Source organism: Cajanus cajan, chromosome 9, assembly GCF_000230855.2.
Source record: "Cajanus cajan strain Asha chromosome 9, NIPB_CcT2T_4, whole genome shotgun sequence".
NCBI lineage: Eukaryota > Viridiplantae > Streptophyta > Magnoliopsida > Fabales > Fabaceae > Cajanus > Cajanus cajan.
Genome location: NC_138525.1, coordinates 54,441,736 through 54,585,914, shown reverse-complemented (window position 1 = coordinate 54,585,914; position 144,179 = coordinate 54,441,736). Strand labels below are relative to the sequence as shown.

The window sequence follows — 144,179 nt, the reverse complement described above, 5'->3', positions numbered from 1 at the left end:
AAAATATTAATATAAATATGTTTATTTTAAATTTATATATTTAATATACATATTTTAGTGTTACATTAATTAAAAAATAATAAATAAAAATTTATCATAAAATACTAGTTTATTTAGATATTAATAACATAAATTAAATAATATATTTATTTTACACTAGTTAAATAATAGCGTAATACTTATATATTACCTTTAATATGTATGAAATACTATATAATGAAAACACAATTTTATTTAAATATTTATAAAATGTGACATTAACTAATAACATCTTGAAATTTGTATTTGATTTTATTTTACTTATATAAATATGTTATTTTTATTTTGATATATAAATTTTAAAATATTTTGTAAAGATAATAATGAAAAATATTTTTTAAGACATATAGTTAATCTTGGTAAAATTTATAATGATATTTAAAATAATAATTAAATATGTAAATTGAAAAATAAATTGTTAAAATGTAACATATTGAATTTTTTTTAGAGGAAAGTGATAAAATATTTACATTTTTAAAGGAATGTTAGTGTAAATAGTATTTTGATAATAGTTTTTTTATAATAAAAGCTAACAAAACTTCAACATTTTTTTAAATGGGTAAATTATCATATATTGAAATTTATTGAGGAAAAATTGTATTTTTTTTACATAAAAAAAGATAATAATATTTATATCTCAAAAAAATATAACTTACTCTTAATTATATCATAAAGGATTATATATATATATGTATATGTATATATATGTAGTGAGATAAATTTACTTTATTGATCAACCTAATACACTTTAAGGGAAATTATTATTTAACGATCAGTTGAAGTATACTATTAGTGCAAAACATATGCAATTCAAATAAATAAATTTGCTATTATTAGCATAAGAAAAATATTATGTGTATTTTAAAAAAAATTAAGTGAAGGTCTGATCAATTTTTCATAATTGTAATTATAATAATAACTTTTGAAAATTAATTAAGAGAGAAAAATAATAGTTTGAGAGGTAGTTATAAAAATAAAATTATTCAAAAAAATGTATACACAAAATATGATAATTTCTTTTATTAATAGTATAAATCATTGTTGAGTTATACACACGCATATACAAACCAGTATCTGTTCACACCAATATTTTATTTTATAAAATGTAAATTCAATTGATTTAGTTGTTATATTTGACAACATTACTAATTATATCAAATATAAAATTACATACAATTATAAAATTAATTTGCAATTTAACATGATACTTTATTTTAATATATAAAATGGTATTTAAAATATAAATACTTATTATTAAATATTTAAAAAAATCTAAATCATTTGAAATATGTCATACATGTTCATGAACATAATATCATCGAATACAATGATTAGATCGATTGAATTTGCATTCCATAAAAAAGTTATTGGCTTATAAACATTCATAACATTTAGTGTTGTGTATCTTTCAAGATTTTTCTTTAGTGGATAAGGTCAAATCAAGTCACTTAAACTTTATTATCACTTATAACTTTTGAGGCTATGTACTCTATAAAATTATCCTCAATTAAACAAATGATCTCACTCCAACTTATACCTAAATACCATAATGTGCCTCTTAATTAGTCATTTGGCTAAATGAGTCATCATCTCTCAATGACACCACCCTTGCTCATAATGTACTCAATTGGATCACCTCCCACACCCATTAGACAGATGCATTACAAATTTTGTCCCTTGTCAATCACATCCAAAAATCCTACCATGCCATAGTTGTTACAATGCAAGGATTTTGTTAGGACAACACCCTTATTGGTCATCATCTTAACCTCCAACAACTACTAATCAACATCCCAACTTGAAATGTCTCAAATTAGCCTATATGTTGTAGAAGGAAAAACAAAAGATACATCTTGTTCTTTTAAAGTGATCACAAAATAAATAAAGAATATTAAATTTATTCATATATAATTACAAAATACCGTCTCAAATTAACTTTTACTCTGTTCAATAAGTGGGTATTGTAATCAAACTCCCTTATAAACTAATTTCTATTTGGTTTAAGGAAACCTTTGCAAGCCTCCGTTACCTTTGGGGAGGCATACACTCCATACAAATTATTACACCAACATTTGAATTCCAAATTCAAGTAATGCATATTGTATCTTCTTCAAATTTCACTAATTTATCTATCATTAATTCATCAAGACCATAAATACATGTAATACCATTGCCTACTTAAAGTATGGTACCAATGTTTACAATTTTTACTTTGATATTATATTGTTTAATATGTTCACAAATAATTTAACTTAAAATTTTTACTCTATTTTGATAATTTGTAAAGTAAAAAAATTAGAAATCTATTGAGAAAAGGAGACTTATTTGATTTTATAAATTGTGAAAATATTCAAATTTTAGCTTTCTAATAAATTCTATATATTTTTTTTGGTGTCAATTTTTTTAATAATTTTTTTTAAAGAGAAATTAAATATCTCATTGAAAACTTATTACCTTGTTAAACAAAATCAATGAAAAAAAAAGTACAGGTATTAGTGCCACATACACAACTATATATATATATATATATATATATATATATATAACTCATAATATTTATTAAATAAGTATTTAATTACATTATTTTTTTTTTATAAATATGCTAAGTGAATAATTTTAAATTTTACCACAATATGATCTACTAATCCTTATATAACTATACTTCCCTTTGTACGGTAAGAATTAAATGGAGGATCATACAACATTTATCGTTCTATTAATACATTTGTAATTTATGTTGGAAGACATGAGAATGTTCATAAAAGTTATTTAAAACAAAGTTAATGCTTTTATTCATGTCGCAAAATTAAGTGTACGTACATATATTTTCTTATTTCCGTACCAACTTTTCCCCGAAATATACACAACTTCATATATTTAAATACTATTGTTTAATTAATTATAACGTAGGTTGGTACATACTACATACAATATGCCCGTCTGGCTTTTCTGTTTGCTTTCTTCCTTCTTATTTTAATTGCAAACATATTATTGGCTTCTGTTTATAAAAGATTTTCGAAAATTATTAAAAGTTAAATATTTTTGATAACTTTTTCACTTGCAATATTATATGATCTACTTCTTTCTAATTATTGAGTTTATCATTTGTTTAATATGCGAGACTTTTAGTAACTAATATTCCACTTATATATATCTGAATAATCTTAAATTTGATCTTTATTTTAATCTATTAATTCTTGATTAATTTTACTCCATGAAAAGAAGTAATGGCGATGTAGCTTTCTGTGACTCCATAATTTATCCAAGTGTGTTTGCAAGTAAAATATCTTTTTGAATTGGAAATATAATAATTAAAAAATAAAACGAAGTGGTGACTAGTCCAGCACATATATAAACTTGACTAACGCAGCGCAAATTGATGATAAACCTTGAAAGTGGTGGTCCAGTCAATTCCAAAAGTAGTTTGCGCTCTATAATTATATAATGCGAGTTGCTAAGACTGAGTTTGTTCAAAATCTGAGTTGGTGTAAAGCATTTTGAGCATATGCAATGATTTCTTTATTTATCTTTCAGAATTACGACCACGATACCCATTTTATATTCAAACCAAGCTACTACCTATTCGTATAAATCATGACCACCCTTATACTCATACCAAAGATAACGTCGGATATACTGTGACACCTGTATGTTTGCCAATAATTATCCAAATAAGTTATAAATTGATAAATATTTAATATCTTTTTATCGTTTCTTTTTTATTTCGATCCACTAGAATGAATTTAGTGAAAATAAATTAAAATAATACGTACTTAAAATAATATATACAAAATATAAAATTTAAATGAATATTTATTTGACAAAATTTGAATTTAGAATTATTGAAAGAGTTATGAAGTTAATTCCATAAACATAAAGCATTAAACCTGAGGGGAATGGGAAAAAGTGTAACAAGTGGGAAAATTACCAAAGGCAGAAAGAATGAAAAGATGGAGAAAAAAAAAAGTAGAAAAGAAAAGGGAAGTGAAGATAAAAGTGTGTGTGAGAGAGAGAGGGGCATTTGATTTGGATATTTGTGATGAAAGAGAGAGGGCATGGAGAATCGGAATGGTAAAGGTGAGAGACACAGACAGCTGAGGTTACTGTTGTCACTCCCTGGCCCTGTGTTGTGAGTTGTGAGTTGTGAGTTGTGAGCAATTAAACTAGAAAATCCCAATTCTCTCTCTCTTTCTTTCTCATATGCTCAAAACTCATTCACTCACTCACTCCCAGAGCAAAAGCAATCAAAGATATTAAGATTCGAAAGCCACAGTAGATCAATAAGAAATGAGAGAGAAGCAGGGTGAGGGTGAGGGTGAGGAGCAGCACCGGTCCTTCGAAATCACGGAATCCTCGACTTCCAAGAGCCGAACCTGCGCTCAGTCGGAGCCCCACGCCCCCTTCCCGGACCAGGTCCTGGAGAACGTCCTGGAAAACGTGCTCCACTTCCTGACCTGGCGGCGAGACCGGAACGCCGCCTCATTGGTGTGCCGCTCCTGGTACCGTGCGGAGGCTCTGACCCGATCCGACCTCTTCATCGGCAACTGCTACGCCCTCTCCCCCAACCGTGCGACCTCGCGTTTCACTCGCGTCAAGTCCCTCACCCTCAAGGGCAAACCCCGCTTCGCTGACTTCGACCTCCTGCCCCTCGATTGGGGGGCCCACTTCGCCCCTTGGGCCTCCGCCTTGGCCCAAGCCTACCCCTTCCTCGAGAAGCTCCACCTCAAACGCATGTCCCTCACCGACCACGACCTCGCCCTTCTCGCCGACTCCTTCCCCTCTTTCCGCGAACTCGTCCTCGTTTGCTGCGAAGGCTTCGGCACCCCCGGCCTTGCCGCCCTCGCCGCCAAGTCCAGGTATTCTATAGATCTCACTCTCACTCTCCCACTCTCTCTCACCTTTCTCTTCTAATTTCCACTCCCCTCTTTAGGTCGCTTAGGGTGCTTGAGCTTGTGGAATCTGTGGTGGGGCTTGAGGACGATGAGGAGGTCGATTGGATTTCGTGTTTTCCCGACACCCACACCAATATGGAGTCTCTTATGTTCGATTGCGTGGAGTGTCCCATTAATTTCGAGGCTTTGGAGGCTTTGGTGGCTAGGTCACCTTCCTTGAAGAAGCTTCGTCTGAACGGATCTGTCTCCATGGCTCAGCTTTACCGGTTAATGCTTCGGGCTCCTCAGCTTACTCACCTTGGAACTGGCTCCTTCAGTGCTACGGAGGGCGCGCCGCTTCCCGATCAGGAGCCCGATTATGCCGCCGCCTTTCAGGCTTGCAGATCCTTGGTTTGCCTCTCCGGATTCAGGGAGATTTGGTTGGATTACCTTCCGGCCATTTTTCCGGTTTGCGCGAATCTTACTTCGTTGAATTTGAGCTACGCGGATGTCAATGCGCTTCAGCTCAAGTCGGTGATTCGACACTGTCATAAGCTGCAGATATTGTGGGTATGTATTGTGCTGTGCCATTGTGTGTTTTCACTGCATTCTTGTGGATTCGAATTTAGATTTGGGGCTGATTGGTGTTTGGATGTTGTTCTTGTGCAGGTGCTTGATTCGATATGCGATGAAGGGCTTCAGGCGGTGGCGGCGACTTGCAAGGACTTGCGCGAGCTTCGGGTTTTCCCTGTGGATGCCAGGGAGGGGACGGAAGGGCCTGTTTCTGAGGTGGGTTTTGAGGCCATTTCTCAGGGTTGTAGGAAGTTGGAATCGATTTTGTTTTTCTGCCAGAGGATGACGAATGCGGCTGTGGTTTCCATGTCAAAGAACTGTCCGGATCTTGTGGTGTTTCGCTTGTGTATAATTGGGCGGTATAGGCCGGATGCGGTCACTCAGGAACCCATGGATGAGGGTTTTGGTGCTATTGTGATGAATTGCAAGAAGCTCACTCGGCTTGCTGTGTCTGGTTTGCTCACGGATCGTGCTTTTGAGTACATTGGCAAGTATGGGAAATTGGTTAGGACGCTATCAGTTGCCTTTAATGGGGACACTGACATGGCCCTTAAATATGTGCTTGAAGGATGCCCCAATTTGCAAAAGCTTGAAGTCAGGGATAGTCCTTTTGGAGATGTGGCTCTGCGATCCGGTTTGCATCATTATTACAACATGAGATTCCTCTGGATGTCGTCATGTAAATTGACGCGCCAAGCTTGCCAAGAAGTTGCGCGGGCATTGCCCCGCCTGGTTTTGGAAGTCATCAACAGTGAGTCGAAAGCAGGGGACGATATTGAGATATTGTACATGTATCGGTCTCTTGATGGGCCACGGGATGACGCTCCAAGAATTGTTACCATCCTGCATTAGATTTTTCTTTCTAATTCAACAAGATTTTAGCTCTTTCCAATGGTGGCTGTCGGATGGAATAGGATGGAGCAGGGGATTTTAAATAAACCTGCCAGAAGATTTCTCTGCTGTCCCTGGCAAACAAAGTTAAGCTTACAACTCCTGTTCTTGGCGTGGGCTGCAGTGATGGCAGGCCACAAAGCTGCTATTGGAAGGGGAGTTGGGAAAATTTCTTCATTTGCCCTTTTTTGCGTTAGAGGACTGAAGATTGGGAGAGGGAATAGAATAATAGGAAGGGGTAGAGGGAGGATGATTCAGGAAATGAAGTCCTGCAGCATTGAGTCATTCAATGTTGTTGTATCGTCAAAGTTTATGTATTTTTTTTTCTTTTATATTCATTCTATCATAACGGAAAACTGCCGGGGGGGGGGGGGGGAGGAGAGATTGCTGAAGCTGCTCTGAGGATTGGTTAATAAGTAGCATTATTTCATTTCCTTGTTCAAATAGATGGTACAGTGAGAGCAGATTCAGAAGGATCAAAACAGAAGGTTTGGAGAGGTGATGTTCTCTAACTTATCCATCATACCTTACCAGTAGAGAAGCAAAAACTGTATTCACTTTTGTAAGGAATTTAGTCTGTTTATTTGGATTCAAATGATAGTTAGTTGAAACTTTGGCCAGCCAGAATCCAAACCGCAGACTGATATAAACCTATCTGTCTCCCCAATCTCAAATGTCTTTTTTTTTTTTGTTCACGGATGTGTTGCTGTAGCACCTGACTGTTGGATTTATTGTTATTGTTAGCAATTGTGAGATGGTTAATAAATGCCAGAATATGCATGGACCATATAGTGTCTATATCTTTCGTTTTCTGAATGCGGAATGATCGACAGTGAGACCTATTAATTATGTGTGGAAAGTGTTGTTCAAGTACACGTTGCAGGACCCCCTTTCTTCTCGTGGGGTTCCATTTACACGCCGTGAGGATCCATTCCTTTTAACAGAAAAAATAAAAGAGGGAGGGTTAGTTTGACGGTTCTGATCTTCCATCAGATTTTTGCAAGGGGCTCTTTCCATTGCTCAATTACCTCACACAAAGCCTATTTGTTTATGTTAGAAGGGCAATAATTTACTACCTACAGTCTGAATAATTTCCTTGTGGTTTGAATATGGATATTATATTAGGGTGATGTATAAACATATATGGCTTCCACAGGGTGTGAGGGGACCAATAATTTGATGACTGGTCTCCCCTCCTGCGTTTGCGTTATAAAGCGGCCAAGTCCACTAACGGACTATCGCATTCTCTCTCTCATTATTAGGTGAGAAATCCATCTCCCTGCCTTGTTGGTATTCAATCTGGCATGAGGCAGAATGGTAAAAGTAAACATAACACCAAAGTGGGATCTGACTGTGCAAGTAAGTGATGAGAACCAAAGCTTTGGCTCTCTTATTTGTCACTCCATTTGCCGCTGCTGTAGCAAGTGGAGTGAATCCAATGGTCTCTCCTTGCCACTGGCCCTCTTACAATTGGTTAATTTCCCTTCCTTTTCCATGTCCCTGACTCAGATTGCGTTGGAGAACACTGAACCAAAACAAATAAAGGGTTCTCATAAACTTGGCTTGGCTTATCCATATTGCTCATGGTGGGAATAGCCCCCTGGATGGTCATTACTCATTACCATACAATAGCTGTCTTTGCCTTTTAACCACATCCTTTTTCTGTTTGCCTTTCGCTCTTCTTTACGAGTAGCCATCACTGTCCCCTAGGATAAAAGAAAAACAAAATAAGAGAAAACAAATTGATAATGACCTCCCTCAAGTAGATTGATTCTCTTCCACTGCCAACGAGTATCAATTATAACCGTTGGATGCGTTTGAATGACCACCCTGATGGCCCTATCTTACCTACTGCCCACCCCTCAGATCGATTAAGTCCATCGCTTTTAAAATAATTTTTCATCAAATTGCATGGTCGTGAATAAACAAGTATCAACACACATCCCGAACCCGATCAGGTTGTCACATGCATTATACTGTTTACTAAGCACACATACGCTCTGATAATAACTACAATAATTATATTGAGTTGCAGTTCTTAAAAAAGTTGATTCTTTGGGCTGGTTGGTGAAGACCCATCTAGGGTCTGGCCCACCCACCTGATCTTTTGGTTATGTGGGCCACGTGTACGGTTTTGGGGTTGGAATACATTAATGCCTTTGTGCACATTAAGATATTTGATAATCATGCATTTATCAATAATGATATCAGGGTTGATAAAATAATGGTGGAGAGGCAGAATGCAGAATCTAACGTACAAAATAACAAACAAGGAAGCCAACAACTAGTTGGCAGTGGCAGTGGGTGGTGTTGGTGGGAGAAGGAAAAATTAGGAAAGTCGGTGAAGCCTACTATAAAGGGTTTTGGTTTTCACAACTTTTGTCTGTTAAGCACATTTCGCAGCTGATCTAAGCACGAGGTCAACCACTAAAGAATGCTGTCCTCTGCTATACCACTGGTTTAAGCTCCTTCACTGTGCAATTATCTAACTTATCTCAAATTAAATAAATATTTGGCCACGCATTCTTCCAAGCACTATTTCCAGGATTGATCTTCACCTATTCCCAAGTGAACCCGTTTCTCAATTATTTATTTATTTATTTATTATTATTATTATTTTTTAATATTATGGACCATGTCAGATTGGCAACTTTAGAGAAAAGTTGATGGATTTTCATGTGCAATGCAAACCAGTCATGCTACGCAGAGAGCTTTATAAAATATAAATAATGTATTATGTAATAACATTGCACCACGCTGGGTGCAAGCACAAATTGTTTTATCCAGAAACGCAAAATGCTAACTAACTCAGCGTTATAACAATTTTCGATGAATTTGATACGAAATGAATAATATCTTCAACAAATAGCTGATTCTGTACGCCATGTTGGTGTCTAGGATGGGACGATCTCGGTTCACCGAGAAATCATGTCTTTTTCATGGTTCAATCTCGACTAACCTTAAAATTTACGAGTAATGAGCATTGTATTCAACGACGGTGTCATAGGTTCATATTTCAATACCTGCATATATATTACCACAAAACATGGATACATTAATTAGGAAAATCTATTTATCACCAAATCATTCTTTTAATGAAATTTTATAACATACATTTACTTGCTAATATGATATAAAATATACAATCATATACTTAACTAATAAAATTGAACTTTTATTGGCCGAAGTTCTATTGGTGCGTTTGTTTCTCCGTTTGCAGTTAAACGTCATTTCATGGTTTGGCCTTAGTCACGTTGAGGTGATTAGAAAGCAGGATAACGGAGAATCAAGCACACTCTATGTAAGCTAAATTTGTACGTGGTTATGAGCTTAACCATAAAGGTCCAACTCAAAGCCATAGTAGATGGATATTTGTAGAATAGTTGAATACAGTTTATGTACACATCAGTTAAGGATGCATACCAAAGTAATTTGTTGGGTGAGTAACCATTATGTGGGTGTGGCTCACTGTGGTTTTTGTTTGCAGGATGGGATTGACACTGATGTAAGGCACGTAATGACCCGAGAATCGTGGTATCTTGTTTGCATCTGGTGTCAGAAATGGTCTTGTTCTTGTAGCAAATGGACCCTTTGGATTTCTGTGATATGGGTTTGGGCCCATTTAGGGATCTGATCCTGAGCAACCTAATTTCCAATTTATCAGATGTGCACTCAAATCAAAACCCAGTGATTGATTAGAGTGAGTACTAATCACCAAAATTAAAATGGTTTAAAATTTTCAAAAGACTTGTTTGAAGCTTATTAGACCACACCACCATATAAAATTGGCCAATTGGAGAGTGAACACGTTATTGGGACATAGGAGGATCTCTTAGAGTATCAAATTTGCTTTTAGCTGAAATCCATGGTGTATAACAATGCACGAATGATCCTGCCAGCACATATGTCAACCATTGAAGGGATGAGACATGCACTACAATATTAAATGGCTCTTGTCCATAAATCACCCATAATACACTAGTCAAGTCATATTGTCGGAATCTCTTTAGATAAGTTGCTCATTTTAGCCCCTCAAAAGTTTAATCTTATTACAGATAGCCATTCAAGAAAAAGTTTTCAAAAGAGGGAAAGGAAAGTAGCTAGCATCATCCCTGCCTCAGTATCTTTGTCCATTCCTAACACATGATTTGAAAACTTTGGAAGATGAGTGTTTGTTTATGCAATGTGATGCATTACTTTTTAGTTTTCACAAATATCATGAACTCTCATCAATTTCCTCCCACATCACATATATAGTACATGCACACACAAAAAGTAAACACATCCTTAGCCTTAAGAGTGCTATTAGGGCTCCTCAACTTGATGAACGTGGAGGGGCCACTTGTATAAATTTGACACATGGGTCATCCATATGCTCGATGTTGACATCATATTTGTGTCATAGTGTTCTTGAAATGGAACCGTGAACTTGTTATTGTACCCCCAATGGTTGTAAATTGATGAACTCATTAATCGGATCAAACAGCTTCGCGCACTCGTGGTCTTGGGAATATCTAAAACTGAGGCTTCGTGGACTTATAACTACACATCTCATTAAACTTAAAAACTGTCACACACTTTTTTTGGTTTCATAATTTGAAGAAGAGGAGATAACATTTCAATAGAGGAAACTTCTACTTCGGGCTCCAGATCGTACACACCTTTCATTTTAATATTATTTTATTAGTTTCTTATTTAAACATTAAAATATCAACACCTTTCATAATAACATATATAATCAACTTCAACATGGTCAAGGAGGAGGAGATGAAACCTTTCATAATAACATATATAATCAACTTCAACATGGTCAATGAGGAGGAGATGAAACCTGAAAAGAAAAGAATTTTTGTTGGCTTCTAAATTCATGGTGGAGCCCAGTTTGGTCGTGATGGATCTTGACCTAACTAATACTACAAATAATACCAACAAAGCTCCATATAATAACACCATACAAACTTTTCAAGTCTAGACCCCTCCTTTCCCCTACGTAAGAAAATAAATTAAAAGAAATGGGCCTCATTTTGATTAGGAAATGTTCACCATTAATTCCATATTCCCATCATCATATTTCAAGTGCCTTGGAAATCTATGCATAGGTGATAGATAGGACACATCATTCCCAGACAAATATTATGATGCACATTCACCCTCCATTTTCAGATGCACTCAACAACAACACTCTTAATTGGTATATATAAAGCTCAAAACTTGATAATATGGGTGATCAAATTAAACTATTATTTAACAGTTAGGCAAAAGTGTCCAATTCAAATCAAACACGATATTGCTATGAAAATAGTGAAAAATTAAATCTTAAAATATCTATCACTTTAGAATGCTAAATTTTGGAGGGAAGATTCACGAAAATAACATGAGCCTGTCAATTTGCTCACATATTACGTAGACAAGAAAGACAGTATAGTACTACATATTACTATATGTATGGCACAGAAAATGTTAAGGGTCAGTAACCTAAGCCATGAAACTTTAGGTTATCAAGTGGCTACAAGTTAGTCAACAACCTAAGGGAGATATTGAATATGACAACAATTGCATGCGGAGAGAAGAATAAGCCAAAAGGAGTGCCTATTTTGGGATTGGGAATATTCCTTGCTGATAATTAAGGTCCAAGACAATCGATAAATAACTAGTTTTATTAAACATGTTCATAGGGATTTTTTTATCATACATACTAAGAAAATTTTGTTGGAAAAAACAAAATTTAGTTCAACAATTTTTACGCATTTCAAAAGAAATTAGTTTCAAACAGTAGGTTTATTCAGGGAAAAAAAAAGGATATTGCTTGCTTTTGTTTCATTACAACTAATGATATACATTAGAACTATTTATTGACTAATTGTTTTGACATTGAGTAGCCGCCAGAACTATAGGTACTCGCTAGATATAAACATATTTTCATGATATCTCTTGTTCCGTGATAACGTTTGAGCAATGTGAATTGGGCACGGTTCCATGCTTCACTAATCGCTATCCTAAAACACACAATTAGGAGAAACTGTAACACAAGGTGTTCAATTCGATTCGTTCACTCACATCATTATTATTATCGTTTACAGAACAACCCTTTGAGATAATGAATGAAAAACGTTGTGTACTTGCCACTTCCGAAGTGAATATATTTCAGGTTGACTAATTGAAGCTACCATGATTCGTGAAATCAAATGATTTGATGATTTGTGAGACTTGCACGTTTACGGTATGATGAGCCACTGCATTGCAACTGCACTTCCACTTCGTGATTTGCCGTGGATCTTGGTTTATTACTCGTTTTCAAAAGGGACAAATCCAAAAGATGAAGCCCGAAATCAAGTCTACAAGGAAATGAATCAAATGATGTGAAAAATGTTATTCACAAACAGTATTACAATCACACATTTACCCTATGATTGGTCGAGGGGAAAAAAGTGAGGGAGAAGATAAATTTGAAATTTAAATAGAAGGGATAGAAAAAAAAAATTGTTTACGGAAGACAATTTTTCTCTTCATTGTGTGAAAAATGGTATACATAAATACAACCACACATTTACTCTATATTTGGTTGAGAGGAACAAAAGTTAGGGAAACGATAAAATTTGAAATTTAAATAGAAGGAATGTTAGAAAAATAAATAAATAAATTGAATAATGTGACTCATGTGAAATATAATTATGGACCTAAATGTGATTTAATAAAATAAAATGATCTATTGATTAGTATGAAAAATTATGTTTGAAACCTCTAAAAAATAAAAATAAAAATATATATATAGTAACCAACTAGATGGAAGTTGGCTAAAAAGAAATAAGGTTCTGACTCTACTTACTCACTATTAAGAGAATCAAGAAGGAAGGAAAGGAAAGAATAGATTAGGAATAAAGAGATTGAATAACTTATTTTTATTAAACCCTTTTATGAATTAAGGTCAATCTCTCTTATTATTATAATGTATATGAGGATCATAAATTTTAAGATTCATATGAATAATTTTCTTGAATTAAGAAAACTACATTTAACAAGGAAAAGTAAAAAATAATGATTTTTTTTTTACCATGGTATTGGCAAGAATATCTTACGACTTTGCCAAAAGTCTCCGTCAGTACCTTGAATACATTAACATTATCTTTATAGTATTTTTTTTTTATCAAATTAAAAACTTTACCACAACACCAAACAAACCATTCTGAATTGTTATTGTTAAAAGTTAATTTTTATCTTTATTTTTCTTCACTTTCTATTTGATCAAACAAAAAAAGATATTTTACCAAAAAATATACAAAATAAAATATAATTTTATCTGTGTTTTAGATGAAAATACTTTAAAAAATAGAAATGGATAAACAACACTTATAAAAAAATAGAAATAGAAATAGCTTATTTCCTAAAAAAGATATTGTTATTTTTAGTGTAAATAACATTTTAATCATGTAATATAGAAATATTTTCATTTCAATCCTCTAGAAAAAATTCTCTCTCTCTCCCTATATATATATATATATATGTTCGAGTTACCTAATCTATGTAATAAACTGTGCCAAAAATACATATTTTTGAATGCAATCTATTACATTAGGAACCGGAACACCTATTTTGAAAAATGTAAATCAGGTGTCCAAAATTTAAAGATAATTACTATCTATAATTAAAATTTTTAATAAATTATATAAATGAATACCATATTTGAATATATAAATCATATTAAAACTAATATAATCAAAAATTATTTTTATTTATTGATAAATTATTTTAGAATATTAATATTTAATTTATAAATAAAAATTAAATTAGATAAAAAATTAAATTTTTTTACAAATCCTATTGTTAGAAAAAAAATCTCTAAAAATGCTATCGATAGAGATTTGTGTTAAATATACATAATTGATTATGATAAATACAAATTAAATTAGATAACTTTTTTTTTTAATTTTAAAATTCTTTCATTTAAAAAAAATCATAAAAAATATTTGTGTTTAATATAAGAGATGATTTCGACATTTTCAAAATTTGATGGTTGTATGGGATAAAGACATAAAGTACTGTGTGTCCGAAGAAAATGCCGTATTGACCACTTCCACTCAGAAAAAAATATATAGCCCAGTTCCCACTTTCCACTATTGTATTGACCCACAACAAAATTCTGTGGCCCATTTACTACATCGCTGCCATCACTTGTGTGTTTGTTAGGAAGGAAATAAAAAAATAAAAAATAAAAATAAAAAATAAATATATATATATATATATATATTCAATAAAATGAAAAGAAATAAGTGAAAAATAGAGAATATGAAAATAAAAGATAACAAATAAAAATATTTTAAAAATAATTTTTAATTTATTTAATTAATATATAAAAAAATTAACCGATTACAGAAAATCCATAATAGATTAAATTCAATTTTTAAAATCACGTTCTTTTTACGTAGAGAACAAAGAAACAAAATTCAGTCGATTAAATAAAAATTGAATTCGTTGTCATTTCTTTTGCAGAAACGGTAGAAATAAAAAAGTTTGATCTCTTATTTCAGCACGACCTAGAATTTATATTTTTTTATTGATTAAAATATTTTTTAATTATTTTATTATTTTATCTTTTAATTCTTATAATTTAAAATATATTTTTTTAATCTCATTCTTATCTCAATCATTTCTAGAGTTTATAGTTTATAATTTTAATTTTTATACTTAAAGGTTTTTTAGTCCTTTTTATTATTGTTATTTTTTTTATAATATTATTTATTTTATGTTAAAATGACAAACATATTAATTCAATTTTGCATGTGAAATCTTAAATATGTTTTATTAGAGTTATTCTAAATTAGAAAAAAATTAAAAAAGATAAAAAAGATAAGATAAAAACTAAAAATTTATTTTAAATTATAGAGACTAAATTAAATAAAACTGTAACGACATATAAAAAAAACATTTTTTTTATTTCAGATCCATTTTTCACCTCTCCTATCCATTTCAACTTTTTCTTTTATTATAATATTATAAAATAAAAATAAATTTATCAAGGTATGATAACATAAATTATATTTACTAAAGTTTTATATTTATTATATATATATATATATCAAAAAATTGGTCCCTCATTAACTAATTTTTCACCTAATTTTTTCATTTATTTTTTTATTTTTTATTGAAAAATTGATTATTTAATAACCGATTTATCAACTATATTTTTTTATTATTATTTTTATATAATACATATTTTCTATTTTATTTATTAACTTAATAATTAGTTAATAACTTTTTAATTTTTATTTTAATAATATATTTGTTTCTATTATAAGTGTAGTATTTCATAATGATAATTAATAAATTCTGTAAAATGTTTGTTTGATAATTTAATAGAAGAAAATAAAAATTTCTTTCATAATTTTTTATTTTTGTAAAATTGAATTTAAATAAAAAAAAAATATGAGGAACAAAGTGACATGTGAATAAAACATATGTAACTTTAGGAATTTATCACAATTACACTACATTTCATCTTGTTTGAATATGAATAGTCTAATCAAACTTCCCTATTTTAGGTTATGTGTCTCTTACACACATAGTAGGAAACGTATATAACTCGAACATATGTGATATTGGATGGACATAAACCATTAGTTGTTAATGAATTTGATTTCGAAATATACTATATATATATATATATATATATATATATATATATATATATATATATATATATATTATTTATTTATTTATTTATTTATTTATTTTGTGTGTGTTGTAAACTTGATTTTGAAATATATACATAAAAAATATTTTATTTATATTTTTATAATATAATTGATCTTTAAAATCTTTCTTTCAATACTGTATGTGTATTCTTTAATTTGTTTTGTATAATGAAATTATAATTTCTTCTTACAAAAGTTTTAAATTGTAAAATAAAAATTATGAATTTATTTATATTTTAATTAATTTTCAATTTAATAAATTAAATTAAATATTTATTATATAAAAATGAAATTGTAAAAAAAAACCTGCAAATGAGAAATTAACCACTCATTAACGAATTAATTTCTCAATAAAAAAACATGAAAAACATCGGTGAGAAATTAGTTGATAAGATCAATTTCCCAACATAAATTGTAAACACATCACTTTAATAAATATATTTTAAAGTATGATATTTTAGTAAATTTATTTATTTTTAATATATTATAATAAAAAAAAGTATGATCCACACTTAAGTAATGTAGGGGTTCGAATCTTGTTTTGTGTATGCAGCCGCGTTAAATCTTAGGGCCAGTTACCCCACTTTTTTAGGTGCCTCCAATGTAGTGAGGAGATTAGTCACAGCTATGGCGGTGAATACTCCACGGAGGAACTAAAAAACAAAAAAAAATCACAACCAAACAGACCGTTAGGATTGGTCCACCGCACCGACGCGTGACACTGTCGTGTCACCACGCACCGCCACCGTGCCAACGGTCAGGGAATTCATCACTGTCAGCGTGCGCCACAGGTATGTTCTCATTTGGTTTTTGAGATTTTAATTTAAGAAATTAGTCTATATTTTGATGTGTTTAAGCTTAAGCAATTGCTCTGTAAGCATGGAATGGAAGTATGTTGTTATCCAACTTAACATCGTGCCTTTGAAAATTAAAATAGAGTTCACAGCTTCTAGCATCACGCCAGTGTGATAATTGGTTTTAAACTTGTGATAAAACTTGATAAAGAAAAAAGGTCTGTTATGAGAATCACGTCATGGACTTGCTTTCGGTTTAAAATTTTGTAGTCTTATTCCAGATTGATAATTCCCTATTAAACATTCTGTGCGTCTTTATTTTTCTTTAACATGTTATTAAACTCATTCAGACCGTGACTTATTTGTTTTTAATTATAAGCTAAGATACACCGATACTCTAACGACCCGACTGGCCACTACACTTACAACCACAGCGCACCGGAAACACTAGACAGAATAGAACGAGTATATAAATATAGGATCTAGAATATAAATATATACAATGTCCCAATTCGACTAGAGTTAGGGTGTACAATACAAAAATACATCCAAAACCACTATATCAAGCGGCTGAAACAAACAAAACATCAAAAGGAGTCAGCTCCGCCTACCAGCTACAGACTCACCACTAGTCACCACCTATCCCTGCTCTGCTCCCATACATAGTATGATCATTGCAGTCCAACCACATGGAAACAACAAAAGGGTAAGCTAGCATGAAAAGGAACAACATAAAGGAAGATTTAAGTAATATGAACAAAATACAACTATCAACACATCATCAACATACATTTCGTCGGTTTTACAACATAATCATCAGCTTAACAAAATCAGCTTAAAATACCACAACATTTAGCAATAATAGCACACATCTCACATCATCAGCATACGACTCATCAGCCATACAGCATAACAGCAATAAAACATACAATGCGTCGTCACGCATATCAACTCGGAGATCTCCTACAACAACTCAGCCTTTCAGCCTACAACACCTCAGCCTTTCGGCCTACAACACCTCAGCCCTTCGGCCTACAACACCTCAGCCTTTCGGCCTACATCATCCAATATCAACACACAGTTCAACACAATTGTACAGCTCAACATATCAACTTACAACAATATACAACTGGTACAACTCAGCAAATCAACTTACAACAATATACAACTTACCAACATACAACACATCTCAACATCTTGCAACACAGCTAATTATAGCTCAACATTATCAACAACATTATCTACTAATCATCACATCATATCCATCATTTTCAACTCAGCTCAACAATCTATAGTACAACAATATTTTAATTCAACATGAAAATCATCAAAAACAGCTTAAAACAGCATGATCAACAACTTCACAACGTACAACATGTTCAACACATAATACGACCCAACCATCTTGTTTACAACTCATCTATCTTGTCAAATTACTCACCCAAACAACACCAATCAACCTAAGCACCTAAAACAACTCTCAACTTAACCAAATCACTAAATGTGAAATGGCAACCTTCACAGAAAACAGCGCATCATGAGTTATACTACTCCTACCATACTCATCCTTATCTCATATGAAAGATAAGAAGATTTCCTACAACTCTCATGAAGACACCAAGTCCTAATTCCTTCATCTACCTTGTGAAAAATTCTAAAAACCGCAACAGCTATAAGCAATGCTGGCAGCTTGACCCCTCTTTACTAAAACAGTCATATATGGAGTTCTAGAACTCCTTTTTTGGTGATTCCAGCGCCATTGGAAAGCTAACATCCAAGGCTACAACTTTAATGAAGACCTTAAGACCAAATTAGGTCATCAAGGCCCACCGCTGCAGCGCTCAATCCAGTGCTTTAGCTGCAATTCTCTGCTAGTTCAGTTTCCCCTTCCACAACTATGGCTGTAAATCCACGGCCATAGCTGCAAGTTTCTGCCATTCTAATTAATTTCCACAGCTATGGCTGCAAAACCACAGCCATGGCTGCAAGTCTCTGCCCTCACGTTTTTCCTTCCCACGGCTATGGCTGCGAATCCACGGCTATAGCTGTGGGTTCCTGCAAGTGCATTTTTCTTCCACGGCTATAGCTGTGATTCCACGGCTATAGCTGTGGGTTTTTGAACTTTGAAAACTCCATGGATTTCACCTTCGTTTTCACTCAAATCCTCCATGAACTTGCAATCCCAGGAGACCCAAACCATGCTACAACTCAAATGCACCACTACCAACCACATGCAACCCAAAAACATTAAGAATCACAACATGCATGCACCAAAATTCAAGAGATCACCCATTTTTACCCAACACCTTCAAGAACACCACAAGGTTTCAGCTTGTCAACATGCAACCATCGATCATAGAAAAACCCCAATTTTTCACCCTTTTCCCCGAAACCCCGAAAATGAAATTTTCATCAAAACAACCCATCAATCTCCAAGAATCAGACAATCTGTGAGTTTCTAACTCACTCAACAACAACCAACACAAAATCCTAGCTTCCCTTACCTCGGCACAAGAACTCCGAGCTCCGGGAAGAGAAGAACGGAAGAGAATGGAGAAGAAGCTTGAACGAGCGGAGAAGAACAAGCTTGAGAAATCAACTCACGGAGAAGGAATCAACTCACACACCATTTGCACCTTCAGCCACCAAGAGAACAAAATCAGCAAAAAGAGTGAGAAAGGAGAAGTGAGTGAGAGTTAGGAAAAAAAAAGGAGTTGAGGGGGAGGAAGAGGGGGCAGCCACGGGTCTCACAACCTCCCCAACAACAAGAGTTTTCGTCCCCGAAAACAGACTTACTTGGGAAAAGAAACCGATACCGCTCCCTGCACTACTGCTCCACCTCCTAAGTAGCCTCACCAGTAGCTGCATCCCACAACACTTTCACTAGAGCAATAGACTTTCCCCTCAGCTCCTTCAACTTATGATCAACCACAGCTACTGGCAACTTCTCAAAAGTCAGATTCTCCTTCACCCACACATCGTCCGGCTCCACTACATGACCAGGGTCATGAACGTACTTCCTCAGCTAGGGTACATGAAATACATCGTGTAGGTTTGAAAGGGACGGTGGCAAAGCCAACCGATAAGCAACCGGACCCACACGTTGTATGATCTGATAGGGACCAACCAACCTCGGTGTCAACTTCCTTGCCCTCAATGCTCTACCCACACTAGAAGTCGGAGTCACCTTCAGAAACACATGCTCCCCTTCAGCAAACTCCAAAGGCTTACGCCTTTTATCAGCATATGACTTCTGCCTACTCTGAACAGTCTTCATCCTCTCTTGAATCAGCTTCATCTCCTCAGTAGTCGGTAGGATTAGCTCTGGTCCCACAACCACTGATTCACCATCTTGATACCAGCACAGAGGAGTCCTACATCTTCTGCCATACAAGGCTTCAAACGGCGCCATCCCAATACTAGCATGAAAGCTATTATTATACGAGAACTCAACCAGCGGTAGGACCTCCTCCCAGCTCAAAACCAACAGCCTTCTCGGTTCCCAGCAAACTAAGAAGTTTCACCAGCTCAACATCCTGCAACTGCTTCTGTTCAACCTGCCTCAAAAACTCACTAGTTATGGTAATCATCCCACAACTAATGTGATCTTGAGCTAACTCCACGCAGAGGTTCAGATCTCTGAACTCCTCTACCAGCTCCAGCTCTCTCACCATCATACTAGACATGTGGATGGATTTCCTACTCAGTGCGTCCGCCACAACATTGGCCTTACCAGGATGATACATCAACTGGAAATCATAATCCTTCAGAAACTCCATCCACCGCCTCTGCCTCATGTTCAGCTCCTTCTGATCAAACAAGTACTTCAGACTCTTATGATCACTGAAGACGCTGAACCGAGCACCATAAAGATAATGTTTCCATATCTTTAAGGCAAACACCACAGCTGTTAACTCCAAGTCATGAGTGGGATAATTCCTCTCATGATTCTTCAGTTGCCTTGAAGCATATGCCACTACTTTCCTGTTTTGCATCAGCACGCACCCCAGACCCTGGTGAGAAGCATCACAGTACACATCAAAAGACTCACCAGAATCTGGCAACACCAGCACAGGAGAAGTAGTCAACCTCCTTCTTCAGCTCATCAAAACTCCGCTCACAGGGATCTGTCTAAATGAACGGCTGCTCCTTTCTCGTCAACTAGGTTAAAGGCGCCACTATCTTGGAGAATCCCTCCATGAACCTCCTATAGTACCCCACCAAACCCACAAAGCTCTGAATCTCAGTAACAGTTCTTGGACGCTCCTATTGCAATACCGACTCTACCTTAGTCGGATCAACAACAATCCCCTCAGCTGAGATCACATGTCCCAAGAACTTCATCTACATTTTGAAAGCTTAGCGTACAGCTGCTTCACCTTCAAAATCTACAGCACCAACCTCAAGTGCTCACCGTGCTCCTCCGGGGTCCTTGAATAAATTATGATGTCATCAATAAACACCACCACAACTTATCCAAGAAAGGCCGGAAGATCCTGTTCATGTAATCCATGAACACAGTCGGGGTGTTGGTCACACCAAACGGCTTCACAACATAATCATAGTGACCATACCTAGTCCTGAAAGTAGTCTTCGGTATGTCACCCTCCTTCACCCTAATCTGGTAATGACCTGACTTCAAGTCAATCTTCGAGAAAAATGATGCTCCCTTCAACTAATCCATTAAGTCATCTATCCGGGGAAGTGGATATTTGTTCTTAATGGTCAACTTGTTCAATTGCCGGTAATCCACACAAAGTCGACTAACTCCATCTTTCTTCTTCACCAACAACACGGGAGCACCCCACGGCGATACACTCGGCCGCACCAACTGCTTCTCCAACAAGCCCTCCAACTGACCTTTCAGCTCAACCAACTCAGTTGGGGCCATCCTATAGGGAGCCACCGACACTGGCCCCGCACCTGGAACCAAGTCAATGCTAAACTCCATCTCCCTAATAGGAGGCAACCCAGGCACCTCATCAGGGAACATCTCAGTAAAAATCTCTCACCACATCAATCTCAGCAATGACCCTCTCGGTCTCCACACTCATAGCAGCAAGCAGAAGACAACACTCTGCTTCGTCCCTCAACAACGATTCAGCTTGACCAGCTGAATCAACAGCTCCTCCTCTAGCAGTAAGCATATGGTGAGTACCTCTCCACCAATGCTCAGCCTCCCCAACCAGCATGTAGACAGCATATGCTAGCCTCCTCTCTTGAGAACATTCCAACACAATGAAGATCTTCTCTAGCTCACAGATCCAGTGGTCAACTACCCCTGGGTCTGCATCTCCCTTGAACTGTGGAGGATGACATTTCCAGAACTCAGCTAGGTCCCGGCTCTCCTGTGACCCAACTGGTCTTGCTGCACTAGCTGCAGCTCTATCATCATCCATCCTAGCAAAATAAGCATTTTGCTGCTACATAGTCATAGTCATCATCTCTATGGCACGGGCTATCAGCTTATTGGTTATAGTCATTGTCTACAGAAGTAACAACATCTTCAGTATACAATAACTAAACTAAACAACCATCAACAACACAACAATCAATGAAGAAATCAACACAACAAAATAACACAACAAAGCAACACAACACAGAACTCAGCACAACAAAAGCCTAAAGGAACCACCCCCACAAAGTGTCCACTAGACTCGAACTGCTCTGATACCACTAAAGTGTAACGACCCGACTGGTCACTACACTCACAACCACAACGCACCAGAAATACTAGACAGAATAGAACGAGTATATAAATATAGGATCTAGAATATAAATATATACAATGTCCCAATTCGACTAGAGTTAGGGTGTACAATACAAAAATACATCCAAAACCACTATATCAAGCAGCTGAAACAAACAAAACATCAAAAGGAGTCAGCTCCGCCTACCAGCTACAGACTCACCACTAGTCACCACCTATGCCTGCTCTGCTCCCATACATAGTATGATCATTGCAGTCCAACCACATGGAAACAACAAAAGGGTAAGCTAGCATGAAAAGGAACAACATAAAGGAAGATTTAAGTAATATGAACAAAATACAACTATCAACACATCATCAACATACATTTCGTCGGTTTTACAGCATAATCATCAGCTTAACAAAATCAGCTTAAAATACCACAACATTCAGCAATAATAGCACACATCTCACATCATCAGCATACGACTCATCAGCCATACAGCATAACAGCAATAAAACATACAATGCGTCGTCACGCATATCAACTCGGAGATCTCCTACAACAACTCAGCCTTTCAGCCTACAACACCTCAGCCTTTCGGCCTACAACACCTCAACCCTTCGGCCTACAACACCTCAGCCTTTCGGCCTACATCATCCAATATCAACACACAGTTCAACACAATTGTACAGCTCAACATATCAACTTACAACAATATACAACTGGTACAACTCAGCAAATCAACTTACAACAATATACAACTTACCAACATACAACACATCTCAACATCTTGCAACACAGCTAATTATAGCTCAACATTATCAACAACATTATCTACTAATCATCACATCATATCCATCATTTTCAACTCAGCTCAACAATCTATAGTACAACAATATTTTAATTCAACATGAAAATCATCAACAACAGCTTAAAACAGCATGATCAACGACTTCACAACATACAACATGTTCAACACATAATACGACCCAACCATCTTGTTTACAACTCATCTATCTTGTCAAATTACTCACCCAAACAACACCAATCAACCTAAGCACCTAAAACAACTCTCAACTTAACCAAATCACTAAATGTGAAATGGCAACCTTCACAGAAAACAGCGCATCATGAGTTATACTACTCCTACCATACTCATCCTTATCTCATATGAAAGATAAGAAGATTTCCTACAACTCTCATGAAGACACCAAGTCCTAATTCCTTCATCTACCTTGTGAAAAATTCTAAAAACCGCAACAGCTATAAGCAATGCTGGCAGCTTGACCCCTCTTTACTAAAATAGTCATATCTGGAGTTCTAGAACTCCTTTTTTGGTGATTCTAGCGCCATTGGAAAGCTAACATCCAAGGATACAACTTTCATGAAGACCTTAAGACCAAATTAGGTCATCAAGGCCCACCTCTGCAGCGCTCAATCCAGCGCTTTAGCTGCAACTCTCTGCTAGTTCAGTTTCCCCTTCCACAGCTATGGCTGTAAATCCACGGCCATAGCTGCAAGTTTCTGCCATTCTAATTAATTTCCACAGCTATGGCTGCAAAACCACAGTCATGGCTGCAAGTCTCTGCCCTCACGTTTTTCCTTCCCACGGCTATGGCTGCGAATCCACGGCTATAGCTGTGGGTTCCTGCAAGTGCATTTTTCTTCCACGGCTATAGCTGTGATTCCACGGCTATAGCTGTGGGTTTCTGAACTTTGAAAACTCCATGGATTTCACCTTCGTTTTCACTCAAATCTTCCATGAACTTGCAATCCCAGGAGACCCAAACCATGCTACAACTCAAATGCACCACTACCAACCACATGCAACCCAAAAACATCAAGAATCACAACATGCATGCACCAAAATTCAAGAGATCACCCATTTTTACCCAACACCTTCAAGAACACCACAAGGTTTCAGCTTGTCAACATGCAACCATCGATCATAGAAAAACCCCAAATTTTCACCCTTTTTCCCGAAACCCCGAAAATGAAATTTTCATCAAAACAGCCCATCAATCTCCAAGAATCGGACAATCTGTGAGTTTCTAACTCACTCAACAACAACCAGCACAAAATCCTAGCTTCCCTTACCTCGGCACAAGAACTCCGAGCTCCGGGAAGAGAAGAACGGAAGAGAATGGAGAAGAAGCTTGAACGAGCGGAGAAGAACAAGCTTGAGAAATCAGCTCACGGAGAAGGAATCAACTCACACACCATTTGCACCTTCAGCCACCAAGAGAACAAAATCAGCAAAAAGAGTGAGAAAGGAGAAGTGAGTGAGAGTTAGGAAAAAAAAGGAGTTGAGAGGGAGGAAGAGGGGGCAGCCACGGGTCTCACAGATACGATATGCGTATCGAATACCACACATATCTGATACGGTGATACGATTATTTTAAAATATATAAAATATGATAGATGTAAGATATGTGTTATCATATGTATTAATATTCATATAATATAATAAATGTGTACTTAAAATTTTGATCAAAATTCATAAATATTAAATATATAATTGTTATATTGAAAATCCAAATTAAAAATATACTTATTATACATTACTAAAATCAAATAAATTATAAATCATTTCATCATAAATTATCTTTTATTATTTATAAATAGAAATAATATTATCAATTTCATTTCTTTCTCAAAATTATCAATATATAAGACAATTTTTATTTACAGTTCATCAATGATTAATATTTCTATGTTTTTACATTTATATATCTTATTTAGTTATAATGGACATTTCATAATTTTTTAAAAATTTGGATACTTTATTAATATGTATTACCAATAAATATTGGTGAAATATTAGAGTATCGAAATTGAATAAAGTTTTTATAATATTTTTAAAGGTTAAGATACTTCATCAATACGAATTGGTGAAATATCCAGAAATATCGTATCGGATATGAATACATGAAGCAAATTAAAGTATCGTTGTTTCATAGATTATAAGTTAAACTTAAAACCATCTCAAACTTTTTTTAAGGTGGCTTCTTGCTAAAATTTTCAGATGCTAGAGAAACCAAATTGTTCCTTCCTCCCACTACTTATAAATGATTTGTCTGCTTGTTCCTTCTGTCACGTCAAAACAATGAAAATATGAAAATGGTTAACTGCTTCTTAAAATTATCTCAAGTTTTCACACCCGACTTAGCTCACCGAAGGCTTCAGCTCAAATTGGTAATGAGCTCCCTCCTATGTTTTAAAAAATATATAAATTACTCATAGGTGGATGCGGATAGACTCATCAACTTTTTTACTGAAATAGCATACACCCGAAGAAAAACTCTGGCCATTAATTGAGGGCTTCTTGAAAAGTTAAAGATTAATAATGCTTTTAAAATTTTGTTTTTGAAAAACACCTTGATTTATAAGTGGTACAGTTTCTTGATGCTTCGGGAATTGAATTTTGTTTTGCTATAGTATGGTCAATTGCTGGAAAAGATGAGGACGTGCTATAGTATGAATTGCTAATGATGTCGAAACACGACTATCCAATATAGATTTTAGCAATTGAATGTAAACTGTGTCTTTGACTGTCTTCTAAAAGTTTAGCTCGGATTTATTTTAAATTCCTGTGGGGATTTGTAGCCATAACTTTTGACCAATTTTATATGAATCTGGTTGTCTTATGCTCAGATTTTCCTTAGACAAAGGAGTATAGCTTGACTTGGAAATATTCTTTGATCTGTGGTTGTGATTGACTTTGTGGTTGTGGCTGCTCATTGCTCATTGTATATAGTTTCTATAAGTAAAAATGACACCTAGGTACTTGTTATTTAGACATGTCACTAATATGAATTTAATTGGGTAAGACTTTATAAATGACAATTTTTTCTCCCATTGTTAACGGTTGTAACTTGTAATTTTAAGATATAAGGGACATTTGGTTATTTATACGAGTTCTTCTGTTGGAAATTGTTTCTGGAAATCATTTCCTTTGATCAAATTGAGAGATTTAAAATTTGCGTTCATTTAACTTCGCGTTGTTGTTACCCCTTGTTTGTTGTTCCTTTTTGTTTTTTATATGGTTCATCAATTCCAGAGCTTGTCTTTAAGGCTTCAAAACAAAAATCCCCTCTTCCGAAAACAAAGACATCCGTAATTTCTAAATTTCCTACAAGTCCGAGTTAGGGCATCTCGAGAAACCTATTTAATTAAAAAGGTCAGGTTCACGTCCCTGTTATACACAAGAGGTTAATTAAAAAGGTCAGGTTCACGTCCCTGTTATACACAAGAGGTTACCATGCACATACACATAGTTTCACATTAGGAGTTTTGCTTTTGGATACCACCAAAAGGTTTCTCTACTAATGGAAACAATTGTGACGGTATAAACCTATAATAAGTTTAAATGATGTGCGACTTTGCTTGCATCCTAACAGGCCTAACTTGCAGTCACCAATCAAAAACAAAGTCTCACCATTTTATCATTATTGACTTCTCTCTAGCCTCTATGGACCCTAACCATTGTTTTGATTACTCGTCAATTCATTGTGGTGCTTTTCAAGTTCTTTCTATTGTGTACCTTATTCTATTGTGCTTAGTTATAACAATGACTTCCAAACTACACTTTGAATTGCACATGGCTGTAGCAGAGGTTACTTGTTATTCAGATTCTTAATGAAATGTTCTGTGATTTCTTGTAGTATTTGCATTCTACGTGATTGTATTGATGCTCAAGTTGCTGAAATTTAATCCGAGAAATGTAAGGGGCAGCTGGTTTTCCCCATGGATTTTCTAATTGATTTCATGGTGTCACTGAATATGTGTACTGTAAATTCTGACCTCGATGGATCTGCCATTTGTTTTGTAACTAATGCAATTGTTCATATAATATTGTCTTATTACTCTTGTAGTTCTGTTTTATGTGATTACTTCGTGGCACATGATTTGCATGGTATCCATATTCACATTTCATATATAAAGCACGAAAGTGAACATTAACACAAACACCAAGTTTAAGACTTTGATATTGCACTAAGGTTAGTCTAGTGGTGGGGAGTTGGAGTAGTATTTACAGGATCTCAAGCTTGAATTCTGTTTTTGTCATTGTAATTCCTATGGATAAAATGGGAGGGGGGAGAGACTACAAAAAAAGTCAACAAGACATCTGTTTCCAGGTTTCTCTCCTTGTCTTTCTGCACTTGCCTCTCTAAAAACAACAAAAATAATATCGTGTAGCATTGTAGCTGCTCTATCTTTTGAATTTGCTGCATCTGGCTTTAGAACACGTATCTCATCGCGATATACTCTAACTATTTGCAGTGCACATGGATTTTTTTTTTCATTTGAAGATAGTGAGACAAACTATTTTTTGGGGGAAGGGTCAAGAGCAGTTTTTTCATCCTTTGGACAGCTATTTGGTTTGAATTCTCCTCTATTGTCTGTAAGCTAAACAAATGTCAGGTTCAACGTTTCTCTTCAGTAATGGCGTCCTTTTACACACCTCAAATGTCCCTCCAGTCAAAGGCTTTCTTGAATCTAATCCGGGTACTTTCAAAATGAGTAAGAATTTAGTAAAATGAGTGAATAATCTTTTACAAGGTTTTCTTATCTTGTTTATTTAAACACTTTTTTAGCTATCTTCTTGTCTAGGTGCTTACACAACATCTCGTACTCACAACAATGCTTCGTGGTTGTTATTTTGGGAAAGACACATGAAAAGACTTTCAGAATCTATAAAAATTCTATCAAGTTTGGCTCCACAGCTTCTATTTAAATCTAATAATTCTGCAATTTTGGTACCGTCGGCAGCACCCTTGCCAATATGGCAACCCACAGTTCCGATGCTTGTTAATGATTCAATGTGAAAAATCTTGCCGATTGCATTGAAAGAGAGGAATGATTGTGAGGAGCTAGCCATTACAACTCTTGTTAGCGGTAATAATGAGGAATTAAATGTATTTGAGACTGTCAGCGAGGAAAGAATGAGTAAAATTCTTGATTTGCACGTGCATGTTTAGACATATGTTCCTCCTACATTTGGTATTAGGGGAAATGATGTACATTTGGCTGTGGTGGGCTATGGGAGGATGTTGCAGCTGCAAAATATTCAGATTGAGTAAGGTCAGATATTAAATTATTAATGAATAAAGATGCAGACACTATAAAGTATGAATATTTTTATCTATTATCGTTTGCTTCACTTACTTTAATCAGTTGTCTAGACTTAAGAGGCTTTTGGCTTTGTAGGTTAAGTTCTATTAATTTAGTTGGAAATTTTGTCAACAATGCAGGACTAGGAAGCCTCTGGAAAAACTCAGGCCTCCCTCAGTAACAGAACTGTGCTGTCTAATGACGGGGATCAGATTCTCAAAGGTTGTGTGACAAATTTTTAGTTGTTTGCTGCAAAGTGTGCTTATTTGATCTCTCAATTTAAATTCTAACTCATCTTTATAAGATTTCTTAAATTTGATTTGTTGTAATGCTAAAGCTAATGCAATGAGCTTGTTTTAAGTAGTAGTGACTGTTGTTGATTAACAAGCATACCTGTTTTATTTATTGAATACCTCTAAGTTCGTCTTCTATTTTATTTTAGTATTTTCAGTATGGAAATTTTCAGAATGAATTCCTATTCTTTGTCATATTGATAAATACACAGTACTCGACTACTAATTGAGTTTCAAGCCTTTACATGTTTGTGTTCTATTTTAAAAATTTTATGCTTGCATGATCATTTGATGTTCACTGCACTCTTACGACTGCAAAAGGTATCATGATTTCATGGAATAAGCTTCCTTATCATGGATTTTACATGCGCAACTTTTAGTGTTCATTTTCTGTTTCATTTTAGCACTGGGATTCAAATGATGGGAAGGCCCTGTGTGATTATGGAAATAAATATTATTTTGAAGTACAAACAGCTCCTATGAGTCATGGGTTCTTCCAGGAATGATACGCCAACTAGTGCTCGAGTAAGATTTTATTATAAATCTAATTTTTTGCTGCTATATTTTCTTTGACCATAAAGAAACTGTGCCCGTATAGAAGTTTTAGTGGAATTCCTGTTATTTACTATGGTCTATAGTTCAACAATGTGTTACATTAGAATAAAACAAAGGCTTTATCTTCTATTGTTAACAAAATGACTTAAAGCATTGCCTTTCTGTTTTTGTAGTGTTTGAACAGTCTACTTATGATATATTATTATCTTGTTTGGTTTAAATGTGGATGAACTTATAATTTTTCCCGTTCTCTGCCTAAGCAATCTAAATTATTAATTCTTTTTCCCCTTTTTACATTCATATGACTGTATCACATGATTTAGGCTTACCTGCAACAAACTCTAGAATTACTGATTGTCAAATAAATTTACCGAAATCCCAAATGACATTTCTAATCCTCCAATGTGATTTTACAAAGCTGAAATAATATCTATACCTGCTATCATAGTTCATACTATACCCATCGAGAAGTTCGTTGGTTGCATTCTCAACTCTCAAGGTTAAGGTCCACATATAAGCTAGAAATAAAAAGCATAGTACGATCCTTAAAATAAAAATAAAATAAAAGTAAAGGTCAGGGTTATTGATAAATTTGTCCTTTTTTAAGTATCTAAAGTTGAAAATGTTAAATTCTCTTGTTTTATTTATTGTTTAGAAAATGAAATTCCTAAAGAGTATGTTTTCTGAAAATGTTTTTATATATATATATATATAAATTTTTCATAAAATGATTTCTATAGAGAGATAAGAATTTAACCTTTTCAAGTTAAAAAGAAAAGTTTTATTACAATAAACTTATGTCATTACTTTAATTTATTTAGTTAACGTAGTAAAAAGTTATAATTTTTAAATAATATTTATAAAAACTCTTTAAAGACATTTATGATTAACAACTAAACATATTTGAATCATTCACAATAATTAAGAATTCATGATTCACATGAATTATGATTTCTAAAAATTCTCTTCTATTAAATGTTTCCATACATTAAAAATTAATAATTTTTGATTGGTAACTAAAATCAATAGTTAAAAAGTGCGGAAAATGCACAAAAGGATATAATTTCTTTCTATTGAGTTGTTTTTTCATTTTTCATACACTTTTGTTCTCTTTCCATTTACCTATCTTAATTTTTTTAATTGATTGAAAAGTCAACCCCTAACAAAAAAAGATCTCACCTACCTAGTTATTTATATTATTCTCAGTGAAGTGAATTTATAGTAATATTGTAGTAGTACTTTTCAATGAGACACCCTCTTTTATTTTATTTGCAAAACAATATAAAAAAAATAATAATAAAGTTTGTGGCACGTGAAAGAAAACTTGTTAGTCGGGGAATTGAGGGTGGAGCGGGCAACGCAACGCGACGGGATTTTACCAGCTCCGCATCCTTCGGCGACGCCACCCACTCTTCCAACGGTGAGCTTCTTCTTCTTCTTCTTCTTCTTATTGTGATCAATCTCTGATTCTTTGTTATTGACTCCATGAAACCTTTTCATGCATCCCTTGGAAGAGGCGCACGTGTTCCTCGTGATTGTCTTCAAGCTTAAACGATCCTTTTCCACAACTTTAGGTTTCCAGATTTTAATTATTTTGCATCTAGAGGGAACCTTGCATTGTCTTCACTAGGAAATTCATTAATTCACTGAACTATTAATCCTCTCTGCTAAACGCTTCACTTATTTTTATTTTTTTTTTTCCGTCCTTTTTTCTTTTTATTTTTTTGAGCTAAATTGTTCGATACCTTTAGGTGAATTTGCTCCCAAATGGATTTTGGTTTTGAGTTAGGCTGATTCTTTTTGCACCTAAGTGGATTGGATTTGAGATAGGATGATTCTTTTAGAGCCTACAAAAATGCAACTTGATTTTTTTTTTAATAAATGAATATGTTAATTTAAATGTTTATTAAATTATTATTCATTAACGTAAACTAATAAATGTGCCTCATTACATGATTCATAAATTATTTGAATTATTCTTAATAAGTTTTTTTATTGGCTCACACTACACATTTATCGAATCCAATCTAAAATTCATCTATTTTCTGTGGTGCTTTTCGTGTATAATGTGTTGGTTTCTTTGTAAGTAGGGGAATGTTGTTGTCTTCTCTTCTGAAGACATTCCGTCTGGTGGTTATTTTGTTTGTTTTGGATATCAAGGCTGGTTGTGGCTGAACAATATCTAGATTTCTAGTGGTTTGTCAAAATTTGAGAATTGAGATTTTGAAAATTTTATCTGTTGCATTTTTTTCTGGCCTGGATTTTGAAAAACAATAACTGAAGGAGTTTAGTTGCACCATTTTGGAAAAAAATTGCTGCTTCAGATTCTAGTGTATGTTCTCCGTACTTTTTCTTTTAAAAAACTTTGCACCATTCTTTCCATGGTTTTGTTATATTGATAAATCCATATGATGTTTTTCAAATTGTTTGAACTTATTGGGTCATACATAGAACTTTTGTTAAAACACAAGCAAAGCCCAATGATTGTTGCTCTTCTGTTTTCAAAAAAAAAAATGTACTTTCAAATTGTCACCATTGATTATCTTACTTGTTTACTTACATTGACATATTCTTTTGAAGCTTGTAGGAGAACAAATTAAATCTCCATCAATCATGAAACAGAATGTTGCACAAGATAACACCAACTCATATCCGAAGAAATCAATCCCACCCTACATGAAGGCAATCTCTGGCTCAATTGGAGGGATTATGGAGGCTTCTTGCCTGCAACCCATTGATGTGATCAAGACCAGATTGCAGCTTGATAGATCAGGAAATTACAAGGGAATACTGCATTGTGGTACGACAATTACACGAACAGAAGGGGTACGGGCTTTATGGAAAGGATTAACACCTTTTGCCACACATTTGACCTTGAAGTATGCACTTCGAATGGGTTCAAATGCTGTACTTCAATCAGCATTTAAGGACCCTGAGACTGGGAAGGTTAGCAGTCATGGGCGGTTCCTTTCTGGGTTTGGTGCTGGGGTGCTTGAGGCTATTATTATTGTCACGCCATTTGAGGTTTGAGCATTTTTTTTTTGTTTTATATGCCATCAGTAATTATTCTAGTTCTGTTAGCCTGTTATTAAGTTGTATACGAACTAAATAATCAAGGAAAAAAAATGAGGAATAATGCATACCATAAGACTGTTTTCTGAAATAAATTGGTATCATTCTTTGCATTTGTCAGTTTTGGTTTAGACTGAGAATTTGAAGAAACAATACATCATTTAGATTTTGAAATACTTTTCGATTGGCATATAAATGTTTACTTTATCCTAATTAAGGTTTGTTGTTGAATTTAAATTTAAAATTTAGGTCCTCAACATTACCCTTCTGCCTAAATTTTTCTGCTAATATTATGTTGACTAGATATTCTTGGTTTGGGTTTCTGCTTTCTAGTTATACTAATTATATAAATTTGTAATGTTTATTTACATTAGCTCTAATATTTTTAGTGGTATAGCAATGCTAATTATATTTATGGTTTGACTGAAGTCTTGTTATATTAAATTTGTTGACCATTGTCACTGTTAGTCCTGTTTTAGTAAGCAGTCCAGCTACAGAAAAAAGTATCTTCTTTACTTGTTTTTAGCATTTTGATCATTCAAAGAATTCTTTTATGCTGAACTATTTTTTTAAAATATATTTTCTTTGATATTCAAGTACTTGTTGCTTATGATATATAACTGAAAGCACTAAATCATAGATGTGCTCTTGGAAGAGTTAATTTACAACCTATGTGGGCTTATCTGGTGACATAATCACTTGTGCAAGTGTTTGGGTATAAAAATAGGTTATGATATGCCTCTTAGTTGTTTTCAGTTTATTTCAATAAGTTTCCAAGATATCTTATGCAAACAACTTACAGCTTGCAACTTATATGAAAACAATATAATCCCATTTTCTCTTTGATTATCAAAACAACTTATACAATGTGCTTACATGATAAGCACTTATTCAATAAACACTTAAAGTCGTTTACCAAAACACACTAGTTGTTGACTACCTTTTGAATTTATGTCTTGTGAATTGTAGTTTTTCACAATTGTCATTCTCTAGTTGTATCAAAGTTTGGTGATTTCTCTCTATGGCCTTTAATGGAGGTCTGAGATAATCTTACTTCAATGTTATTAGAGTATTTTACTCTGTTCTGTCTGTTTTATTCTCTTTTTCAGTTATTAGTTGACAGTGACATTCTGTCATTTTCTGTTTGTTACATGTGTCACTATCAGTTTGTTATGTAACTTCCTTTACTGTAGTAGAGCAGCTTGCTTTGTACTCATTTTATAGAAAGAATCATTTCATGTACGCTTGAGTATCTATATAAATATAGTTGTTCATATCATTGTAATTGTCAAAAATCATTCTATCATTTTATTCAGGTGGTGTGTTTGTGGTATTCCAAGCTGTAAGGCCACAATGAATATATAGATTTCATGCTACATGATGATAGAACACCAATTGATAGATTGGTGAATAGTATTATCAAATCAATAAATATGCAGATGAGTTCTCTTTCCGGACTACAAGGAAACAACATAGCTTACTTTACTACACATATTTAATAATATATAACTGCTTCTAACTTTCTACCCATAACTGCCTTACTCCTAGCAATAATTCCCTCTGATCCATCAATGTATCCATTCCTATCCCACTTGAATCACAGTTCCCATTGCATGTCATATTAAAATACTTCTCTAGGATGCATGGAGATTTTGCCTAGGTGAGGTTTCTCTTTAAAATGCCTAGTTAATTATTGGCTGATTTGCCGAATGTAGTGAAAATAAATTAAATGGTTGATTCAATTGGTCTTGGGTTTGATTACTGGCACTACTAGTGAACTTTCATTGGTAGATTATTTGTAAGCACCATTTAGGCCCTACTATTACTAAGGCTTGTAGTATATCCTGATCTTGCAATAAGGCAAGCCCCCTCTCCTAAACTTTTATGCATAAAACATTAAAATAAAATAAAATCTTGCCATTACTTAAATTAGTCTCGTCAGATTCTATTTTTACTTCCAAATCAATATTAATTAAGCTTGAAGCAAAAAGGTATCTTTAAGATAACCAAATAGCATCAATCTCTACTTTCATTCCTCTCTTTTTGACTATTAGACCTGGCAAGAGCACTTTGTCATATTCATTACTTTCATGTTTTTATCACTCCAACATGCCATACTGTATATTTTAATTGTACCTTAAACCTTTAATTGGCTGGGAACAATAAAATGTAAGATTTTTTAAGCGACAAATCTCAACAACTTGCTTGTTGAAACAAGTTTATCTTGTTGGGATGCTGCTTACTTTCTTTCTAGTTGCCTCAAGTGATTGCACTAGTGAATAACATTTTATTATTATTACTATAGTAGCCAAATAGTGTGGCTATTCAGCATTTCACATAGCAAATATCTGTGCATAGTTTGTTTTTGGCATGTAGAGGTTCAAGCTTATTATGTCTTATCGCAGGTTGTGAAGATAAGATTGCAGCAGCAGAGAGGTCTAAGCCCTGAGCTTTTGAAATATAAAGGTCCTGTTCATTGTGCTCGAATGATAATTAGGGAAGAAGGCTTTCGTGGGCTTTGGGCAGGAGTTGCTCCAACTGTAATGCGTAATGGGACAAATCAATCTGCCATGTTTACTGCCAAAAATGCTTTTGATGTGCTTTTATGGAAGAAACATGAAGGGGATGGGAAAGTCCTCCAACCATGGCAATCTATGATTTCTGGATTCCTTGCAGGTACAGCAGGTCCTATTTGTACTGGTCCATTTGATGTGGTGAAAACAAGGTTGATGGCTCAGAGCCGAGAGGGGGGTGAACTGAAATACAAGGGTATGATTCATGCCATTAGAACAATATATGCCGAAGAAGGAATTCGTGCTTTATGGAAAGGTCTGTTGCCTCGACTCATGAGGATCCCTCCTGGACAGGCCATTATGTGGGCTGTGGCTGATCAAGTAATTGGTTTGTATGAGAGAAGATATCTTCAAACTTCAGCGTTGTAGTTTTTCTTTTCTTTGCATTATTTTTTACATTAGTTCCATTGCAAGGCTACAAAATTCATTTTAGCCTCTGTCTACCGTTTATTTACTTGAGTCCCTTGAATTTGTTGAGTGGACCATTAGGGTCCATAATTGCAGCCTAGAGTCAGTCACTCGAGAAGTATTCTCAGTAGTCACTCGAGAACTACTAGTTAGCATGCTTTTTCACGTGTATTTTTGGCTATATGTCAAGCGATCTAAAATAATCTCAAATTCTATTTTCTGGAAAGAAAATGTTATTGACAGCAATTACTTTTGTAAGAAATTTCAATACTGGTCTCCTTATGGAGAACAAACAAAAATGTTTGTGTTAATTTTTTAAATCACATCATAGTTCGAAATTGAGATACATGAATTGACTGTTTTTTCCTTCCACACTCCAAGGTCAATTATAATTTTGACAATCCTAATGTAAATGATCGAAAGGTTGCATGCCAACAATAGGAGTTTCTTTAGTGGACGCATATCTTGTGATTTGATTGTATGCGGCGGTCTTCCAATAAAAATCTCTTGATGGCTACTAATGGTTGAAGTGTTACTTGCAAAAATTTTGATGTTTCGGTGGGAGTCTGAGTCTAAAAGTGGGGGTAAAAGAAATTGTATCTTTTGTAGTATGATCCGAAGTATATATAGTTCCTTTCATTTTATTATATAGGAAATAAGTTGATTATCTTATCATTTTGGACAAGTCAATTACTTGTTAAGGATATGATGATGATTCTTAGATCTAGGATCGGAAATGAGTTATGCTGAGTTGTAACTCAACTTGATAATATTTAGTTCAATTTAAGTTTGACTTAAGTTTAGTATGAACTTTTTTATTTTTTTTTAAGTTTGAATTCACATCGGTTTAAACTCGGAAACAACTTATTAGCTTAAACATATGAACTAAGAGTAAATTTTTGTAAATCCTAATTATATATTTCAAATTTTTTATTTATTAATATATTTTAGAAAAATAATTGTTTTTAATTTTTTTCAAGATAAAATAGAACTTATTCTATTATCTTTAAGGCTAAAAGACATGAACCAAAAAATATATATAATTACAACCAAAGTCTTCACAAATAAAAAAATTTAAAAAAATATTTCATCTTATATAAAATAATAAAAAAATTCATTCTAATCAAGTCTTTTAGTCTAACATTTATAAGGCATGTTCTAAAATATGAAAGACAAATCTAATACTCCTAAAATCGAATTTTTAAAATAATACTCCTAGACAAAGGTTAGTTGTAGATAATAATAGGCTTGTCGTGTGATGAACACTCATTGTCCCAAGAAACTTAAAGAACTCGACTGTGGCAGCCTCTAGCATCCACCTCCCTTTCTGGCCCTCCTTCATGATCGACTTTGCCACCTCCGTCTGAGGGACAATGGGTGTGATGTACGGTTTTAAAAAGTAAGGAAAAAAACAAACTGGAGTAAATAATTTTAAAAGGTGGAAAAAAATATAGAGGTCTTTTTATCTGAATCATTAGATATTAAATTAATAAATCCAATGACTAAGATTTTACTGATCCACCATTCATCACATGAGTCCCTCGTCCAACTTAGCCTTCCTCACCTTTCAAACCAAATTTAAAAAGATGGTGCAGTTTTTGTAATTCCCAAGACAAATACTGAAAAAGTTGTCATCAACAGTTTATCATCTTTCATTTTAGCCTTTATAGTGGACAAAGAACAAATATTGGCTAATGAACCATTAAAAAAAAAAGAGGAACATATGGGAAGATGGGAGTGAATGCTGTGACAAATTTGGCACAGCCTCTACATATATCTTGAAATATGACCATCGAGGATAAAACAAAAGCAAAGTTCTATAAAAGCACGATACACTAATGGTATTAATTTATGCTAAAATGAAAAATCATTTTGAAGCACTAGCTCGCCGTCGTCTAAATTCATTTCTTATTTTCACCTATCTCCTTAATTTTTTCTATGAAATCCATCATGGTCTTCAAGCCCTTATCATCTGAAAAGGAAAAGAGAAAACTACTCATATCAATAACCAAACACAACATCACTGATATTCAGAGCAAATGAATAAAATATGAAATAAGAACCCATATGAGTACAATACAAATTCATATAGTAGCTTACCTAATCTTGGTATTGTGTGTCCCTTGGGGTGGTGAATCACCACTGCTTCAACACAGGATTCAAGTAGTTCAAGTCCATACTTCTTCAAAAAATCTGTCTCCCCTGCAGTAAGCATTGAAATTTTTTCAAGGAAGTTCTTTTTTTTTTATTTTATTTTATTTTATTTTAATTTCTAGTCAAACACTATAATCAATTCTAAGACCATGTTATTGTAACATGAATTTCATGCTTGTACCTATATATAGAACCTTTGCTTTGCCATCATTAAGGTTACGATTAGTATTTGGTTTCGACTTTTACTTGGAAAACTGGAAAATAATTATTTTATAATAGCCCATGATGATCCTCTTTCTACTATTTTACTTTCTTTTTTAATTTTATAATTATATATGCAACTAATTTAAACACGTACTAAATATTTATATAATAAGTTTAAAATATGAAGATTAAAAGAAACCGTGCAAAGCATAAATACAATTATTAGTCAAGAAACTACACAACTAAAAAGATTCTATAAAAGGAAAAAGATGGCTAGAAATCCATCATCTAGTACACACCAAGATAAATAATAAGAGAAGTATAAATATGATTGAAGCTGTGATTAATTAATAGGCAATGACTAATCTTAATAGGAACTAAGAGAGGGGAGGAAGTTATATATATATATATATATATGAGGAGGGTTCAAACGACACCGGTATAATTTTTGCTAAGTGTTATACCACTCAATAACTTTATATTAAATGTGAATTTTCAAAATCTAACCGTTAGATTGAAAGTTCATATCTCTTAGATCATATATATCAAATTTTGTTAAATTTGAACAACAACTTGAAGGCAATCAAAGTGTTCATATTTTAGTATATTTTGAAATGTATATATTACGTCAATTTTATTTTATGAGAATGAAGAAATTTGAACAACAACTTGAAGGCAATCAAAGTGTTTATATTTTAGTATATTTTGAAATGTATATATTACGTCAATTTTATTTTATGAGAATGAAGTATCAAATCATCTTAGATTAATATAAAATGTGATATATATGATCTAAGAGATATGAACTTTCAATCTAACGGTTAGATTTTGAAAATTCACATTTAATATAAAGTTATTGAGTGGTGTAACACTTAGTAAAAGTTACACTGGTGTCGTTTAAACCCTCCTCATATATGAGGAATTAATATATATATATATATATATATATATATATATATATATATATATATATATGGGGAATGCTAATATACTCCCACCTATTTTTTAGTGGGAGTATATTAGCAACCTACACCAAAATTTTAAGACAAAAAAACCACTCATTTCTTTTGATTTGATTAATTTGTACAAAGGATATTATAGTAATTTAATTTAATTTTAAATGAAAATAAATATTTTTTCTCTCTTATTAATTTCATTTTCCAAATTCATTTATTTTTCTATTAATTAATTTTTATTTGTTAGGGAGGAGACATCATGAGAGATAAGAGAGAAATGAGTTAAAGAAGAAATTTAATAGGAGAGAGATAAATAAGTTAGAGAAATAATTTAATAGGAAAGAGAAATGAGTTGGAGAAGGAATTTAATAAGAGAGAGAAATAACTTAGAGAATAAAGTTAATAAGAGAGAGAATATTTATTTTCATGTAAAATTAAATTAAATTATTATAATATCCTTTATACAAATTAATCAAATCAAAAGAAATGAGTGATTTTTTTGTCTTAAAATTTTGGTGTAGGTTGCTAACATACTCCCACTAAAAAAATAGGTGGGAGTATATTAGCATTCCCCTATATATATATACGAGGAGAGTTATAATTAAACTGGTATAACTTTTACTAAATATTAAACCGTTCAATAACTTTATATTAATTGTGAATTTTGTAAATCCAACCGTTATATTGAAAGTTCACATCATTTTATATGTGTATATCAAATTTTGTTAAAAATGAAAAATAACTTGAAGGTAATCAAAATGTTCATATTTTAGTGTATTTTGAAATGAATATATTACGTCAATTTTGTTTTATAAAAATGAAGTATCAAATCATATTGGATTAATATAAAATTTTATATATATGATCTAAGAGATATAAACTTCCAATCTAATGATTATATTTACAAAATTCACATTTAATATAAAATTAAGTTGAATTTCTAATTGATATACTGCATTAAAAAACTTTTATACTGAAATTAACTGTGTATATCAATTAAATTTTCTTTAACATTATTATTTATAGACGATATCTTGCTAATATTACAATTTAAGCTTTTTTTTTTATAACATCAACTCTCATAGTTATAAAAGTCCTAATCTAAGAGTTATTAAGAAAGTAGAAAAAATTAATTAACATTTAAATAATTTCATTAAACATTTAAATTTCTTATAAAATGATATTATTAAAACTATATTTATTTTATATATTATAATTTTAATTATTTTTGTGTGTCTTTTTTTTAGCACTGCCACAATTAATAAGAAAAGAAAATAACAATAAAAAGAAATGACAAATATTAATATTAGAAGTGAAAAAAAAGTTCATTTATTCATTATTCATGTGATTCAGTAAATTCATTCAATTTATCTATTATAATAAAAATAAATGATGGATCAAATTCAATCCATCATAATTAATAAGCCTTCTACTACTTTTTTAAAATGCATTGAAATTTTTATTAGTTTGAGGTTTGAAAAAATTATTTTAATATAAAATAAAAGTTATAAATATTTTAAAAATAAACTATATAAGAATGTAATGGGTTATAAAGAAAGAAAAGAGAAATAAAGCATTTAAAAAATAAAACTATTTAATTTTTAAAATATTAATTTTATGGATAGATTGAATATACTTCTATAAAAAAATTGTTAAAGAATGAATTAGATATTTTTTTCTTTCTTGAATAAATTAGATGATCAAATTTTTAAGTGAATTTTGAATGAATTTAAATGAATTAATGATTATTTTTATCTAAATTATTATAATTTGTATAAAAAAATTACATATGTCATCTATTTGTCACTTCTAATTAAAACTATATTTAATGTCATTAGATATTCGTGTATATGAATATTCTTTATAAAACTCAATTAAAATATGTCACAACTTAAGGGTGAATAAGTCAACATCAAAGATCTCTATAAAAATTTTATAAAAAAAAAATCTGTCATTCACCATAGAGTTAATTATTGATAATGACAACTCATTTCAGCAAAACTTCTAACTAGAACCATATTGCAATTACCTACTATTAATCAATGACCATTTTTCTCTGGGGTTATGGGCTAAAAGTAAAACTACCGATCTACAAAGTCAAAATAGCTGCATAGAAGACCAATTCAAATGGGCTCATAAAATATATTTAATGGTGAATCGTGGGGTGGAGGTGGAGTTAATAGAAGAAATTACTATTTTATTTTGTGGTAAATGAATGAGGGCAAATTACTAAGCAGCAAGTATAGGGGCAAGAATAGAATATGCATTCTCAATAAATTAAAAAAAAAAAAAAAAAAAAAAAAAAAAAAAAAAAGATAAAACAAAATATGGTGACGGAGGTACCTAGAAAGTGAAGGGAGGGACAGGCAATAGGAGAAGAATATGCTTTGTCGGCTACCGAAGCTGACCTAAACTTTGCCCCTCCTACTATTATAATGAATTTCACCTTCGGAACCTTTGTCAGTGCCATGCCCTGCATATAAATAAATTCCCTTTTTTATTCCATTTCTTTATAAAACTCCCAACATAACATAACAGCTTACAATATGCTTTTTTATTATTAAAATATTTTTAAATTCATATAATTTTACTTATTTTATCGTCTCCATAGCTTAAAACATAATTTATTAATTCTTATGTTATTTTTTTAATTTTTTTAATCCTATAATTTAAGATTGATATTTAATTTATATAATTATAATTTTTAAATCTTTTGTAATATTATTTATTTTGTATTAATATGATAAAGGTCTTCAATTTAAAAAAATAAAGTTAACTCAAAAATAATTATAATTGAGACACGAAACATCGAGAGATTTAATATAAAGTAATTTTAGTAATATATATATATATATATATATATATAAAGATGCATAAAGTTAAATTAATACTTTGTTACGTCAAAAATAAAAGAGAACATTAAAAAAAATTAATAATAAAAATTAAAATAATTAAAAATTACAAATTTAAGGACAAAAAAATCATCTTAAATTATATAAACTGTAAAAGATTGAAATAGATAAATATAAGAAATAAAAAATTATTTTAAATTATAAAAATTAAAAGATAAAATAAGTAAAATTATAGAAATTAAAAAAATATTTTAACTTATTTTTATTTTCATTTTAGTATGATGATATGCGAGAATACTTTAGATGAACAATAATCACAATACCGAAAAGATTAATCTCTGTTCCAATAAATTGAAAGATATCCGGGATAATAAAAAAAATCATAGTATAAGCCATGAACAAAGGGTTGATTAAAAAAGATGGATATGTTATGGTAAATCTTATGGTACTGAGTTGAATTTTGATTGATAAAAAAATATTTAGACATAAAATAATTGTAACATTGTACACTATTCATTAAATTTATTTTTACAATTTTATAATAATATTTTTTTTATTACGTCAGTGAAAAATATATTTAATTGTTAGCAAAGTCAATATATAAAAGAGAATTAAAAATGAAGGGAGTCTGTAGTTTAGTTTAGTTTGGCACATACCTTCTCCTGAAGACCGGGCAGCGCAGCTGATAATATCGCACCCTATTTCCTCAAAATCAAACACCGCGTCATTAAATTCCTTAACACCGTTCAAATTATATAAACATGCATCATGCATCATGCATCATGCATCATGCATCATGCATCATGCATCATGCATCTGTAACTTGATTATTTTCCCAAAAGAAAACAAAATTGAACAGAAGATTACCTGTGAAAAACCAAGAAGCCCATCAAAAGGCCCGTGTTTGATCATGCACTCCTCAATGTACTTGAGACACTCGTCAAAGTTAGTGTACTCTGTAAATTCCTGTTTTACGATGGTTGCAGTTAAAACACCTAATTAAAGGAATGGAAAATACTCACACATCCAATTGCTTAATTTTTTTTATTTATCGAAATTATAATAACGTAATTCTGCTTAAGTTTCTTATAATATAATAAAAATAAAAAATTTCATCTCAAAATGAAAATATTTATGACCTAACTAATTCAATTTATTTTTGGTATAGACTGATTAAAATCTTTTAAGCAAGCCATCGGGATTTATGAAGGGAACAAGAAATTAAACACCAGAGACCTCACTTAGAATTAATGATGAAATGGTCAAGCTTTTAATAAATATTATTTAATTATTAATTAAGTCTGTAATATACTAATATTTCATCCTAATAATATAATTTGTGAGCAAATATTTTATTCTAATAACATGTTCATCACCCAACAAATGTAAATACCAGTAACTTTAAAAAAAAAAAAAAAAATAGTGTTTAACTCGAAGTTTGCTGGTATTGTTATTGGTTAGTGTCATTTTATGTAAAATATTGTTGAGTTTTATGCTCCTTGGGGCATTACACATTTTAATCAACGAGGAAGATGAAAAGAAAGAATAATAGTTAAGATGGTAAGGCAAAGGATTTGGAGGTGGAAGAAAAAAGAACCTTGTTGAACTGAAACCACTCGTAGTAAGGGGGATCGAAAATTCCTTCGACGTCGGATTTGCCTTGGCAGGGAAAAGGGGCATCGACGAAGACGAGATCGAAGTTGTCTAGGACGGATTGGGGCCACTTATGAATCTGCGTTTTGAGAATTTCAGCGCTGGTTCGAAACCCATGAAGGCAGAGGATTCTAGGTTTCCTCGCGCCTTCGCTTCCCATGTTGTTAGCTTTTGTGTTGCTCAAACCAAAACGATTCCAAAATATTATGTACTCTCTCCTGCCACTCAAACCTATTTATAGTGCTCACACCACAGCCTCTCTCTTCATTTTCCCTTTGTGCGTGCGTGTGTGTGTCTTCCATTCAATTCAATAACGCGTGGACCTAACTCATTCTCTCTTTAACTTCCCTTTTTCCCTGCTTTTCAATCTTGCTTCTGCTTGGTAAAATTAGGCTGCACACCAATTCTCTGTTTTTCTCTTTTTTAAATTATATATTTTTCTGCTAAATTTTAAACAATAGGGGTTTTAATTTCTCATAAAGAAAGTATTTTTGAAACCTGATATTTATAAAATTTTAAAAGACGTGTTTGCATTTTTATTTTTAAAGCAGTCTTTTTGTTATTTGAATAAGGTTTAATTTTAATCTTATTAATATTAAATTGTTTTGTATGTCACTTTTAAATATTTAATTTGATTACATATAAGCTGGAACAATGGTGCGTGAAGAATATTTTGTTAAAATTAATTTTCATATTAATGCTAGGATAAAAAATCTTCCTGTGAGATTATTTTAATAGTTAATATATTATTAAAAATAAATGAATGACAGAAATTAAATATTATTTTTTTTATTATGTGATGATAGTTTATTTCTTTTAATAATATATAGTAATTAAAAATAACCTCTGCAAGAATTTTTATTTCATTTTTCACTATTTTGTGTATACTGAGAGAAATTTAAAGATTGTATAAGTATGAGATTATATAATTAAGGATGATTTAGATAAATTAATTTATACTACCTATACCAATAATGTGTATCTATTTTTTCAAAAAACTTTACAATTAAGTGTATTTGACTTAAAGTAATTCAAGAATAGGTGACCTTCCGAAAAGATTTTCAGAAAGTGTGTGTGTAAGTAAAAATAAAATAAGTTGAAAGTTTTGTGTTAATTTATAAGATGAGTTGTTGATCCTAAAATCATACGAACATCTCAAAAAATAAACTACACATAAAAAATTTTAATCGGTGAAGAATTCTAATTAAAAATAAATTGTATAAAATATTGTTTATCCTAAAAGTTGATAGACATAAAAAAAAATTACACCAATAAAAAGTTATAATTAATAAGAAATTGTATAAAATGTCACCATATAACATGTGAACTAGTGAAGCCACTAAATATCAAATCTAAGAAATATTCTACTTTGCATAATTCACCTTAATTCTTACCGACTTAATAAATGAAGTAATGGGTGAGGTGTGCCTGATTTGATATCAAGGACCACATTCTTTGGATTGAGAGGTTTGGAAAACAACTACATTATCAGAAGCTTCTGGGTGAAGACAAACTAGTTAGTATTTTTTGGTCAGTTTCAGTCTAATTTACATTAAAATTACAAAATTTAAGTTTGATTTATTTAATTGTGATATATATACTTTTTTACCAAAGTTTAGTCTAACTTAAAATTCTATTTATATGATTTTATTATATACAGCTTATTATCCGACTAATTGGCCTATAAGCTTAAGTATATATAATTTAGCAACTAAAAATATATTCCCCACAATGAGATCTTCCTTAAACTATTGTCTCCCGTTATAGCCATCACCCAATAGTAGTATGGGTTTTCTTTATTTTTGTTTATAAGTAGTATTTTTAGTTTGTGTAATCATTTATAAGATAAATATTTTTTTATAATTAAATTGTAATAAATTACTTTTAAGATAAATTATATTTTAGGTTTATAATATTTATATTGTGATCTAAGTTTATTTATAAAAAAGAAAAAAGAAAAAAATAATAAAGTGATAATTATTGAAAAAGCGTAAGGAAATTACTAATTGTGTGACAAACGACATTAAAAAAATCTTAATTTTTTAATTTTTTTTAAACAATTAAAAGGCAAAAGATATAAAAAAAAAAGCAAAAAATTATATATAATAAAAAAGCATTTCCATTATATATTAGTATAAACATACAAAATAGCAAGAAATGTATAATAAATATAAGATACTAATTTATAGAAATATATTATATAATATCAATTTATATGGTAATATATAATATTATATATTAATATATATATATATATTAACTTATATAATATATATTATAAAATTTGCATTCAAAATCTTATATATTTTTATAATGATTTGATGTAAATTTTAAATATATTTTGACTCTTTTTTTATTTTATTTTATTTTTTTATTTATTTTTAATAAAAGGGAACATCCCTTTCCCGCCGGTATATATAAAATTCACATATGCTTACATAATTAACATCTATATAAGAGTATTTTTAATGAGAATTACTTATAGATTGCTTAAAAATAAAAATATTATATTAATATATCACATGTAATTTTGAGTTGCTTCAAATTAAAGAAAGATAGTAATTTTTTTTAAAAAAGAAGTGACTTATATAAGCAACAATTATGGGTTGTTTCACGTTTTTGTATGTAGATATAAAAGAGTATGAGATGTTGAGGAGGGAGAAAATATATTTGTAAACTAAGTAATTTGTTAATAGAAACTTTTATTAAAGTAAAAATTAGTGTATTATTTAAAATTAAAATATTTTTAATATTTTTTTCACATGATTATTAACCTTCTCATACTCTTTTAATAATTATCCACTTTATTATTTTTTATTTTATTTAAAAAAAATTAAGAGACACCATGTATCTATTTCCCTAATAGTTATATATATATATATATATAAATAACGATGATATACTTTTTTATATACACTTTAAAAAAAATTCTTTATAAATTACCTTCTAATCATCCTCATTTTTTATAAATAAATGCTCATTCCATCAAAAAAAAAAAATTGGAGTGCCTTTTCTTTTACTAGTATGACATAATGTATAATGAGAGAATAAGAGAAATCATCCTATCCTGTTACTTCCAAATTTAGCTTTCCCCTCAGGATAAAAAAAATATACTAGAGAAATTAAAAATATAATAATAATAACTATGTTTCTATGAACAAAATATAAAACTAAATATGTACAGTCATCTCAAAAGATAATATTCCCCTAGTGTCGGTCAAGCACAGACAAAACAACTACCTAAGTGATAACTCTGAAACGAAGACAATACTCCTCGTCTCGCAGCAGTCACCGCAACCATATCCGACCTAACCCTGACAGTATGATCATTGCAGTCCATTCACATGGAAACAGAAGGGTAAGCTAGAGTTCAATAAACAATCATACAAGTATAGAGCAATAATTTATACTACTCATTCATCCGATCATCATCACAACACAACCACACAGTCCATAATGACTCAACTATCAGCTCATTCATACAACTTTATAGGCAATTTAAATGCAACAACACATGCAACATCAACTAATATGTCGTCATGCATATACAACTAGGAGATCTCCAACAACTGAGGTTGAGCAGTCTAGGTGGCATAAACTCTACCAAATCCAACGTTTGACCTATCTTAACTAGGTTAGGTATAGGGCATCGTTAGGAACTCCGAAAAGAACCAGGTATAAACAACAAAAGGCGATTGCTTAGGTATGCCACTTAGACTCGAAGGTCCAATACTACTGTTAGGATAGAAGGGTTTGGGTATGGGCCTACCACGGCCTTGGCTTGCATCACCAATCCACATATGGAATTAGCCCACCCATTGCCCTCCAAGTACCACACACCCTTCAGTACCTAGTCAAAGACTACATCTTTAACTAGATACCTTACTCAAATTGGTCATTCAGCCATGACATGGATCAACTACTTCCATATCGCCCACACCGTACTATGGGATTCAACTTTTAAAACAACTTTTAACTTGTCACCTTAATACAATGTATCTCAACACAGGACATATATCTTCACCATATGTCCCCAACTTTACAACTTTACAACAATAGACATCTTTACAACAATAAGCAATAGAATAACATCTTGAGTAAAATCTCAAATTCAACAACTTTAAACAACTAAACAATTTTAAGGCAACTTACAACTTAAAAGTATCTTTCAACATGTAGACATCACATACCAACTTGAAAATTTACTATACAACTATACAACTTTAACAACATGTGACAACTTAATTAACAACTACTTAACTCATCTTCATCAGGCAACTTAGCAACTTAACCAAATCATTAAGCATACTCACGCCCGGCATAGCCTTCTCGTGCTCGACGCCCTCAAGTCAGAGACTCTTAAGAATCTCCATGCCCGCCGCACCCATCATGCGCCCGACGCCAGCCAAACAGAGACATCTAGAGGTCTCCATGCCTGACATGTACACCTTGGGCCCAGTGCCAAGTCAGACAGAGACCTCCAAGGGTCCCCATGCCCGGTGCATCAATTCTGCACCCGGCGCCACATCAGTAAAACACAAAACAGGGCCACTATCTGATATCGCGCCCGGCGTGACTCTCACACACCCGGCGCGATTCATCCAGAGATTCCCATTTCAAATCGTGCCCGGCGCGACTAACCTCGCGCTCGGCGTGATTTGTTAATGGAGGTCCCTGATGAATGCACGCCCAGTGCCAAGAACTGGGTCCGGTGCAAGTTCAAACAGTAGCCTCCAAAAATTACGAAAATCCCTTCAAAAACTTGAAAATCAACAACTTCAACCACATGCAATCCATGAAATGAAATACACAAGCTCCCTACAACTCAACAACGATCTCAGATTCAACATGCAACCATTCAAGGCATCAAATTCACCAAAAATCTCAATTCTTCCTGAAACCCCGAAAATGAGGAATCCTCCAATTCAACTACTTCTTCTCCAAATTCATGCACCAATTGAGTTCCTAAACTCACATGCAATCAAACAACTTACATTCTAGCTTCCTTCACCTAAAGATTGACTTCGAATAGCTAAGAATTTGAGAAGAAGAATAATTTATCCCAAAGCTCTACCCGCGGAATTCAATCCTCCAAAAACTAGCTTTCTAGCATGAATTCCAAGAAAAGACAGAAGAAGTTAGTGATCTAGAGAATAAGAATAATTAACCAGAGAAATTTTGGAGAGAAAGGAGCTCACGGACCCAGAGTCCTTCTCTCTAAAACTTCTCTCTAGATTTTTTTTCAGAATGAGCTTATGAGGCTCCCTTCTAAAAAAATCTTATATACTCTTCTCTCTAGAGTCAGCTAAACTCTGATATCTACTTACTACGTTACATGAATATTCAATGAACTATCAATTTTCAATTTATAGTGGCTTTAAAATGTTAGTATGCATTTCTTTTTATGCTTATTTATGTGTAGTAAGGATCTTGTAAGAAATTTCACCTTTCGGGTAGGTATGCATTTGAAATTTCTAATATCACTTTTCCGACTCATTAGGAAACACTCTTTGGGTATTAATAAGTGAATATTCATTGAACTATCAATTTTCAGTTCATACTGACTTTAAAATGTTAGTATGCATTTTTTTTAATGTTTATTTATGTGTACTAAGGATCTCGTAAAAATTTTCACCTGTTCAAGTAGGTATGCATTTTAAATTTCTAATACTGCTTTCCCGACTTAATAGGAAACATTCTATATGAAAAAATTTTATTGCTTGAAAATCAATTGAGTAATTGAAACTACTTATATTTAAGCTTATGTAGCAAACTCTAAATAATCTTTGTTTTCAACTTTAACATGTCATTAACGTTCTAATCAAACAATATTAATTGACACAAGGTGATGAGGATTTGTAACTTTTAATCAAGATGTACATGATTCAAATTTTGACCTTAATTATATAATAAACTATATTGGAAGGAGAATTTATACTTTGTGTATGTTTACGATTTCTAAGAAAGATTTAGTTATTATTTTCAACGATGAATAATTCGTATTAATATCATGATTATAAAAAAAATCATAATCAATATTATAGATTATCTCTATGTTATACAACATTTATTCAACAAAAAAAATTAAAAAATCATATTTTTTCATGTCAAATATGAATCAATTTAACTTCATTTAAGAATATTATTTTAAAATAATTTTATTTAATTGAAATTAATTTAATATTATTTATAACTAGTTTCTGTATCATGAATTATGTGTAGAGAAATAATATTTACCATTATTTTTAAAAATTAAAGTTAAAAGTTAAAATTATAAAATTATATATATTATTTTTAATTCTCTTGAAGCAATTTTTAAGTTGTTAGTATATTAATTAATGGTTGATAGTTCCAAATTTGTTTTAAATAATTGAAAATAACAATTGAAGTGGAATGCGATAATATTTAATAAAACAAAGTGCTAATTGTAGGTAAGAAATGATACCTACATTGTAGAAAATATATCTATAATTAAAAAAAAAAACATTTTTTTCCAATGCTAATTTCAATTGGAGAGGAAACACGTGTCCTATTATGATCTAAAGTTAAAAGTTGGATTGCCGAAAAACTTAAATAATAATTTCTATTCTCACCTTTACTTTTCTAAAGAATCCTATATAATTTATAGTTTAAAAAAATACAATATTAAGAGACAAATCCTCTTAATCCTATATTTTCATTTATTATATTTATAAATAGAAACAAACTTTACATTTAGAAAAGAAAGAATAATTGAAGAAAATGAGATAAAGATAAAATAAGTATATATTAACTTTTAATTAATTTTTATATTAGAATAAGATAGTTGAAATAATGATTAAAACAAAAGAACATCACTAACATTTATTGATATATCAAAATTATAACAATCTAATACATGATAATAAAAAAATAGTTATAATACATAATTATTTAATCGACATATCAAAATCATTATATATATTTTTATCAACAAAACTATTAAAACAATGGCAAATGAGATTAATAATACACTCAAACTTGTTGCAACAACTTTACGAACAAAACTTTATTAATTTTTCTGTAGGACTAAGCATGGTTATATTTTAATCACCTGTGCAACAAAATATGATTATATATAAAAACATCATCATCAAAATTATTAAGACAATACTAATAGATATTATTACAACATTAAAGCGTGCAACAACTTAACCAATAAAAGTTTATTCAAAATTGAATAACTATAATGAATATAATGGTATAGTTATTCTTTAATTAATTAGAAATTTTAAATTTATGTTATTTTTTCTCAAACGTTATTCTAACATTGATTACAACTTTAATATGTGTACTTATGAAATTATAAAAAAAATGATAATTCAATATCATTAATTATGTTATAAATAAATCTTAATTTATTGCTTATTCATGAATAACAAATTTCAAATGTTAATATATAAGTACAAATATTAATATGACAGGAAGATAATAAAACAATAAATTGATTTAAAAAATTTATCTCCGAAAAAAATTAATTTATTTAATAGAGTAAGATTTTATTTTTTTTTGCAGTGTATTTGTCATTTTAACTTTTTTTATTAACATATTTGTTAAGGATAAAATAAAAAATAATTATACAAAAAAATTAATTTTTCAATTCATTAATACTAACTACTCACTTATTTTATTTTTATTTAATGGAGATATATAATGTATTTTTCCTATCAATATATAATAGCATAAAAAATAATTTTAAATATATATTTAATTTTTATAAAATAAATAAATTTTGATTTTAATCTTTATAAAAATATTTTTTAACTTCTAAAATTAAAACCATTTGCTTTTAATTTAATAATTTAAACTAAATTATACTTTTGATCTTTTATTTTATTTTCTAGATTCATTTTATTCTTTTATTTATTAAAATATTATTTTTAGTCCTTTTTTATATTTGAATCAATTTGATCATTTTAAAATAATAATTGTTTTTAATTATGCAATACAATCTATAATTAATTTTTGACTGATTTAAGACATAAAATTTATAATTAAATTTAATTATATAAAAACTATGAATTGACATTTAAATTCAAAAGAGTTATAAGCATAAGAAAAATTGTGTGAAAAACATGTTCCATATAAGCAACTAGAAAATAGTATAAAAGTATATTTTTTTTGAAATTTTCATTTTTTTTATACAATTTTCATCATATTCGTAACACTTTTAATTAAATTTCGAATATGTTTAATAGTTTTTATGTAAGTGAATCTACTGATATGTATTTCAAGTTTTGAATCAATAAAAAATTATCCCAAATCAAAATTGAAAACAATCATTATTTTAAAATGACCAAACTAATCTACATTTAAGAAATAGATAACTAATATTTTAACATTGCAATAGTGTGTTAAATGTTTATTATATAATTAAAATGTAAAATAAATTATGTATATAAATATATATTATGTATAAATTTATAAATTATATTTAAAATTTGAATAATTATATTTTAAATATATAAATTTTATTTTAGATTTTATTTTAATCGATATATAAAGTGGTTGAATGTTTTAGTGTAAACAATTTGTTATGTTTATTTTTAACCTTTATTTATCAAACTACCTGCACAAAGCATTATTTGATGTAAGATAATGTAGTAAATTTTATTTATTTATTAATTAAATAAATTATTAATAAACTATTTAATTAAGATAAATTGTTCAACAATTCTATAACTATAATCATAATTCCAAGCCAACAACCAGACCCTCGTATGTCAAATAATAATTTCACATGAGCATTAGTAGTATATATCCACAGAATCAAAAAAAAAAAATCATGAGCCAATGATAAAGTGAATCAATTTTTATTTTTATGCATAGATACCTTTAAATTTATATTAAGAAAATGTGTAGATATAAACTTAAATGTATTTTGTAACTCTCTACTTAAAATAAAGTCTATTTTATAATTGAAAAAATATTAGACATCAATGGTCATTAAGTTACTATAGATTCTAATTATATCTATTAATGGTCATTAACTTACTTATTTCCTTTAAAAAATTACTTAGTAGACATTAATTATGTTTAAATAACTTGATTAATCATATTTAATTATTTTAATTGCGTAAAAGTTAAATAATCACATTACCCTTACTTTTCTTTTTAACATAGTTCACATAATAATCTAATTTTTATTAATTAAATATATATTTTTAATTATTTTAATTAATATTCAAATATTTATAATTAATATTATATATATATATAAATAAAAGATTCAAACGATATTAATGTAATATTTACTACTTATCGATCATATAGAAGCCATCACTAATGGCCACTTATTTTTATAGCGTGGTAGCCAATTTTCTTCCCTGGCAGTTCAACAATTAAAGCATCCATGGGGTAGCATAACTCTTACACAGTCATCGAAGTGGACCTTCAATTGTAAACGATTTTCATTCTTAAATTTTAGCCTAAATTTTATTTTTATTTTTATTTATTTTAAAATTTTAATTTAATTATATTATTTTTTAAATGATTCAATTCTTTTTTAATTTTTAAAATATTCGATATTATCTTTTCGTCTAAATTAACAATAATGACATTGATAAGACAACATTAAATATTATTTAAAAATTATATAATTAAATTGAATTATTTAAAAATAATAGGATTAAGTCGAACATTTCATAAATAAATAAAAATAAATTGAATAAAAAATTATTTAATATTTTTTCATCTAGAAAAAATTAATTTTCTTTTTATCTATTTAATAATTTATTTTATTAGATAACTATTTTATTTTTTTATTATATTTTTTATTTCAAGTACTTAATTTTGTTGTCATTCAAATTTATCTAAGAAAAAAATGTTTGATAAAATTTTATTAAATTTGGTCATACTATTTTTGAAATGTTCAATTTGGTCTCATTATTTCTAAAATATTCAATATTATCCTTTCATTTAATTTTATTATCATCTTTAATGTTAAATTGAATAAAATGACAATATTAAACATATATTGAAAAATTAAGGACTAAATTAAACCTTCTAAAATTAATGATACTAAATTGAATCTTAAAAATAAAAAAATATAAATTAGCCTAAATTTTATATCAACTAACTTTTGGACCAGTATATCAATTTTCTTCCTCACATGCGAGGTTTTTCTTTTCTTTTCAATTTTTGTAAAAAAATTGGTAATGTTGATTGCATTGTTGTTGCACCCTCTCTATTCAAGTGGATCGTTCGATGGAGTCAAAGTTTAGTGATCCTTAAAGTATAACTAATTTTAAAAATAAATTAGTTTGTTAGAGACATTTGTTAGTTTTACAACATCATGTGCATTTAGGGGTGAAGAATAAGGGATTTTAATAGGAGGTTCGAGCTAAATATATTAGGAGAAACATCCACACTAGAATTAGATTACATTTATTGAATGTTTTGAGCCATGATAACAACTAGAATTCTCTAAAGACAATCCTATATACTGAAACATTTTGGTACCCATCGTGGGGTATTAGTAAAATTGTCTCCCACACCTTGGTTTTTGAGCATGAATAGTGATTTACAATGGTATCGCCACTAAGGAGCAATGTTCGTAGGTCTAATGTCAACGACTCTAGTGGTGTTGGCACCAGTAGAGTGGATGGCACAAGACTTACCAATGACGATCCTATGCTATAGGAAATCCTGGAGACTATAAATCCTGCGACATGACAATTAAGAGATGCATAAAAGGGTAGAAGAGGTAGAGAGACTCCAAAGAAAGGATTTAAAGGCCATAGACGATGGTCCTACCATTCGGGAGATAATGGCAATAATAGAGGCTTTGTGACACGAGAATGAGAAGGCATAAAGGAGAGTGAAAGAAGCGATGAGGTTGTGGAGAAAGGACCTGGAGGCAGCAAACAACGACCATGTTCTGCATGAGATCTAAGTCACCATGGAAGCCTTACGATGAGATAATGAGGAACACAACACCATTATGAATTACACTTTTCCCATATTGACGACACAGTTCATATAGTCCTTTCATTGATAGAGTCATTAATAACTCTCTATTCTTACACTACAACCCCGCAACTTTTGAGTATACCTTTATCTCTTTATACTCATACATTCATTGACTATAGGAGTCAACTTATGTGTATTGACTCTTTACTTGGATTAACAAGATCCTAGATAAGCATTCTTGCCATTAAACACTCCATGCTTGTACACTTGGGCCTAGATAGTAATGTACCATGATCTCAAAATTTAACCAATATTTGACCATTTGGATCACCTTGCAACCAATATACATGCTTCATGGTCACCCCTTGGCCAACAATGTACAATGTTGAACATCCAATCACCAAACCAGTGGAAATCTCAACTATTAGACTCTTCATGCTCACGCATTCGAGCTTGGGGGTTGTGCATCGTTAAGGTTGGTCAAAGGCTGACCATGTGGACAATCGATAATTATATGATTAGTGGCGTGACTATTAGACTCTTCATGCTTAGGCAATTGAGCTTGGGGAACTATGTACTTTTGGATCACCTTTTGGGCGACAATGTATAATGCTAAACATCCAATCATCGACCTGTGAAATCTCAACTATTAGACTCTTCATGCTTACATATTCGAGCTTGAGGGGCTATGCAACGTTAGGGTTGGCCAAAGGCCGACCATGTGGATAGTCGATAGTTATATGATTAGTGGTGTGACCTGGTCTTAGGATGATGTACTCCAAGATGTAACATAGGCACCGCAATCCGTTGGACCACATAATATCAACTATATGCATAAGATAATGGTCATAAATTTCAGGATTCGAAGAAGCATTAAGACATGATGTTCTCACATACGCATTTAAGGACAAAGAATACGAAATTCTGATACAAGACTCATGTTCAATATATAAGGAAAAACATTCATAGTAGAATTAAGTTATACTCATTGAATGTTATGGATTAAAATAACAACTAGAATTCTTTAGGAACAATCCTACATACCAAAACAATTTTTTTTTATATAATAATTAACTTTTCTATTTTGAGTTTTATGATATGTGATATAATGACTAAGTTAATTGGTGTTACTTGTATTTTTATTTATTTTAATTTTTACATCTCATATAACACTTTTTTTTAATGTTATTTTAAAGATCATTATATTGAAAAAGAAGAAAGAATAATTTTTTTAACTTGGATCGGATAAAAAAAATAAAAATATATGTTTATTTATTTATAAAATTAATTTTATAACTTTTACTTTTCCCCCCTATTTTGTCTTCAAAGGGAAATATCATGATATTCTCTAAAATTATTATGATTATCTTGTGATAAGAGAGATTGAAACAAAAGCACATAATCTTATATTCATAATCTATATCGTTATTGTAATTACGATAAATTAAAAAAATATAATGTATTTTCTCTTCTCTCTTTATTTTTCCACCCTTATAAAGATGTAAAAATTAAAAAAATAAAAAAATCGAAGGGTGGAGTTCTCTGGAAAGCAAGTTTCCATGCTCCTATTTGTTTCCTGGTTCCTTCGATTTTCTTCTCTACTAAGACTTCGTCGTCATTGATTATTGATTATCCAGCAACAATTCAAACCCGTCAACATAATTTCGTGTCTGTACAATTCATCTCCCTTTCAACACATCCTGCGTCAAATTAAATTAGGTTTTTACCAGTTTTCCCTCGATGGCCGCCAATTCCCACAGAGCGGGTTCTTCCTACGGCGGCGCCGCCCCTTACCGATCAAGGTATCTCCCTCTCTCTCTCTCTCTCTTCCTTCGAATTCGTCACATCTATTGAATTGCATGTGTTGGATATTGCAGTGATGGGCTTAGCACCCGACCCGTTGGTGCCTCCGAGGAGATCCAATTGCGTATTGATCCAATGGACTTGGACGATGAGATCACCGGTCTTCACCGCCAAGTTAGAAGATTGAAACATGTATGTGTCTTTTCTTATTTTAATTTAATTTATTTTTTTGTCTATTCACTTTGTAGTTGTTATTATTACTTTGTTTTGTTGTGCATGTATGAAATTTTGATTTTTTTTTTAATTGAGAGCTTAATATCTGAAAGTCGTTTAGTCCTGATTGTTCTAAATGGGAAGGGGGGTTGGACGAATTTGAAGAAATGAAGTTTGGTTGATAAGATTCAGACCTAATTCACTGTTTAGGGGAAATTGGCCATTTAAACAAGTAGATGTTGGTTGAAGACTTGAATGTGTTGCATTTTGTGATGTAATGAACTTGGATTGGTCATGTTTAAAAGCCTCTCTATTCGTGTAGGTACTCAAGATTGAGGGTTAAAGAGAATAGGAAAGTTTTGGACAGGGGACAACTTTTTTCAATATAAATTAACCCAACAATGAGTTACAGCTAATAGCAATTGCTCTAATTTATAGGATTCTTTGCAAGGTTATAGAAGTTGGTCTGCGGCAAAATCAACGTTTTTTGATTAACCACAACTGCATTGCAACTGCATTTGTGACGAAACTGCAACCGCAATTGGGATTGCAATTTAAAACTTTGATTCGTCATTCTTTGTGAACTTGTAGGGTAATCCCCTGTTGGCTAATTATACTGCTGATCTTGTGTCATATGGGATCACTAATTCACTGTTTTTCTTTGCTTATTTGGTATTGCATTTGCTCCATACCTTCTTTTTATTTTTATTCATCTGAAGAACATGAATTTTACTTTTTTAGAATTATTCTATATTCTTTTTTCAGATTTCTGTGATAATAATCGGTGGTTGTAAACAAGGTTTTGAATTGTGGTTGCAATTGCAGTTTGATCGCAATCTTTGATATTGTGAAATTTACAAACAAATGCAGCTAATGTGGCTGTAGTGGAGATCTCAAAACCTTCACAAAATGGCAGTCGCAGACCATTTTTTTAAACCATGATTGTGAAAACAACCAGTGGCTGTAGATTGCATCTTAAAACTTGAAACTTGGAAGGGGAAATAAAACTGACTACATTTTAGCTTGCTTTATTCTCGAAAAGAAATTTGCATCTTCTTGGCCCCCAAAAGAAATTGTCAATGAAGATAACCACATGAATATTCTTGTTGTATTTATGTTTCCTAGCTTTTTCTCCCTTTTCACATAACTATATTCAATAGAATATTTGATAATTGATGCATGAATGCTTGATGCTGTTGCCAATGATAAGAAATAAGTTCAGTTTCCAACTATAAGTTATACAGTGTTCTGTCGGGGAAGCTAAATCGTTGAATTATATCCTGCTAGTTATTCCTTTTATAGAAGATAGTTGGATGAAACTATATCATGTTTCAAAACTCAACTTTCTTTCTCTATTTTTTTTGTCTCTTCTTTGTCCTTTGTTCTCATACTACTTCCAATATTCTGGTACAGGTTGCTGAGGAGATAGGGACAGAAGTGAAGTATCAGAAAGATTTTCTTGAACAACTGGTACACAATTTCTTAGATAATCTTCGTTTCTCTTAGTTTTGTTTTTTTCCTAGTGTTTGTCCCATCTCCAATCCATCGGATGGGGTATGTGTTTGGTTGTGAAGTATGCAACTAAATATACCTAATTTTATTTGCAAATTGCATTAAAACAATTATTATGATTTGATATTGATTATATTTATAATCAATAAGTTAATCTGCCCAAATACTATTTTCCATACAAAAGGAACGCAAATAAGAATTCTTTAAAGCTAATCAATATCTGAGAAAATGGGTTAATTTGCAGCAATGTAAAATTGGAAGAGTAAATCTTGTATACACACTACCCCAACATGTCACCTTTATACGCAACCACTTAAAAGATGACAACTCATTTTAAAAATATAAAAAAAAAAGTCAATTGTGAAATTAAAAAAGAAAAGCACGGGACAGTTTGCCAGTCAAAAAAAAATTAATTGAGGCATAGAGATGACAACGAAGAACAATGAAATTGCTTCAGGTGGATGCAGCTCCAATGTTGATGAAAGATGGGCTTCCTCTACTCAAGTTGTATTACAAGCTTTAATCATATGCAAATTGGTGGAGCAGATGAAAACACAAACCCAAGAGAAACAAATCAAAATGTCAGGGAAATGTAGCCAAGTCTGCACATTGTTTGATTAGCCATGGAGCAAACATTCATCCATGCCCATGGTTTATATCAGCAAAAATATCTGAACTTAGACAGCCAATCACTGAACCAAATTCTCTTAATATAATATGAAATCCAATTTTATCGAAAAGCAGTCAATTTTCCTTGAATTGAAAGATTCAGGGGAGGCTTTACAATTTGTCAACGTGATGCCTCTATTATTTTGTGGTTCCCATACACTGGTCTTAGAATTGTGGTTCCCATTATTTCATGATTCCTCTTAGGATGAGGAGGCAAAACAAGCTTTGGGAAGAGGTATTGACTGCGGTGTTGAAGGAGGTGGCTATAGTGACTTTGGGAGGAGTGGCCATGGCAGTTCCAGGAGGTGTCCATAGTTCCCTTTTTGAGGAAAGGGAAGTTTGGTGTAGGATAAGAAAAATGATGCTCAGAGTCATTCGCGTGCCTTTTTTGATTTCACAATTGACTTTTTTGTTTCTAATTTTAATGAGTTGCCACCCTTTAAGTGGTTGTGTAAAGGTGACTTGTTGGAGTAACGTGTATACAAGATTTACTCAAATTGGAATACTAAATTATTGAATAAATTATGAGACAGTTAAATATGATAAAGATGATATATCTACATCTAAGTTTTGTCATGCATAAAATTCTCCTGATAGTTATATATGGAGGTGCCATCTATGTAATACTCTGCTAATACCGGTAGTCTATTTACCAATACTAATTCTATGTTGATACTGTTTGCTTAATTATTTGGGATCTCCCTCCGGATTGTGGCATGTTGAGGCAGTAATGTATTGCCCACATGAATTAAAGTTCTCTGCATGGAAAAAATGACTACATTCACCTGGTGTTGCCAACGTCAGGCAAAATGAATTTTGGAATGCTAACTATGTCATAAAATGTTTCTCAATTATAAAATTGTGGTCAGCTTATTGTAATTTTAACTGTTAAGGACTTTAGAAGTTTAAAGGAGGAAAGGAAAAGCATGTCATACATGCTGCTATTCATATTTTGAACCTTTGTTGTCTTTAACGGAGTACACAGGAAAAATCTTTTGGCTGGCTTTTGTTGCATGTTGATTCATAGTAATCGTTTTTCTCCTCTTTAGCGGGAAATTGTCCTACTGTTTTGTTAACATTTTAGCTTTATCTTTTTCAATGCAGCAAATGACAATGATAAAGGCTCAAGCTGGAGTGAAGAATAACCTGAGAAGATTGAACAGGAGCATCATCCAAAGTGGTTCAAACCATATTATTCATGTCATTATGTTTGCGTTAGTCTGTTTCTTTGTAGTGTACCTTTGGTCCAAGATGTTCAGAAGGTGATTTGCAGTCCAGTTTCCTGGTTGAAAGACTCCACTAAAGGGCTTAATCCGTTGATTCACATGATATAACAGATTTTGTTGTAAAGAGAAGGCTCCATAATCCTTTGGAGTTTGTTATTAAAATATATTTGACTTTTGCCATATGTTTCTCGGATATATTGTGTAGTTAAAGCAGTAATTCTATTTGAAAAAAGATGAATGATTTGCGTGCTTAGTAGTTTACGGTTATTTACTTTTCTCTATGAATGACATGTGACCATTTAAGTACTTTGTAGGCAGCAACCATGATCTATATTCTTAATTCATTAGATATTTGTAATCCTGTGTGAAAATGTGTAGGAAATCCGCAAATTGCTGGTTAAAGAAATTAAGAAACAGCGACAGGATGACAGCCGAACCAGTTTTTATGAAATGAAATTATGTTATATATGATTTAATACACTACAAGAGGCGTTGTCCTCTCAACTCAGGCTTTTTGGCCATTATATATAAAAAAAAAATCAAAATACTAAATATTTTTTTTTAAAAACTATTTATCTAAGTAAATAGTTTGAGTTACGCTGGCACGCTCCTCGACAAGTTGTCCAGAAAATGCTTGGGAGTTGGGGCTCGAGCATTTTCTGTGTATTGCAAAAATATAAAGAAAACGTATGGGGTCTAGGTGCTTTCTATGTATCGCAAAAATGCAAAGAAAACGCATGAGGCTTCAGATGATTTCCATTAAAGTTTTGTCCCATTAAACTGACGCAAAGAGAGAGAATAGTTTACAAAATAAATAATAAATAATAGTTTACAAAATAATAAATAATTATATAATTATTTATAAAAAAAATAATTTATTAATTAAATGAATCTAACAATACTTTAAGACTATAATAAAATAAAATTTAACTTATCAATTAAAAAATTGTTTTAAAAAAATAAAGTTTTTAAAAGTATATTGATAAATATAATTCATATGTTTACTTTATATATTTAATTCTAACATGATTGAAATAAAAATAAATGAATCTAATTTATTACTTTAAACAATTTATTTTCTTTAAATAAAAACATTAATTAATATATAATAATAAAATTCATCTATGTCTATTTTAAATTTTTTATATAATACTTTCAAACTATAAATAAAAAAGGTTTTTACTTTAAATATATGTTTACAATATCAACAAAAATATAAATACATTTAATTTATATATTTAATTCTAACATAATTAAAAAAAATATTTATTAAAATTATTTATTACATTAAATAAATAATTATTATATTAACCTCTATCTTAATATTTGAATAAAATTATTTATTTATCATTTTCTTTAATATTGCATTATTTGTTTTAATCATTATGCTATTATATTATTTTATGATATAAGTTTGAAATTAATTAAAATTTGACATTATGATTTCTAAAAATATTTTTTTTATCAGTAAAATAAATATGTATAAAAGATTCACATAAACATATCCTTTTATAAAAAAACTTATGTATTATTTAGTTTAATGATTATTTTTTTAGTACTCCTAAGTTAATAAGCTTATTTTAATAATTTGTTTTACACTTAAAAAATATGTTTCAAGTTTTAACTAATTTATTAGTTAATCCGATAGATTATACTAGTTAGATATTTTACACTCATATTTTGTAAGACGATCTATTTAATAAAAAATATTGTGTTTGATCTTTGTTATGTACAAAAATCTTTTGGACTAATTATAATCACAATATCGCGAGTGAGATTAGCCTTGGATCCAGTAAGTTAAAGATTGTCATAATAGAAAAAAAATTAATTTATTAATTATTTTTGCCACGATAAAGGTTAACCAACATTATATCTACCTACTATTATTTTTCTTCCAAGTACATTAAACGAAAAGGTAGAAAAAATTAATATTCTAAAACCATTTAATTTTTTCTAAGTAATATTTTTCCAAATGTTTATGGATATTAGTTAAGGAATATTAAATATATTTTACTACTTAAAGATAAAATTTGTCATTCATAAAAGTTTTGGACATAGCCAAGAGAACTACCACTAAGGTCATGGTTACGAGGGTGTAGGAGGATTAGATTTGTATTGATATTAGTGGGCCTAAACTCCTATTGAGTTGGACTATTAGTTAAAGTTTAATACTTCTTTTTATTGTGGGCCTTGTATTACGGGCCTTATAGTATAAGACTTTAGGTTTTGTTTGAGTTTGTATTTCTTTAGCCTTGTAGTATAAGATTGTTGACCTTGTATTTTTGCATCAAGTAGCCTAAGATCTCTTGTATGTTAGGCCTGAAGATTAACCATGTATTTCATCTCATTTAAACCACATTAGGTTTTAATTTGATACCATGTAACCAGCCATGCGAGGGCACATATGGGTTAGCCAAATTAAAACTCTAATGTAGTTCAAATAACATTCAAATGCATTATTTAAATTTCCTAGATCTAGTTACACATGAGAGCACATGCTCTAACTAGATTTATGCACCAATTTCAATTTCAATTTCAATTTCAAATTGGCGCACTTACCACCATGATTAGGAGACTATGGTTCATTTTGAACCCATGGTCAGTCTAACTTCTCCCATAAACTATCTAAATCTATATTTAAGGGTTTTAGCTAGTGTATTCTATCACTTTTGAGTATATGAGTACCCTATTTTTTATAATTCTCTCCTTTCTCTCTTAAAGGTCCCATTGGAGAACCATTATCCTAAAGCATGTCCAACAAGGAAAATTTTCTTGTGGAATAATGCACTTGCTTGCTTCTCTTTCTCTAGGTCAAAATCCATTGGAAAACATCAAGGAAGGATTCAAGGAACTTTAACGAAGAATTCTATCATCATTATTCATTGGAGTTTCCATCAAGTTTTATTTTATGAAATATTTTTAATTACTTTCTTTTACCAAATATTTTAATTACTTAAAATTAATGAATATTTTTTGTTCTTAATATCATAAATATTTCTGCAGAATTTTTTTTTTTTGCTTTCACAAATGAGAAAAATAGTAAAATTATTAGTAAAATTTACATGAAGATTATTTTGGTTTGAAAGATGAGAAATGTTATGTTTTTAATGTTGGTTCTCGCGGCTCTTAAAATTTTAAGTGTTAAACGTAAGCAATTAAATCAATGAAATATGATTTTTAAGATAATTATCGTAAAAACTAATAAATTTGACATACTTGTTAATTTATAATTGAATGACATCAATAATTAAATTTTTTTAATTCATTTTGTTAAAAACTCTACAAACTAAGAGTTAATCACTTGTACACTGTCAGTGTAAATTTTACACTAGCAACCAATTATATCTGTTAATTGTGTCATATCACTGTTAAAAGTAAATGTGTTTACAGTAACATGTCACAATTAAGAGATATAATTAATTGTCAGTGTAAAAAAAATTTATAGTACAGTATACAAGTGATTACCTCACAAATTAATGTCCAAGAATAATTTATGGATCAGCATCCGGTCACTTTTTTACCTCCAACAGAGGACAGACATTTCACTCATTTCCCAGTTTTTTCCTAGTCCTTCATCATTCTCATTTTGGTCTTTTTGGGTCCTCTGTACTACATCGTGTCATAGCAACTGTAGAGAAAAATGGAAAACTGTCAATCTGGAGTAATTACTCCACCTCACCATGTCCCGACAGTTCTGTATATGTCACCATTTTAATGATATTCCTCCTTCATGCCAGAGATTTCTTCTCAGAGGGGCACTCCCTTGGTTGTTTCAACGGTTTAAAATTTAACGAAATACAAGTTAAATGGTAGGGTCTGATTAAAATGTTCCAAAAGAAAATAATTTGAGTTTTCACTAATTAGTGAAATCATAACATATTCTATCATTATATAAACCCCTTCCCCGGCATAGGCATAAACATGCAGCCACACTAAAACATTATATTTACATGTTCTGTACAACCATGTTTTCCCAGCTAATTTATTAATATAGATTATATGGACAAAGGAACAAAAAAAAAAAAAATACTGTAATCAGATATCAGACTAAAAAGAAACTTGGAGAGAAAACCCAGGTCCACTAATTTAGGACGTTAGCCAGTAACCCCTTTTGCCAACTGTAGAATGTGTTGGGCTAAGTTTATTATAAAACCCAGCTAAAGCAGTCGATATTGTGGTGTATGCTGCCGGTGTCAACCTGTCAGTAGGTCAGAATGCTTTACAGAGGCTAGTCTTCATGTTAGATGAACCCTGCTGATCAATTGGAGCAGTGGGAGACCACAACTTGGTCCTCTTTGGTTCCGATATGGTCACACGTGAAACTGCAGTGGCAAGTGCATCAATCCACCCACAGTCATCACGATATTCTGAATTGCAACTCTCAGAGGATGAGAACGAGCTTGAACCTTCATTAAGGGAGCCGTCGCCTTTCTTGTTTCCTCCTGACCCAGATTCAGGTGATGCAACCAACTTGTGGCAAGCGGCTGCATTTTGGAATTTCAATTTTGATTTAACAGGCACCATCTTCAACGTGCGCTCAGTGTAGAACAATATCCATGGATGCCCTGAAATTGAGCCATCGAGTGTTAATTTAACATGCACACAACATGTGGCGAAAAGACTAAACCAATCAAACAGTACTTGAAAATGCTGCTTTTACTTATTGTTAAAAGTAAAAAACATTTGTCGACAATAGACCTTATCCACATATAAAAGCAACATGTAATAAAAACTGAAAAAATAAGTGAGAATTAGCTGCTTCTCACTGTTATCCCTACCAAGAAAATAAACAAAACACACCCACCCACACAAACAGTACAAAATAGTATAACCAGGTAAACCACCACTCAAGGGACCAGCAAAACTTGTTAAAACAAGGCAGCCAATCTCCATACTGAGAATCCACGGGAGAAACAAAGATGAGTTTCAACAAAACTTGGAAATAATATCTATGATAATTATCTTAAGATTAAAATAACAAAAATCAGATTGCAGACAACGAATCTTTGGTGAGTTCAGAGGAAAAAAATATAGAGCAGGGAAGACATTGTAACATAAACTTACCAAGTACTTCATCAGCAGTTATCCTTGCCGAAACATCCCTTGTCAGCATTCTCCCAAGAAGATCTCTTGCAGGTTTAGATATTGATTCCCATACCCCTGTTTGGAAATCTAATTTGACATTCTTAATTTCCTCAAAAACTGCTTCCGGAGAATCTCCTTTAAATGGAAGACCACCAACCAACAAAGCATGCAGGAGCACCCCAGAACTCCATATATCCACCTTCTCAGAATATCCACCCGACAACACTTCTGGTGCAACATATGCAGGGCTCCCAGCCACACCTGTCAAATTCTGACCTGCAATGCAAAATTTTAAACAATGAGGCAAGGTATCAACAACATTATTGTGTGTTTGTACACACATCCACTATGCACTTACAAGTTACAAATCACATCTTTGTTCAATAATGTATAAGCTACAAACTGTGGCTTGTGTTGCAATGTGTGTCAAATGCAAGAAGACACAAAACCATAATGCTAATAATTAACTTGTACACAAGAATACAAACAATAACAACAATAATAAGCCAATTACTTATTAATCTTTTCAAATACTTAAAAATTAAACTCAACTAAAATGACCATAGAATAGGAATGTTGTATAAGCATGTTCTCAAGGACTTTCCAACACATTTACTTCAAGATTTAACAAAATAATCTTAATAGTAAACTATGACTGAAACAAAGTTCAATTACAACCAAAAGTTAATTGACTCTTAGAACTAATAATAACAGTAAAACACACACAGCCAACATCTGTTTCAGTTAAAAGCTCATTAAAACAAAATTTCTTCATACTTTCTCCCCATATGCAGAAACACTAGCTTACCTGCCTAGACCATTTTCCACTAGGACTTGGCAAGTGTTTGAAAGTGCTTATCCAGAACTTCCTTATGATTATTAATTCCTTTGAATTTTATTTCAACAAGTGTCACCAATTAAACACAAGGTTTTAAATTGCAGTCACAATCATAGTTGTTGTTTTATCACAATCCTTGATATTGCAGAAAACTGCAAACAAATGCAGCTCTTGCTTCTGCAATTGAAGTGTTAGACAACCCAAAAACCTTGACATGCTAGTCACATTTGAAATTGCGAACTCTTTTTTAAAACTTGCATGGAAGATCCCATATCACCTAGTGAGACAACTAAAATAGTTTATGTAAGTGAGAAGCAACCTGCAACCAAAATAGTGTCATGCCAAAGTTTTAAATCTGGAATATTGGCCACAACATCAAGTTTTTTTTAGGTTTTTTGCCACCACAATTGCAGTGGCATTTGTTTGCAATTTCCAGCAATGTCAGGGATCGCAACAATGAAACCACCTGCAGTCACATTTGTCCACATGTCAAGGATCACAACAAAACCACACCACAATTGCGCCTGCAATTGTCATCTATTTCTCCCAATGTCAATGATCAAGCGCGCCAGAACCACAACCGCAATTTAAAACCAATCACGCCAGAGCTACAACCACAATTCAAAACCTTTGGTCCAACCCCGAATTCTAAGACTTCAATTAAACCTAGTTAGAGCAAAAGGATCATAACAAGGTTTCACTTTCACACATCAACTTACCCTCAGAAATCCTGATGGCAAGACCAAAATCCGCGAGCTTGAGTTTCCCGTAGCCGGTGATCAGAATATTCTCCGGCTTAATATCCCTATGCACCACCCCCATATCATGGCAATACTTAACCACCAGCATCACCTCCTTGAGTATCCCAGCAGCCAAGTGTTCCGAACAAGGACCCTCTCTCATCTTATCAACCAATCTCCCCCCGGAACACAACTCCATCACAAGGTGCCAGCTCTCCGCATCCTCGTACACCGCCTCGAGTGTCACCACCCCAGGGTGCCCCGACACGTGCTGCATTATCTCCACCTCCCGGTGCACCGTCTCCTCCCCCTTCCTCAGCGTTTTGCACGCGTACTCCACGCCCCCCGCACGTGCGCGACACACCGCCACCGACCCGAACTTCCCCCTCCCGAGCGTGCCGCCGCCGGTCACGTAATAGTCCTCGATCCTCCCGCTCTTCCCCATCTGCGTGGCGTTCTCAATGCACCCTATCTTCCGCTTCAGCCCCCTCGACGGCGTCAGAAGTAACGGCGCGCCGCGAGGCGGAACCGTGGCCACGCCGTCTTCCCTGCACCGTTTGTTGAAACGAGAACAACGCTCCAGCGAGTAATGCGACTGCGAAATCTCCGGCATGATCGACCGCGAGACCTCGCTTTCTTTTCGTTTCTTCTTCATCGCATTCACCATTCACCGCCACTGCACGAATCTGTAAAATACAGTGTCAGAAAAAAAAAAAAAAAAGAGAACAAAAGAATATCATCCGATTCGAAGGAATTGGAATGGGAGGTGTTACTGTTATTAAAGTTATTATTAAAACGCGGATTTACGCCGGAACCCTAGAAATCAGGGATCGGAGATTGGGGAAAATATGCGTGAAGGAGTGAGGGAGTGTGTGTGTTTACCGTACGACACGCGAGAAAAGAGAAAGACGGTGTTTGATTTTGTTGTTCTCATAGAGTCACACTCACACTCTTTTTATGCTTCGGAGACGGGGTTTCGTTTATTATATACGATATTCACCGTTCTGGTGTGTGCTTCACTATGATAAGGTTACAGTGGAGCCCCCATTTGGGCGTTGATGATTTTGGCGGCACGAGTCAACGCATGGATTTGGGAGCGGAATTCCGCGTTTACGTGACGTGGCGTTTTACTTTTTTGTTTAGTTTATTTGTTCGTTGAACCGATGATAACGATTGTCGACACGTGGTTTTACGGATGGGACCACGTACCTCCCCAACTCGACTTAGAGATGACAAACAGTATGATAATTTTTTAAGTTGAATTATAATGAATATTCTACTGGAGAGCTCTCGGAGTTGAGTGGTTGTCGGTCTCGTCTATAGAAGTAGTGTTCAAATTAATCGAGATGTTGTCAGTTATGAGATAATAAAAATTCTTAAATTTTTTAATTTGATTAGATAGTTAACGATAATATTTTTTTTTTTATATCATGGTATATAATTTTACATAATATATTTAAATATTTTGAATACTTACTAATTTTGACATTGAAATTCTTTTTTAGATACAATCAACATTTGATACGTGACGATTAAAAATCAAGAAGTTGAGAACTAGGAATCTTCAATAAAAGACTTCTTGTCTTTACTTTTTGACAAGTACATTTGACATCCAATATGAGTCTATAGAAAACTTTTTCTTATGGATTCTAAATTGATAAACAATGGTTAGGATAAGCGGATCATCAAGCAAAAATTACAAAATGCCAAGCAACACCAAGTGTTGTTAGAGTTGCAACAAAAACTATAGTAAGGGAAAGCATAGAGTGAACAATAGCAGAAGCAACATGAGGAAGAAATGACTATCTTCGAAAATAGAATGCCGAGCTGTGACAATTGATTTAGTAATCGCAGTCAACTACAAAAATACTTGATTCCAATCCAACATGGGAGCTAAATTCTTTAAACTCTTCAAGGGATTCCATCTTTCCTTCTAGAATGTCGTCAACTCAGATTCCATGATCCAGAGGGATTTGGCGGCAAATTGGAGCATCTGCACCTTTACCTTGACAAGCTAGAACCTTAACACTTCCCTTTGCTGCTACATTGGATGAATTTCGAAAGCATCCATTTAGTGATGATATCATGGGAGTACCATTTCCAAAAGGATGGAAGGACCTAGGGTTGGACAAGTATTATAAAACCTTTGATCCTGATGATCATGTTAACCAAGCTAAATGTTTCTCAAGTTAGCATGCTTACTAATGTTAATGCCATCATGTGTTGACTATTCTCTACTTCTTTCGAGGGGGTGGCATTGAGGTGGTTTACTCGCCACCCACCCCATTCAATTAGTTTTTTCTCAACATTTGTTGCCCACTTCAAACCCAATTTAGCATTAGTCAACCCCATGTTATGACCTTGATTGCCTTATCAGCATCAAGCAAGGTAATGATGAGTCAATTAGAGCCTTCATGGATAGATTTGGAAAAGTGGAATTTGAAATTCCTAACCAGGCCAAGAAAGTCGCTCTTCATCAAATGTTAACAACCTTGAAGTTAGGCCCTTTCCTTAATAGTCTGTACAAGAAGTTGACTTCATTTATGGAACAACTTCGTAGGAGGGTCGTAAAGTATACAAAGATGGAGGAACTTGCCAACTTCCAAGAGCATTCCGGCAAAGAACAAGGCAAGGGTAAGTTAGAATCTCAAGGGGATAGGAGGGACAAAGATAGATCTAGGCTCACAAGAGCACATAAACAACCTCGGTACTCCCAATACACTCTTTTGAATGATAGTCGCTCCCAGATACTCGATGAAGCCTTAAGTAGTGACTTGATTCCACCAGTTAAGTCAATTTCTACCCCTCAAAAGGTCAATCGAAATAAGCATAGTCGATATCACCATAACTTTGGTCATACTACTAAAGAGTGTACAACCTTAAAAGATAAGATTGAAAAGTCAATTCAAGTCAGACACCTACACAAGTTTGTCCAAAAAGTTGATTCCCAATCTCGAGACCAAGATCAAAGGTATGAATGTCATGAAAGGCGACGTGAAAGAACAGATAGAACTTGGATGAGTCCCGAGCAAGCTCCTTGACAAGAGGATTGTCTGTGTTCTTGATAAGTGTCTAATTAGTTTGATTTAATACTCACTTGAGACACTTATCTAGCACATTTTGTGTACATATTGATATTATTTTGATCTATATATACTTAGAATCAAAGAGGTGCTTTTGATTAATGTTAGTACAGGGAATAGGAAGCCTTTGATCCAATTTGGTGTTATTTTGTAGGTTTTGAAATCTGGAGGCAAACGGCTGAGCGCCTTGAAACGGCTGAGCGCCTTCAAGCCAGAGAGCTCAACAAATGCAGCAAAAGAGAGGCGCTCAGCCACTATAAGGCGCTGAGCGGATTTGGCCCTGGAAGAAGGAGTGCTCTCTACCTCCTAGGCGCTGAGCGGATATGAAGCGCCCAGCCCCTTGTGCTTGCTTAACAATGAAGAATCTCTCAGGCGCTCAGCGGATTTGAATGGCTCAGCCATTCAGATTACTTCATGGTGAAGAATTCTTCAAACCGCTCAGCCGTTTCAAGGCGCTGAGCGGATTCTTCTCTTTCCTGCCTACTCTGTTTTAATTCTAGCAATTATAAAAGGGCAGGGGAGAGAGAAAAGGGAAAAAGAGAGACGAAAACAACGAGAAAAACAAGAGCTGGGAGCACAGGAGGAAGAAAGAACAGAGTGGGAACGAAGATTTGGAGGCTGGATCACTTGGGAACGAGGATCAACTCCTTTTCTTCATCTCTTCCTTTGTAATTTCTTCTTCCACTCCTTTGATCTTGTAAATGGCCATGAGGGTCTAAATCTTTGAGGATTGGTCTAGATGTAACTACTAACTCTTCTTCTTCTTAAATATATATATGCATTTCATTTTCATTACTTGTGTTTGATTCTTCTCTTAATGCTTATATCGGCTTGATCACCCGTTGTATGATTTTTGGTTTTTGAATCCGGTTGGAAAACGTTTTTGAAAACCCGAACTGAATCTTGCACCTAAACATCTCTTGCTCTAGGAATAGACTTGATTTGTTTAGTCACCTTGTTCAAGTCATTGCTCTTAATGCAAAGTGTTAATCATAAAACATAGAGGAATCATGTTTTAGATTAATTACTTTAGGATTCAATTTTGAGGGATCTTGTTGAATTACTAAATGAACGTGGAAGTCATAAAGATGAAATCATATTTATTTTAAGGAAATTTAGGAGTTAGCAAGTGCTCTAGGGTCCAATCCTTGTTTCATATAATTGTTCTTATAACTTTTACATTACCGTTTTAATTTTGCCTCACATTAGCTCACTTCCAATCATATCAACATCTCTATATTAATCATTAGAGTAAGAATTACTAAATTCTCAAATCCTTGAGGACGATACTTAAATACTACATCGAAACTTGGTCCGCTTGCCAAGTGGAGAGATTGCGAAAATCTTCATCAGTTCTCAACTACATGGGGTGATCCACACCATTGTTGGCGAATTTGTTGGTGGAGGGTCGACTAGCTCAATTAGGAAATAACATCTTCATTTGGTTAAAATGAGGAATGTAGTTGCACGACAACCTTCTTGAAAAATGTTGTTGATCACTTTCATCAATGAGGACTTCAAGGGTTTGAATCTTTGTCAAGACGATCCTATAGTGATCACTATGGAGATGGAAAACTTCACAATGATGAAGACATTGGTAGACCAAGGTAGCTTTGCTGATATCTTATACATGTCCATCTTTCGACAGTTCCAAATTCCCAAGTCAAGCATTAAGTCCTATAATTACTAGCTCATTGGTTTCTTGGGGGAGTGAGTTGATACCAAGGGATATGTAGACTTTTTAACTACCTTTGATGACAATGAGAAGAGGAGAAGGATGATCAATATACCTATATATTGGTTATTGGGAAAATAATTCAAATTTTCAAATTTAAATCTCTGAGATATTATTTAGATTTTAAAAGATATTGATTCTTTTAGGATATTGTTTAGAATTGAAATATATTGTATTTATTTTAGAGATTTGTTTCCTCTTTCAAGATTATGATGCAAGGTTAATAAATAGAGACTCTTGAGATGAAAAGAATTATCCAAATTGTAGAGAGTCACCACCTTAAATGAGAGAGGAGATTATATGAAGGAGAGTTTCCAAGTTTTACCAGAAAACTTGTGAAGGAGGATTTTCAAGTTTAGCCAGAATTTTGTAAGGGGGAAGGTTTTAAGTTTCACCTATAAAACTTGTGAGGAAGAGATTTTTAAGTTTCACCCACAAAACTTGAAGGGATGATTTTCAAGATATATGTAATACATCTTGAGATAGATAATGAACATCTTGGTGAACATAGGCATGAGAGACTAAACTAAATTAAATAAATTTGTGTAATTTTTTTTATTTCTTTGTTGCTCGTCTAATTCTTAACTTACTACCCTCCCATAGAAATGAGAGCCACAATTAAGTCCTTGTGTTAACTTCCTATTGGAGTAGTGATCATGTTTAGGTCTAGGATTTGATAGAAAAATGAAAATTCCCGTTCAAGCAATGCTTCCCCTTAAATTGCTTCAACAATTTATTGATATTTTCCATAACTAAGAATGCATTCATTTTATGAATTTTTTTTTACATAAAGCTTGATATTATGAATATATTGAAAGCATGTTTTCATATAATTCAAAGACATTTGAACTTTTTGTATTAGTAATTAATTTATGTAAAAGTTTGCAAATGAGGTAAGTTATTGATTAATATTAACCAATATATATATATATATATATATATATATAATTATTAAGAGACAATTATTAAAAAAAATGTTGTTGATTTATTGATAGAAAATTACCCATGGATAAGAAACCACACATAACTAAAATATACCAATAGAGATATTTCTGAGTAACAATTAAGTAACATTATTGACAAAATTTTTGTTAACAAATTAATCAGAAAAGCTTGACACCTTTTAGCAGGAGTCTTTCTAAATACAAATAACCTATGAATATTTCTATAGATAATGGTTTCCATCTATAACTTACCAAATTCATTAGTAATATCAAAAGGAATAGAAAAAACTAAAAGAAATATTTTTACATTAAGGGATGGCAAAACGATGATGCCCAATTCGTTTAGGTTCTGACTCACAAAAAATAGGTTAGATTAGACTAGTTTATCAAACAAAAATGGATTGGACACCTGGACTCACTTTACCTAAGAGTAGGTTAGTAGTTCGACTCGTTAGACCACCAAAAAAAATAAAAAGAGAAAAAAAAGTTTGCATACTTATTTTGAATTATTCTTCTAACGTATTTTTTCTTAATATCTAAAGAAATTACATAAATTAGTATACTTAGATAATAAAAAAAATCTCAAATTACAATTGACTCGACTTAATTTACTGCACAAAAAATTTCAAATTTGTTGTATAACAAAATAGATATGTTATTATAATAATATTTATAACTCTAGTAATAAATTTACTACACAACAAATATTAAATTATATATAATAAAATAAATCAAATGTACAACAAATTTATTGTTCAACAAATCGAAGTTTATACACAAATACATTTGAAACGACTTAAATTTACATTAAAAATAAAATAAACAAAAAAAGTGTATTCTGACTAGTTAGGTAGAATGAACCAAACGAGTTAACAAGTCAGAATACACTTTTTTTGTTGGTCCACATATTTTTATATAAGCGATTAAATTTCTTTGATTTGAGCCTTACCTAAGCAATCAAACTATATAATGGTGTTTTGCTATTATGATTTGAGCATTTCCATGGATGGGAAGGTAGGATTGGTACTGCTGTGTGGTATGGATTTCGTTTTAGTATAAAGAAATAAACAAACATTTCTTTATGTAAATTGAAGAAACATTTTTACTTTATTCTTATATGTAACTATTGTGTATAAACATTTGATTCATTTTTGATCCACCATTACGTTCGTATGATATAGTCCACTTAAATCTCTCTCTTTTTAATACAAGATGCAACTTTATCCATCTAAAAAGATAATTTTCTATATTTGATTAATATTTAAGGATAAGTCCTAAAATAATTTTCTATATTTGATTAATATTTAAGGATAAGTCCTATACATTAAATTTGACAAAATTTTGATAATAATTTGCATTAGTTTCTAAGTACACAAATTAAAAGTGATGATATTACCGAGATCAAATCCATCACAATCAACTATACCAAAGAACAACAACAAATGCAGTAAATTAAAATCTTATCAAGTTTAAAATAAGACTTAATTTCTACACACATAAACACACACATATATATGTGTGGTGTGTGTATATTAATCAATTATAAATATTATATTTTCTTAAATTGTCCAAATAGACAATTAAAGTTTCAATATAATGATTATACATTAATTGTGTAAGCATTATATTCAATCTTAAGCAAAAAATTAATATTCACTCACATTTGATCAATCCTAATAATTATAATATTATTAAACAAACACATGTATATATTCCAACAATTAAACATGTAATAAATGTACTTATACATTAATATTAACAATGAATATGTCCTCTATTTTTTTATTTTATTTTTTTACTAGAAAGATTAATAACATAATTTTTACTTAACTTAAATTTATAATTTAATTCAATTATTTAATTTATATCTTAATTGACTAGAGTTATATTTTACATTGTCTAAGTTTATTACTAATAAAAAAAATCTAAGTTAACATTTAATATTAGGTTTGATTGCGTTTTTATCCTCTAGCATTATAATTGTGCAATTTTAATTTTTAAAGTTTTAATTAAGCAATTTTAATCCTTCAAGTATCGTAACTGTTGTAATTGTATAATTTTAGTATCTCAAGTATTGGAATTATGCAATTTTTAACCTATTAAAATTATATATTTTATAATTTTCATTCATGTAAAAGTTACTAATATATGTAATTTAAATAGGTAAAAATTTGTATAACTCTAATACTTTAGAAATTAAAATTACACAATTGCAAAATTTGAAAGATTAAAATTACCTAATTAAAAATTGAGGGATCAAAATTGAACAATTGTGATACTTAATGGACTAAAGTCACACAACCAGTATACTCGGGAGACCAAAAACATAATTAAACTTTAATGTTATACAAAGGTACCTATTTGAGTATCTAAAATTTTTACTAGTATAAAATTATGACAAATATTTCTGTTATAATATTAAATAACTCCATAATTTATTTTGAATTTCCTTAACTAGATTATGCATACCTAATTTATTTTTGGGTTTACATTTTTTAAATTGTAATCTACTTAAAAATTCAAGTTATGTTATGAGTTTATTTAAACAGTCACTGGTTAAAACCTTTTATATTGTCAAGTTCACAAACTTGACAAGTAACATTTACGAGACAAATTATCTCTAAAATAACTACCCTAGGAGCCCCCAATCAACCCTAATAGATAGCATATGAGCTATTTTGAAGACCTAAAATCAGTCCAACCCTCCCAATGAGTCCCAATATAGCCAACTTATCCAACCCAAAAAAATACCTATCCAACCCTAATCAACCTATAAACCAACACCAATAATCACCAAATTTGAGTAGCCCAAAATCAAACCCTATAACACAAAATTAGAACACATAGTTACAACCTCAAAACAACCCCAAAAAAGCAAGTAAACTAAGCACCAACCAATTCGCACAAATAGTCGAACACCTTATATACGAAAATAAAAAATCACAAACCACAACAATGTGAAACCATATCAACCCACAAAAATAAAATGAAGAGAAACATAGCCATATAAACCAAAATCCACAACCATAACAATTTCAAGAAATCAAAACAAGAGAGAAGGGAAAAATAAAGAAGAATGAGGGAGCTTCGTGCCTAAAAGTATGAAAATTTGGCCAAACAAATGAAGAACACCTTGTTGGAGTTCATCACATGGCGACGGAGTAATATTAACACTTGGGCGAAGCAGAAGAGGAAGAAGATGCACAACGTGAGAAAAAAGATGCAGAACCTGAGGAAGAACAAGGAAAGTGTGAATTCACACCCAAGGGCCTTAACTAAAAGACTTTTATTGTAGGCATTGTTTCACTTGACATTGATAACTCTTTTTATGTTAATTGAACCAACAAATTTAGCACCTAACATAGAAAGCTTAAGATTGACTATAATTATTGATCCTAATGAGTGTTGACTCACCGGATATACAAAGACCTTTTTATGTTGGATGAGTCAATAATCAGAAAGTTTTTCTATTATTTATAATTGTATCGATCCGTCACTTTTTATATTGTATGGTTTACACTTGTTATTAAATCCTCATCATAAAAAGTATTTTTTACACTAATGAAATGAAAATTTTAGAGAAAAAAATCTAAAAATGTTTCTTATTAAAAAATTCTTAAAATTACTTTTAAAAAATAATTATTATAATTTATAGGTTTAAGTATATTTTTAGTCTAAGTTTTGATTTTAATTTCTATAAAAAAAAAATTCTTTGTTTTTCACTCTCTAAAATTTGATTTATAAATTATTATCATAATAAAAAATATATTTTATATAATTATCTATCTATTCAAATTTTAAATATAATTTATATATTCAAATATAATATTTATTTATATATATAATTTATTTTAAATTTTAATTATATATAATAAAAAATTTAACTTATATATTCTACTGACTAAAATACTAATTATATAAAAAAGGAATGTGTGAGACCCCACCTTTCTTTTCCCATTTTCACCCTCACCCACTAATTCACTCTAACTCTCATTTCTCTTTTCCCACTCACGTCTCACTCTCAAATTTTTCACTCTTCTCCCTTGGATCTTCCTTTTGGCTACTACAAGGTGGTGGAGCTGAGTGAATTGGGCTGCTAGCTGGTGTTGGATTTCTCCCTTCTTCTTTCTCGTTCGTTCAACACTAGTACAAAAATTAGTTTTAAGATCAGAGTTTTAAGATCGGTTATTAGAGAAACCGATCTTAAAAGTAATACGATGGCAATTTTGTAAATAAGATTACAATTTTTAAGATCGGTCACATTTTAACCGATCTTAAAAGTGTCACGGTGGCATTTTGGTAAATAAAGTTACAACTTTTAAGATCGGTTCCATTTTAGCCGATCTTAAAAATACTTTTAAGATCAGCTAAAATATAACCGATCTTAAAAGTTGTAATCTTATTTACAAAAAGTACCACTATGGCATTTTTTGTAAATAAAGTTACAATTTTTAAGATCGGTTCCATTTTAGCCGATCTTAAAAGTACTTTTAAGATCGGCTAAAATATAACCGATCTTAAAAGTTGTAATCTTATTTACAAAAAATACCATTATGGCATTTTTGTAAATAAAGTTACAATTTTTAAGATCGATTTTCATTTTAGCTGATCTTAAAAGTACTTTTAAGATCGGCTAAAATATAACCAATCTTAAAATTATAATCTTATTTACAACTTTTAATATCGGTTCCATTTTAGCCGATCTTAAAAGTACTTTATTTTTCTAAAGATTTAAAAAGATAACGATTTTCCTCAAACAACAATTTTTTTTTTTAATGCAGAATAGGTAGCAACACATTCTTTTATCATATTTCTTTATTATAAGAAATTAATACTTAATTAACGCTTCAATACTAATAAAAATAATTAAATTAGCATATATTATAAAAATTGATAAAATTAATTGTGTTTTTAGTCATTCAAATTTGGAGTATATATTTTTCAGGTCTTCCAAGTCTTCTAAATATCAAAAATTATTATTTTATTCTCTCAAATTTAAAATTTATCTTTTAATTTTTGTAATTTTAAAAATATTATTTAAATTATTATTATCTAATTGATAATGAAAAATTAAAAGAGATTAAAATAATATTTTTATATTTAAAAAAATTATATTTTAAATTTGAAAGATCAAAATAATATTTTTTTTTGAAATTATAGATATTAAAAATATAAATTTAAAATTTAAGAGATAAAAAATATATGAAGGTATTAAAAATATATTTAAACTATATTATTACAAATAATTTAACATTTATTTTCTTTATTTAGATATTAAAGTTTATGCCCAACTTAAATATGGAATTGTGATTCAAAAATATTCCAGCCTTAATCTCTATATTAGGTTTTTAGTAGAATGGGGACTGACTAAAATATAAAGCTGTGAACTAAAATTTCTAAAAAAAAGTGATGAATAATGTTTTGTCTCTCCTTGAAATTCTCGGCGGTGGTCATGTGATAGGACGTGGGGCTGCATTTCACACACTCGTTTATGCTGCATTTCCGTAAGTTCACTTTCTCCCGCTTTATGCTGCATTTTCGTAAGTTCACTTTCTCCCGCTTTATGCTGCATTTCACACACTCGTTTATATGCCCACCACTCGTTTGTGTTATTGCTTCTACCACTCTACTTTCGTTTCTGAATAATTAAATCGTGAATTTCTCTTTGTCGCTGCTGAAACGGAACAGGCCTGATTTTAAATCGTGAATCCCCTCCTTGTTGCTGCTGAAACGGAACCGACCTGATTTTTAATTCTTCTTCCTGATTTTCAACTTTCGCTTTTAAATAATGCCAATGTGATTTTTTCTTGGAAGTTCGTGTTCTGGTGTTTTCAACCGGACATCACATTGTTCTCAAAGCACGATTTACTGCAAATTTATTTTTCAAATAAAGTTTTTCAAATATGCCCTAAAAGACAAGACAATATTTTACCGATTTTAATTTGTGAACTAGGAATTATTATGAGTTATGTAATAAATTTTATATTGTTTGAGTATCAGTATTTAATATTTTAATTAAAAATAGCTTTCTGTTTTGTTTTATTTATGTGATTCAATTGTTGTGGGTGCTGGACCAGGAAACTTAGAAGTTACTCTGTCTCATTATATTATATGTTATCTTTGTCATATGAGTGTGTTTGCGTTTGCTGTAATATTAGTGTGATTTCTGCTCCTGTTGCATTCAACCTTATATTGTCATAAAATAAGGTATGTTTAGAGTGTTGAGGTATTCAACTTTGTTCCATTGAGCTATGTTTGTAAAAGCCACAATCACGTATGGAACCTGTATCTTTCATGGTCCAAGACATGGTTGAAATACATCTCTAAATAGTAGTATTCAATAATTATGGGCTCTAGTCAATCGTTTTTTCTTTTTATTTTATCCCATGCATTCATCTTTATTATACTTTATCTTTTTTTTAAGTGTTAAAGCGAAATTCACATACATCAATAATTTTATGATTTTATGATATGTCCTGTATACCTCAATTAAGGAATCTTATGATTTGTTCCCTCTGAAGCTTCTAGCACCCATGTGTACGGTTTAAAACATGCATTTGTCCTACTAAAAGCAACACATACTCGTGAACATGCATTCAAATTTATAGTACATAACTGCATGCACTAAGTGGAGGACATTTTATGCCTCCTTGAGTTGTAAATTATATGAAAAGGGTAACTATGTATATTGCAGCTGTCATAACCGGGATCACGACGGGATAACGCTAACATTTTTATATTCAATGGAGCCGCCACCAATATTTTATTTCAAGGGAAAAACATTGGAAAACCCTTTAAAAGATAATCTTTAAAATTAAAGTTGGGTTCGGGAGTCGATTACGTGTAGGGAAAGTATTAGCACCCTACAACGCCCGTAAAAACAGTACCTTTAATTAATTGCGCAAAATTATATAAATTTATAAACATTTATTTTATTCCTCGAAAATGTGTATACATACATATATCTTTTTTTTAATATGAGAGATGTTTCTTTTGTATTTTTTTTATTTAAAAAAAATCATGAGGATTTAGGTTAGCAAATGGCTAATCAATAAACCCTTCCAATAACATGAAAGATAGAATTGTTATTCGATCCATGTTATTGACTTTTATTTGTTGATACTAAAATATGTTTAAAGTGTAGGACAATGAATAAGTATTATATTAACTTTTATGATTTACATGATATTAAAGGGTAGAAGTTCTACTCAATTAATATCATTAACCATAAAAATAAATGTACATAAGAAAAATTATGTTTATATTTTTATTTAAAGAAATAGATTTTGCACAAGGATCCAAGTTAGCAAATGGCTAATCAATAAATCCCTCCAATAACGATAAAAATAGAAATGTTATTTAATTAACGTTATTGGTTGCAACAGATCTTTACTCTTTAGAAAGAAATTTCATATATGAGAGTTTAAGCTAGCAAATGACTAGTCATTAAACCCCAGGACCTAATAATGTTAAAGATAAAAATGTTATTCAATTAACATTATTATTGCTCGTATATTAAATATTTTTTTTAAATAATAATCTTAAAGGCAACAAATCGTATTCACTATATACAAACAATAAGCAAAAATAAATAAACAAACAAACAAAAATAAAATAATAATAATAATAATAAATAAATAAATAAAAGAAAAATTAAGAGAAGAAACGATACCAAATGAGTTGAATCTTTGAATATGATAATTACTTTTTGGCTACCTTTCACACTACAGAGGTGTCTCACAGATTTTAAGAAATACAAAAGAGAGGGGGAAGAGAGAGAAAAAAATTTCGAGCTCTAAAGAGTACTGGACGAAATTTTTCAGCTCCTGGAGAAATGAGCCCCAGCTGTCTATTTATAGACTTCGGGAAGGGGTCCAGAACGGCCCGTTCCAAAATCGGAACGGCCGTTCTGGACAAGGCCGTTGTGTGAAAAATTCGTATACTGGAACGGCCCGTTCTGATTTCAGAACGGGCCGTTCCAGCATTGAGAATAACACCCAATTTTTTAGACCGGAACAGCCATGGAACGGCCCGTTCCAGATGTAGGAACGACCCGTTCCGTTTTAGGAACGGCCGTTCCAATATTGGAACGACCCGTTCCAATTTCGGAACAACCCTTTCCAAATTAGGGTTTTTGGCCTTTTTGGAGCCTTGGAACGGCCCGTTCTGGACCTTGGAACGGCCCGTTCCGATTCTGGAACGGCCCGTTCTGGGCCCAAAAAAAAAATACTTAATTTGTGCTTTTGGGCCCTCTAAAGTCCTGTCTTCTTGTCGGCATGTTTCGGGAGCTCCTTCCCTTCATAGTAGATGTCTATTTCATCACTTTTGTGAGTCCGGATAAAATTGATTATTCACAGTTGCCCCTCTTTATTTATTTCTTATTAAATAATCTAAATAAGGTAATTTAGATCATTTATGATAAGAAAGAAATAAAGATGTGAATTAATTTTATCCAGCTATTGTTGATGAAGTAAGTTCTTGAAAGATTCAATGCTTTTGCTTGAAGCTAGTCAAATGCTAGAATGTTGTGTTGGAATCATGAAGTGCTAGTGCTGGATCATCCGAATGTTAATGTTGAATGCTTGTGCTTGATCAACCGAATGTCAATGTTTGATGGAGTGGTCGAATGCTTGTGCTGGATCGACTGAATGCTTATGCTGAAGTAGTTGAATGCTTGTGCTTTATGAAGTGGTCAACTGCTTGTGCTGCATCGACTGAATGTTGGTGCCAATTCAATCAAATGCTGGTGCTGGATTGATTGAATGTTGATAGACTGAATGCTACTGCTGGAGTGGTCGAATGCTTGTGCTGTATCGACCGATTGTTGGTGCCAATTCAATCAAATGTTGGTGCTGAGTTGATTGAATGTTGATATTGGATCGACCAAATGCTTGTGCTGGATTAGTCGATGGGTCGCGCCAGGTAAATACTGGGCTTATACAAAGAAAATTGTAACTTGTGCCAGGTAAGTACTGGACTTATACAAAAGAAATTGTAACTTGTGCCAGGTAGATACTGGGCTTAATAAGAAAAATATAACTGGTTCTAGGCAGATACTGGGCTTTAAAAGGAAAAATGTAACTGGTGCCAGGCAGATATTGGGCTTTAAAAAGAAAAATGTAACTGGTGTCAGGCAGATACTGGGCTTAAAAAAAGAAAAATATAACAAGTGCCAGGCAGATACTGGGCTTTAAAAGAAAAATGTGATTGGTGCCAGACAGATACTGGGCTTTAAAAAGAAAAATGTAATTGGTGCCAGACAGATACTGGGCTTTAAAAAGAAAAATGCAACTTGTGTCAGGTAGATACTGGGCTTTAAAAGAAAAATGTAATTGGTGCCAGGCAGATACTGGGCTTAAAAAGAAAGTCATATATGAAGTAAGTGCTTAGCCTAAAAACTCTACGTCATAAGTTCTAGGAAGCAAGAGATGCAAATGAAATGTGATGTGATGCAAAAAGCATGTTATGAGACACATCTTTCAAGACTTAAACTTTTGTTTATTTTCGTTTTTATTTTTGCTTTTGCTTTATTTTTCAGAAATTCCTCATCGTGACACACAGTCAAGGATCATGGATGAGTGAGGTCTTTGGATACTTTCGTCTTGAATGATAGTTGGCTACTTCCTGTGGGTTACCCTTAAGCTGTTGTAAACACTTATGAGTTGAAACAACATTATCCTGTTGGTTGCGCTTTGTAACATTTATCAAGAAATTATCAAGCATACTGTGGCTTTTAAAACTCATAAAAATAATTTGTAATGCCTTGAATTTTCCTTTTTTAGATGTAACATGCATTTCCTTTCAGTATATTATCATAAAATGCAAAAAGAATTGGCAACAAAGAGGTAGGATAATCTTATTTAAGAGAGTAAGAATGTGTTTATAAAGGAAGTCATTGTATGACAAGAATGGAAAATAAGTACAATGGTAGCAATAGGAGGTAACTGTTATGTGAGTGACATTTTCCAGATGAACAATGCTAGTACTACACTTCAATAACCTTGATTGCTCGCTAATAAACTTGAGAGGATAATTCAACGTATTTGCCCCAGTTTGTTTTGCTCTACCGTGTCTGGCCCCAATTGATACCTTGAAATTTGGCGTGATGCTTATCTGCTAGATTGCTTTTTCGAGTTTTCAACCTAGCATGTCGCTTTCAATTTGCTTAGATCGCCTTTTCAGGTTTTCAATCTAACCAGCTCTTTTTTTGTGTTTTTTTTTACCCTAATTTTTGCCTAGATCGCCCTTTCGGGTTTTCAATCTAGCGAGCTTCCCCCTTTTTTTGTTGACCCTAATTTTTGCCTAGATTGTTCTTTCAAATTTTCAATCTAGCGGGCCGCTCTAACTTTTGCCTAGATTGCCCTTTCGGGTTTTCAATCTAGCGAACATTTTTTCTTTTGTATAAATGGCCATGAAAAATTGCATTCAACTTTTCTCCTCAATGAGATTTAGTTGATCCAAACGGGTTTGGACCCATTCTGCTTCTTCTAATTTGGCTTCCGTCAATACTCTTAAAGATAGAATTTCAACCTCGATTGGAAGGACTGCTTCCATTCCATAAACTAAGGAAAATGGGGTTGCCCCAGTTGATGATCCTCTTGATATTCTTGTTTGCTGCTCATGTAAAGCAAATGGAAGCATCTCATCCCAATCTTTGTATGTCACTACCATTTTCTGAATGATCTTCTCGATGTTCTTATTTGCTGCTTCAACTACCCCGTTCATCTTTGGGCGGTATGGGGAAGAGTTATGGTGCTGAATTTTGAAGTCAACACATAATTCTGTCATCATCTTGTTGTTCAAGTTGGTTATATTAATAGTGATGATTCTACTTGGCACACCGTAACGAAAAATTAATTCCCTTTTGATGAACTTTACAACCACATTTCAAGTCACATGGGCATATGAAGCGGCTTCAACCCATTTGGTGAAATAGTCAATAGCAACCAGAATGAAGCGATGTCCATTTGACACTTTCGACTCAATAGGGCCAATAAAATCCATTCCCCACATTGAAAATGTCCAAGGTGGTGAGAAAACATTAAGAAAATTTGGTAAAGCATTGATGTTATCAGCATACATCTAGTATTTAGAGAAATCATTTTCCATTTCCTCACAAGTCTGATTAACTGCACAATCAAAATTATCTGATGCAACACTAGCATTATCACTTTCGAGCACATTTTTTCGCATTCTTTAAAGTTAGAAAAAGATTGGTAAAGAGATTAGGGAGAAAGGAAAAGACAAGAGATGAAGGAAGAATGAATGCATTTTATTTAACATTTAAAAGGAAATGCATGAGCCCTTATTTAAAGAAATAAATCTTAAAGCCTTGGGCAGAGCAATAAGATTGACATTACAAGAAAATTACTTAAAATTTGAATTAAAAACCAACAGGCAGCTTGACAATCTCCCAATTGTTAAGTTCCACGTTCAGTGGACAAGCGTGAACCAGACTAGCATGTTCATTCTCGCAAGAGTCTTGCTCAACAATAGCTATTGAGTTTGGAAACTCAAACCCATCACACCAAAAGCTTTCTCACAGATCACTGAGAGGGACCCCATCTACTCTCCTCAATAGAATTAACTGTCAGCCCTCCATGACCTGGTAGAGGGTTATTCCCAATGTTAGGATTGTCCTCTTTAAAGTTTAACCACCCAGCCTTAGTCAAACTTTGTACCTTGGTTTTTAGTGCCCTGCAATTTTCAATGGAGTGACCAATAGCTTCCGCATGATAATCACATTTGACATTAACGTCGTATCCGCTAGGATATGGTGGTTCTATGGGCTTCATCGGGCAACGTACTACTAGTGAATTTTGTAGTAGGAGAGGGAACAAGTCAGTATAGGAGATAGGGATAGGGTTAAACTCAATTGGTTTCCGATCTTGGGTATTTTGTGACCTCACATGGTTAGAATTTTGGTTCCATGGCTGGGTAGATTGAGGTGGTCGTGCGGTAGGTATTGTGGGTGAAGCTTGCAGAGCTTGATGGATAGGTTGTTGAGGATGTGGTGAGACGGTAGTGATATTTGGGTAGACCATGTGAGGGGTATAGAGATAAGGAGGTTGGTTGTTAGGTGACCAAGGGGAGTTGAATGTCACTGCATTTGTATCTCCTTCTTTTTTCTTTCCTGCACCATTTGAAAATTTTCTTAAACCAGCTATTTCAATAGAGTTAACCACAATCTTCCCACTCCTCATGCCATTCTCAATCCTTTCCCCGATGATGACTATATCAGAGAAATTTGATAAAATATTCCCAATCATTTTATCATAGAACGGTGCTTGTAAAGTATCAATGAACAGGGCTACTGCTTCTCTATCAGACAAAGGAGGTTCCACTTGTGCTGCCACTTCTCTCCATCTCTGAGCATATTCCTTAAACGTTTCACCATCTTTTTTAGACATGTTACGTAGTTCAAACCTATCTGGAACCATGTCAAGATTATACTTATATTGTTTAAGGAAAGCATCAGCTAAATCCTTCCAGGAGCGGATATAGGCCCGTTCAAGATGCATATACCAATTTAAAGCTGCCCCAGTTAAAGAATCCTGAAAACAATGAATAAGCAACTTATCATTGCGAGTATACGCTGCCATCTTTCTGCAGTACATGGTCATGTGATTCTTTGGACAACTTGTTCCTTTATATTTATCAAATTCAGGAACTTTGAACTTTGGGGGGAACTCTATGTCTGGAACCAAACAAAGATCGACAGCTTCACCAATATCATAGCTACCTCCTTCCACAACCTTTAGCCTCTCTTCTAGCATTTGTAACTTTTCGCTAGACTGAACATGCTCAATTCCTGAGGTTGGTTGATATCCCCCAGAAGTTTGGTGAGGATTCCCTTGGTTGGTGAAATTAGAATTTTGGGCTTGGTAGGGAACTTGATGTTTGTAAGAGGTGGCATTCATGAGTGGAACCTCATGTTGGGTTGGTGGCATTTGTTTAGGCGGCTGGTTCACCAATGGTTGGTGCTTATCCGGAGGATCCATGATTGTTGGAGGTGTGTAGTTGGGCGGAAGGCCATATTGTGGCCATTGAACCTCTGGAGGGTCAACATGTTGGTCGGGATTGTTAAGATGTAGAGTTAATGGTTGTGCTGGGGCTGGGGTAAAGCCAGGTGGATACGCAGGAGAGGTTGATGATTCTCCTCTAGCTACTGGAGGGGTCCCTTCCATGTTTTTCACTTGTATAGATTGCAACATCTCTATAATTTGGGCCATTTGTTCCTTCAGTTGATTGATATCATTTCTCATTTCTTCGTTGCGTTCCTCCATCTCATCCATGATCTTGGCCTGAGAGCGTGTTCTATAACGATGCCGAGGAAACACTTTGTTTTTTTTGCTTTATTGCTTTCAAAATACAAAGTAAATTTTTATGAGTATAAAAGAAAAAAGAAGACACAAATTATTATTATTATTATTATTATTATTATTATTTATTATTATTATTATTATTATTTATTTATTTTTTTTGAAAATATTGGTTTTGTATTCAAATTAAAGAGTGATTCCCCATATCTTAACGCTAGAGGCAAAATCTCTTAGGTTATACAACGGTTGACACTTATTTCAAGGGAGCATTCACTCCTCAATGGATAAGGTCATCTTACTAGCAATGCAGCAGTACGAACCACATTTTCAAACAAGGATCAATCATTTCAAGATCAAAATGTGATTAACAATCACTCAAGGGAGAATTCTCTCCTCAATAAATGATGTCTAAAACAAGTTATCAAGTCAAATGTGTTATTATTTTAGCAGATCTTACCTACCCTTTGGAGATCATTTTTTTAGCACATTTATCCTAATACTCTTGCTTAACACTGATGCATTGCTCGTATGATTTTGAATTCCCTCCATATTGAATACTATCAATTATTTTAAGGTTTAAAAGAAAAGAAAAAAATGAGATGAAGACTTAATTAAAATGTGACTTACTATGCCCCTAATATGCATGTATGCATGACTTTTTATCATCTATCCTTTATTTATTAAAAAATTTATTTTAGGCAAGAAAAACAACCTAAAAAATTGATATTGGATATAAATTTATGATGCATGAATGTATAACATATTTTTTTTGTTAGTATGAACATATATCAAAAGAGGGATAGAGAGTACTGCGATGTGACCTATTACGGTAAACCTAGGGAAGGAAAATTTCTAAGGTTAACACCCTACTTTGGAAGGTCATTAAGTCCACCTATTAGTGCATGGTTTTGTGGGTGGATCTAAAAACTTCTCAAGAATTATTGGTCCCTAGGTTGCCCTTATCATATAAATAAGGACCTAGCGCATGAACCAATCACAAGTAGGGAACATACCCTCTCAATATGATTAACCCATGCTACTAGTAACAACCTGAGTAGTGACTCAACAACGGTCAAGTGAGCATCAAGCCCCTCAATAACAGTCATCAAGCCACTTTCTCTTCTATGCTCGCACAGGCTCGGGTATAGAGTCCAAAGTGTGTGAGGTACAAGTGTTAGTGGGTGTAGAGATGCAAATAAAATAAATAAAACTATAATTTAAACTTAAATTCAAACAACACATGCGTAGCAAACAAAAATAACAAAACAAATAAATAAATAAAAAATAAAATAAAAGGAAAGGGAAAAAAAATAATATTTATAAATTCATAATTTTGCGCAATTAATTTAATAAGGCCTGACTCTCAAACTTCCCCAGTGGAGTCGCCATCTGTCATAACCGGGATCACGACGGGATAACGCTAACATTTTTATATTCAATGGAGCCGCCACCAATATTTTATTTCAAGGGAAAAACATTGGAAAACCCTTTAAAAGATAATCTTTAAAATTAAAGTTGGGTTCGGGAGTCGATTACGTGTAGGGAAGGTATTAGCACCCTACAACGCCCGTAAAAACAGTACCTTTAATTAATTGCGCAAAATTATATAAATTTATAAACATTTATTTTATTCCTCGAAAATGTGTATACATACATATATCTTTTTTTTTTAATATGAGAGATGTTTCTTTTGTATTTTTTTTATTTAAAAAAAATCATGAGGATTTAGATTAGCAAATGGCTAATCAATAAACCCTTCCAATAACATGAAAGATAGAATTGTTATTCGATCCATGTTATTGACTTTTATTTGTTGATACTAAAATATGTTTAAAGTGTAGGACAATGAATAAGTATTATATTAACTTTTATGATTTACATGATATTAAAGGGTAGAAGTTCTACTCAATTAATATCATTAACCATAAAAATAAATGTACATAAGAAAAATTATGTTTATATTTTTATTTAAAGAAATAGATTTTGCACAAGGATCCAAGTTAGCAAATGGCTAATCAATAAATCCCTCCAATAACGATAAAAATAGAAATGCTATTTAATTAACGTTATTGGTTGCAACAGATCTTTACTCTTTAGAAAGAAATTTCATATATGAGAGTTTAAGCTAGCAAATGACTAGTCATTAAACCCCAGGACCTAATAATGTTAAAGATAAAAATGTTATTCAATTAACATTATTATTGGTCGTATATTAAATATTTTTTTTAAATAATAATCTTAAAGGCAACAAATCGTATTTACTATATACAAACAATAAGCAAAAATAAATAAACAAACAAACAAAAATAAAATAATAATAATAATAAATAAATAAATAAAAGAAAAATTAAGAGAAGAAACGATACCAAATGAGTTGAATATTTGAATATGATGATCAAGAAGGTACTTTTTGGCTACCTTTCACACTACAGAGGTGTCTCACAGATTTTAAGAAATACAAAAGAGAGGGGGAAGAGAGAGAAAAAAATTTCAAGCTCTGAAGAGTACTGGACGAAATTTTTCAGCTCCTGGAGAAATGAGCCCCAGCTGTCTATTTATAGACTTCGGGAAGGGGTCCAGAACGGCCCGTTCCAAAATCGGAACGGCCGTTTTGGACATGGCCGTTCTGTGAAAAATTCGTATACTGGAACGGCCCGTTCTGAAATCAGAACGGCCCGTTCCAGCATTGAGAATAACACCCAATTTTTTAGACCGGAGCAGCCATGGAACGGCCCGTTCCAGATGTAGGAACGGCCCGTTCCGTTTTAGGAACGGCCGTTCCAATATTGGAACGACCCGTTCCAATTTCGGAACAACCCGTTTCAAATTAGGGTTTTTGGCCTTTTTGGAGCCTTGGAACGGCCCGTTCTGGACCTTGGAACGGCCCGTTCCGATTCTGGAACGGCCCGTTCCGGGCCCAAAAAAAAAAATACTTAATTTGTGCTTTTGGGCCCTCTAAAGTCCTGTCTTCTTGTCGGCATGTTTCGGGAGCTCCTTCCCTTCATAGTAGATGTCTATTTCATCACTTTTGTGAGTTCGGATAAAATTGATTATTCACAGTAGGCCGAAAGGCTGAGTTGTTGTAGGCCGAAAGACTGAGTTGTTGTAGGCCGTAAGGCTGAGTTGTTGTAGGCCGTAAGGCTGAGTTGTTGTAGGCCGAAAGACTGAGTTGTTGTAGGAGATCTCCGATGATATGCGTGACGACGCATTGTATGCTTATTGCTGATTATGATGTACAACCGATGAGATGTATGCTGACGAAGGGTTGATAGTTGTAGTTGTTCATATTACTTAAATCTTGCTATATGGTATTCTTTTATACTAGCTTACCCTTTGTTGTTTCCATGTGATTGGACTGCGATGATCATACTATGTATGGGAGCAGAGCAGGGATAGGTGGGTGGCTAGTGGAGAGTCTGCAGCTGGCAGGCGGAGCTGATCCTAGTAGATGTTTTGTTGTTTTCAGCTACTTGGTGTAGTAGCTTGGATGTATTTTTGTACATTTTGAATCTAGTCAGACTTAGACCATGTATATATGTATATTGTTGACACTATATGTATGCACTTGTTCCTTTCTGTCCGGTTTTCAGGTGTACTGTGCAGTGTGTAGTGACCCGCCGGGTCGTTACAGAATGCACCGGTCATGATGAAATAAATAGGGCTAATTAATTATGTTTTTTAGTTTTTAAAATTTAGGTCTATCTTTTTTACTCTTTTAAATTTAAAATTTGTATTTTTAATTTTAAAATATAAAAAATATTATATTAATTTTCAAATTTAATTTTTTAATTCTTATAATTTTAAAAACACCATTTTAACTACTAAAAATATAAATTTTACATTTGAGAAATAAGATAATATTCTTTGAAATTATAGAGGTTAAAAATACGAGTTTTAAATAAAAAAATTTAAATTTAAGAAATTAAAAATATATTTAAACTAATAACGATTTATTCTTATATATATAAAAATAGGCATTTTTGATAACTATATTTTTTTTTTTTAATTTCTTTAGTCATGTTTTACTATTGTATACAAACTATTTCTTTCTATGCTATTGCACAATTCACATGCAGATTTTCTCTTCTTCTTCTTTCTGCAAAAAATTATTTTATTGAATAAATATACTTGTATACAGCGGCTGCCTCTTTTTTTCTAATTAGCATATATATATATATAAATATTCCTTGACAATTTGATTATGTTATAAGTCAATTTGTTTCAAGTTTTAACCCTTGGCAAAACGCAACGGTAGGCACCACAACACAGCGCGAGAAGCAGCTTCAGTTTCACTCTTTCACTAAACGATGGGAGACTTCACGGTTGCGTTAAACCCTGCCAAAACCTTCCGCTCCGAGATTCTCCCCATCAATCGCACTTCCCCGGCGGCGCTTAGGCCCGCCACCGCAATCTCATTCAAATCGCACAGGCTTCGAGGCCCAGCAATTCGCGCTTCGGTGATGCCGAGAGAGGGTCAGCAGCAGCAACAACAACCGTCTCTGGGAGACGCTCTTCTCAGCAGTCCTCGCAAAAGCGAACTCGCTGACGTCATCAGAAGAAGCGCACTCTCCAACTGCCTCTCCGAAACCAACCTCCACGCCACCGTTCCCGGTCTCCAGTCCAAAACCCGTGGCAAAGTGTGCTTGCTATCTTTTCATCGGTTTTTTTGTTTGTTTGTTTGTTTATTGGTTTGTGTCGTTGCGATTCAGGAATTGTTTGGCATGTGTTGGCAGGTTCGAGATATTTACGACGCTGGTGACCATCTCGTTTTAGTGACCACTGATCGTCAGAGTGCGTTTGATAGGATTCTCGCTTCCATTCCTTTCAAAGGCCAGGTTTGTGACTCGTTCGTGTTTTAATTGTGACTCGCTTGAGAACATGATTATTGAGCATCGTGAAATTGCTTTAGGAAACAATTTTTAAAACAAAAATGTGAGAATGGAATTAAGCAAGTTCTAATTCTCCCTCTCTCCAAATTTAAGAGATGTTAGAGCCATGTTATGCCTTGGAATTTTAAAGTTTGCCGTATTCCTGTCATGTCCATGTTATATATAGTATCCATGTCCTGTCTCATGTTATGTTCATGCTTTCTTATGTAGAGGAAAAACAGGAGTAATGCTGCAAGTACACTAAAAATTGTACAACTTGTAAAAACATTACTTTTTTTTTTTTTTTATCTTTCTCTATCACTTCATATATTATTGAGAGAGAGATTTATTAATGATGGGGAGAGATAGACAAAAAAGTAATGTTGTACAAGTTGTTGGATAAATTTTGTTGTCCATGTAATATTACTCAAAAAACAATTTTTATTATATGGGAGGAATAACCATTATCTGTGCACAGTACTTGTATGTATGTTTTTATTGCTCTTAACATGACACTTTGTGGTCGGTCTAGAGGAAAAGGAGATGATCCGGATCCTTAGCCTAATTGGCTTTGATGGAAAAGTTATAGATAAGAAAAATTATATGTGGAAAATTACTTTTTAGCTGGTGGAGTTTTGATTACTGAACGCTTGGCATTCAATAATCTGATCATTGTGCCTCGCAATTGCAGGTTCTCAATGAGACGAGCTTGTGGTGGTTTCAAAGAACTAAGCATATAGTTTCTAATGCAGTTGTATCTGCTCCAGATAAGAATGTTACAATAGCTAAGAAATGTTCAGTTTTCCCAGTTGAGTTTGTTGGTGAGTAATTTGCTAATTCAAAGAATTGTTATTTGCTTATTCAATGGCTTGATCAATGTTGATCCATTTTCTATGGTTAACATTTCTCATCACCTTTAGTTTTTGAAACTATATAACATAAAAGAGTGTTATCATGTTATTTACTTATGTTACTGGCTTGTAGCTAGAGGATTTGTCACTGGAAGTACCGATACATCGCTATGGACTGTCTACAATAATGGCGTTCGGAACTATTGTGGAAATGTCCTTCCAGATGGTGGGTTTTCTCATTTGTGTCTCATTCTTCAAATATATTCTCTCCTTATGTAATAGTATATTAGCACATGACAGGAATGGTAAAAAATCAGAAGTTGCCTGAAAATATACTCACTCCAACAACCAAGGCTGCAGATCATGATGTTCCTGTCACTCCAGATGAGGTATGATGATTAGGGTTATTACTTGTAAACATGGCTGAATTATATAAATGAAAAAAAAAATATAGTCTATAACATAAAAGGAGTTTAAATTTCTCAATATGACAAAAAAATATCATAATAAAATACTAATATATAAATGTTAATCAATATTTTATCACTTAAGCTTGACTATGGTATCAAACTAACAATTTTAATCTTATGATTTCTTTGTCCATTGTTAGTGAAAAGAATCACCTCTAAACTTGATTCATCAAGAGCAAGATAAGAATTCAAATAGATCCTCTTAAAATTTGGGTGAGTCTAATTCAACTCTATAAAACCGGCTTGTTAAATGAGGGTTAATCCCTCACTTATATACACTACTTTGTCCTTATCATTAGTTGGTGTGGGATCTCATACATCTCTTCATGTTGAGGAATGGGCATTTCATACGTGAAGTTTGTAGAATTGGGTATCTACGTGTGTTCGATAATCACTTGATGGGCCCAACAATAATAAATGAGGTTGGACCTCAAAATGTTGCCCAAATCATTACATATTATGCACTAGTTGAATTTATCCATCCTCACAGATTCTGGACATCATGTGTAGTGAACACATTAAATCTTGCTTTAAAAACATATTTGTGCACCAAAAAATACACCTAGATGAGGTTGCTTACCAAGAATGTCATTGGATTTATGGCACTGTTGTTGATTTTTTTATAAAGAGTTTTATTATGAATCATTCCACGAAGCTAGACATGTTTAATCAAGTTAGTACTTTGGAGTCACTTGTTATTGTTGAGACTAGATTTGCCTCAACTAGGGATGACAAATAAATCCGTACCCGTGGGTAATATCCAAATATGTCTTGACTTTGATGGGAAATACTCGATTTGACCGGGTACGGGTACAAATAATATCTAATTTATTAAATTGGGTACAATACCTGATTTATTAAATTGAGTACGAAGATTAAGATGAGTATACACATACTTTCCTTGTACTCGTATCCGTTTTAAATTTTTAAAAACTTAATATATTTTTTTTTCAAATTGACTTGACATTAATGTCAAATGAATTTTAATTAATGTAATTTTGTAATTTTTACTCTATGTTGAAATTCTTGTGTTTTTAATATTTTTTTTATAAAAATATTTAATTAATTTTTGGGCGAGTACAAGATGGGTACAGGGACACAAATCTCATACCCATTGAGTATGGGGATGGGTATAGGGTATGGGAACAGGAACAGGGATGGGGACAAGGATAGTGAAACCTGTACCCACTTTGCTCTATTGCCATCCCTAGCCCCAACCGTTAAAAAGTTTGAGAATGATTAAACATGGTCTCATTAGAAAAGACATGATTTGCAAAAAATGACTTTTATGAAGGAATAATTTTAAAGTGATATCAAATTGACTTTGTTCTAAGACTTACAAAGCTCATGTATGACATATATCTTTCTTGTGATACTAAAGAACCAACCTTTAATTTGGTTATGAGCTTTTGAGAAAGTGAATTTTGCAATATGACAACACGAGGACAAGGAGTTGGATGACTTGAATCCTTTTATGAATATGTGTATACCATTCTAACTAATTGATAGATGGAGTAAAAGTCACACTCCACTTCATTGTTTGACACAATCACTTAATCCAAGGTAAATTTAATTAATTTGCAACTTTCAATTTGTTTTAGCCTTTCTTTTAATTTGTTTATTGTAATTAACTTTCATGTATTGCTAATACTTTGTATAATAGGAAATGACTTGAGGAAGTTCAAAATCAAGTTTCCCTCATAGGGACAATGAGATTTGTATAAAGAGAAACAAATGTCTTAGAAACTACTTTTTAGATCCAAACGAAAGCATGTGGGTAAGGCAACAAAATTCTTTGTTGTTGGAGAAGAGCTTGCCCAATTTGATTCCTTACAAGATAGATGAAGCTTGAAATTGAAGGAATGGATTGGTGGGTCATGCATGATGTTGCAATCCCAAACTTTAATAGTTAAAATTAGTTTCACAACCATCCTTGTCTTCTTGTTGGAGAAATTGGAGCACATATTTCTTTTTCCATTTTATAAAAAAGAAGCAGCTTCAACCTTAAGAGAGTTGAAGATTTATTTTTTATACTTACAAATCATCACCTCTTCTAACAAAAGAGTAGGAATTATGAGGTTGAGAGCTAATTGTGGGATGTTGGTGGAGATGAATGAAATTCATTAAAAGTTTCCTATCTTTCTCTCAATGAACCAAATTTAGTGGTGATTCTTTTTTAGTGATTATGAACAAGCAAATCATGAGATTAAAATTGTGAAAGTGTGATATCATAGTCATCAAGTCATGCTTGGATGCTATAATATTGATTGTTGAACATTTTTGTATTGTAGTCTTTTATTATCAGATATTTTTGTCTTGTTGAAGAATTTAATCTCCTTTGATGTTATACATTATGCTTATTGGAATTATAACTTGAACATTGGACACAAACTTTGAAAACAAAGGATTTTTGCTTAAGTGGAAGTAAGATAAAATATATGCACTAAAATTTTTGCAAGAGAAAAGGTTGTGATGTGGAACTAAAAAATGGGATATGTCATATCAAATGTTCCTAAATGTATATATCTGAGATGAATACTACACTGATAGGGAAATTAATTACGATATCACACATAGGATACTAGTGGGATGGTTAAAATGTAGGAAGGCATCGGGAGTTATTTGTGAATAGTGACCACAAGTACCTGCTGAACTCAAGGGAAAGTTTTATTGTACCACTATATGCCTGACAATACTCTATTGAAGTGAATGTTGAACTCTAAGGGAAACAAGAGAAATAGGTCAGAGTGGCAGAAATGAGAATGTTAAGATGAATGTGTGGAAACATGAGAACAGGCAAGATACAAAATGATTGTATATGAGGGGTGATTGATGTAGCACTTGTAGATGAAAAGATGACAAAAAGTATATTAAAGTGGTTTGGACATGTATAAAGAAGGCTATAGGAGGAACCTGTAGGAACTGAGAAGAGTGGATTCTATGATTTTTAGCCCACTGAAGAGGAGAAGGAAGCCAAGAACATCAGAGGAATTAGTCAAGATGGACCTCGTGATAAATAATATCTTTGACACTTGTTTTTAACTGAATTGAATGGTGTCATGTGATTCATGTAACTGATCTTACCTAGTAGGATAAGGCTTTGTGTATTTTTTTTTTATCATTTATACAATTTATTTATGTTTATATAAAATTCTATTTTTTTTATATATTTATATCTTTTAAAAATTTATATTAATGTAAATGTGTCTTTTAGAATTTAAAAACTCCTAGATCCCGTTCCTCGTACCATATCCATATTCATGTAACTTAGCTAATCAATTCATCCTAACTTGAAATAGATGAAGAAAAATATATTGTGTAGGTGACTGATTCTCTTAATACTGTCTTGCATTATCAATTAGTTCTCTACCCACCCTCCTTATGAAAAGGGATTCTTGTGTTAAATCATTGTTGCTGTTTTCTATTTCAGTTTGCTTTATATTGCAGTTTGTATGTCATTATATCTGTGAAAATATCATCCAAGATCAGTGTAGCTCAGTCTGCTTAATAGAAATGATAAGCAATTTTATGATTATAGATTTACTTGTTAAAAGGTGGAGTGGCGGACTAACCTGGTAAGTTGGTAAAAGGAAGCATGAATAAAAGCCTAAGAGGTTCCCATGATTATAGATAGAATATTCTTGTACTATCCCTTGTTCTTGGAGTTACTGAGGTGTGATGATGGACTTCCAACAAATTGATTATCTTTTCATAACACTTTTTTTATCCCAAATTCTTACTTTTATGATGCATTTTCCTTGTAGATTATAGAAAGGGGACTGATGACTCGAGCTGATTATGTAGAAGCGAGTGAAAAAGCATTATGCTTATTTGAATATGGACAGGTAATAAATCTGTTTGCTTGGTCATTTTCAAATTTGGGAAATAGAGGACACAATTAAAGTTTTTTTTTCACTGTAACCAGTAATATTGCACTTGTAAAATATGATTTTTTTTCCATCTTGCGCTGAGCAAGAAATTAAATAATGTGATAATATATAAGACAGCATTATCTTTTATTTGGGTTCAATTGTAATGTGTTAGGAATTTTCGATTATGTCTGTTCTTCAGTTATAGGGGTATAGTCTTAGGAACCAATGTGTATGCTACCACTAGTGGACAATGTAAAGGTTGTTGCGCTCTGGAAGAGAGTTTAATGATACTCAATGATGTACATGTTCACATATTTTCTTTCAAGTTATGTTATACCTTTGATTATGATATTGGGCAGTTCAAATACCAAGATGGCTTTGCTTATTCTATAGGAAATTATTTCCATATATTTTTCATATTTTGGTTCAGAGTGTTAAATAACCCATATTTAATGGAATAATAATTAGTTAGTTATGCAGTTGAGGGCTGAGGTAATTAGAAAAAGAAGCATGTTGCCTATAAATAAGAAAAAGGGTTGAGAGCGTGAAGCATCTTCTGAATTGTGAAGAAATTCAGATTGTTGTGGGAGAGTCCAGGCCTCTTGAAAATTGTGGGAATCATTTGTACTCTTTTCTGTTAATAGAATTTTTTCTTTCTATATTCTGATCCACAGGGTTATATATTCTACATGAAAGGTCCATAATTTCTAAAATCTTTTATTTTTTTAAAAAATAAAAACGTAAGATGATAATCCCGTTATCCTAGTGCTTTTTCAAGCCTTTCTACATCTCTTAGGAAGCACACAGAGTATAGCCGTACAGGGATGCACCATTCTAGAAAATATAGAAATGTTATATGCAGCTTGGAACAGTTAGCTTGGTTTGTCCCCATGTTCTCTCGTTTTTGTCTTTGCCATGCATAGTAGAGAAGAAATTGAAGTTTGGAACAGGAGCACCATTCCTTAATTTTAAAATTATTCGCATTGTTCTCAAAATTTGTATATGCATGTTATCAGGGAAATGTGATTCTGCAAAAGTTTATTAGTTAAAAAAACACATTATCCAACTTGTATTAATCATTTGATGAAGGCAAGTTGTCAATTCAAAATTTGCGTTAGTATGATGTAATTTGTTTCAAACTTCAGTTATTCTTATGCCAAATCAATTGTAAATGCATTGTTCAATAGCTAAAGTCATCATCATAGTCCAACAGCACTACTATCAATTCAGTCATTGTCATCAGTGATATAATTCAGAAATGCTGCTCTTTGAAAAAGTTTGTAACTTCAAGAGCTGCAGTCCAAACAACTTCCATGTATTTCTACCAACCTCACCTCCTGCTTATGTAAGGGATGGAGGTTTGCATGTAGATCATCGTTGACTAGTGCCCAAATTTTGATTATATGATCTGTTCATCCAAGGTGCATAGTGTTCTCGAATCATTTATTTGACAGCCTCCCTAGAAATATAGATGGTTGGTCCATTGATTGGTTACTTAATCCTGTGTGCACAATATATATATATATCTTTACTACAGCTGTTAATTTATTTTCCCCCCTGCTCTGTTTCACATTTCCATTTAATTGACTTTGCAGCAAGTGGCTTTGGAGCATGGCCTCATATTGGTAGACACTAAGTATGAGTTTGGGAAGGCAAATGATGGTTCAATTATGTTGATCGATGAGGTTCAATGCTATCCCTGATGGATGATGCATACTGGATTCTCACATGCACTCATAGATTAAGTATATAAATGTGATAAAAAAAAAATTTCTTTCCAAACTCCAGGTCCATACTCCTGATTCAAGTAGATATTGGATTGCCAGTTCTTACCTGGAGCGCTTTCAAAATGGTCTCGAGCCCGAAAATATTGACAAGGTGTTTTATGTGTAGTTATCCTTTGTTTTCTTTATAATAAAATGAGCTGTATTTTATTTTATTTTTTTTATGCATGTTTGGTATAGGTTTCTTTTAGGAAAATAGTTTTTTTTTTCAAAAGATCTCTCAAGTCAAAATAAACTGAACTAAATATGTACTTAGTGGATGAATCTGCTTCCATCTGTTAGCCTATTTTTGATGAAATATAGATACTCAGCAATTTGCTAACTTTTAAGAATCCAATTTTAGGAGTTTTTTCAAAAGATCTCTCAAGTCAAAATAAACTGAACTAAATGTGTACTTAGTGGATGAATCTGCTTCCATCTGTTAGCCTATTTTTGATGAAATATAGATACTCAGCAATTTGCTAACTTTTAAGAATCCAATTTTAGGAGTTCTTGAGGCTGTGGTTTAAAAGTCACTGTAACCCATATGAAGATGAGGTATTTTACATTTTATACTGCTAATGGATTAACATAATTTGTAAAGATGCATAACATCACACTGGTGAATTTTATTTAGGTCCTTCCTGATGCTCCTGAAGATCTTGTTTGTGAATTAGCCTGGCGGTATGTCTACTTTCTTTTACCTAGTTATGCTCTTATTTTTCTTTTTAAGAACCTAGTATAGATTCAAGTGTCACATTTGTAACTGTGTTATGTTTTAGTTCATATATGTACAATAGAAGAATCGTGCCATGTATTGTCCTTTTTTGCTTTTCTCTAATAAAAGAATAAATTCAATTTGGAGGATAAGGGATGCTTAATAATGAAACAAACAAAATTATTTATTTTCAGTTACATGAAAGGTTTCTCTTCAACTTCTTTAGCTATATAGTCTATATTTCATTTGAATGATATATAACAGGTTGAGATTCATTTTTCTTTAAATGCTTCACCAGTACACAAGCAGGAGATTCTCATCTCTCTCTATCTCTTTTGACACAACATATTGTCACATTAGATGATGAGAGGAAAACTTCTTCTCACTAGTATGCATTAAAATGAATAGAGTGATCATGAGTTTCAGTGTCCCACTTTAATTACATGTTTGTCCTATTTATGCTTGTTTACATGCATCTACTTTCTATAAATGAACTTATGCTTGATTTGAATACACTATATTCACCTTATTCATTTAAATTAACATTATGATATTCTGCTTGACAGATACATTTTCTTGTACGAGACTATAACAAAATCAAAGTTTGAGGTGCCATTGACCGAGGTAATCTATAAATATTTTCTGTGAACTATATTATCTAATGCAATCGATAATAATACAACCTTTTTTACTTGCAGGAGCCTATACATGATCGAATTTCACGAAATGTTGCATCTGCACTGTCATCTTTAAAGTAGCCTGGGAATTTTAGTGCCCTCCTGTAGCTCTGTATTTTAATCCCTTACTATAAATTATATTAATAACTTAAATTAATGGAGAACTTTTCCAAACAAGTTTCAATGCTTTTCAAGGCAATCTAGTTTCTAGATTGTCATGAAGACAGTTTTAGAAATTGGACATCTTGGGATTTTATTTTTTTTCCTTTTAAAGAATAATGAGATGTTTCTGAAAGCAGAGCCCAATGTGACCTTTGCCTTGTATATTTTCCTTGTGACAGTATGAGAATTAATAATTATCTGTTCAGTATGAGGAAGTATTTATGCCTGTTACTACCATCTCATTTCCACCTTTGTTTATCACCCATTCTGCCCTCCGAAGGCAGGGCATATAGGAAAGGTTTCTTGTCTACCAGTCAGTGTGTGTCTATATATATTGGTACACTTTCATGTGCTACAACTATTAATGCTTGCTAGTAATTTCAGTTACGCTTTTTTACAATTTTTACATTAAATTTTTAACTTTGATGGTAACTCAAAAAATTACCTACCTAGAATATCATTGGATTCCACTAGCACCGAAGAGAAATGTCAAGATGATGGTGCACTGAATGGAATATAAGTATTAGATTACCCTAAAATCAATATCTGCTGCTACAACAGCATAATGTTGATCCCCGGCATAGAAACATCCATCCAAATGTTATTTAATTGCATGTGATACTATGCAGGTTCCTCACGTGAGGCCTCAGCTTTACTAGCGCTTTATTATTTTGGAAAGGTAGCGGGAATAAATAGTTTTTCTACTATAATATATTGTATAGCCAATTATAAGGTGGAGACTTTGCAGCAAAAAGAAGATGGAGACAGGCTGGCCCCTTTCTTTTTTTTTTTTTGGGCATACACAATTTTTCTGATTTCATTCGCTTATTTTATTTTTAAATTATCAACAAGAAAATAGCATCGCATTGGGTTTATGATACGATTTGTCTCTGCCTTCGAGGTCAGGGAGTTCCTAGAAAATGAGGAGAAAAAATAGGAGTTTTCTCAACTTCTGACTTCATTCCATTAATTACCATTCCTTATATCACGATTTACATTGTGCAATACTTGACACCTGGCTAACAAACTCTTACAAGACTGAAAAAGAAAGCAACAAACATGCAAAACCAGTAACATCCAACTGCACAATTCTAATTTCTAAGCGCAATATCATCCCCATACTTTTGACTCATTTTTAACACTGTTTTATCGGTTAAAATTTATTAAAAAATATAAAATTATAAATGAATCTTTATTAAATAAGAGGTGGAATTCACAATTTTGTGATTTTAACAAAGTTTTGTTAATAATAGAGAATGTACTAACATTTTTTAGATATAAAATATTTGTTGTCGGCCTAGTACTAGGCTGTTCTTCTTGCACTCCATCATTGGGCTTTATACTTTATAGTTTTGCTCTCTTTCAACCCCAAACCCAACTTTGGCTTCCATGGTAGTTGAAAAAATAAATACATCGAGGAAAAATAGTTTAAGAAACGATATTTTACTATTTCAGGAATAATTATAATGATTTACCGCGTTTGTTTGACCATAACATTACTAGGAACAAACCTGTTTGGTGGTGACTGTCATCAAAAGTCAAGCATTCGCATTGGGTGGCCGGATTTCAGTGATTGGCGACAAGAGTTTTTGTTAGTTATTGATAGTTGGTAACATTTCAACGATTAGTGGTGATGACAAACATGTTCCCATGCCAGGAGATTATGAGAACGACTCCATGAGCCACCTTTAACCGCAGCAACGTCACACAAAATCATTCTTGATTTTTTTTCTCTTAAATCTTGTATTAACGAAGATTCAGCATTCTCGGTGTGAATCGAATTGGATAGTGAACTTCTAAAAATTTAAGTAAATAATCTAAGTATTTTTTGAATCAATGTACTTACAATCACTTAATAAATGTAAGGGTTAAACTTACTTGAAATCAATGTCTTAAGAAACAAATATACATTGAAGTTCTATAGTGTTTCAAACTATAAATAAATCTCTTTGGGAGGGGGGATATGACTAATTTGGTAGTTACCCTCCTACGATTAGATCATTGTGATCTCAAGTTGGATGTTTAATTGTTCTAGCTATAGTAATAGTATCTTATACTTAAGTAATGGCAAAGAGGAGTGAAACATGTCATTGAAAGACTCCACAAAGACAACTATGATCTGTTAAGAATAAAGAAGAGGTAAGATGAGCAATTTGTCAAATCTAGTATGGGTCATACATGAACGAAAGTTGGTGTTAGTGGTTTTCCTAGTGTTTTTTCATTTGAGATGTTGTGCAAGATGATCAAGCTAGTCTTTGCAATCATCTTGATACATTATCTCTCTTAAAATCTTTGGGCAAAATGTGAAAAGAAAAAAATAATCTATATATTGAACTCATCGTCTCCTAAAAAATATAAGTTGACTTAAATGTTCTCTTTGGCATCTACATGTCAAATCGACTATAAAATCCTATTCAAATAGATAAATGTATTAGTTTGATCATTTGAAAACATTATTTCACTTAGCATATATAATCTTCAAAGGACTAAAGCTTATAAAATTATCTCTACTATTTATGAGTTCTTCAAAAGTATCCATTTAGAGCTTTTTGGTTTTCCTCCTTTGTATGTCTTCTTTGTATTGGGGAAATGGTATTTAATATAATACTTATTGTCTTTCACCATCTAGTTTTTTTTATAAGATAAAACGTATCTTCCATTCTCGTATTTAAGATTTTCTTACATAAAATATGTATTATTTTTGTCGTAAAATACAATCTAATTTCTCTATCTTTTGTGTTCACTTGTGTTTTGATGGGGATAAGTAACTGACTTAATATTTTGTTCTTTCCACAATGAATCTTAAAAGTTTTTGAAGCTTCATAGATATTTCTTGTTACATGGATAGATTATTTGAAATAAGTAGATATTGAATTCGTTTGTTCATTTTTTTTTCCTAAAATACATTTTTTAAAAGAAAATGTACTTACTAAAACTTTAGAGAAAATTGGATAATTTTTTAATAAAAATAAATGGAAAAAATATAAAACTACTTTTTTGAACAACGACTTAGTTATTTTTCAAGAAAATAATTGTTAATCAAAGATAAAATTTTTAAAAAGATTTTTTTTATTATAATTATAACAAACACAATCAACTTATACTTATGTAAAAATTTCTTAACAATGATTCACTTATTTTAAAATCACTATTGTTGGACTTAAATAAATGTTTCCATTCATTGTATATTAACATCTTCTATTAATAAGATGAAATATTTCATCTGTTAATCATTTATTGATAAAAACTTTATTAAAAGAGCTTAAATTTCATTATAATTAAAAAATTTGAAAGAACTAATTTATCTTTTGTTATAAAAAAATTAAATGATATTTTACAAAGATGACATAGATAATATTTATTTTTTTAAAATGATTTATTAAGAGAAAAAAGTAAAAGAATCTCAATTACTATTTTAAAAATATTTATTATATTATATTATACATATATATAATAATTTATAAATGCATTCAAATTACTTCTCAATTGTATCAAATTTTTTACCTGTAAATCAAATATATGATTTTAAAGAATTTTTTAAAATATCGTCAACTATCAACTCGTGTTTTAGTTTGTTTGGTAAATTTTATAATAAAGTGTGTAGATATAAATGTTATATTTGAATATATGAATTATAGTTAAAATTTGTATAAATAGATATTTTAAATATATAAATTATATTTTTAATTTAAGATAAATAATTTATATTATAATATAAGATTAATTATCGATAATTTATTTTAAAAGATATTAAATTTTAATTCATAAATAAATTAGATAAATAAAAAACAATTGAATTAGATAAATAGTTGACTCTAGAAATGAAAATATATGTGGTTCAAGTAATCTGTGGAAGCTATTGATTAAGAGAAAAAATGAAAAGGTTAACAACATATATTGAAGAAAATAAAAATTCCCCACAAATGCCGTTAATGTTAAGCCCCGAACCTAAACCCAATGCGCTAAAACCCCGAGTGCCAAAGATCTGAGTTCTGAGAGCACCACCACCGCCACCGGAATCTATAAGTCAATCGGCGTTCCGATGGTCTCTTAAGCAGACTTACTTCCTCAACGACTTCATCCCTCTCCTATCATTGTATCCACAAGCCTTTTACGCGAATGAGAAGGTTCACGTGGTTAACGCCGGTAAGTGCAGCAACCAAAATCCCAAAACCATTCAAAATCACTCTTCCTTTTTCTCACCCACCGTTCTTCACACTAACCACTCTTCCAATGCAGTATCGGCGCCATTTTCTTTCGCCTGTGACCTCAGAATCGCTCGTGGATAAAGGAGATTCGTTCAACAAATTCTTATCGTCTCGCCAATCCTTTTTGCTCGCACGAGGCACGTTCCGAATTTCTCTTGTTTTTGAATAACAATCGTCGCTTCCATTTTTCTAATGATTCCTTATTTTTGCGGAATTAAATGTTCTGTATACCACAGCTTTGGTCAATTGCGGTTTCGTCACGAAAACGGAGGAGTCTCGGGTTCCGAGAGCACCGTTAGGATATCGTTATTTTCATGCCACAGGTTTTGTTGAGTCGAATGTGAATCGCCTTGTTTCTAGTTATATACCAGTGATGTACATTTATGTTGAGGTTTTCATTTTTTCTGCTTGTATTGGTCCAGCATTTTCTTCTTCGGCTGACCGAGACTTCTATCGAGTTCTCGGTGTTCCTGAAAATGCCAGTCAGGACGAGATAAAGAAGGCATTTCACTCGGTGCGTGGTTATTAGGAATCTCTTGTTTTGTGTTGCTTAGGACTCATGTTTTGATTGAACAAAGCTATGCTTGTTAGGTAGAGTCAGATGGAAAATTGCAATGTTTTGTTTGGGCAATGGGGATGATTCAATTTTCATCTCGAACACTTTTAATAAGAGAGATGAAATTTCATTCCAATTGCTTGCTACTTGGTAGGAGTAACAACAATGACAAATTAGATGATCTAATATCTATTCTCAGTCATGACAATAATTTAATGTTACTAAACCAGGCTTAATTGCAAAAATAAGGAAATCATATAGTTACTAAACCAGGTTCAACTGTTTGTATGACTTATATCCGGACTATAAAAGGCATGTATTATGGAATAACTAGAACTCTTGAAGGCAATACTAAGGACTTTCTTAAAAGGATTGGTTTAAAATTACATTACGGCTCACTTTGAGTTCTTACTGGCTTAATCTAGTTATAGTATTCGATGTATGTACCAGAGGGGTAAAATATTATCCATGAATGCATTTTTTTGTAGATGACATAGTTTTGAGCTTTTGATTGATGAATCAAGTGAAGATGTTAACTTTAAACTTGGGCTTTGGATATAGACATCATTACCAAAGTTTTTTTTCTTGAGTAGGAGCAGTACACAATACATGTATTGCAATTTTAGCTAAAAACAAAAGGAGAATAAATTGGAAGTAAAAATTGGAGATGTTATACTACAACTGAGATCAATATATTACAAAATGATAGGGAAATTAATGAAATATGTCACACAGGATACAAGGAGAAAAACATTGGGATTTATTTGTGACTGCAAAAGTACGTACCAAGCTGAGAGAGAAGTTTTCTTGTATTGCTATACAATTAGCTATACTCTGTGGTTGTGAATGTTGGGTTTCAAAGGGACAATGAGAGAAAAAATAAGTGACATTAATAAAATGAGTATGTTAATGGGTTTTATTTAGCTACACAAAGGAAGACTGGATATAGAATGATTGTATTATGAGGAGATAACTGTGTGACAGCTATTGAGGAAAAGATAATAGAAAATTAGTCAAGATGGTTTGGATACATGCAAAGGTGACCATTGAAAGAACTACTGAGTACAGTAGATGACATGTTTTTTATCTCTGTAAAAAGGGATAGAGGGAGGCCAAGAACAACATTAGAGAAAAATATTAAAAGGTTCATGGCGAATAATGTCCCTGAGAATTTGGTTTTCAAATGATATTGTCTAATCCATGTAACTGACTTTATCTAATGGGATAAAGTTGCTGTTGAGCATTATATTTTCACTCTAGTTTTTACTTCATTTTCATCTCATTTATGAAAGGAAAACCTTTCTGTGAATGGAAAGTCAAATTAAAGCCATTCTCATTTTTGGTTCATCATCTTTAGTACTGAGCAAGCATCTAATATTCCTACTCCTCCTGTTTGTGTCTTTACCAAGGTAACCTTAGTTCTTGTTGATTACATTTTTTATGCATAACCTGCATTTTTCTAGCTGCAGGTTGATCAATTTATTCACACTTTTAATTTCAGAACGTGAAATCTTATGCATGCAGAGAGATACAGCTAGGAATAATTTTTGAATGCCAAAAAGTGCATACACAGTGAAGGAGAGATAGTTTTATCTAGATGATAGAATGAGATTTTGTCACATCTTCTAGTTATGAATGACTAAAATTCAGGGGCTAATTCTGGGATAAGTCAGAAGTTTGGCTTCTATCCACCTCTACATTATAAATTAGGATCCTTATTCTTGAAGATGAAATAACCTCTATTTGTACTCTCTTAATGTAGCCAAGTGTCTTCCTTGTTTTATGACACATGTCATGTGAGTTTCAATATCAAATGAAATCAATATTGTCTTTTTAATTAGTTATATCATTAAAGGATATTTTTAGTTTTCTTAATTTTTTTTAATCAACCCATAATTTTCTTCAGTCAACATTACATATAATGGGGTATTTCCTAATTATCATTAAAATTATAGTTTTTGTATTTAAACCAATATTTTAAGATTTTTTAAAATTAAACTTTCAAATTTCTGCATTTTATATATATTTTTCAATATTTTTTAAACGTATATTTTCACATTTAAATGTGTACTTCAAATACCCATGCAATGCATGAGATGCCTGCTAGTTTGGTGGCACATGGTCTTTTAGCATTTCCATAATATTTGCTGACTGCTGAACTGAGGAATTGGGCAGCTTTGTTCTATAGTTTGGTGGCACATGTATTGTTTTGATTTTACATTGTTTTTCTGTTTTTTTATTTTATATTGTTGAAGAGGACCCCTTTTCCTCCAACATCATAAACATTGTCATAGTAACTATATTCTCGATATCTTGATGAATTCTTCCACCCAGAAAAGAATTACACAAAGTTACAAAACCTAATACATGAAGGCTTAATAATTTCCCACAATATCGACAAAAGGGTATAACTTGTAGAAATCTTTTTGTTCTGCATATTAATGTATAACAACTGTTTTTTGAGCTCAGAGCCTACTAAAAACAGTTTATGTGTGCATTTTGGTTTTCAATCTTGATATCTTCTGTCATCATACTGCTTTGACATTTGACAATATTCTAAAATCAAATGTCTTCTTTTTAGCTAATACTGCATTATGCCACATTTTTTTTTGTGTTGTGCAGCTTGCTAAAAAGTACCATCCAGATGCAAATAAGAATAATCCATCTGCTAAGAGGAAGTTTCAAGATATAAGAGAAGCTTATGAGGTCTTTATTAGCATTTTATGAATGCTTAATTTTTTCCTTGCATTTTCAGATACGTTTAGCCCTCCTTTCTTCTTACTAGGTTGGTTATGGTCCAAACTGATTAATTAGCAGTGATATTTTGACTTTCCTGTTTGCTATGTAATTTCAGACATTGAGAGACTCTAAAAAGAGAGCAGAGTATGACAAGGTAGTTTTATTTTTTGTTTTCTTATATAATATTAAAATTTCAAATTTGATATAGTAGTCATTGTTGTATGTTCCAAATATCTAGAGCTTCATTTGGGTAAAGATGTTCAATATTTCTGTAATTCATAGTCCTCACTCTTATTTAGGATGTTGAATTGACTAACATTTTCCCATCATTTTCTCCAATAAACTCCTTTTTCAACTGAAGATGCGTACTCGTGGTTCAGAAGGCGTAGAATATGACCATAATGATGCAGAAAGGTTTAGAAATGCTTATCGTTCTCATTTTTCTGATTCATTTCATAAAGTATTCTCTGAGGTATTTTTTGGCTCTCATACATACTGTTTTCGTTTATTAATTAATTAATTGAAAATATATATCTTGGTCAGGAGACTATACATGAATGGTCACAATTGGTTTTGCTTGATTTAATATTGACCATCCATGTAAGATTGAATGGTCAAGATCAATTCCTCTAACCTTGTATTGCATGCTCTTACTTGATATGCTCCTTATCTCTCTCTACAAACACACATTCTTTACATTTTTGGATTCATTTCACTTGAGTATTCTCTGAGGAAATCTCTTAATTTTCGTGATCTAACAGATATTTGAAGAAGCAACAACTCAATTCTCATCAAATATAGAGGTTAGCCTAACCCTTGTTTCTCTGTTGTCTGAAATATGTTCCTACTTTTCTTAACTAACCATTCTCCTATTGCTATGCTGATAGGTGGAGTTGTCTCTTAGCTTCTCAGAAGCAGCAAGAGGATGCACCAAACATGTGTCATTTGATGCATCAGTTCCCTGTGATTATTGTAGTGAGTAAAGTTAATATATTCTGGGAATTAGGAATACCCTGGGTGGAATGTTTTCTACATAAGAATTGCATACTAGTTGTCTCCATTTCTAATCACTGCTTTAGGAAATGGCAAAAATAATGTCCTCGTATGAATAAATTTATTTTACTTATTTATTTTGGGTGCTGGGTTGGGATTAACTGAATCTATGTTTTTTTTTTTTTAATTGAACTTTAATGCAATCTTGTTAGATATCATAGGAATCTTCGATAGAGAAGTCTTATGATGAACCGTATTTTTGAATGATTGAGCCTAGTCATGAGCAGTGGCTGCATTGACATTAGGGTGTCTTTTCTCTCTTCCTTCTCCTAGCTCTTGCATAATTGGAGATTAGTGTATGATATTAAATTATTACTTATGAACAGGATAAGGTTTACAAATATTTATTGCTCGCTAATCTTTGGCTAAAACAAGAACTTTTATAAGCTGCAAAACTATTTTGAGGAAATAATCAAAAAACAAAAATAAATATTTCTGGATGGGCTGGGCTGTGCTATCCATCTGTTTATAGTGAAGTGCGCCTGTATCGTGTTGAGGAAATAATAAAAAATAAACATTGGCTATGACATCTGTTTATAGTGAAGTACTGAAGTGAGCCTGTATCTTGTTTTCTTTAACATAATGATAATCCCATTTGATGCCAACTTCTTTCATTATATTAATCCAGATGGGCGGGGCTATCCACTTGATGCCATCCCAAAAGTTTGTCCAACATGCCGGGGCTTAGGTCAAGTAAGTGTCTTAAAAAAATCAATACTGATTACTTAAATGACATAAATATTTTTAAGCAAAATTTTGAGCCATCATGAGTCAAACTTTTTGTGGCATTAGAATTGTCAGTTATTACTTATAATATATTTCAATTCATGATTTCTTACCAGGTTACAATTCCTCCATTTACGTCAACATGCATTACTTGTAAAGGATCAGGCCATATTATTAAGGTCTTTAATAAATTCCCTTACAAATAATATTGTGAGAGTTGTTATCTATTTTTGAGCCATAATCTTTCATAAATATGTATTTGTCTATCTATTTTGTGCAGGACTTTTGTGTCTCGTGTAGAGGATCTGGGGTGGTTGAAGGAGTTAAAGAGGTTAAAGTCACAATACCAGCAGGTTGGTTTTTGATACGTGTGACGATGTTTACTGAAGCTATATGTTGGTTAGAGCTCATCAATGTACCTGAACATATTGGAATAAGACTTGGTCGATGTTGTAGTAGCTTCTTGTTCCCATTAGAAATCTTTACTAATAAGTTATCATTTTGATCCATGTTTCATCTTTTATGCTCAAGTTTAAGTTGACATGGAATATCCTTTGGTTCTTTTTATGGTGTTGATTGTTCTATAGAATTTTTATACATGGAAAGTTTTATCCATGCTGCAGACCTTCCTGCCTAGATTTGGTTTACCATCTGCCACTCTTTTATATTTTATCCAAAGAAGAATTTCCCCCCCATTATTCTCATCATAGTTTTCCATTAATTGGTAGGTGTGGATTCAGGAGATACAATCCATGTGCCAGAAGGTGGGAATGCTGCTGGAAGTGGAGGCCGACCTGGAAGTTTATACATTAAAATAAAGGCATTTTTCTGTTCAAACCTTCAGTGTAGATCGCACACTAACATGTGCTACCTTCTGGCCTGTGAATCTATGATTTAAACCAAAGTTGGCTTTTTAAAAACTGGTGCCTGTTTGGTAACACCCACAATCAACTCTTCCTACTGTGACACATTTTATTATAAAATCTATACAGATTAATTTGGACTTGCATCCTAATTATATTCAACAGTTCAAAATTAATTCTACTCATCTTTAAAATAAACAAGCTTATATACTATCATAGACATTAGATTCATACGATGACAGAGGCCCATTTTAAGTACAACTCTTATTTGGTAGAAAAATGAACATAATTCTGTCTCTTTAGTCTTTAATCTTCAACTTTAAAGTACTTGCTTCATACAGTTTTTCATTATTTTAACTCTTCTCATATTTATGCATTCATGTTCTAGTATCTACACATAAAAAACTAATATTCATCTTAACGTGCATAATAGAGTTAATGTCCATTTTGGTTATCCAAAGGTACATGTAACTTAACATTGGTCCTCTTGTTGCTGGTGACACTAAATTGGTCCTTCAATGAAAAGTATCACCATCAGTAGTCCTTTTAAAAGCCAATATGATTGCATTAATTGAATCTTTATTCCTAAATTGAACAACGTAACATTGCTTTAAAAAACATTAGATGACCAAAATGGAAAGTTACTCAACATTTTATAAATTAAATAACTTAAATTAAGTTGTTATTATGTTTTAAGTTGACACGCTTTCTTTGATGACTTTATTTTACTATAAATTTATCTTGGACATAGAATGCTAAAGGTAATAGTAAATTGTCATTTCACAATATAAATATAAATATATGATGAATTAGTTACAAGAATTCGTTTGTAAAGTTTGAATTTACTCAATATAGTTAAATCCTAAACACCATAACAGTTATGCTATCAGTGAAATCTCCTGATACAAATAATCTCAGTCAAGTGTATAAGTTTCTTTTTCTTTGATCTGCTCAAGATAAAAATTGTCTAACTCTTCCCTGGATCCGTAGGTATTTGCTAGTAATAGTAAGTTAAGTAATCTAGTTAGGGTCAGGTAAGTGCAACATCATAGATGTGCTTCATTTCCCTTGATCTCGAGTATTCTTGTTCCCATCTTGATTACATGCTGCTGTTTAAAAAATAAAACCAGGAATAAGCTTTCTGCTTTAGTAGGATAATGGTTTTATTATCATGGAAAATTATGTTCTAATCTTCTATTCTTCTTGGAGCATCATTTTTTCCCCCTGTTGATATAGGTCGCTGAGGATTCAATCTTTGTCAGAGATGGTGCAGATATCTACGTGGATTCTAATATTAGTTTTACACAGGTGATATATTCTATACTTCCTTTACTTTTGGATATTCAACTATCTGAATAAAGAGGGGAAAGACCTGGACACAAAGGGGGAGCACACCTTAGAGCTGCTAGGCTGAGGGATACAAATTCGTATTAAATGATTAATAAGCCCTATGAAGATGAGCCTGAAGTTTCACTACACCATGTTTTCTCTGAAATCTATTTGTCAAGCTTAGTTTCATGTTTATATAGTTTTATTTGGTTCAAAACAATGGTGCTCCTCTCCTCTTGAGAAAAGTAAGGCCACAGTATTCATTTTTCCTGAAGGAAACTAAGATAATAGAGCCGTGCACTTAAGAAGTACATGTAGAGATCAAGAAACATGTTACATGTTGAAATAAGTTTGCCCTCGCCCTTTAGTGTTTCAGCTCGAGGGAACAGTTTTACACATATAACATAGAAGGGATATAACTTTAGTTCTTAGGTTTGGTTCCTTCTTACAAATTTTTGATGGAATTGTGTCTTACAGATTATACTGCTGTAAATATATATTATGTACATTACAATACATATTTTCTGCTATATTTTAGCTCAAATGCATACAAATCAGTTCTGTTGATTGATAAAAAATCTGTAAGTTATTTCGCATTTTACATGTGCTTTATTCTAACGTTGCAGCTGTCACACTTTGCACATTCTTAATTCTAACACTTCTTTTTTGCCATTGCATGCATTTTGTCAGAGAAGATTATTTAAATGGGTCCCATTTAAGACATTTCACATACCATGTTTTGCACCTTAATTATCTTCATGACAGTGAACCTAAGTCTGTATCAGTGTCATTAATAGAAAAAAGTCTTAACATTACAGGCTATTCTTGGTGGCAAAGTTGAGGTGCCTACTTTATCAGGGAGGATGCAATTAAAAGTGAGACAATATTTACTTTTTCAGTTGTGATTTTTTTCTTTCAGCATAGTCTAAACATAACAAGAGTGGATTAAGCAAGAGAACTAGAGATGTGTCCGTGCTTTGTAGTTTATAGCAAATTCATAAATTTGGCAGATTCTGATTATGCAAAGTCAATGTATCCATAAGAAAGGTGTTATCATCTTTTTATTTGGGAGGCTCATGGACTCATTTTAGACTTTCTTACGAGGAGGGTAATTATGATATGGTGAAAAAAAAAACTCTCATTACTAGTTGCTTAAGTTTGTAGATTTTATATAATTTGGCAGCATTGTCTGGGTTAAAGACGTTATAGGGTCATATATTTTGGACTCCTTAATATTCACCAAGATAAATAATATTGATTTTGTAATATCTTTTGTCCAAATGATATTTTCTGCTTACCATTGAAATTCCTTGTATTTTGTTGTATTCCAAATTTCTGTTCGAAATCATCGAGCTTAATGTATATCTTTTGGTGGGGTAAAACAAGCCTGGCTTGTTCTAACCATATTGCTACCCTCATCAAATTATGACTTAAAACTTGTTATAGAATTATTGTTCACATGACTGCTTGTTTTGACCCTATTTTATCTAATATTGTGTGATTTTGTTCCCGTCAGATACCCAAGGGTGTTCAACATGGACAGCTTCTGGTATTAAGAGGCAAAGGTTAAATGAAAAGTTCCCTCTCTCATGGACAGTTTTGAACAAATTTTGGTCCTTTTCTGTCCTTGTACTCGAAAAGTATACTTACTATAGTTGTTGATGCAGGACTACCAAAGCATGGATATCTTGTACATCATGGGGATCAGTATGTACGATTCCGTGTTAACTTTCCCATGTAGGTTCTTGTGTTCAACTCTTGTTTTACTTTGACTTCATAGACCCGTCTTCAAGGAATGTGTCATTTATTATGTAAAGAAGCAATATAATGTTTTTCCTTATAATGTTACTTTGATATTAATTCCTTATGGACATTGGTTGGTACTATGTCAACTTTCCTGTTTTCTTTTTATTGTTTGTTATTGACATTTGCAGAATTAGTCTTTCCTAATTACTGGGGATTTGATTAATTACCTTTTCTTGATGTATCATTGTATTCATTATTCTGTAATTATAAATATTTGTGTATTTACTATTTTATACACAATTACCTGAGCCTAATATGGTATCAATAGTCTAGTAAGTTCTCCTTACCTAGTCAGCCCTAGTTTCTTCTCCAAGCACAGTACCCTAACCTTGCTGGGACAGTAACTGTGCCTTTCCTTGGGCAGTTTTTCTACCAATGCTGCTTCCTTTTACTGGTGTGCCCCCTTAATAAAATTGGTAGTATTATTAAGTGCATGTCTTTTTTCACTTGGTTATCCTTGCTTACACACAATCTCTAGTCTGCTTACTGCTAAGTTACATTTGCATCAACTTATTTCTGGTCCACTCATCCTTCTAGTGAAATCAATGAACGACAACGTGCTATTCTTGAAGAACTTGCAAAGGAGGAAATAAAGGAGGGAAACAGCACTTCATTTGAAGGAAATTGGTATGCACTTTAACTATCTTAGTTCTTGGTATATTGTGCTAGTTTTAGTTGCCCATTATCCTTGTAAGATTTGATGATTCCATGGCTATTTGTACTGGGCAAGTCAGCAATTCTGACATACTATTGTTGAAAATAGCGAGTCAGAATGCTTTGAAACTAAAGTAACTTACTCGTTAAAAGAAAGTGTTACTATAAAACACGCTCTGCCTAAACCTATGGCTATTTGGTTGTAAAGGATTGGGAACAGGGGATAAATGTTCATTATGTATACTTATTCCAATAACTGCTTACAAATAATTGTCTTTGGGTATGAATTGCATGATCACAGATACCAGTTTCGGCATGTGTAGAGCTCAGCCTTTTATTGATTTAGTTGATATCTTCATTAGTGTGCTTGCCTGATTTGGTTAGTTTTGTATGATTTGACAATGTTTTGAGTCATATCTGATTGTAATGGAGATCCAAAATGGATAACAGGCTTTACCAGCAGCTATCTACTGGTTGAACTTACAGGTGGCAGCAAATTCTTGAACACATGACGGGTCCTAAGTTTATGCTGGAACTATCTTTGCTGATGTTAATCCTTGTCTTCATTAACAAAGTGTTGAGCTGATATTTTGTTCAAGATAAAATATGATTGCACAGCGGACTTGGCAAAGACAAAAATCCTTGTGATTGCAATGTTCTTCATCCTTACGGACATGTGAACTGTAAGGTATACTACTGAATTTATCTCTCATTCACTATCTGGTAGTTTCTAGCTGTTCTTTTCTGTCTTTTTCCTTTGATGCATGCATATGGCAACTAATGCTCGTGACTATGCTAGCAATTGATCAAGGTTGCTTGCATGCAGATGTCTTATTGATCGGTTTTTCTAGAACTTTTCTTATTTTTTATTGAGGTTAAAGAAAAGGTAATAGGATAAGTTTAGCAGGAAATTCAAATTACTCCACGTTCCATTCCTCCTGTCCTTGGTTAATAGTCAGATAGTTAAGAGGATCCAATTATCATACTGGGTCCATTAATAGATTGATCTACAGGGATAGCATATAAAGATAGAGCTTTGCATAATACTCACTTTGTTCTATTGTGCCAGTTATGGGTAGAGTGGTGCAAGTAGCAACTGACATTTGTGGAGTTGGGGAAATGAGGTAACGGACTATGGAAATCAACGCTATCGCTCAATGATGCTATTTCTTGGCGGCCAGTCCTTTAACACATTATCAAATTTCAATGAATAAAATTGCCAGTGATTATTTCATGAGAATTCTTCTACAGTTTTACAAATTTATCGGAAGGTCCCCGTGGAATACAAATAAAAATTGGGAAATTCCGATGTATATTTTTTCCCTCAAATTTTCAAAATGTTATTTTGTGCATTTGATGTTGTAATTTACCCTGCTCGGGGGGTTGGATTTCTTTAATGTAAAGTCTGTTTGGATACAAGTAGAACTTCTCTATCAGAAAATATTTTTTATTTTTGGTAGAGAAATTTTTAAAAACGTTTTTAGCTTGTATCCAAACATTTGGATTCTTTTGTGCTTCAAATCATATGCCACATTACTTTCTGCAATTCAACGAATAATGATTGTCAGTTTCTACTCACAGAATTTTTATTAATTGAGAGACGAAAATTTTATCAGACTATTTAGAAGAAAAAAAAAGTTATAATAGTTACTCGAAGATCAAATATGCAGATTTAAACTAGCAAAATATTATTAACTATTCATATATACCTAAAAACTGGAAGCTTGAAAGCCAAATTAGCCAAAGAAAGTGGGTAGAGATGTTTTTAAATTATATCAACATTTGCTATTAGAATGCTTTTAAATTTTGATGCTATTCTATGAAAAAAGAATTATAACTTTTTCCCAGAGATGAAATTGATAGTTCTGTTGTATGAAATTGGATTTATTTGCAATTTGTATCTATAATTTCAATTATTTTATAACATATTTCTATCATTTTGTCTTCTAAATAAATTTAGGCACACTACAAGAGATGTGTAGTCAATGGGCAACACTTATTTTTTATTTTTTATTTTTTGTGTTGGGTAACACTAATCTAAATTATCTGGTGCATAAAATAGTTTTATTAAGCATTGACTTCAAATAATAGTTAATAAATATTTTTTTATTAAAATTGTGATAAAATATATTAATAACAATAAATGTTACATTTCACAAAGATTTAATTTCACTTATACTATCTTAATGATTATCCTAAAAATAATAATATTAAGAGACTAATCTCAAATTAATCTGCTTTCAGTACAGTAGTAGATAAAAAAAAAATAATAAAAAAAAAAAGTAAGAACACAACAAGACACAATGAGCAATACAAAGCAAAAGGGGCTGAGTTTATCTCGGTCATGTTCGGCTCTAGAGTGGGTTCGGGTACTGGTGTAGCTTGTGTTGATGGTGATTTGTTGTTTGGTTCCATGGCAGTATCTCGAGACATTGCAATGATGGTGGCTTTGCTGGCTAGAATGCGAAAGGATGGGTACGAGAGATCGAAGTTGGGTGCTGCCACAAATATTTTTGAAGCTTCAAGTATCTCAGAGAGCCCACAGAAGATGGGTAGATCGGTTAGGGAATAAGTAAAGTCAGTGAAGTGAGCCTGTGTGTGCATGTCGAAGAAGAGACTGTGGTGCAGCGTTAACGTAAAAAATCAGAGTGTGATTTTGTGACGTGAACAGTGAGAGGCTGTTGACATATCTCTGTTTCATTCATATAAATATGAAAGAAAGAAATAGAGAAAAATAAATTGTGAAGGTTCGGGAATTAGTAAGAAACTGAAAAGGGAATTCGCAAAAAATTATTTCGAACTAATTGTTAATTCTAGTTATTAGTATTGGGATTTTTTTTCTCTCATGCCATTTCTATATATAATAGAAAAATAAAGGAAGAAAAAAAAGAAAAAGCTTATATATTTTTTTAGACATCGTAAAATGAACAAATTTTTTTATTTTAATTCCTGTAATTTTTTTAAATTTTGTAAATATTATTTTTAATCCTTACAAAATATTTTTACCCTTGTAAAATGAATAAAGTTTGATTTAGATTGTTGAAAAAATATTTATTTTCTTTGATTTTTATCTTTCAAAAATCTAAAATCATTATTTTTAGTTTCTAATAATAATTTTAAAATACATCAATAACATTTATTTTAAGGACTTATTTAGAAATATCACACACTACATAATACCACTAACAAATATAAAAAAAACACTTAAAGTACTCACTTAATTTTTTATTAAATAAATAAGTAACTAAAAATGATTACATAATAATAATAGAGACTAAAATAATAGTTTCAAATTTTAGAGAAATTAAAACAAAGAATAAAATTTACAGAGATTAAAATAAAAATTTATTCAACTTATAAACATGTTTATACTTTATGTAATGAAATTTAACGTGCTGAAATAATTTAGGAAAAATAATAAGTAATAAACTTCAATGTGCCCATTGAGTTATGTCAAAAATCCTTATTTGCAAACTATAGATCAAACGCTTTCTAAAAACCAAAGGAAGAACATGTTTTCACTGAAATTGCACAATGAAATATTAATAGAAAGTTATCTATACATTAATTTTAATAAAATTTATTATTAACAAAATAATATTAATTTTAAAAACTTATTAGCATTAAGAATTATTTTTTAAAATTTTTAAATTTAAAAAAAAAATATTTTTAAGAAAATATTAATTCTATTAAAATTTTACGTTCAAATAAAATATTTCATTTTTAGTCCTTAATATCAATTCTTTGAGTTAATGTTGATGAAATTATAATAACTAATTTAAATTAAATATATTTTTTATTGATGATATTAACATGAAAATGCTAACAAAATCTATTTTTTTTAGACAATAAGTAGTATGAACTTTCATTTACATTGAAGTCACCAGCCGGAGGCTAGCTTTCACTTAAAACGCTTGTTAGAGACAAGTTTTACCTCAACGAAAAGGCTATTAAAAAATCCTAGCTTTCAATAATAACTATCGCTCCAGCACATGAAAAACTAGCTTTACATTAAGAAACAAAATATTTCAATGAAAACACTGCTGAAAAACTAGCTTTCATTGAGATATGTCCACATCAATGTGATAAAAGATAGTAGAAGACTATTGTATATATACAATGAGAGTTACTTATAAACAACTTTCAATCGCTTTAAATAGGTTTTATTGTGTTACGTCTTTCATAAATTTATATTATATTTTTATAATTTTTGTTCTAATAAAAATTACTTATAAGTATTTTTACTTTTTACAATTCATACTATACTTTTTGACAACTCACACTACACTTTATGATAAATTTTTAAAAAAATAACTATTATGAATAATATATAAATATGAATAACAAATAAAAAAATTACATAATAAAAAAATTACAATAATAAAAAGAATATACCTTAGTATATCCTACGATGAGAAACTAAAAAACCTATTTCATTTGAGAAAATATTTTATATTTTTATCTTTAAAAATAATTTTTATTTTCAAATTTTTAGATTTAGAAAACTTGTTTTAGTTTGAGTTCTTGTTTTCTATTTAGAAAATAGAAATATTCAAAATGTGTTTGATTTAATTATTTTTTAATAAAATTTTACGAAATGTATTTTTTTTTGTATAAAATGTAAAAAATAAAAATAGAAAATAAAATATAAAAAATAAAAATAGAAAATAAAATGTAAAAATAAAAAGTAAAATGTAAAAATAAATTTACGAAAACGTCTCTCTCGTTCCCTCTTTCTCTCTCAAGGTCCTCTCGTCTCTCATTCTCACTCGTGGCTGGTGGGTGATGGGCGACGACGAGAGGAGGGCTGGTGGTGCTGGTGCGATGGCGCTGGTGCGGATGAGCTTGGAACCTTCGTACACGTTCTTCGTTTCTTTCATTTTTGTTTGCCAAACCTTCCTGCACAGTTCAGCTTGGAACCGGAGCCAATCACACCTTTCCATTTGGAATTTTACAGTGCTAAGCATCATTACTTACTAAAGCTTCGGAACTAAAAAATAAGAACTTCTCTTAGCATGTAGGATCACTCCAATAACAAATACTTCTAAATACTGTTGCTTATTTTTAAGTTACAACATAAATACCCCATTGGAAGATACCGGTATGACTTGGACAATGCTAGTTTTATTAACATTATTTTAAGGTTTAATGCACCATCTAATAAATATTTTCAGAAGAGTTCCATTTCAATAAAAAAAAATTCTTAAAGACCTGTTATGGTGGATTATCCCTATATATATATATATATATGAGAAATGGCAGTAATCAGGCCCCGCACATATAGCAGTGATATATATAATTTTAGTTATAATTTTCTTTTTCCTTTTGCAGTTTTTTTTAATCAGACTCGAGTTTTATTTGCCAAATGGATTCAGGTAGCTCAGTAATTTTTTTCTTTTTTAATTTAAAATTATTCTTTACATAAAAAAATATTGTGAAACAAAATAGTAGAAAAAAAAAGGGGGATAAAATTCGATATTCACAGTGATGATAATCTTACTCGGAAGCAGAAAGCAAACAGTCTGTCCATTGTTAAGTCCCACTTCTTTCTCGCATAAATTATACATAATGTATTTAATATCTAAAAGATAAAGTTAACATTGATATTTTTATTTACGTGCTATAAATTTTAATCCGGATATTATCTGGCTAAAAGTATTGGCAGACAATTAAAGGTGAGTTTGCCAACGTTTGGATGTGGACTTAAAGCGATTTTATTTTATTTTATTTTTTACATTTTCATTTCATTTTTAATTTTTTTTTATCACATTCTTTATCAAAAAAAATTTCATTTTTTCTCCGATCCCTCTGTATTAGTAATCATTTTAGACTTTTGTATTAATTAAAAGGGTGACAAATGGCTTTGCCTTTTGTGATTTTCCTCTAGTTGGGGCCAAAGCTAGCCTTCAATATTGACAATTCAACACAAGCCAAGATAGTGAAATGAATTGACAACTTTACTTGCAATCATGCGTTGGAAGGACGAGTTTGAGTTTGAGTTTGAGTTTGAGGTAGCTCTGTTTGTGGACAACGATTCTTGTTCTTTTTCCTGTCTTGTTTAATCTCTCCATAGAAGTAGGACGCAAACCCCCAGAGAGAGAGCACCAAAGCAACCCCTTTCTCTGCTTGAAAACTCTCTTTGTAAAGAATAACAGCCAAAACCTCCGTTACTGGAAGAAAAGCAGCAATTATAATACCAGAAAACAAAGAAGAGGCGCAAAAGATAACCCCTATTGCTCCCAAGAAGAAAAACTGCCACATTATTGCACCCCACACCAGCACAACATAGTACTTGGTTTCCCCAAGCTTATAATTTTTGGCTTCTCGCGATATCACCTGCAAAATTTATCACACCCAAAATTATTGGAACACTTTATTCTCACCAAAATTTTGTAATATATATATAATCAACAAAACTATTTATCAAACAAGAAGCAAACTTCAAATGATTTCATGAGAATATCGATAATTTATACTCCTTCCATTCTATAATAAATTTCATTTTAGGTTATTTTACATTGATTAAGAAAAATTAATAAATATATAAAAAAGAATAATAACTTTATAAAATTAATTTTATGATTATTTTTTACTAAAAATGATGCAACATAAAATTTACTTTCTACATAATATAATTAGTAATATAAATGAAAAAAAATAATTAATATTGTATTAAAAAGTTAACATAATACTTCCTTCCTTTATTCCTTTTTATCAATTATTTAGTAAAATGTTATTTCTATTTACTTGTCATTTTTATATTTTAAGATAACATTAATTACGATATTATTAATTATACTTTTATGTCTTATTTATCTTTTAATTTATACATTACAACTAAGATGTTTATGAAGAAAAAATGAAAAAAGAATGTAATAAAAAATATCAAAATCATCTAATGGAAAATAGAAAAAAAGTTTACATTTTTTTATTTATATAAAATAACCTTTTTAGAAATTAATTTTTCTTTTAATACTACAATTGATATAGGAGGAAGAGAGTAATAAAAAGATATATATATATGATAAAAAAGAGGAGTGAGGAAAATGTTATCCAAACCTTGAAGTCATTATTGATTATCATTCCAATGACGCAGAAGAAGGTAGCAAAGAAGCACATGACAAGCTGAATCTCCATGACTAAAGAGTACGTAATACGTTGCTTGCTCCGTTTGTACACCAACTCCATCAACGGCAGAACAAATCCATACAGCGCCGCAGCCGCCAGTATCATAACAAACCCGATCACATACTGCCGCGTCGACTCACCGCTCGGACGGTCCCCGCCGGAGCGCAGCGCCAGGACCACCGCGGCCACGGTGAGCAGCACGACGGCGTTGACGGAGTACGGCGTGAACCTGTGCCTGACGAGGAGGAAGGCGAAGACGGCGGTGAAGGCGAGGTGCGAGGCTTGGATGAGGGAAGAGGTGGACACCGGCAGACGCGCTATGCCGCAGGCGTAGAGGTAGTCGTCCAGGCCGGTGAGGACTCCGATGACGGCGGAGGCAAGAAAGAGAGGTGGTTTCATGGAAATTAGGTTAGGTTTTGTTTGGTGATGATGGTTATGGTGATTGATGTGAGTGATGGCCAAGGGAATGAGAATGATGGGAAAGGCTGCGGTTTCGAGGAAGCTGGAGAGCCAGATACGGTTGCCGCCGTGGATGAAGTACAGACGCATTACGAGAGGGCCACCGGAGGTGCCTATGGCTAGAAGGATGGAGTTTACTAATAGAAGAACTTTCTTCATGCTTATGTCTCTCTTCTTCTCTCCTTCTTCAACCTACCTTGAGTTAGATATTTAGATGACACTTGAGAGATTTCATTTTATGCTACCCTATAAATTTTGAAACAAACAATTCATTTTTACCCTTACTAAATTATCATTCAACAAAATTATACTACTAAACTAACTAAATTTTTAGGAATTTTTTGATACTGATAATTTTTTTTTTATGTTAATTAACTAAATTGTGTATCAAACTTCTTCTCGATGTTAACTTATAAAATTTGTCTTTTTTCTCTCGCCACCTAACAGGTCGGATATTTTTTGTTTTTATAATTTATTACACCAAATATTTAGGTTCTTTTAAAAATAAACTATCTAAAAAATTAACTGTTTCAAGTATTCCTAACAATAATGAATATTTTAGGTTCTAACAATAATGGATGTCATATCAATGCAAAGTGTTGACCAGTCAAATATGTAGGACAAATGAGCTATGGTACATACTACATGTTATGTAAGAGCGGAGTGGATGGATGTCATTTTATTGGATTTGGGCCTTTTCTCTAAGCCCTCTCTCAACACATTTTCTAAGAATTGCAAAATTGAGTGATAAAAGTTTTCACAAAAGGTTTTTCTTTTTCATTCTGTACAAAGTTTTATAATCATTTGCAAATGCCGGAAATATGTTTGTTGCATTTACATACTTCCTCAAATAAATATTCCGAAAAAAAAACATAAAAATACTGCCTATATGAATTATGACCGGAATGATAGAAACAATTCTATGCTTTGAAATAGACAGATGTAACGGAAGAAGTGTTTGTCTAAAGTTCTTAGAAATCTTCAATCTTTAGATTGGTTGTTGAGAATGTAAAATGGATTTTTATACTTAGTTTATGTGTATATTTTCAAGAATGAGCATTTCAAATCAAAATAGTTTAGGTGAGAGTAATAAGGAGTATTTAAAATCTTTAATTAATGAGTAACAATCGAGTATTATCAAATGTTCTTTTTCTTAAATTTCATTTATTATTTGACTATATAGATACATAAGTTTTCCAAGTCTCAAGTTTATAAAAGAAGAGAGGTTTAATTGTTTAAAGCACATCCACAAACATTTTAATCAAAAATTTGTAGCTTTTGTTTATCATGTTTTAATGAAAATTCAACTTAGTGAGTACAAGTTGTAACCATCTTTTCTATTGAGTGGAATTTTCTTATTGGAGTAAATTATCAAAAATAGTTACCTGAAATTCATCGACCGAAAATTTTATTCTAATTCAACTAAGTGTGTGTTTGGTTAAAATTTTGAACGTGATAAATCACGTCAAAATAGAAGTTATCAGTTATACCTTTTGCGTTTTAAACGTGATTTTTGCTTCGAATCACGTTTTGGACGTGTTACCAAACACGCACTAAGATTTTATAATTAGATTTTATATTTGAAAAAATCCATTTGAGAGTATTTGTCAGCCAAAATTTTATACAAAAAATTCATTCGAGTTTTTTCTCAAATGGAAACTTTTTGACTAAGATTTTATACTTAGAAAAATTCATCCAAAGAGATTTTACTCAAATAAAAACATATTGGCTTCTCGGATAGGAACTTGTTGATCAATATTTTATACTTGAGAAAATCCATCCGAGAGTTTTTCACAAATGAGAACATGTCAACTTCTCGAATGGGAACTTGTTGGCTGGATGGGAACTTGTCGGCTACAATTTTATACTTAGGAAATCTATCCTAGAGATTTTACTAGAATGAGAACTTGACGACTTCTCAAATGGAAATTTGTTGGTCGATGAAAACTTGTTGGCAAAAATTTTATACTTAGGAAATCTATTCAAGAGGCTTTACTTAAATGAGAACTTATTGGCTTCTTGGATGAAAATTTGTTGGCCGATGAGAACTTGTCGGTGAAGGTTTTATACTTGGGAAATCTATCTGAAAGTTTTTACTTGGATGAGAACATGTTAGCTTCTCAGATGAAAGCTTGCAAGCCAAGAGTTTTTACTGGGGAAATCCATCCAAGAATTTTTACTCAAATGAGAACTTATTCACTTTTCAATCGGATGGGAACTTGTCGATCGAACGAGAACTTGTCAACCAAGATTTTATACTTGAGAAATCCATCTAAGTTTTTACTCAATTGAGAACATGTTGACTTCTTGAATGGGAAATTGTGGGTCAGATAAGAACTTATCAGTCAAGATTTTATACTTGGTAAATGCATCTAAGAGTTTTTACTTGGATAAGAACTTATCAGTCAAGATTTTATACTTGGTAAATGCATCTAAGAGTTTTTACTTGGATAAGAACTTGTTGACCAGATGAGAGCTTCTCTACCAAGATTTTATACTTGAATTTTAACTTTCATTTGAGAGAATTGACTTGAATGAGATATTCTCGATCAAGATTTTATACCTAGGTTTTAACTTGCATTCAAGAACGTTTACTTAGATAAGATCTTCTTCACCAAGATTTTATACTTGGGTTTTAACTTGCATCCGAGAGCAATTACTCATATGAGATATTCTCTACCAAGATTTTATACTTGGGTTTTAACTTGCATTTGAGAGTGTTTACTTAGATCAAATCTTCTTATTGGTTGTCATTCTTATTAATTTGTAATGCATCTGACTGTAGGAGAGTTTTCTATAGCCCCATAGTAGGCATTAAATTAACGTACTTGCTAGAAAAAGTACTCATCCAAAGTCCTCATAAGTCTTTGGTCTTTAGATTAGTGATTATACCTACAAAAGAGACTCCGATCAGTTACCATATGTTTAGAGCTTATGTATATTCTCAAGAAAGAGTGTCCTCTTTGAGGATGAAGTGTAGGAATATAAATAGTAGATGATACATTATCGTGTGAGAGTAATAAAAAATATGTTCTTCTCCTCAGAGATTAAAAGTGTAATGTGAAACTATGCATCAATATTTTATGCATCTCACGAAATTATTTTTTCTCGTTTAGTTGTCTTTCACTTCAAAGATGTAGCTACGTAGGATACACCAAACAATTATTCTTTTCTTGGATATGGTCCCTCACTATTATAAAAAAAACATTTAATTAAGTGTCATAATTATAAATTGAGCAATTTTATTCAATCAAATATTATATTTGTAATCTGTCTTATTAAAATTATTACGATTTTTTTTATTAATGTGGCATTGACAAATGACATAACAAATAACATAGTGTCGACATGACGGATAACATGCTAATGTTTTAGTGACATGATATAATAATGTAACATGTGAAAATATGGGGGAGAAAATTATAAAAGTCAAACATTAAATTTGAACCGTTGATTATTATCTCCAATAATATTTAACTATTAAAACTAATGACTACTTTTAACATTAGAATGAAAATTATAATATATATATATATATATATATCTTCATTGGAAACCAAAATCACACACATACATGCATGCACACATATATACATATATAAGTATAATTATTATTATTGATAAATTAATAATAATAATAATAATAATAATAATAATAATAATAATAATGATGATGATGATGTTATTATTATTATTATTATTATTATTATCTCTTATAGGTTAATGAGACTCTATGTCCGAATCTTATTCCATCTTAAACTTAGATAAAGAAAAATGCCCTTGAATTTTAGAAAAATCATACTTTTTTTATCCATCAGAATTACAATAATAATATTAAGGACTAAATCTAAAATTTTGTGCATTGTATCCCAACCCCTACCATTATAAAAGAAATGGATTCTCCTTACTTGTTAGAATAAGCAAGTCAACTATTTGAATGCAATGATGGATCTAAAGATTTTAAATTGAAGGAATAATACTCATACATAAATTTATAGCATTAAGAATATCACATATCATTTTTAAAAGTATATATATATACATCATAATTATTCTCTTCAAGTTTCACTCTCATCATTACAACTAAAATCAACATAATCATAATTAATTTCATCTTCACATCATATCATATTTTTTTATCAATAGAAATTTTATAATGACAACAACAAAATTCAAACCTAAAATTTTGTGCATACTACTCCAACTTAACTTAGTGGGTAAGTATACCCATACAATTTCTAACTTAAGTTCGTTGAGTGATCTTTGAAAAAGACATTTTGTTGTTACTAATTGAACTTCCTACCTTTTCCCTTAAAGAAAAAAAGCTCATGCTCATATTAATCACAACTCAAACCTTCTATAAACTCAAACTATTAGTATCTTTGACTTCAACAATGCCCCTCATTGTGGGAAAGGAAACCAAAACTTAGTAGTGGTTGTTGTGATCTTAAGTTTGAAACCAAGTACAAAGTTATCATAGATAGACATTAGACGTTCAAATCTAATATAAGATAATTTTGACAGATATAAATAAAAAATATTAATGTCAAAAACGTCAATTTGAAGTGGTCTTTTTCATGTCATCACAATAAATAATCACTATAAAAAATATTTTATATACAATAACATATAAAAAATGCCTATATAAACACAAAATATGTAGGCATAAATTTATTTGATATATATATATACACATAATTTTAGTATTGATTTTGAATGAGATTCAATAATATATATTACATATGTTATTATAACCTACCTACTTTTTTTAACCGTATTTCAATATATATTGTATTTATATTATAGATAAAAGTAGTTTTTAATAACAATTATTATGTCAATATAAGGTGAGTGTACTACATGACAATTTATTTTTGTATTAGATGTTAATAGAAAATAAATAATGAAGACTAAAAGAAAAAAAAACACTAGAATTATATATGTTTTTAGTCTCTAAATTTCTGTTGATTTTTAATTTTAGTTATTAAACAATCTTTTTTTACTAGTTTTAGTCTTTAACTTTGGTCAAATTCTACTTTTAGTTCCTAAACTCTTTCCTCTATTAACAATTGTGGTCCCTGATGTTAATACTTCTCTTCAAGAAAAAAAAAAGAACTAAACTAAGTTAATTTTTTTTTGAGACTAAAAGCAATAATTGATAAAATTTCATGGATAAAAAATATATTGAATAAAAAAATTATGTATAAAAATTAAAATAAGATATTTTAAACTATAAAAATTAAAAAGAAATGTAAATAAAATTATAAAAACTAAAAGAGAAAGTAAATGAAACTATAAAGATAAAAGAAAAAATATCAAAACAATTAAAACTATAAATGAGACCATGCGTGTATATCTTTTTAGGTTAAATTATAGTTTTAATTTCTTTAATTTTGTTAATTCGTAATTTTAATTTCTATATTTTAAAACAAAGATATTTATTCTTTCTAATTTCAAAAATATGCAATTTTCATCTTTTTTTGTCAAATTAACATTTATGAATCCTTAAATTTTAACATTTATTCATAATTAAAAGACATGACATTAAATAATATGACATTTAGAGATAAAAGAAATTTTAAAAAAATCATACAAATCATATTTATTAATAAGATAAATATCAACCACTCATTAAAATATATAAATGAAGTTTTTTGTTTTTTATTTTTAAATTTTTATCTTTACATCTTATATCACTAAATATTATATCACTTAAATTGTGAGAAGTAATTAAATAACATCAAAATTTAACGTTTAAAAAATATCAAATTAATAATATAATTCAAATTTCATATTTTTTAAAATAGAAAAATTAAATGTTTTTATTATAAAATAAATGAACAAAAATTATATATTAATTTATACATATTATAAAGAAGATATATTTTAAAATCACCTTTTTAGTCTCTACTTTTTAGTGGACGATTATACTTCTTGAATTAAAAAAAATTCTTATATTTTTTTTGAATAATTATTTATAATTTCTAATATTTATTTATGCGTAATTATTAGAAATATGAAGTATCTTCGCCCTTCTAGTAAAAATAAAAAGACAGAATATAATTTTGTTTTATGAGAGTCCGCTTCGCAGTCCTGGATTAAGTAATGTTTAGAAGCTGACATTTCGGAATCAAAGAAATTATGGTTAGTAATATTAAGATAAGATTAACCGGAAGTCTAAAATTATAGTTTAAAGTGACAACATGTCATGTTGTAATCTTGATTCTTGAATAAGTCATGAATTCACGATTTGCAACGTTTGGGAATCATTCTTCTCATTATTTAGTGAACACCTTTTGACAAATAGTTTTAACTCCTCTCCTGATTCCTAAGATAACGTCTATTTTTGTTCTTTTTATATTTGGCTTCCTCTCATATATTTTTTTAATCCTTTAAAAAAGTGAGAGTAAGCCAAACATAAAACGAAATAAAAATGTATTTCAGAAGTTCAACTCTCTACCTGAAACATTTCATACAATCCACATATACCTGATACTTTCTAGTTTCTAGTTTCTAGTATAGCTCTACATATGATGAATATTCTTGTCTTTTGATTTCAAATTTAATGACAAATACATATACATAGCATTTCAAGGTCTTTCAATCATTGCAACCCATGTGACACGATTCAATAACATAGCATTAATTGTAAAATCAAGATTAATCATGTAAAATCATTCTATACAAAAGAATAACTTGTAACGAAATTTCCCTCTCCTTTGGTAACCTGGGACCTGGGACCCGCTGGAAAAGCTTTTAGTTATAATTTAAACCTCTTCAAACACCCCACAAACTCCCTCAACTCCCCCACATCCAAATTCTCCACCCTCCTCCACGCTGCACGCGCCCGTAATCCTCGCATACCAACCTTACAACCCCGTACACCAAGTCAAACCTCTGAGCTGAGCTTGAGTGAAAGCGATGCTGCGATCACTGAGGCTTTGTCGTTGACATTGTGTAGGATATTTCTCAGGCTCTTGCGCTTGCGCAGGGACATAGCGAAAGGTGGAAAGTTGAATGCTCTTTGTTCTAATTTTATTTTGGCACAAAAGTCATGCATGGCCCCAAGTTTTATGTTTTCTCGCCGACGTGCAACTTTTATTTGTTTATGCAAAGTAAAATATTATAAAATCTAACTTGACTAAGGAAGAAAGTGAAAGGTAAAATACGTAGTATATTCACAATAATTATACTTATATTTCCTTTCCTTTTTATCTAAATTTTTCATCTCATTCTTTTCTTCCTTTTCTATCAAGTTTTTTATTTATATATATATATATACGAGGAAGATTATAATAATACTGATGTAACTTTTATTAAATATTATACTGATCAATAATTTTATATTAATTATAAATTTTGTAAATTTAATCGTTAGATTGAAAGTTCTTTACTTTTAGATCATATATACAAAATTTTATATTAATCTAAGAAGATTTGATACTTCATTCTTATAAAATAAAATTAATGTAATATATTCATTTCAAAATATACTAAAATATGAACACATTAATTACTTTCAAGATGTTATTCAATTTTAACAAAATTAGATATACACATATAAAGTGATATGAACTTTCAATCTAACAGTTGAATTTACAAAATTCACAATTAATATAAAATTATTAAGCAGTATAATACTTAGTAAAAATTACACCGTTGTAACATTCCTCTATATATATATATGTATATATTATTTTCTCTATCTAAATACATATATTATTAACGAATCTTTAATTAAAAATTGTTAGCTTAAATAATTTAACATTTGGATTTCTTAAAATAAAATCTCATATTTAATCTTCTTTTTAGATATAAAGTTATGATTGAAAATAATATTTTACAGTTATATGAACTGACCTAGTAAAAATGAGTTATATTTCTTTAAAAAAAATACCATCTTGAAAAATTTGTATTTAGTATGATTTGTAAAATAATTATTATTAAAGGAAAAAAAGTTATACATGAGATATTTTAAAATATCTTATATTGGACAGGTTGCATCTTTTATTTTGGTCTGTCGTCCCTGGAGTATCCAGATCGATAGCAGTGACTAAGATTTAACGCGGCTGCATACATAAGGCAAGATTCGAACTCCTGACCTTGCTTAAGCGTGGATCAACTCCTACCACTAAACCACACGCTTGGGGTTATTGGACAGGTTGTATCTAAATATGAGCTGTTAAGTGTGTCAATACAAGAATATCTCACCATATATTATAATTTGGGATTAGATGATACTTACACTGTTATCGTAGATTTTCTTATTTTCTCTTGTTCTTATATGATTTAGAACAATATTAAATATTTTAATAAGAATATTTTTTTTTTAAATATTTAGTTTTAAGGTATTGACTAATGAGTTAAAAGTAATAAAAATTATCAAAAAAAATTTATAACATCAAGCCATACACTATTACTATTAGAAAAGGTTAAAGACAGACTAGAAATAACAATGCGTGTTTTTTGTTTTTTGTCAATAAACAATGAGTAATTTGATTCAACGGGCTCATTCCAACAACTTGTATTAAGGGTTGAGTTAGACTCCTCAAATAAGGTCCAAAAAAGGGCATGTTTGGGTTGGCTTTAATAGATTTTCAGACTGAGCTTGGCTCCCCTAAATTAAGAGCTAAAAAAATATTGTTTGTTTTCCCTGGGCTTAGCCATGATTAACGTTATTTTTTTAAAAACCTATATATATCTTTTTTAGAATTTTGTAATATAAAACATGCTTAATTTTATATTTTGTTTACTTTTAATTAGGGTTGATCTGATCCATTGGCCTTATATGAGACTAAGATACCAAATTCAGAACCTGAAGAAATTTTGAGCAGTACTCTTGAGTTAACATAATTTCACAGTTTAGCCCATTAGGCCAAGACTGAGTCGAACAAACCTACTTCTCAATTCTAAGAGAGACCAAAGTTAATATATAATTAAACAGCTACATGTGATCACTTGATTAATTCAATATTTTTTAAAGAATTCATTAAAATTCATTAGTATTTATTTGAAAGATTTTAAAATATTTTTTTAAAGTAAAAATCTATTAGTATTTATTTGAGACTTTTTACAACTTAAAAATAATATATTAGTATTAAAAATATAAAGATTTTAAAGAATTGTTGTATTATACGGATTTGAAGGACTTTTTAGTAGTATCTATAAATACTAAATTCATAAAACAATCTCATCCAAATCCATCAGAATTTAGAGGATTGTTTGAAGTTCGGTAGATTTTAAAAGACTTTGTAGGAATTTCATGACTTTTAAAACTTTGTAGGATTCTGCAAAACTTTAAATAGATTCTGCAAAACTTTTAAGTCAGGATTTGAATAGATTCTGCAAGACTTTTAAGTTAGGATTTTAATGGATTCTACGAGATTTTGTAGATCTTGCAGAATTTCATAGATTTTTGACATACGATAAAAGTTTAACATTTTTTTATACATTCAAATTTAAAAAAAGTCAAAGACAAATTTTTAAAATTTTTAATTGCTTTCAATTATTCACGTGCAAGAAAATATTTTTAGTATTAAATTCTAAGATACCACAATATTTTATGTTAGTTTTCTTTTAAAAATATAAAAAATCTCAATTTCACAATTAAAAATTAAAAAAATAAAATTCATAGTAAAATAAATAAATAAAATAATTGTTGAGTCATAAAACGAGGAAGATAATAGTAACAAACTCTAGGGAAGAAGAGAGATCGCTGTTTTTATCATAAGAGGGTTCTTCTCCCAATTAAGATTCATTTTCATCTCATTCTACTCACAAAAACCTTAATTATATATATACATATATATATGAGGAGGATTCAAACGACACCGGTGTAACTTTTACTAAGTGTTACACCGCTTAATAACTTTATATTAAATGTGAATTTTGAAAATCTAACCGTTAGATTGAAAGTTCATATCTCTTAGATCATATATGTCAAATTTTATTAAAATTGAACAACAACTTGAAGGTAATCAAAACGTTCATATTTTAATATATTTTGAAATGTATATATTACGTCAATTTTATTTTATGAGAATGAAGTATCAAATCATCTTAGATTAATATAAAATTTGACATATATGATCTAAGAGATATGAACTTTCAATCTAACGGTTGGATTTTCAAAATTCACATTTAATATAAAGTTATTGAGCGGTGTAACACTTAGTAAAAGTTACACCGGTGTCGTTTGAACCCTCCTCTATATATATATATATATATATATATATATATATATAATTATAGGGAGCATATCAAGTGAGAGGAATTTATTATGAGAGGGTGAGAGGGTTAAAATATAACCCTTAGATTAATTTTCTCTCACTTGATTAAATCCCAAATTTTCTCTCACTTGATTAATCTAAGGGTTATATTTTAACCCTCTCACCCTCTCATAATAAATTCCTCTCACTTGATATGCTCCCATATATATATATATATATATATATATATATACACACACACGGCGTAACTTTTATTGAGTATTACACCGTTTAATAACTTTATTTTAAATGTGAATTTTGTAAATCCAATCGTTAGATTGAAAGTTCTTTACTCTTAGATCATTTATGCAAAATTTTATATTAATTCAAGTTGATTTGGTACTTCTTTTTTATAAAACAAAATTGACGTAATATATTTGTTTCAAAATATACTAAAATATGAACACTTTAATTACCTTCAAAAGAGACTCCGATGCCAAAGTTAGGGTTTGCATGAGTAATAGTCTCATATATATAATGCACGTACCTTGAGGTGATCTAGGTTTGCCTTGGGCTTTTGGGCTTGAGATAAGATATATCATGATATGATATGATAGAATTGAAGGGCGGATCTGGTCTGGGACGAGATCCTCGGAATCAGGTATGATTTGCTCAAATACCGGGCTGACGTCGCGCAGCGCGTGCCCGTGGCTGTTTTGTATTGCTAATCTGGGCTCGGAGCCCGGGTGCGAAGTACGGTTAGTACACTAGCCCCCCGAGCTCTGAAGACCGTAGGTCGAGGAGCTGAGACCGGGCTCGCCAGTGGGAAGTAGCTTTCCACGTGCGCCACCTGAAGGTCTGCCATGTGTCGCGACTGTTCATTTCCCGGAAACGTGCAAGTGGCGCATTAAGGGAAATGACGGTTATGCAATGATGGGTTGCAATTAATGTGTCATCAGGCGTGCCCCTCGGTCGACACGTGTCGCGTCGGTTTTTAATTTTGGGGGAGAGTTTTTCCTTTTCTTCCACTCGCGCCTCTTCGTTTTTACTCTTTGTCTTTCTTCTGACTTCTCGAGTACGAGAGCTTTTCTTGCTTTGTTGCCTTTGCGCTTCCATCTCCGTTTCTGGTAACCCCTTCTTTGTTAGGGTTGTTTTCTGAGGAGGAGTACCAGGTACTTCCTTTTTATTTGCTTATTCTCTCTTTTCATGGCCGGTGGAAGTGGTGCCGGATCCTCTGCGTCTGCCAGGGGCAAGGTGCGTGGCAAGGTGGTGGCCGCCGGAAGGGTCATTGTTGAGAAGAAAGACCCGCTGCCGCCTAGGGGCCCGGAGCCAGGCGTTCCTGGTTACGACTGGGTCAAACGCGAGGTGGCTGAGGCTCAGAGCATTTTTCACTCTTTCCTCGAAGTGAATGCGTTTCGGAGAGCGCATAGGGCTTGCGATTCCTCCATCTCCCACATGATTCGGCTTGAGCCCTGTCAGGCCGATGAGGGCCTGTACATGGGGAGGTCTACTGATCCCCCCCATTTCTATGTATATCAATGCTTTTTTAGGGATTTGGGTGTCTGTCTTCCCTTCACTCAGTTTGAGTGCGATTTTTTGAATTTCATCAACGCGGCTCCTTGTCAGTTGCATCCTAATAGTTGGGGATTTTTGAGGGCTTTTCAGGTTCTGTGTACAGTTCTAGGTATAGAGGTGTCTCTTCGCGTATTTCTTCATTTTTATCAGTTGAAGATGGGCGTTCCACCTTATGGCATTTTCTCCCTGAGCGGGAGTAGGGATGGGGGTTTGTTTACTCCCTACTCCCAATCGTATAAAAATTTCAAGCAGGAGTTTTTCCGGGTCGCCCTCGTGGGTGTTGACCCTTTGGAAGATGAGGTGTTTTACTTCGGCGGTTTGCCGAGGTTTCCGTTCTATTGGCGTCCCAAACCGTCTAGGTTTCACGGCTTGGGAGATCAGAAGGTGACAGCCGCGGAGGCGGCCGCCATTAAGAATCTTGCCACGCTCCCTCGTCTGCTGGATTGCAAGCTCGTTCTGTCGCTTGCAAATTCGCCATATATGGAGAGGGGCCTAGAGAGTGAGTATTGCACGCTTCAATAGATTGTCGGGCTTGTGTAGTTGCCTTTTACTGATGTGCTTCTGTTTCTTATCTGCAGGCATTATGGGGAAAAACTTGTGGCGTGAGCTTAAGCACCGCTACAACATTACCGAGCTCGAGGTTCCTAAGCCTCCGGAGGAGGATGTTGCCCCCCTGAAGGCTAGTCGGAAGAGAAAGAGGGGGGGAAGAGGCCGAGGGAACCTCAGTCCCTCCAGGTGCCGAGGAGGTGATCTCCAAGGCCGCTGATGCTGAATTAAGGTTCAAACTCGACCTTAGACAGAAGCATCGAGGTTCGTACTCGACCTTGGACAGAAGCATAAGGTTCGTACTCGACCCCGGATTTTGATGTTCGAGGTTCGTGTTCGACCTCGCTTTAAAATGAACAGCATAATTAAGGTTCGAATTCGACCTTATGCTGAGAGTCCGGAGGTTCGTACTCGACCCAGGATTTTCATGTTCGAGGTTCGTGTTCGACCTCGCTTTAAAATGAACGGCATAATTAAGGTTCGAATTTGACCTTATGCTGAGAGTCCCGAGGTTCGTACTGGACCCCAGATTTTGATGTTCGAGGTTCGTGTTCGACCTCACTTTAAAATGAACAACGTAATTAAGGTTCGAATTCGACCTTATGCTGAGAGTCCCGAGGTTCGTACTTGACCCCGGATTTTCATGTTCGAGGTTCGTGTTCGACCTCGCTTTAAAATGAACAGCATAATTAAGGTTCGAATTCGACCTTATGCTGAGAGTCCCGAGGTTCGTACTCGACCCCGGATTTTCATGTTCGAGGTTCGTGTTCGACCTCGCTTTAAAATGAACGGCATAATTAAGGTTCGAAATTGACTTTATGCTGAGAGTCACGAGGTTCGTACTCGACCTCGGATTTTAATTAGGGTTCGAACTCGACCTTAGACAGAAGCATCGAGGTTCGTACTCGACCTTGGACAGAAGCATAAGGTTCGTACTCGACCCAGGATTTTCATGTTCGAGGTTCGTGTTCGACCTCGCTTTAAAATGAACGGCATAATTAAGGTTCGAATTTGACCTTATGCTGAGAGTCCCGAGGTTCGTACTCGACCCCGGATTTTCACGTTCGAGGTTCGTGTTCGACCTCGCTTTAAAATGAACAACGTAATTAAGGTTCGAACTCGACCATATGTTGAGAGTCTCGAGGTTTGTACTCGACCCCGGATTTTGATGTTCGAGGTTCGTGTTCGACCTCGCTTTAAAATGAACAGCATAATTAAGGTTCGAATTCGACCTTATGCTGAGAGTCCCGAGGTTCGTACTCGACCCCGGATTTTCATGTTCGAGGTTTGTGTTCGACCTCGCTTTAAAATGAACAACGTAATTAAAGTTCGAATTCGACCTTATGCTGAGAGTCCCGAGGTTCGTACTCGACCCCGGATATTCGTGTAAGAGGCCAGTTTAACTTCGAGTGTTACAAAAGAAATTCGTGAGGAAATGGATTGAGCAAAACGTATAATTTTATTGATTTGTTCTTACGTGCCTCGTTAAAAACCCTATCAGTCGAGGATTGAGGGGGGAAAAGAGTGCACAGCTTGTTCGTACTGAAAGTAAAAGAAGATTAAGCAAAAAACTTAAGGAGCTATAGTGGGGGGATTCCCGTTGCTTTGCTTGCTCGACGAGGAGATCTTTAGGCTCTCGGCATATCATTGTCAAGCTATCTTCTGATTAGCTTTGACGGAGATGACCTGACCATCCTTGCCCGGGAACTTCATAGTGAGGTGTGGGGTTGACACTACCGCTCCGAGTTGGTTCAAGGTTGGCCTCCCGATGATAATGTTGTAGGAAGTGTTGGCTTCCACGAGGAGGTACCGGACCGTGACCCGCCTTGTATCTGGTTGCGTTCTGAAAGTTGTCAGCAAGTCTACGTATCCCCGAGTGTGAACTCGTTCTCCCGCGAAGCCTACTAGGGGCTCCGTGTGAGGTTGAATGAGAGAGTGGGGGACGGCTAGTTTGAGAAAAGTCGGCCAGTACAGGACGTCAGCCGAGCTTCCCTGGTCAATGAGTATTTTCTGCACTTTCCAGTTGGCTATCTCCACAACGATGACCATGGGGTCATCCTGGTTAGGGCTGACGCCGGCGTAATCTTCATCGGAGAAGGAGATCGGCAGCAAACTTAGGTGCGGGGTCGAGGTGGTAGAGTGGACGCAGCTGATGTTCCGCAAGTGTCTTTTTCGGGCCGAGTTGCTGGCGCCTCCTCCAGCAAAACCGCCTGCAATCGTGTTGATTACTCCCCGTAAGGGAGCCGACGCTGTTTCCTGACTTATTTCGGCCTGTATCGCGCCGTTAGCATTTTGCTGGGACCCTGTGGGTAAATCTGTGCGAGCTCCTGACCCGCGGCCTCTCCCGCGTCCCCGGCCTCCAGAGCCACCTCGGGAACCTGGTTGTCGCTGGATGTAGTGGCCGAGGTGGCCTGCCTGGATGAGCTCTTCGATGCGGTCCCGGAGCGTGCGGCACTCGTCAGTGGTGTGGCCGTAGTTCCTGTGGTACCGACAGTGTTTGGACTGATCGGCGTTGTTGGGGGTGTGGCCAGGTGGTGGAAGGGCTAGTAGGTTATTGTTACTGGCTTCTTCCAGGATGTGGACTCTCGGGGCGTTTAGGGGAGTGTAGAAGTCATACCTCCCGCTTCTGTTGGCTCTGGCCAGCTTCTTGAATTGGCTGTCATTATTGACTTTTACCTTATCTTTGTGGCCCTGTTTCGGTTTTGCGGGGCCCTCCCGCGAACTTGGTCGCGGAAGGCCGAGTGCTCTTCCATCTGAATGTAGCCGGCGGCGCGGGCACGCAGCTCATCCATGTCGCGGGGGGCGTCGCGACATAGGCTGTCGACGAACATCCAGGTTTCAGTGCCATGAGCATGGCGTGCAGGGCGACCTCCGGGTTTAGATTCCAGATCCGAACCGAGATGTTGGAGAAGCGCTCCATGAAAGCTCGCAGAGATTCATCATCGTTCTGCCTGAGGTTGGCCAAGGTGCCCGAGGTTGTGTGGTGAGGTCGGCTGGTGGCGTATTGTGCCACGAATCGCCGCTTCAAGGTGGCAAAGCTGTCGATGGATCCGGCTGGTAGTTGGGTGTACCAATGAAGCGCGGGTCCCTTGAGTGAGGTCGGAAAAACCCTACACAATATAGCATCGCTGTTAGTGTAAAGGTTTACCTGAGTTGTGTACGAGTCAATGAGCTCGTCGGGGTCCATGGTGCCGTCGTAGCGGTCGAGGTGGAGGGGCTTCCACCCGCGGGGCAGTGGGGTCTCCATGATGCCATCCACAAAAGGATGACGACGGAAGGGTTCTTGGCCCTCGGAGACATGGGTGGGGGCCCTGCTAGTACCCTGCCTTGATCTGTGCGTTGATGCATGAGACCGGTGCGTGGCGGGCCGTGAAGTCGATGCCTTGGTCGTCGCCCGGGATTGGGAGGCTGAATGTGCCTCCTCCTCATGAGTGTCGCTCTCGTGCGGAGGTTGTTCGGAGTGGTGTCGAGGGAGCTGGGCGCGAATGCGCTCATTCTCGGCACATAACGCTGCGAGGTCTGCTTCATTAGCGGTCCGCATCGCTGCAAGGTCGTTTTCATGCTGGGTGCGCATGTTTTGAAGGTCGGCGTCGTGTTGTTGTTACATCTGCTCAACTTGGTCGATCAGCCGCCTTAAGGTCGCAGCGTCGCTGTCCATGGTGACTGAGTGTGTAGCGTCTTCTATTGCTCGTCTAATGTGGCTTCTAGTAGAAACCATACAGATGGCCGATGAGGGCTGTCTCGATCGGCCCCACGGTGGGCGCCAAATGTTCTTACCGGAATTTGATCGTAGGGGTGATCCGTCCAGTAAGATCGGTGAGCCTCATTTGCTTGATGTATTGGTGCTCCAAGATGAGGGAGGTACCTGCAAAAGAGACTCCGATGCCAAAGTTAGGGTTTGCATGAGTAATAGTCTCATATATATAATGCACGTACCTTGAGGTGATCTAGGTTTGCCTTGGGCTTTTGGGCTTGAGATAAGATATATCATGATATGATATGATATAATTGAAGGGCGAATCTGGTCTGGGACGAGATCCTCGGAATCAGGTATGATTTGCTCAAATACCGGGCTGACGTCGCGTAGCGCGTGCCCGGGGCTGTTTTGTATTGCTAATCCGGGCTCGGAGCCCGGGTGCGAAGTACGGTTAGTACATTTATAATTCATGTTAATCTTTTAACCGAGAGTGAGAGTCATCTCTCTAAGTCACGAGAAATTAACCTCTTTCAACAAATACTCTCCTATATATTGGGAATGGATCCTCTCGATTCTCGAGTAATATTTATACGTGATGAGATCCTAACCATTAAAAAAATATTAAATATAATTTATTTTTATTATAAAATGGAAGTTTTAAAAAAATAAGAATGAGATTTTAGCACTTGAGAATCTCAATTTTTTTCAACTTGAGAGAATCTCTTTCCATATACATATGGATATGATGATGAAACTATTGAATTAATATTGAATACATACTTAAGGATGATAATTATCTGTCAATTATATTCATAATCCTTGTTAAACTTAAGGTGTTTGAAAATGTGTTTGTATCTATAAAAATACTTATAATTGTTTTAATATATATGTTTTTTTATGAAGCTTATAAAAATAATCTTTTTTAATTTATTTTATTATTTTTTATAATTAAATATATGATATAATTTTGATTTAAATATGATTTTAGTTTGTACAAAATGAATAAGAATTGATTATGATCTTTATAAATTTTTATCTTTATTTTTCATTCCCTTATATTTTGAAACTATGTTTTTAGTCTTTAATTATTTTTAATTATTTATATTCTTATCAAAAAGTTAAGTGATTGTTTTAGTATTGATAATTGTGCATGATATTTTGTAACATAAGATTCCATTAATTAAAAAGTGAAGATTGTCTCATGTATATATATAGAATGGTGAAAGATCTATTTGTTCTAAGAATAAGTTTATTTAAACTTATCTCGTTCAATAATTCATATTCTACATCAAATAATTTTATGGTTATCTATTAAATTAAATTAATGAAACGAAATATCAAATAATTTTTAAATTTCTTAAAAATTTACAGATTTAATTTATATATTAAAAATTTTAAATTTAATAATAAAATCATTAAAATTTAATATAAAACATAAATTATTAAATAAAATAAGTCAATATAAATTTATTCTTACATAAACATATACTTCTCATATATTTTATTCCCGATACAGCAGGAAAGTTGGACAATAGGCGGTGAAAGAGAGGAGAACAAATCAACAGGACCTTCACCACCATTTATTTTCATAAAGTCAGTTTATTAACCTTGAGGGCATGTTCTTGCATATATTTTGAACTGCACATAAAAACTAAATGATGAAACAGAAGCATGATTGAGATTGAGGAAATGCATGAGCATGATGGATGATAGCGAAGGATGATTCAAATCCGAATACGATCCAAGCAAGACTTTTTGTCAAGTTGATTGCTTTGCTGAAGGTGAATGTAATCTCTATATTTGATGGCACGGTACGCAGCGGGATTATCATCGCCAACCAGCTCTGGTGCAGGCCCCACATCGCTCTCAAGGCAGGGTCCGTGTGCTGTACCTACCGAAATTCTTGCGCCTTTCCCATTCACCACAGCACGATGAACTACGCTCTTGTATTTCCCATTCGTCAATATCTGACCACATATTACCAAATCAAATTCACAATTTTTAAATCTACCAGACATTAAAATATAATTATATTAAAAGATTTAAGATGGATAGCATGGTTTTTGATTTACCTCCATGTGATCCCCAGTGTTAATAAAAAAGGAGTTGGGCAAGGGGTAGACGGGAATCCACTTGCCGTTATGTTGAATTTGAAGCCCTTCAAGCTCGTTGTGCATAAGGAGGGTCAGAAGCCCATGGTCTGTGTGGGCTGGAAGGCCCATTACAAGTTCAGGGTTTGGACAACGTGGGTAATAGTTGATGGCCAGCACTTGGGAACCCAAATCTACTTTCATCCTTTTCTGTATGTAGTTTTCTTCAAGCCCTAAGCTTAGAGATATTCCTTTTAGCAACCCATCAACCACTTCCCTCCCCTTTCTCGTGAATTCCTCTAAAGTTTCTCTGCAAAGATTCAACCACAATTACAATCAATAAACAGATAATCTATTTTTTCTCCTGCTAATTTGGTGGTTTAAATGTATCAAAAATCCTATAATGCTTTTCTTATGATTAAGAATATTCTGAATTTATTCAAAAAATTTAAAGATTGAACTGTCCAGCAACTGTAAATGCAGTTTTGTATAAGATCAATAACATTTTCCCTTTATTTTCAAAAGTCTATGACGCTTTCAAACTATAAAACCATTGAGGTTGACTCACTTGTTAGAAAGATAATGGTAGATGGATGAAAACTTAAGTTTATTTCTTATTACTATCATTGTAATCTTTTATAATAAAATCATAATAATTAATTGTTTCTTTAATCATTTTTTTAAGTAGGATATTCCATGGATATTACGTAAGACTCAGATTGTATTTGGATTGATATAAAGATGAGATAAAGTGGAACCGATTATATATATGTACGAGGATTAAAATGAAATGAATTCAAGGAATGTGAAATATAACGGAATAAAACTTATATTTTATTGTTTGGATATATGTTATAATAGAATGAAATAAAATTTCCTTTGCATGTCATTCCTCCAAAATAGGGGAAAGAAAAATAGAAGTAAAAAAAAATAATGAATAGGTTATATCATTACATTTTGTTATATTTTTTTTCACATTTTATTATTTTTTTGTCCTCACATCTTAACTCACTAAAACAAAAATTAATTTCACTTATAATATTTTAATTGTATTGACTTAAAAAATTATGTATTTAATGAGATTTTGAACATGAGATTTTTTTTTGTTTAATATATCATTTCTACAATGAGTAAGTGTAAGGAAACTAGTCGCTTTGTCAAACCTATAAATTTCACCAATCTAACACAATAGAATATAGTATTATTATATTTTATTTTCCCCTATTTCATTTTCTTCTATTGATCCAAACATAGTCTAAAAATTTGTTTCTCACTCATTTGAGAATTTGTGGTGTTTTGTTTAAGAAATATACTTAAAGTTGTCATAATTATATATAGTTTTTTTATAAAATAAAACAACTAAAATAGTTAAAACATGAAAAATTATATGTTAAAATGTAAATTAATATTAAATTGGAAAATATAATAGGTTGTGTGGCGAATTACAAATATATAAGGATTTAAGGAAAAGACAATTAGAACAAAATACTATTAATAATAAATTATTATTAGTAGTATTTTTTTCAATACTGTCTTTTGCTTATCAATAATAATAAGTGAAAACAAATGTTGAAATTCAAATACAAAGTTTATAAAAATAAATAAATGAAACAATGTAACATGTGATATAAATTACAACAACATTTAAATCCTTGATTTTAAGAGGGAAAAGTAGTTATTTGTTTCAAATTTATTACAATTAGACTGATCATACAAATAAAATTACTTTTAATTGTGTAAATAATTTAATTATTTTTTTATTTTTATTAAAATAAAATAATTAAATTTTGAATAGAATTTGTTATATATAAAAAAATATAGTACTCAATTGAGACTTTCTGCTTTTGGACATCTTTGTATATATTTATTGTATAATAACAAATTCAACAATGTTGTGTGAATGAAATGCAACTATAAAATATTCTAAATGCATATTAAAATCATAAATTACATAAGATAAAACGTGTACAATTAACATAATGGAATCCTACTCAAACGTGTCTAGCTCAATTATACATAATGTGAGTAAGTATTATAAATTTATTTATATTAAGTTTGACTTTTGTAAATTGAAATAAAATATTAGGATAAACATCACTTTATTTTTTTCGTATTAGTGTTTTAAAAGTTTGTTTTAAACTATTTTAGCTTTGCTGAAATTAAAATTTTTGTCTTAAATTAATTTAATTCAACTTAAAAATAAATAAAGTCTTACCAAAGATTATTTCTATTAAAGATTGTATTTGAATACATCTAAATTTAACTTTGAATTTAACATATTAATTAATTGTATTCAACTTCCTAATTAGCCCACATCATCTATATTTAGTGTGCACGTGGTGGTTTGCATAAAATTATATTTATTAGAAGAAAAAAAAAAAGAAATGTCGTTGTCTCCCATTAGGTCTAAGAATCCAATTTCCACCCCCAGTAGTGCCGTATTTATGTTTCTTAATATAAAATAATTTGGTGTAAAAAAAATTATAAAATAAGCAAGTAGTGGACTTATATCATTAATTTGTTTTGTCCAAATTCCAGTTCTTGTTTATTTTCTTCTTCAATTAAAGGTTAAGAGGCAACTGACTAAATATACATGCCACTAAACTTTTAAATATTTTGTTTTCGAGTGTCGGCATTACCACTGAATTATTATGTGGGTCATTATTATGGGTGTTGCTTCCTCTTCACTACCTTTACCCAAAAAAGGAGAAAATATATTTGTTGTCATTTGGAACATGGAAATTAACTTTGCGATTACGAACATCATCTGGCTAGCGTGATGTGTAAAAGACAGGTCACACTGTCACAGGTATAAGAATTACATGTTTGGTTAAATTTTCCCGGAAAGTATATTATGATAAAAAATTGAAAATAATTTATTTATATGATTAAATTAATTTATATATAAATTAATTTGTCTCATATTAATTTTAAAAAAATATTTTTAACTTATCTAGTTTTATTTCATGTTTAAATTTATTAGTTTTTACATATACAAAATTTTATCCATCCATATATACTATGTATAAAAAATAGACTGTATCAAGTGTTTCTAAACTTTCTTATTGGAAAATGGAGGTATTTTCCTCCTCTTTTCTGATTTTGGGATTGGAATAGTGAATAGCATAAAACTAGAAACAGTGGCGTGTGTAGATCAAGGTACTTCGTGAGTAAATTTTAATAATGTTATTTTATTTAATAACTCATCAAATATATTAAATTTTAATAATTTAATTATTAAATTAGAATTTTTTATTGAATAAATTATGTTTATAATTTTTTAAAAAATTTAAAATTATTTAATATTTTGTTACATAAATTTAAATTAACATATATTCATAAAAATATTTTATATATTAATTTGAATTTATTTAATGAATTATTAAATATTTTCAAATTTTGTAAAAATATTTAAACATAATTTATTTAATAAATATTTTTAATTTAACTATATATATAAAAGGAAAGGATTAAATTATCTCAAGAATAAATTCTAATAGACTTATTTTATTCAAATTTATAATATATATTAAATTTTAACAATTCAATTATTAATTTATAAATTTTTAATATATATATATATATATATATATATATATTAATTAAAGATACATATATATCACAGAAATAGAGATCGAAAAGGAGCACTATGTTTTGGTAGGGAAATCTGACCGGATATAAAGGTAGTAGTGTGATCATGGTTATTTTTTGTGATTTTTTTTTTTCTAAAGATAAAGATGATCGCAATGAGGATTAAATCTAGGTCCTCATATTTTTAACTATCTCAACCTTTCTTTATTCAACCACTACGTTATTTCTCGTGATTGATTATATACCAAGAATTTGTATAAAATGTTGTGTCCTAATTTTTCATATTTAGTATAAAATCATGTTGAATTAATATAAGATTAATTATTAATTTCTTTTTTATTGTTAAAAAAGTAACTAATAGTATCTATCAAAAATTATAACCACGTATAAATTTTGAACAACTTTATTAAAGGATATAATTTAAGAGACTATTTTTATTTTTATTTTTTTTGAGAGAAAAGCGAGTATTAATTGTTTCAACCATAATTATTACTTACTTAGAAGATCTACATCCAACGGTGCTTAATATATATGATTTTGGAAACGAAACATATTGACGTTGGAATAGCGTGTTCTATCACGTTTTCAGATTCCAAACACCAAAACCAAGTAAAGCATATTATGTGGTGTTTATAATACGTAATTTTCAACCAACCACAAAAGAAAAGTTTACTCGTCTAACCCTCCCCTGCATGGGTTACTAATGGAATCACACTCATTGAGTGTTGCAATTAAATTTAAAAGCTTAGTAATACTCATGGCACGAGTTAACTCTCGCTTATATAAAAATTAAAAAAATTAAGATTTCTTTTTACAAAAGTCGTTAGGCTGTTAAGGTTCAAAAGTTAAGAAATTAATTTGGTTTTTCATTTTTATTTTCCTCCTAAAAGTACTAACAAAAAATTTTATCTAAAATACCAAAATAAAAAAAAAAATAAAGAGCGAAGAGAATGGTACCTAAAACCAGGAGGCTTGGAAGGAGCATTAAAGTGAGGATGAACATAACATTTGAGATAATCTCTCCAGAAAAGAGTCTTTTCCACCATGACATTAAAGCTTGTCCCATATTTGATTGGATCAAATATGTCCTGTCCTACGTACTCCTTTTTTTCTTTCTCAGACAGATCAAAAAACCTCTGGCTTGCCCTAAGCACCTCATCCCTTAGTGTCTCCGATACACCGTGATTTATTAACTATACAAAGTAGTCCAAAATTAACAAGACAACAAAACTTATATGCATGCATGCGGAGGGAAACTAGTCTGATATGCTCATCGAGAAATTAAATGCCTAATAATATAAAGTTTGAGGTTAATCAAATATTTTATACCACAAAGAAACCCCAATCTTGGCAAGCATCGCCCAGTTGTTGGATTGCCTTGGAGCGTTCATTGGGATTGGAAGAGGTGAGTTCGGAAAAATCTATGATCGGAATATTCTGGGTTTCATAATACAAAGTGGAATCTTCGGGGGTTTTAAGGAAAATGTAATTGAAGGGCACAGACCTGAGACAAGTGGAGTCAACTAGTTCCTTAACGCCAAGCATTATTTTCTTCGTCTCTGGTGGTGGTTCTGCTATTTCTCTAGGTTTAGGGTGACAGAATTGAGCAAGTTGGGTAAAACATTTTTCCTTCTAATTCTGGGAAGACATGCATGTAACTTTGTAAAAGCTATGTGTAGTTACATCTCAATTCTCATTCGGTACGCGGGGCTCTATATAGAGAAAGAAAAGGAACTGTAACTTTAGTACCATATACAGTCTCTAAAATAAAATTTTCAAGGTAGTGGGACCTGACCGAGACTTCACGCACAAGGCAATGGTGAATAAGTCATAAATGCCAGAAAATTCTTCAAGAAATTTTCTTAATTTCTTATCTTAATTTTCCAATATAAATTTAATTTTAATATTTTTAAAATATATTATCCACAATTAAAATAAGTTGACGATATAATATAAATTATTTATTATAAATTTAAAATATAATTTATATATTTAAAATATGTTTATTACTAATTTTAATTATAATATATAATTTTTTTAATATAAAATGTAGTTATATATATGAAATAATTAAGCATTTAGGTTAA

At 32.1% G+C, this 144,179-nt stretch overlaps 10 protein-coding genes and 1 pseudogene across 19 annotated transcripts; 6 read left to right on the top strand and 5 right to left on the bottom strand.

Moving 5' to 3' along the window:
• Nucleotides 1–3,965: 3,965 nt before the first annotated feature.
• Nucleotides 3,966–7,161, top strand: LOC109792063 (transport inhibitor response 1-like protein). The gene is made up of 3 exons (XM_020351452.3): nucleotides 3,966–4,895; nucleotides 4,970–5,480; nucleotides 5,580–7,161. The coding sequence occupies exons 1-3, from the start codon at nucleotides 4,327–4,329 to the stop codon at nucleotides 6,333–6,335; spliced, it is 1,836 nt and encodes a 611-aa protein (XP_020207041.2). The 5' UTR covers nucleotides 3,966–4,326; the 3' UTR covers nucleotides 6,336–7,161.
• Nucleotides 7,162–25,499: 18,338 nt separating this feature from the next.
• LOC109809519 (uncharacterized) lies at nucleotides 25,500–30,556 on the top strand (annotated as a pseudogene). The gene is made up of 6 exons (XR_014429864.1): nucleotides 25,500–28,073; nucleotides 28,164–28,375; nucleotides 28,532–28,634; nucleotides 28,805–28,905; nucleotides 29,170–29,278; nucleotides 29,362–30,556. The product of XR_014429864.1 is annotated as an uncharacterized LOC109809519 (transcript).
• A 186-nt stretch (nucleotides 30,557–30,742) lies between these two features.
• Nucleotides 30,743–35,811, top strand: MSFC1 (Mitochondrial substrate carrier family protein). Of its 3 annotated transcripts, none has more exons than XM_020382732.3 (3): nucleotides 30,743–30,932; nucleotides 32,100–32,536; nucleotides 34,990–35,811. In XM_020382732.3, exons 1-3 carry the CDS (start codon nucleotides 30,758–30,760, stop codon nucleotides 35,524–35,526), a joined length of 1,149 nt encoding a protein of 382 aa, XP_020238321.2. In that variant the 5' UTR covers nucleotides 30,743–30,757; the 3' UTR covers nucleotides 35,527–35,811. The 3 variants fall into 3 exon arrangements, with proteins under 3 accessions (XP_020238321.2, XP_020238312.1, XP_082920561.1); XM_020382723.3 differs by having other exon boundaries at nucleotides 30,791–30,932; nucleotides 32,093–32,536; XM_083064435.1 differs by lacking the exon at nucleotides 30,743–30,932 and adding an exon at nucleotides 30,994–31,086 and having other exon boundaries at nucleotides 32,093–32,536.
• Nucleotides 35,812–37,193: 1,382 nt separating this feature from the next.
• LOC109805884 (dihydrofolate reductase) lies at nucleotides 37,194–43,633 on the bottom strand. The gene is made up of 6 exons (XM_020368156.3): nucleotides 43,329–43,633; nucleotides 42,599–42,697; nucleotides 42,388–42,429; nucleotides 41,223–41,352; nucleotides 37,666–37,767; nucleotides 37,194–37,537 (listed from the first exon to the last, which is right to left on the bottom strand). The coding sequence occupies exons 1-6, from the start codon at nucleotides 43,542–43,544 to the stop codon at nucleotides 37,467–37,469; spliced, it is 660 nt and encodes a 219-aa protein (XP_020223745.1). The 5' UTR covers nucleotides 43,545–43,633; the 3' UTR covers nucleotides 37,194–37,466.
• Nucleotides 43,634–55,815: 12,182 nt separating this feature from the next.
• On the top strand, nucleotides 55,816–59,989 carry LOC109804848 (bet1-like protein At4g14600). Its single transcript, XM_020366732.3, has 4 exons — nucleotides 55,816–56,115; nucleotides 56,191–56,308; nucleotides 57,743–57,799; nucleotides 59,615–59,989. The coding sequence occupies exons 1-4, from the start codon at nucleotides 56,054–56,056 to the stop codon at nucleotides 59,774–59,776; spliced, it is 399 nt and encodes a 132-aa protein (XP_020222321.1). The 5' UTR covers nucleotides 55,816–56,053; the 3' UTR covers nucleotides 59,777–59,989.
• A 3,543-nt stretch (nucleotides 59,990–63,532) lies between these two features.
• On the bottom strand, nucleotides 63,533–67,437 carry LOC109795303 (serine/threonine-protein kinase PEPKR2). 2 transcript variants are annotated; one of them, XM_020354758.3, is made up of 4 exons: nucleotides 67,282–67,437; nucleotides 66,379–67,085; nucleotides 64,801–65,097; nucleotides 63,533–64,301 (listed from the first exon to the last, which is right to left on the bottom strand). In XM_020354758.3, exons 2-4 carry the CDS (start codon nucleotides 67,064–67,066, stop codon nucleotides 63,946–63,948), a joined length of 1,341 nt encoding a protein of 446 aa, XP_020210347.1. In that variant the 5' UTR covers nucleotides 67,067–67,085; nucleotides 67,282–67,437; the 3' UTR covers nucleotides 63,533–63,945. The 2 variants fall into 2 exon arrangements, with proteins under 2 accessions (XP_020210347.1, XP_020210348.1); XM_020354759.3 differs by having other exon boundaries at nucleotides 67,173–67,320.
• A 15,149-nt stretch (nucleotides 67,438–82,586) lies between these two features.
• Nucleotides 82,587–83,243, bottom strand: LOC145952181 (uncharacterized). The gene is made up of 2 exons (XM_083064405.1): nucleotides 83,058–83,243; nucleotides 82,587–82,916 (listed from the first exon to the last, which is right to left on the bottom strand). Exons 1-2 carry the CDS (start codon nucleotides 83,241–83,243, stop codon nucleotides 82,587–82,589), a joined length of 516 nt encoding a protein of 171 aa, XP_082920531.1.
• A 6,455-nt stretch (nucleotides 83,244–89,698) lies between these two features.
• On the top strand, nucleotides 89,699–99,095 carry PUR7 (purin 7). Of its 2 annotated transcripts, XM_020348736.3 has the most exons (12): nucleotides 89,701–90,120; nucleotides 90,217–90,318; nucleotides 91,043–91,172; nucleotides 91,336–91,428; nucleotides 91,503–91,591; nucleotides 95,437–95,517; nucleotides 97,140–97,229; nucleotides 97,333–97,422; nucleotides 97,815–97,865; nucleotides 97,945–97,991; nucleotides 98,592–98,649; nucleotides 98,724–99,095. In XM_020348736.3, exons 1-12 carry the CDS (start codon nucleotides 89,791–89,793, stop codon nucleotides 98,781–98,783), a joined length of 1,221 nt encoding a protein of 406 aa, XP_020204325.2. In that variant the 5' UTR covers nucleotides 89,701–89,790; the 3' UTR covers nucleotides 98,784–99,095. The 2 variants fall into 2 exon arrangements, with proteins under 2 accessions (XP_082919502.1, XP_020204325.2); XM_083063376.1 differs by lacking the exon at nucleotides 97,815–97,865 and having other exon boundaries at nucleotides 89,699–90,120.
• A 3,672-nt stretch (nucleotides 99,096–102,767) lies between these two features.
• On the top strand, nucleotides 102,768–114,372 carry ATJ1 (DNAJ heat shock family protein). 5 transcript variants are annotated; one of them, XM_083063400.1, is made up of 21 exons: nucleotides 102,770–103,010; nucleotides 103,104–103,209; nucleotides 103,309–103,395; nucleotides 103,495–103,586; nucleotides 106,251–106,334; nucleotides 106,483–106,521; nucleotides 106,729–106,839; nucleotides 107,129–107,170; nucleotides 107,255–107,342; nucleotides 108,049–108,113; nucleotides 108,263–108,325; nucleotides 108,427–108,499; nucleotides 108,875–108,966; nucleotides 110,246–110,317; nucleotides 111,157–111,213; nucleotides 111,855–111,903; nucleotides 112,006–112,075; nucleotides 112,682–112,771; nucleotides 113,285–113,486; nucleotides 113,625–113,640; nucleotides 113,937–114,372. In XM_083063400.1, exons 1-19 carry the CDS (start codon nucleotides 102,984–102,986, stop codon nucleotides 113,382–113,384), a joined length of 1,407 nt encoding a protein of 468 aa, XP_082919526.1. In that variant the 5' UTR covers nucleotides 102,770–102,983; the 3' UTR covers nucleotides 113,385–113,486; nucleotides 113,625–113,640; nucleotides 113,937–114,372. The 5 variants fall into 5 exon arrangements, with proteins under 5 accessions (XP_082919529.1, XP_020203705.2, XP_082919526.1 ...); XM_083063401.1 differs by lacking the exon at nucleotides 113,625–113,640 and having other exon boundaries at nucleotides 113,868–114,372; XM_083063402.1 differs by lacking the exon at nucleotides 113,937–114,372 and having other exon boundaries at nucleotides 113,598–113,640.
• A 4,237-nt stretch (nucleotides 114,373–118,609) lies between these two features.
• Nucleotides 118,610–120,680, bottom strand: LOC109789210 (purine permease 1). Its single transcript, XM_020348112.3, has 2 exons — nucleotides 119,858–120,680; nucleotides 118,610–119,134 (listed from the first exon to the last, which is right to left on the bottom strand). Exons 1-2 carry the CDS (start codon nucleotides 120,542–120,544, stop codon nucleotides 118,766–118,768), a joined length of 1,056 nt encoding a protein of 351 aa, XP_020203701.2. The 5' UTR covers nucleotides 120,545–120,680; the 3' UTR covers nucleotides 118,610–118,765.
• Nucleotides 120,681–137,820: 17,140 nt separating this feature from the next.
• On the bottom strand, nucleotides 137,821–143,804 carry LOC109789212 (2-oxoglutarate-dependent dioxygenase 19). The gene is made up of 4 exons (XM_020348115.3): nucleotides 143,422–143,804; nucleotides 143,050–143,285; nucleotides 138,484–138,811; nucleotides 137,821–138,378 (listed from the first exon to the last, which is right to left on the bottom strand). The coding sequence occupies exons 1-4, from the start codon at nucleotides 143,635–143,637 to the stop codon at nucleotides 138,136–138,138; spliced, it is 1,023 nt and encodes a 340-aa protein (XP_020203704.1). The 5' UTR covers nucleotides 143,638–143,804; the 3' UTR covers nucleotides 137,821–138,135.
• Between the last annotated feature and the right edge of the window lie 375 nt (nucleotides 143,805–144,179).

Excerpts from the sequence above, each read along its gene's own strand:
- LOC109789210 (XM_020348112.3), bottom strand. The coding sequence starts at position 120,544 with ATGAAGAAAGTTCTTCTATTAGTAAACTCCATCCTTCTAGCCATAGGC. Across the intron at positions 119,135-119,857 it reads TAATCAATAATGACTTCAAG|GTGATATCGCGAGAAGCCAA; the intron begins GTTTGGATAACA and ends TAAATTTTGCAG.
- LOC109789212 (XM_020348115.3), bottom strand. The coding sequence starts at position 143,637 with ATGCTTGGCGTTAAGGAACTAGTTGACTCCACTTGTCTCAGGTCTGTG. Across the intron at positions 143,286-143,421 it reads AAGATTGGGGTTTCTTTGTG|TTAATAAATCACGGTGTATC; the intron begins GTATAAAATATT and ends TACTTTGTATAG. Across the intron at positions 138,812-143,049 it reads TCCAAGCCTCCTGGTTTTAG|AGAAACTTTAGAGGAATTCA; the intron begins GTACCATTCTCT and ends GAATCTTTGCAG.
- MSFC1 (XM_020382732.3), top strand. The coding sequence starts at position 30,758 with ATGAGACACCCTCTTTTATTTTATTTGCAAAACAATATAAAAAAAATA. Across the intron at positions 30,933-32,099 it reads CGCCACCCACTCTTCCAACG|GAGAACAAATTAAATCTCCA; the intron begins GTGAGCTTCTTC and ends TGAAGCTTGTAG. Across the intron at positions 32,537-34,989 it reads TTATTGTCACGCCATTTGAG|GTTGTGAAGATAAGATTGCA; the intron begins GTTTGAGCATTT and ends GTCTTATCGCAG.
- LOC109804848 (XM_020366732.3), top strand. The coding sequence starts at position 56,054 with ATGGCCGCCAATTCCCACAGAGCGGGTTCTTCCTACGGCGGCGCCGCC. Across the intron at positions 56,116-56,190 it reads GCCGCCCCTTACCGATCAAG|TGATGGGCTTAGCACCCGAC; the intron begins GTATCTCCCTCT and ends TGGATATTGCAG. Across the intron at positions 56,309-57,742 it reads AAGTTAGAAGATTGAAACAT|GTTGCTGAGGAGATAGGGAC; the intron begins GTATGTGTCTTT and ends ATTCTGGTACAG.
- LOC109792063 (XM_020351452.3), top strand. The coding sequence starts at position 4,327 with ATGAGAGAGAAGCAGGGTGAGGGTGAGGGTGAGGAGCAGCACCGGTCC. Across the intron at positions 4,896-4,969 it reads GCCCTCGCCGCCAAGTCCAG|GTCGCTTAGGGTGCTTGAGC; the intron begins GTATTCTATAGA and ends TCCCCTCTTTAG. Across the intron at positions 5,481-5,579 it reads ATAAGCTGCAGATATTGTGG|GTGCTTGATTCGATATGCGA; the intron begins GTATGTATTGTG and ends GTTCTTGTGCAG.
- LOC145952181 (XM_083064405.1), bottom strand. The coding sequence starts at position 83,243 with ATGTATGCTGATAACATCAATGCTTTACCAAATTTTCTTAATGTTTTC. Across the intron at positions 82,917-83,057 it reads AAGCCGCTTCATATGCCCAT|CACCATAACTCTTCCCCATA; the intron begins GTGACTTGAAAT and ends TTCAAAATTCAG.
- PUR7 (XM_020348736.3), top strand. The coding sequence starts at position 89,791 with ATGGGAGACTTCACGGTTGCGTTAAACCCTGCCAAAACCTTCCGCTCC. Across the intron at positions 91,429-91,502 it reads TGGAAATGTCCTTCCAGATG|GAATGGTAAAAAATCAGAAG; the intron begins GTGGGTTTTCTC and ends AGCACATGACAG. Across the intron at positions 91,592-95,436 it reads TTCCTGTCACTCCAGATGAG|ATTATAGAAAGGGGACTGAT; the intron begins GTATGATGATTA and ends TTTTCCTTGTAG.
- LOC109805884 (XM_020368156.3), bottom strand. The coding sequence starts at position 43,544 with ATGGGAAGCGAAGGCGCGAGGAAACCTAGAATCCTCTGCCTTCATGGG. Across the intron at positions 42,698-43,328 it reads AGTGGTTTCAGTTCAACAAG|GAATTTACAGAGTACACTAA; the intron begins GTTCTTTTTTCT and ends ATCGTAAAACAG. Across the intron at positions 37,538-37,665 it reads ACACACAATACCAAGATTAG|ATGATAAGGGCTTGAAGACC; the intron begins GTAAGCTACTAT and ends TTTCCTTTTCAG.
- ATJ1 (XM_083063401.1), top strand. The coding sequence starts at position 102,984 with ATGAGAAGGTTCACGTGGTTAACGCCG. Across the intron at positions 103,011-103,103 it reads GGTTCACGTGGTTAACGCCG|TATCGGCGCCATTTTCTTTC; the intron begins GTAAGTGCAGCA and ends CTTCCAATGCAG. Across the intron at positions 112,772-113,284 it reads ACTTCATTTGAAGGAAATTG|GTGGCAGCAAATTCTTGAAC; the intron begins GTATGCACTTTA and ends TTGAACTTACAG.
- LOC109795303 (XM_020354758.3), bottom strand. The coding sequence starts at position 67,066 with ATGGTGAATGCGATGAAGAAGAAACGAAAAGAAAGCGAGGTCTCGCGG. Across the intron at positions 65,098-66,378 it reads TGCCATCAGGATTTCTGAGG|GTCAGAATTTGACAGGTGTG; the intron begins GTAAGTTGATGT and ends TTTGCATTGCAG. Across the intron at positions 64,302-64,800 it reads AACTGCTGATGAAGTACTTG|GGCATCCATGGATATTGTTC; the intron begins GTAAGTTTATGT and ends GCTCAATTTCAG.